At 40.7% G+C, this 144,179-nt stretch overlaps 2 protein-coding genes across 3 annotated transcripts; one reads left to right on the top strand and one right to left on the bottom strand.

Annotated features, from left to right (window-relative positions):
* Positions 1–42,847: 42,847 nt before the first annotated feature.
* PSKH2 (protein serine kinase H2) lies at positions 42,848–60,384 on the bottom strand. Its single transcript, XM_004441147.2, has 3 exons — positions 60,233–60,384; positions 55,180–55,846; positions 42,848–43,153 (listed from the first exon to the last, which is right to left on the bottom strand). The coding sequence occupies exons 1-3, from the start codon at positions 60,382–60,384 to the stop codon at positions 42,848–42,850; spliced, it is 1,125 nt and encodes a 374-aa protein (XP_004441204.2).
* A 17,383-nt stretch (positions 60,385–77,767) lies between these two features.
* Positions 77,768–126,369, top strand: ATP6V0D2 (ATPase H+ transporting V0 subunit d2). 2 transcript variants are annotated; one of them, XM_004441134.3, is made up of 8 exons: positions 77,768–78,220; positions 90,880–91,051; positions 114,308–114,486; positions 115,959–116,038; positions 117,404–117,481; positions 122,834–123,010; positions 124,165–124,242; positions 125,877–126,369. In XM_004441134.3, exons 1-8 carry the CDS (start codon positions 78,091–78,093, stop codon positions 126,036–126,038), a joined length of 1,056 nt encoding a protein of 351 aa, XP_004441191.1. In that variant the 5' UTR covers positions 77,768–78,090; the 3' UTR covers positions 126,039–126,369. The 2 variants fall into 2 exon arrangements, with proteins under 2 accessions (XP_004441191.1, XP_087276499.1); XM_087420373.1 differs by lacking the exon at positions 77,768–78,220 and adding an exon at positions 78,227–78,428.
* Positions 126,370–144,179: the final 17,810 nt, after the last annotated feature.

The raw sequence follows: 144,179 nt of genomic DNA, 5'->3' as shown, positions 1-144,179 counted from the left end.
AAACACTTTAGAATTTCTATACAATGGTGGCTACAAAGAGATGCCTGGGCAACAGAGGTCTTACTCAATTCTACCAACAGATATTCCCAAATCTCTGGTCTTCCCAGCTAGGACACCCCCATCCACCATCACACAGAAAGTTGACCTCTCTTCATGGGGCATATTTAGCAGTTAAGATGATGTGATGTCTGGTAAGTGTTCTTAACCTTTTCTTTCAGGGCTTTCAATAAATTAAACCAAAACCTCTAAATTGGAATTTCTGTACAAATTTGATACACCTCAAACTGATCTCAAATATCAATTTTACTGAACCATTATTTTTACTGAAGCAAAATTTTGTATTTAACCTGCTTAGAAAACTCATTTGAACCGGAATGACATACCATCTTCATTTTACAGCTGAGGAAAATTAAGGCTTAGCTTGTGTACGGGGCAGCCTTTTCTCTGGACTGTAAATTCCTCAAGGACAGGTATCATCTCAGAGCTTCTGGCATCCACAAAGGACAAGCCACACAGTCAGTGCTCAAAAAATTTGTTGAATTGACATAAAAGGAGCTGTATGATTTGTCCAGAATCACAGTTGGAAAACAGCACGACTAGGAAGAGGATGCAATCCTTCTGGCTACAGGTTTCCTTCCTATATCCACACAAAAACCAGTCCATAATTTCACACTCCCTGATCGTATTCTATGATTGTTTTTTTTTTCAGCCCAGGGACCATACTTATCCTCCCCTGAACTGTAGATCAAATATGAGCAGCTCTTCTGCTTCCAAGACCATCCTTGCCTTTTCCCTGGCCACATATTTTGTTTGTTTGTTTGTTCGTTTGTTTTAACTGCATACACTTTCTTCAACCTAGAGAAATGCAACTTTATTAGGTCCTTTATTTTTTTCTCATAATCTTACATTTTTTTGTTCTTTATATGCATATGAATGAGATAAACTAGCTCACTAGCTTGTCTCCTTTTCTTTCCTCATACTAATCCCTTCTCAAGCCTCCTCTTTCTTTGGAACCAGCCGTAGTCACCTTAAGATTTCCAAGGTCCACTGAATGATACTGAGCATCCTGCCTTCTGGTCTATCAAGAACCCCTTTCTCTTGACTGATTCCTGTCTTTTCTCTGTGCCTTGCCTGTGCCACACTCAAATTGTAAACCCAGTGGACAAACAATGTAACTAATGCTGTGTTCACCACAGAATCCAGCATCAAAATGAATGGTATTGTCAGCAGCAGCTATGACCAGGACATTCAGAACTTTAATTAACTTGCAGATAATTGCATTCATACAGTTCTATTAAAACTCTCTTGGAACATAAGTAACTAATTTTAATCTTTGCTGAAGTAATGGGCACCAGTGAAAAGCTGAAGCAATGTTAATAGCCTCAGGAAAAATTCTCTGCTCTGGAAATACTGCTATGGAGCAGCCAAAGCAATATATTACGTATATTCTCATATTTTACAGACCATGTATTAATGAATAAATATGCCAGTTGGTGTGTAGGTAATTCAAAGCAGAAATTATATTGTTATTAATGAGAAATATGTAATTCCATCTGTGTGACAATCAAAATCTAAATCTAAAAGCCTAATTATCACTTACTACTTTCGTTTTATATGAAATGGGAAGTCAACCATTAAAGACTCATAAACCTTGATGTTTCACCTTGAAGGGCATGAACAATGTCGCAAATGTCACTAGACAGCTCATGTCCTGTAGCTAATGCTAACAGAAAACAGGAGACTATGGGCAAATGTATCCTTGGATTACTGTTCTCTTTTTTATAAGAACGTATCTCTGTCTGAAGGATAATTTGCCCTGTATATCAAGAATTTACATAAAAGGGTCATATATCTTCATTCTGAGGCCACTCTATGGATAATTCTTTTCTTCATTTTCTGTATAGGAACTGAAATCCTGATGAACCACACTGATTTTTATAAATTTATAGTGGTGGAATAAAGTCAGAGTATCCAAATTATTATTATTATTAAATGATTTTGAGTCATCCATTTCTATAAAGAAAACAAAAAACATTTATTTTAACAAAATTCTATATAATTTACTGAGTACTTGTGCTAGATGCTGGGATTATCGCCCTCAGTGAGGCAAATGTGGGAGATCTTTGCTTTCTTGGAGTTCACAGTCGATGAAAGAAAACACATGAAACAGGTAATCATGGGACTGCTGAACGTTATCAATGGGGAAACCAGGCAACTATAGGAGCATATGAAAATATGATTTAACTTAAATAGGAGAGACCATCACCTCATGACCTAGAAGATGGTTCATTGTGGCTGATAAACCTTTCCATTCAACAGTACCAGGACTAACTCATTCCACACAAGCCATTCAGTAATGCTAGTTAGCTCCATTGGTTAGAACCTGGAGCTATTGAGGTGGGTAGTTTAATTCCATTGTGGGTCATCTGCTTCCCTCCTAAAGGAATCTCTCTCCTCTCTTCCCCTCTCCCCTGGCCAGTTGCCCAGCTCTGTAGCAAAATGCGTGGACTGGAAACAGTCTGAGAATAGGAATGACTCGGCATAAACACTTCTCCTTTACTGGCAAGTAAATCTAAAGAAAATGTCCTGCTTATTGGGGCAGGAGCTGCGTTCGCATGTGATGATGAAGCCTATTATTACTCAGACATACTTGGAAGCATCCTTGAATGTAAACGAGAAGCTGAGATTTTGCCAACTTGCTTATTAAAAAGCTCTTTAAATATTTGGAGTATGGGAAGAAGTGCTATTTCATGGAGTCTAGAACCACAATTAGGTACATTAAAAGGCACATTATAGGGCCGGCCCCGTGGCTTAGCGGTTAAGTGCTTGCGCTCCGCTGCTGGCGGCCCGAGTTCGGATCCCGGGTGTGCATGACGCACCGCTTCTCCGGCCATGCTGAGGCCGCGTCCCACATACAGCAACTAGAAGAATGTACAACTATGACATACATCTATCTACCGGGGCTTTGAGGGAAAAAAAATAAAATTATTAAAAAAAATAATAAAATAAATAAAATTATTTTTTTAAAAAGGCACATTATATTTTTTGAAACTATCCTCCTGTCTAAGCAGGAAGATGAAGGTAGGCAGGTTTTAACAAAAGTTTTTCGAAATGGGCAAAGCACGGTGTGTCCTTACACATAGCAGGCAATCAAAAGTCTTTGTAGACTGACTGAATTACTGCTGAGCCGAATCAGTGGACTCAGGTTCTTCCCTATGAAGTGCCTCCTTATGAAGAAACAAGCTTGCCTTCTGATAGGCTATCGAGGATCTAATTGTGTTGACAAAATGGCATTTTTCTCCAGACAACCTCTTTTCAGTGGTCATTTCAGCTTTAATTTCCTCTCAAGTAGAAAGTGATAACAAGTCACGATGCTTTCCAGACCATGTTCCCCAACTTTGGTAAGATTATTGGCTTGAAAGAGCTCACACAGCAACCCCGACTGTGGATGCCCTGGGTGTGAAGTCGCAGCTGTCTAGATGAGGCCCCATCAGCCTCCCAGCCGACACACTGCACAAAGAGGGTAGGACAAAGCAGAGAATAAAGGAAGAAAGGGCTGCTTGTTCCTACTATGACACTCACATTCCCATCTCGGATCCAGCTGGGGTCGCATGTTCTATTCAATGAATCAGAGAGCACCGTCTCCCCAAAACTTGACTCTTACTCCCCATAAGCATTGAAGCAACCTGACAGGTATGTACGTAGCTCAATGCTTTTCAATCTGGACACACGGGCACAGAACATTATAATGTGTAATTATACCTAGAGATGAAGAGTTGTCCACATATCATTAGAGAATTGTATAGATGATTCCAAAGAAGGAACTGTAGAGGGCCTGAGGGAAGGAAAAGACTACAAGGAAAGTAGATTTTGATCATATGACACTGTGTCACTGATTCTTGTACGAGTGACCACAATATGTCAGCATCATGGTATTCCTCCTAAAGAGAGTTATTTCTGAAAACATTTAAGTGACTGAATAATAGCCTCTTCAAAATTCTCCACGGAGAAAACAATCAAGCATGATGCCCATGCCTTACACATCTCAATCATATTCTTCAGCAGGAGACTTTTGTTACTATGTGACCAGCAGTGTGCGGGCTTGTCGAAGGGGATTGCGCCTGAGAATGACCGCTAAATAATACATATCTTGATGTTCTCGTTATATTCCAGATAAATTGGCCTTCACGAATCACCCAAGTTTGACAGTACATCAGTACATTTAAATTAGGCAAAGATAATACAAATATTCCTTTTGATACAATGTTCCTACAAAATCAGAATTGGATGAACAATTGGGGTAGCCGTATAGGATATCTCCAGGTCTGCGGACAGAAATAGGTAACATACGGCTTTGAGCAGGGCTTCTCTTGATAAAAATTAAATCACTAACATTTTGAAAAATATTAAATGCCTCACCTACCTTCATTCCTTAGTGCTCTCATCCCCTCTTCCTCACCTTACTTTCTACCGTTTCAATACGTGGCAACTACGTATTACACAGAAACAACACTTGTGTTTCTTGGGTGGGAGAAGCACATCAGTCAGCACAGGATTTGACAAATGTAATTTTCTATCCCACGAATGACTTTGGTCCATCTCACAAGAAAGAACAAAATTTGGGCATTCATAAGTCCAAAGAGTTTGATGTTCTTTTCTGTAGGCTGAGGACAACTGGGGACTTCATAATGCATCCCAGATAATCTAATAAAATTTCACTCCCAAAGGAAAGGGTTTGAGGTTTCCATCATCCTTCTCCTCAGGGCCTAACTTTTCCCTTATCATGCACAATGATCTACTCCCTCAGCAACAGAATTCCAACTCACAATCCAAGGAATATCGATTAAGAGGCAAATGGGCTTGTTGGTCACTTTAAAAAAACAAGTGTCCCATTCCACCCTTTCTCTGGGACGTTGTGTGTCATCTTGCTTTATAGATTCATAGCTTACATCTGTCTTCCCTGAACACAGGGAGTCAGCTCCAAGGTAATTTTCTCTCTTCAGTGCTCTTCAATATTCAGAAGAGAGCCAAAAAAAGTCATTAAATATAAATCTGACGTTGGGGTTTTACCAGCTGAAGAAGAATGTATGAAATGAATTTTATGTATTAAATGTTCTTAAAATATTTGGAACAAAAGAAGAAGTGGTTTTCCATAGAGTCCAGGACCAGAGTCACATAAAGAAAAAGACAAGTAACATTATTTTAAAAGCGTCCGATCAAAGCAGGAAACTGAGTTCAGAATGATGTAACTAAAGCCTTTGAAAGTGGGCAACATCACATTTTCTGGAGCATAGTAGGCATCAAGGAACATTTATTGATTGAGGAATGAATGTAGAAATCCATGTCAATAGACGAAAGAGCTAAATCAGTGGCCCAGACTGTCACCACCAACAAGAGACTTCTTACGGAGATGAGACTCTGTCTCTGCCATTTACTCCTGTTCCATCTGTGTAGGTCCAGACCTGAGAAGTACGATATTCTTTTTCTGTCAGCATCTCTCACTGCAGTGGTCACCTCAACTTCTGGTCCTCCCCAGGAGGGTGATATAAAATACCAGGATATTCCCAGTCACCTCCCTTTGAACGCTGGAGGCAGCATCTGCTTGGAATAGAGCCCACAGCAGCCATGACTGTGGATGCCCTGGACATGAAGCAACAGCTCCTCTGGGCAAGATGCGCGGCTCTTTCCCAACTGACCCACTCTAGAAAGAGGGTAGGTAGGACCAGAGAGGAAAGTAGGGAGAGGCAGAGAGTAGAGAAAGAGAGCATTGCTTAGACCCACTACGCACTTTCATTCCTCTCATTCCCATCTCATTTGTTGCTGTGGTCACATGTTCTGGGTCCTCTGTTTAGAGAATCTGGCAGTGCCACCTCACAAGACGTAACTCTTACTCCCAACAAACACTGATGTGTCTTGGCAAATAAGTATGTAGCCCTTCAGTCTGGACAGATGAGCACAGACAGCCTTAATACGTAATTTTACCTAGAAATGAGGAGTTGATGGCATGTTATTAGAGAGTTGTACAGATGATTCCCCAACATGGAGCTGCTGTAGTGTGAGGAAAGAAAAATGCTACCAGAAAGGTTAGATATTGACCCTATGAGGCTATTTCACTGATGCTCATATGAACAACCACAACATCATGGTATCATGTTAGTCCTCTGAAGAGTATTATTTTTTTAAAGAAAGTTATTTTTAAAGACACTTAAATATCTGAATAACACTCTCTTCAGCATTCTCCTTGGAGAAGAGGAATTGCCTTGTTGGTCTAAACCAGTCTTCACTAGGAGACTTTTGTTACTATGTGACCACCGGTGAGCATGCCTTGTTGTGAGAATTGCACGTCTGATGCCTGCCAAATAACAGATTCCTTGATGCTATCCTTTGTTCCAGAGATCACTATCATGAGTCATACCAGTTAGACACTGTGTCAGCACATTTAAATTAGACATAAATGACTCTGATTTCCCCTTTGATAAAATGTTCATCTGGAATCAGAATCGGAATGCACAAATAAATGAGGTAACTATTCAAAATTTCTCCAGATCTGGGGACAGAGATGAGTAACATATTGCTTTCAGCGTGGTTTGTCTCGATAAAATTATAATGGCAGGTGTGATTGTTAAGTTGTTGACAGCTTTTAAGATGCCCCGCCCACTTTCATTTTCTTAGCACCCTCATCCCTGCATCCTCATCTTAATACCACTTAATCTCCTGCAATTATGCATTTAATAGAATTCTAGTATGGATTAGCTGACGAAACCATGGAGAAAGGAGAAAAAATACTCCACTTTTCCACCTGTTACCATGATCCCCCTTATGTTACAATAATGTGTTTTACACCACTGTGTGTATTGGGGTTGGAACAGACATGTTGGTCAGCCAATCATTTGATATGTGAAATTTTCATTCCCACATAATTAACTTGGTCTATCTCACCAAAATCACCAATTTGATGAGCATTTCAAAAAATATTTGAATTAATTCTTTACCATGTTTCTGAAACACTCATAAATCTAGATATTTTATTTATTGATACGTGTATCAGTCAGAGTTCTCTAGAGAAACAGAACCAAAGGATATATGCACATGTGTAAATACATACTTAGAACATATGATACACAGAGAAAGAGAGAGAGAGAGAGAGAGAGAGAGAGGAATTAGCCCATGTGATTGTGGAGCCTGGCAAGTCCAAAATCTGTAGGTTAGGCAGGAAGCCTTGAGACTCCAGCGAGATCTCTATGTTATAGTCTTGAGGAGAATTCCTTCTTCTCTGGTAAGCCTCAGTTTTTGCTCGTAAGGTCTTCAACTGATTGGGTGAGTCCCACCCACATTACTGAGAGTAATCTCCTTTACTTAAAGTCAATTGATTGTAAATTTTATTCACATCTACAAAATACCTTCATGACAAGATCTAGACTAATGTTTGAGCAAACAACTGGGAACCATAGCCTAGCCAAGTCAGTACATAAAGCTAACTATCAACAGTGTGTAACCTATATCATCTAGAAAATAAGAACAGGTATCCTTTATTATTCAAATTAAGATTCTCTCAAATTGCTTTCTCACTTACCCCTGGAATAGTCTTCTCTTCCCAAGATCTCCTCTTCCATGATTCCAAGATGTCTCTTCAGTCAGTTCTGGTGGCTCTCACCAGTTGTTTGGCCAGAATCTGCCGTGGTCCTTTATGGCCAGGAATCTTCATCAGCTGCAGGCCACGGTTACTTTGGGTGCCCCACACGTCTTTGGAGTCTGGTCCGGATCGGGAGGGCTGGCGCATCTGTTCCTCAGTTACTTTTGGTGACGCACCTGTCCTTGGAGCCCTACGGATCAGAAGGGCTGGAGCACCTGTTGATGCTGTTGGTGCCTCATGGAGCATAATGCCCTCTGTTCCCTGGTCACTGCTGTGATGATGGAGGCACTGCTACTACTGACTTATCATATTCTCCCACATTGCATATACCAAGGATATGGAGGTCTTTCCCTGTGGGTTAGCTGTGGTCACCCTATGCCTCCACTGGTCTGGAAATACAGCCTTACTGTTCTTTATTTAACCTTCACAGGCCCAGCCACCGGCTCTTGGAACAAGGCTGGCTGGGTTAGGAGAGGTTTCCAGACTCATCTATGAGCTGTACATGAGACTCACCTTTTCCTGGGCCACTTGGCCCTGACACTGAACTTATGTCACAGGCTTCTCTCTCCTTCATGACCAATGCCCCGTAGAGATTTAGGATTTTCTTCTGCCAAGGCTTCTTAAGCCATCAGAGAGTATCTAATACAGGCCTTCATTCCCAAAGGAGGGGGCACTGTGTTTTCAATGTTTCTCCTCCTAGAAGACTAGATAGCCCCTTATTGAAATCTCCACTCCTCTTGGAGCTGCATTTCACTTTCCCAAACCAAGGAATGGCTAGGGTTTCTATGACAAACAAAACCTATTGCCCTGTAACATTCTTCCCCCTAGAATATTGGATGTCTGTTTCTTTTGTCTTTTTATGGACACATAACTAAAAGCATCTCAAGTAAATCTTCCCAGAACAAAGCCAGACTTGCTTTGCCAGTAGGCAAAGCAGTCACTGGTAACTTTTATATGGCAACTTTCTTGGAAAACAATATAAAAAAGACAAAAAAATTTTGTTCTGCCTTCTGGGCATTCCAACATACAGGGTGATATTTCAGAAGCCCCCTGATTCATTGCACATGTCAAACTGAGTCCTCTTTACATCCTAGCTTGTCTTTATCTAGGACATGAACCTACATGAGATTCCTGTGTCCCCTTCCTTCCTTCGTCTCCTTTTCCTTCCACATTAGTCTTCCAGGGCTGCCATAACAAAATGCTACAGATTGGATGACTTCACAGAAATTCATTTTTCATGGTTCTGGAGGCTGGAAGTCCCACATCAAGGTCCAGCAGGGTTTGGTTTCTGGTGAGGGCTCTCTTTCTGACTTACAGATGGCTGCCTTTTCACTGTGTCCTCACATGGACCTTTCTCTGAGCATACATAGAGAGAGAGAAAGATCTCTCTCTTCCTCTTCTTATAAGGTCACCAGTCCTATCGGATTAGGGCCCTACCCTTACCACCTCATTTAACCTCAAATACCTCCTAAAGGCCCTGACTCTAGGTAACTTAGCTACATTGGGTGTTGGGCTTCAACATACAAATTTTGAGGGGACACAGTTCAGTCCATAGCACCTTCCTTATGTCTTCGTTGTCCCTCGAATCCAATGTTCCATTCTTGAGACTCTTGCTAATTTTTCATTGGCAATGCACTCAATGAACCTCTAAATGCTAGGAGGTGGGCATGGTGACAAACTAGGACATGGTATTATTATCATTAGCAAATAGCAATCATCTCAAGGGTATTGCTTCTCTTTTAACACAAAGAACACAAATAAACTAGTTAGTATCAGTCTAAGAACATGCCCCTTCTCCTGCATTTATTCCTATTAAATCAAAGAAATTAAAGTCAGAAAAAAATAGGATCAAATAAAGGAAAAACTGTGGGTACATTACTGATATCTAAACTTTCAACAGATGAGCAAACCCACAGCCAAAGGCAACAACCCCTATCTGTAACCTCAAGACTTCTCTGGCTCAGGGCAGAATTGATCAATAAGTGGATAAGTACATCTTTCTGTTTTCATTTCAAGACATATTCTTTCCTGGAGTCATTAGAAATTTAATTTTAAATATTTAATATAATGGTGGATCGCTATCAACTAATACATTCTCATCAATAATTACAATTATGCTTTGGTTAATTTAAATTCCATTTTTCTAATCATTTAGAAAAGTGATTATTGCCAAACAAACTTTATGAAAAAGAAAAACACAACATTATCTTTGGGAAAACTCACAAGAGCCAATTTACTAAGTTTCGCATCCTGAGATTTATCCTGACAATAAATTCTAGTTAGCATCAAACTTCTTGCTAAATAATACAATTTAATGAGGCTCAACGAGCAGAAAATTAAATAATTTACACCAAATAGGCTTTCAATAGTAAGACAAACTTTATTTTATAAGCTCTTCATCTAAAAATGTGTCTCTCGGACCTTGGTTATATTGCCAACTTGGCACTTTAAATAGAACTGTCTGCTTCCATGGCACTACGATTAAAACTTTCCTACAGTCCAAATTGCATATTGGGGATCTGCAGCAGAGCTAAGTAACATCTTCTTCAGCTAAAAACCATACTCATAGAGCTCAGCATTTAGTCATTTTTCATATTGACTCTCTCTTGAACTTAGGCTGTAGAAAATAAATGTTAACCTCACCGTATCATGAAGTCACTGCTGTTGATTGAAAAAAATGTATAATTTAATTTATTTTTCTCAACTCCTCTATTGTTAGGAATCAACCATTATCCTAGTCATCAGACAGGGAAATTAAGACTCAGTCAGGAAATGGTGGACCTGAGACCATGATCTGGTTAGGTTAGCTTCAAAATCTAGACTTCTCCAATTTCCTTCCATGCATCTCACTCTGCTTGTTACAGACTCAACAATGTTCTAGGGTCTGTGGAGGGTTTAAAAGAAGTAAGAATCATCAATATCTCGAACAAATTTTTAACTTTGTTTTGGTAGGAAGAAATGTGACAAAGCTATAGTAAAGAACTAAAATATCTACAAGTTTTTAGATGCTTTATGTCAGGCTCTGTTCTAAACTCTTTACATGTAATTATTCATTTAATCCTTACAACAACCCATTGGGTGGTAGTAATTATTCCCATTTCACAGATGAATATCAAACAGCTCTTAAGTGGCCAAGCTGGGGTTTGAACCCAAGCAGTCTGACTCTGAAGCCCATAGTCTTATCCAATTATCCATAGTATTATCCACTATCCACAAGGGCAGAAAGGCCCTTAGAGGACAAACCTGAGAAAGATCTAATGGGCAGAAAAGGATTCTCTGTCCAGCACAAGACAAGTTGATCATGATAAGAATGAAGTCCCCCACCACCCATTCCTCCAGCATCGGAGGGAACGGAGGACATAGGCACATCAGGGGAGATTCTCAGAGGAGATAATAGTTCTCGTTCTTGTCTTCCCAGAAACCAGATGTTGGCTCAGGCAGTCGGAGCCCATAACGAAGCACAAGAGTTTCTTGTCCACCTCTGAGTACATGCAATTCAGTCTCAAGAAAGTTAGGAGGCTGAAGACAGGAGCAAAGCCACCCCGAAGTTCACCTCAACAGGGAAATAACAACAGTAAATGGTTTCCACGAATGGGACTTGGAGAGGATAGTGTCTATTCAGATATATAGTGTCTATCTCCTAGGGTTGTTATGATTCTTAAATGAGTTGTTGTTTGTCAACTGCTTAGAACAAGGTCCAGCACACAGTAAGCTCTATCTTAGCACTTGCTAAGTAAAATAAATAGATAGCTATACTCAGTGGACAAGCTTGACGTCTCAAACCCATCATATTTCTCCTTCCTCACACTCACTATCTTCTTTAACTCATAATTCCTCATATGCATCCCTGAAACAGCTTCTGTCTGGCTCTTGACTTCACACTTCATGGGGAGCAGGGGGAGGTGGGGTACCATAAACGAGGGGAGACTGGAAAGCACTTCTAAAACTAAATAACAATGCAGTGAAGCAAATCCTAAGCACCAAGTGGATGTCACAGACAGTAAATGCTCTGAGTTCAGAAGAGATTCAAAGTTCTGTGGGCAAAGTGATGGTGAATGTATAGAAGACGGAAGAAAGAATAGAATGAGACACAGAAAGGATGTGAAGGGCGCGTTTCAGAAGACAGAAGCAATGGCGGAGAAGACTCAGAAGCTGGAAGCACAGAGTGAGTCCAGCAACCAGTGTGTCCCGCAAGGTTTCTGCTTCACAAAACCGCTGCCTCTCGTGTTGTCAGTTCAAGTCAGAAAATGTGCATAAGTGTGTCGATGAGATGAGTACGCTGATTTCATAAAAAATGTCATTTTTCCACGGTCTTGAACTCAGCATCTCCAATCTCCCATTAAAGTAATTTCTCTTTCAGATCAGAAACAAAGTCTCACTTTCTTGAGCCTCAGTTTTTATTGTTTCTAAGCGTGCACATTACTGATCCTTCTAGTCTCAGAATTTCTGTTCTGTGCCTGCAGTCATTTTTTGGATAAGGAAATTATTTATAGTTTTAAAATATTTTATCTGTTAGGTAGTCTCTCTTTCAGGAGGAACGAAAACTCTTATTTTTTATTCTGGAAATATAGCTACTTCTTCCACATTTCGTCTGTGGGCACCTGTTCTTCACTTGATTTCCTTGCAGACACAATAATAGAAGCACTCTATGTTCTCTCAGCTGCCACAATTTAGACAAAGCTACTATAGGTTTTATTATATTCAGTAGGAAAAAAAATAAAGCTCTTAACATTCTCCGGTATTGTTTTTGCAATTTATAAAAAGGTTAGTAAAATGGCGCTCTGAAAACACTCTCACCTTCCACCACAGGCAATAAATGTCCCCAGGAGAACTGCTGTTGGCTTTGTGGCGGATCCTAACTCGTTCAGTGTAAACGCCTCTTCCAAATCGGTGGTCACTGGTTAATTCGGACCCCCTCGCTCCTTCACAATGCTTTACATTTTTCCTTTCTCCCTGTTACTGCAACTGTCTGTTTAAGGCTGCAGAATGTTAATATTTTTAAATTTTGTATGGCTCTTCAGAAAAACATGAACTAGTCCTCCAGCCTCTCCACATCAGCAGTTTCCTTGGATCGGTGTTCGGCTTTGATCCATCAGGTTGGGTACAATAAAGGGGGTTTAAATCTACCCTCTGCTTCTGCCAAGTGGCCCCACAGTGCAGGGTGGGTAGAAGAAAGGCCTTTGGCCCTCCGTGCTCTTTCTCCGTCTCTGCCTTTCCCCAATCTCACCTCCAAATGATGGAGAATGTCCCATCGTGTTTATCTTTGTGTCAGTACATATCTTGTGTTATTTTTTTAATGTTTTGCTCCTTTTGAAACTCAATGCAAACATTACCCTGTGGTGTTCTCTCTTTCCTCTCGGGGATCTCTGACTCAGAGGGAGCCGGGCCCTGAGAGAACACGCACATAGGTAAGTCCAACCAGATCCTCGCTGGGCTGGAGGCCTCCGTACCGATGAAAGTGGACTGGGAGCTGTCCTCCTCATCCAACGCATTCTCCTCTTCTTCCCGGGCACTATCTAGAAACTGAAGGTTGTAGCCGCCCACACTTCTGCTAACAGTGGCATGTGACCCCACTTCTCACCAATGGAATGCAAGCAGAAGTGATATATGCAAAGTCTGCTTCACTTGGTTAGCAGGAAATTCCCTTCCTTTGACTTGCTCTGTTACCTCTCTGTGCTGACTGGACACAGATACATCTGAAATGCAGCTTCAGCCACCAGACAAGCCAGTGCCCTGGGAAAGGGAGGAAAATGATGGAAGCAACGTGTGTTCCTGAATGACTGTACAGAGCAGATCTGTCCCCAGCCTCAACCAGGTTGACTGCTGCATGAGAGGGAAGAGGCTCCAGTCTTTGGCAAGTCACTGTGTGTTGTACATTTCAGTCTTTTTTTCTTCGGCAACTAAGCTTTTACTCTGATTGTTCCTCGGAGCCAAGACGGATTTATTCCTTCTCCTCCCACATTATCCCACGGGGGATGCAAATGCCTTGTGGGTGTGGGAAGGAAAACACATCTCTGCTGGCCTCTGCTACAATCATTCCCCATACAGCCCACTCAATGTTTAATGCACTCACATCTTGTACAACGCTTTGGATGAGGCACTGTGCAAGAAATAATGCCAGTCTTGCTTGCTCAGAGAGGAGAGGAAAACACACCCCACGTGAGGGATCACGAGCCACCTCAAAAAAGATGTAATGTCCGATGGGGCCTCATGTGTGCAAAGGACTTCACAGATAGAGATAAAGGAATGGAAATTCTAAGCAAGAGAGAATACACTAGCAAAGAGACAGAGGCAAGAAAATTCCTCAGCTTGGCTAGAGCATGATGGGCATGGAGATAAAACCAAAAATATATAGTTGGAGGCCATTTTTGGAGAATTAGTAGATGGGAAAGACAGGTCTAGGACAGTATAGAGAGCCCTGAATGGCAGGCTTTATCGTTAGACAACAGGAAGACACTGAAAACCTCCGTCACCAGGTATCATAGTTCAACCAGGCCTAAACAAGTACTCTTTCCTCTTTTTATTTGAAGTGACTTTTGTTGCTGTTTGGGGACAAGTGGCATCATCCATTTAGTGAATTTCCTTGAAGATAGGAGGTGTTTTATAAATATCAAAATTAAAGCACTACTAATATTTTCAAGGCTATTATAGACCACACCACTCAGTTACTTAGTATTCCTATGAGAATGCCAAATTTTTCCATATCTACTTTTCAGTCTGATCAGTGAATTATATGAGAAATATTAAGCTGATTGAAATGTATTTAGAACTATATGAATTCTAAATCTGTACGTTTAGAGTGTGTTTTTCCTTGGTTGGCCACACTGTCAAATCAAAATTCATACTTACATGCTCTAAACAAGCATAGTTGCTTTTTTAGATTGCATTTAAGAACTGCAAGTAAGATCTTCGACATCAGTCTTAGCAACATCTTCTCAAACACCACGTCTGACCGGGCAAGAGAAACAACAGAAAAAATAAACAAATGGGACTACATCAAACTAAAAAGCTTCTGCACAGCAAAGGAAACCATCAACAAAACGAAAAGACAACCTAACTTTTGGGAGAAGATATTTGCAAACCATACATCTGATAAGGGCTTAATCTCCAAAATATATAAAGAACTCATGCATCTTACCAACAAAAAAGCTACCAACCCAATTAAAAAATGGGCAAAGGACCTGAACAGACATTTCTCCAAAGAAGATATACAGATGGCCAACAGACACATGAAAAGATGTTCAAAATCATTAACTATCAGGGAAATGCAAATCAAAACTACAATGAGATATCACCTCACGCCCGTCAGAATGGCTATAATTAACAAGACAGGAAACAACATGTGTTGGAGAGGATGTGGAGAGAAGGGAACTCGCATACACTGCTGGTGGGAGTGCAAACTGGTGCAGCCACTATGGAAAACAGTATGGAGATTCCTCAAAAAATCAAGGATAGAACTACCATATGATCCAGCCATCCCACTGCTGGGTATTTATCCAAAGAACTTGAAAACACCAATTTGTAAAGGTACATGCACCCATGTGTTCATTGCAGCGTTATTCACAATAGCCAAGACTTGGAAGCAACCTAAGTGCCCATCAAGGGACTAATGGATAAAGAAGATGTGGTATATATACACAATGGAATACTACTCAGCCATAAGAAACGATGAAATCCAGCCATTTGTGACATCATGGATGGACATTGAGGGTATAATGCAAAGTGAAATAAGTCAGAGGGAGAAGGTCAAATACCGCATGATTTCTTTCATTAAGTAGTAGATAATAATAACAATAAACAAACACATAGAGACAGAGATTGGATTGGTGGTTACCAGAGGGGAAGGGGGGAGGGAGGAGGGTGAAAGGGATAATTCGGTACATGTGTGTGGTGATGGGTTGTAATTAGTATTTTGCTGGTGAACATGATGTAATCTATGCAGAAATAGAAGTACAATGATGTACACCTGAAATTTTTACAATGTTATAAACCAATGTTACTGCAATAAACAAAAAATTAAAAAAAAAACTGCAAGTAAGAGGAATGTACATATTTCCTATTTATTTGTGTTTCAATGACACCCTTAACGGTGATGGTTTCTTTTCTCTACCACTTGCAAAACTAATTCATCATTATTTCTCCACAAAACTGATGCTGATGGGTTAGCATTTACAAGCACACCTAGCATAAGATTCATAATAATATTCCTTTTTCTTCCTGAGTTACTATACAATGATGGTAAGAATTATAAATGTATCAGGTGAGCTTCAATTGATTATTTTAACAGGATTATGGGGAAATGACGCCTCACTGCAAAATTTTACCCAAAGATTACTCTTACTTCTGAGAGTAAAATTGCTTTCAAAATCCTTAATTCGTGAGGCCAGCCCCGTGGTGTAATGGTTAAAGTTTGGCTCGCTCTGCTTCAGTGGCCCAGGTTTGCTGGTTTGGATCCCAGACGTGGTCCTACACCACTCATCAGCCATGCTGTGGTGGTGACCCACATACAGCATAGAGGAAGATTGCCATGGATATCAGCTCAGGGATACTCTTCCTCAAGCAAAAAAAAAGAGGAAGATTGGCAACAGATGTTAGCTCAGGGCTGATCTTCCTCAGCAAAAAAAAAAAAAAAAACCTTAATTTGTAACAATGTTACCATAATTAAAAAGTGGAAATAAAATCTATAGATATTTTAGATAGATAAAGATGATAGATCAATTGATAGATGGATAGATTTTTTTCTGAATTATATACAGTCTCAGTCTGGCCAGATACCTACCATCTCCCCCATCACCCCCGCCACACTCACCCCTGAAAACTGTGCATCTTACCTATGAGTCTGGTGATATAGAATAAGAGAAGATGAGGGAATCATGATACTAAAAATCACCAATATTCTTCTCAGGGAAAAGGCGAAAAACTACCTTAAACATTATTACTATTAACTCACTTTTTAAGTTATTTTCCAGAAACTCTAGTTCCTAATGCCCCACCTATCCACACGACATTAGGATCTCAACTACACCACTGCATATCCCCTTGCCACTGTCCTCGGAAATATTCCAATTTCTCGCTTACTACAGAAAAAAAAAATCACTCTTCCCTCATCCTGTTGAATTGTTATTCTCCCCCTTCCTTACATACTTAGACTAGCCTATTAGTCTACTGAGTTGGGCCAAGGATGCACAGAAGGGTCATGATCTTAAGCACTGAGAATTTGGAGCCTCAAAGTTCCTCCTGGGTAACTGATCTCAACTCCAGCCTGACATGCTGATCTTCCTAAAAGCCAAACGAAGAGGATTTGATGAAGGAAGAAGTAAAGAATGGAATTAATTTGCTCAGCACCAAACATCCGAGAGAAATTCGTGTGACCTCACAAAGGACAATGTGAAATGTGTGCACCTCTCCAAGAACATATTAAATCTCTGACAAATAACTACAGATTAATCCTAAAATCCAAAACAAAATGAACTACCCTGACCCACTCAGTTTCAATATAATATAAATAAATAAAATACAATAAACAAAAAAAAAATGTACCTAAGAGAAAAAGAATAAGAGTTAATACCTAGAAATATTTCCACTAATGAGACTAATTTGCTGTTTGACCACTTTCATTGTCTCTTAGCATCTTTAGGTTCCCCTCCTCTCACTGTTCCCTTTCTTCTATTTCCATTGGATTTTAATAATGGAGTATTAATACTTTCATCAGCAGGTATACATTCCCTGCTGACCTTGCTCCATTATTACCTTCCACAAAACATGTGCCAAAATCCAGGTCTCTTGATTTCCCGGGGCTCTGACTTACCCCAAATCTGAGAGCAGCCTGGCTCTTGCAGCTGTTCTCATGACCCCTACCAGTACATCCCACCCAAGCCTACACACAGACCTTTTGTCACCCGCCCTCTGGACTGAGATCCTGGTCCATAGTTAGTGTTCAATCAATGTTAGCTGCTCTGTCATCGCCACTATCGTCATCATCACCATCACCATCATCATCACCATCATCATCTGTAGACGTCCTGATTCCTTGTCTGGATTTCTGACCCTTAGCTCCCTAGCTAGTTAGCTTAGGTTAGCACTCCTGTATAACTGGTGGTATGACCTCTCAATTTTGCTCAGAAATACAGAACCTATGTGACTCCTCCCTATCTTAGCCAATTTCCCTGGCGTTCACCGTCAGGCCTTCCTAAATCTTCATTATCTTTAGTTCTTCCTTCCATAGAATCACACCTTGTGAGAGGTAGAAGGCACCTCAAAGATCATCTTATTTAACCTCTACTTTTTAAAGGTGAGAAAAGCAAAATTTAGAACTAGTAAAGAGAGTAACCAGAAGTACAACGCACTCTTCCCTCTCGGAGCCCGTGGCACCTTTCTCTACAGCCATGGTTGTCAGCCAGGGATGATTAGTGACCCCCAGGCAGTGTCTGGAGACATTTTTGAGTGTCACCACTGGGGAGGGGAGGTCTGCTACTGACATCTAGTGGTCTTTAGCAGCATCCTTGGCCTCTACCCACCTTTAACCCTACAATGGTCAAAGGTGTTATCTCATGTAGGAGGAAAATGAGGTCAAGAAGTTAACCCAAGTCACTCAGCTAGTAAGTGCGAGAGCCATCAGTCCCAGGCCTTTCTGACTTCCAGACACCATCGACCCTCCACCGTGGCGTCCTTCTGAAAAGAAAAGTAAAGAATTGACCTGCACTGTTAGTATTATATTATATTACATTATATATTATACCATATTATCATTATTTTTTCATTTTCCCAACATTAGACCATTTATAATTCTGCTGAATTTTACAAATATAAACTCATGGCCCCAGGGGAAGAAAATGACCACTGTCCTCACTTGGCGAGGTGAGGAAGTGGCTCCAATAAGTGGCATTGGGACCTGGGCCGGGTCTCAGGCTGAGTCCTGCAGAGATTCACCAGCTCAGCAAAGATGAGACCATCTTGCAGACAACACTGGGGTCAGAATAAGTTACCGTATTTTGTTCTCATTTTAATAAGAACTACACGAGGAAAGAGAGATGTTTCCTGGACTTGGATGCACTTTCCTTTCACGAGCTGTTTCCTCTGTAAGTCGATATGCCCCGGGGGACTTCTACCAAAAAGGGCGGCCTTTCCGTGTGCTCTGCATATGAAGCAGGTGGCAGCAGGTCCGCAGAGCCCTGACGAGATGGTGGAGGGACGGGAATAGGAAGAAAACAAACATGAGAAACAAAAGTCTCCTAAGAAGGTCTTTCAGAGTTTTATCCTGTCAGCCACCTGCAGAAGACAGAGAAGCAAAATGAAACCCTTCAATTTCTAACGTGGAATTTTTATCCAGAGAGTGGCAGATGATTTCACGGCTCATGCTCTGACATTCAATATTTTTCAGACTCAGCCATCGACACCCATGTTCTCTGTCCAACCCAGGATCTCATGTTTTATCAATGATTCAAAGTGCACTCATGACTTTTTGTGTTATGTGCAACCTACACACACGGACTTAATCTGCAAAATCATAATAGTGTTTTGGTAGGATCACGTTGCCTCAGTGGAATCTGGTTGGTGATTTGTCTTCAATCCTTATAATTGCTTGAGTGACATGAGACCTAGAATAGTCAGGGAGACCACAATTACCATCAATAATACTTTGAGGCACTGCAGCTCCATTTTTCCTTTCTCTTGCCCCAGCATTATTTCTAATTGAGCACTGATATCTTTATACTGCTTATTTGCTTACCTGACTGATTCTTCTAGAGGCATATAAATTCCTTGAAGATAGAAACCACGTCCCATTTTTCTCTTTACTCCCAGAGCCTAGGATAGTAGCTGGCACAAATTAATTGTTTAATAAGTATTGGTCGAGTCATCTAATGAATGCGTAAATAATTAATCGCATGAGTGAAGGAACAAGCCATGACCACTGGATTTCTCAGTAGGTCTTTGTCTGCCATCAATAAGGCCACAGAGCCCACATTTTGCACTATTAGAGCATCAGAGAATAGACAAAGGAAGAGTCTCTGAAATACCAGGAAACTTTCTCTGGGAGAGAAAACTAAGCAGCTTCTGAACACATCACTCAGAACTCTGAATAAAGCGAGCAGCTTTCCAGGGCTTATTGACTGTGTGCACTGGTTAACTTGAGTGTCACACTGCTGAAGACGGTATACTCGCCACTCCAAAACCTCAACAGAAACGAGAAGAGCCAATATTGCTCGAGCACAAGGAGCTCTGGGTCTTCTACCTCCCAGAGATTAAATACCTGTGCATCGGTGGCAACGAACTGGATGAACACCACGATCCCGCTAAGCTGGAACATTCTGTCACCACCAGGGCAAACAATAAGAGAACTCTAGAGACACAATTCCAAAATAATCTTAATGTCGGCATATCCATTCTATTCAATCCACAGTCTCTGCATGATAACTGGCAAGTTGTTTGTCTTCCTAGTTTCCGTTTTCTTATCTGAAAATGGAGATTAACAAATAAGTGAGTTTATAGCACTTGGCAGGGAACCGGACACACAATAAACAAATGTTGACTGATAAAGTTTATAATATTGTCCTTGATATTAAAGACACAAAAAACAATTATTACAAGTTCAGAGTGCTACAGAAACACAACGAAAGTACCCAACCCAGTACGGTGCTGGGGGAGTTCTCCTGAAGATGTCGCCTCATCTGAGACTTTGAGCATAATTAGCAGTTCAGGTGTCACCAGGTGAAGGGGGAGATGGCACTGCAGGCATAGGGGACAGAATGAACACAGGCGTGGAGGCCAGAAACCACACGGTGTCTGGTGTTGCTGGAGTCCAAAAGCTAGAGACACAGCCGGAGAGGCAGACAGGGGCCATCAGGGAGGGTTTTCTTTCGTGATGACAGCCACTGAGCTATGTTAAGCAAGGAGCCACTTGACCATATCTGTCATTCAGAAAGAAAGTTCCTGTGGCTGAGTAAAGGATGGGGATGACGTTGGACTTGACCCGAGCCCTGTGCTCGTAGACAATAGCGAAGCTTTAGAAATCCCTTTTGTGTTCTGGAAACACTTACTGCAGGGAAGTAAGTCCCCGTACGACTGAGAGAAGACTCATGGATGCCCCCTTTGTTTACCTGTGACAAGGCCACACACAGACCCTCCAAATGCCCGTTCTTTGCTTCATAAATAATTAGCTGAACTCTTTTGTTCTCTCTGATGAATCAGAACAAAATGCTTGTCAATCAAATTTTGGTTAAGGTGAACTTTGACCCCTATCAGCTTGAGCCAGCATGCAGCCCCTCCTTAACAACCCCATCTGAGAATGTTCTTTGATACACGTCCGATCATGCCCCTCCCATTCATCCCACTTTCCCACACCCAGTTCTTTCTAGCCTTGCTTACTTCTCCCCCTAAAAGAAATACCCTTTCCATGCTTGCCGATCTCAGGGTCAGAGCATTCTCCCTATCGCAATCGTCCATTTCACATCCCCCATCTTGCAATAATCCTTTTGAATAAAGTCTCTCCTTACTAAGTTTGCTTTTATTTTTCAATGGACTAGATGGAAATAAGCCTGGAGACCACGAGGGGACATTGCACTAGTGCAGCCCGGAGTTGATGAGCATCTGAACTAGCACACTGAAGTGGTATGGGGCAGCAGGAAGCGTTTACAAGAGAACTAGGTGGGAACTGGCGATGCGCTAGACAAGGGAGAGAAAAAAGAGTTCGTACCTTGCCTGGGTGCCCTCGCTGTGTGTGTGATCTCTCCCTGGGAGCCCCTGTCAGAGCCACCTGGTGCCTCCTCTGTGCTCCCTCTGCACCTACTGTGTCCCCATGTCCCCAGCCTGTGCCCCGTGTAATCATTTGTTTCTTTCCCTGTCTCCCCACAGGCTGTGAGCTCCCTGAGAACAGGGTTATGATTACTCACCCCTGTACGCCCAGGCCGAGCAGAGAGCCTGGTGGCCTAGAAATTGTCACCTGGTGTTCAATGACTTGAATTAGAGATTAATTCGTAAAACTGACTTGTGATTTTTCAAGACATCTGTATGTGCGCAAGTTCTCAGTAAATAATTATAAAGTATTCAGGGTAGACGCCCTCTGGCTTCTGAATTGACATAAATGACAGGAAAATCATTTCAGCTAATATTTATTCTAAATGGACTCTGTGCCAGGCACTGTGGTGGGCAGTTTGAGTGCTCTGTCTCCTTTAATCTTCAAAGAAATCCTAAGAACCGGATATAAACACTATCATCCTTATTTGACTGATGGGGAAACTAGGACTGAAAGAAGGTGAGCCATTTTCACTGAAGAGGCAGAGCTGGGATCCTCTCCGTGTGGCCCATAGAGCACACACTCAATCCCTCGGTCTTCAGTCTCAGGATCGCCATGACCAGCTCATCACAGGAGGGACTGCTCATCTCTCCCCATGAAGAAACATCCGAATAATTACATTTCAAAGAGAGAGAGAGATCATGAAAACGAGCAATGGAACTCACTCTTTCAGGCAAATGCCAGAAAGACAAAAATGGCTTGAGAATGTGCAAGCCATCTTTACAATTCCATAGAAATGCCTACTGAGGGATAAGATGGGATCCGGGAGCCTTGATGAATGACACTAACCATCATTCAGTGTAAGAATTACCTTCCAAAGAATTGCAGCCAGGGACACAGAAAAAACTGAAAAGCATTATTTTTGCACAAGTGTTTGCTTTTCCAAAACACTCTGTGTGCATTTGCTTGGCCCACTTCTGCATTTAAACAGCTGGAAAATGCAGAGATTTAGAACAGCCAGCGTGGCGCACTCTGGAGCTGATCCTCTGCCAATGTGGCACTTCCTCGGGCACAGCCTCGCAGCAGTGCGATGGGACTGAGAGCGACCAGCACTTCAATTGCCCCGAGACATGTCTTATATTATTTCAGCTGACACATCCTCGAGTGATGGCCGTGTCATAGACTTTAAACGTACAAAAAGCATGGCTAACACTAGCCTTGGGCACAGCCAGCTTCCAGAAGAGAATAGAGACATTTAAGAACGAGAATGACCCTAAGGTCGCCTCCAACTGAACTGTTTCCTTCTGAGAGGTCGTGGTTGGGCTGACTCTGTTTCCTAACCTCTGAATGGGGAGTAATAATATCGGTTTCTGGTTCTTCTGAGGATCAAAGTGATGTGTAAAAAGGACTGAGGTCGGGGATTTGTGTGTGATCATTGCTCCACTGACGTTCTCTAGTTTTTCTTGCTCTTATATAGGTTTTTGTGTGTGTGTGTGTGTGTGTGTGTGTGTGTGTGTGTGAGGAAAATCAGCCCTGAGCTAACATCCATGCTAATCCTCCTCTTTTTGCTGAGGAAGACCAGTTCCGAGCCAACATCCACCGCCAATACTCCGCCCTTTATTTTTCCCCCAAAGCCCCAGCAGATAGCTGCATGTCACAGCTGCACATCCTTCCAGTCGCTGTATGTGGGACGCGGCCTCAGCATGGCCAGAGAAGCGGTGCGTCGGTGCACACCCGGGACCCCAACCCAGGCCGCCAGCGGTGAGGCGCGTGCACCCAACTGCTAAGCCATGGGGCCAGCCCTCTTGTGTAGGTTTTTGAACTGAATTTCAAATAATCAAGTTCATTCCTAGAAAATATAATCAAGCAAAATTAGATATCTTTCAATAAATATGATGAAAACATAAACAAGGGTGATGTGATGAGAATAACTCTTGATCAATGACATCTCTTCTGAGGAGGTAGGATTTGAGAGGCCCAGATGTGAGCCCTGGGTCTGGGACAGCTCATGAGGTTGGTGCAGAGGCCGGGACCCCAGGCAGCAGACTGCTGCAGTGATCGGGCCTAGAAGCTGCACCAGACAATGAATTGAGATGGTCTGGAGTCCAGCTTTCTAACTGTGCCCCATCCAGTAGCCTCATGAACGTCATTTTGTGCACCTCTGTCTCCTCATCCTTAATAAGTTGTTCAGACTGCTCAGGTGATTTGCAAATCAGATGTTTATACTGCTCTCCTGTATATATGCTCTTTCAACTTTGGACAACATTGCAACTTAGTTCTGATTTCATTGAGATCCCAAAAGGTGAAAAACAAAGGAGATTGCCCTTGCTAATGTGGGTGGGCCTCATCCAATCAGTTGAGGGCCTTTAGAGCAAAATCTGAGATTTCCTAGAGAAGGAATTCTGCCTCAAGACTGTAACAGAGAAATCCTGCCTGAGTTTCCAGCCTACCAGCCGGCCCTACACATTCCAAACTCAAGACTGCAGCATCGACTCTTGTCTCAGTTTCCAGCCTGTGGCATGCCCTACAGACTTCGAATTTGCCAGTCCCTACAATTGCATGAGCTAACTTCTTAAAATAAGTCTATATTGATAAATTTTAAAAACCCTGAAAAGTGCTCTTCTTGTTGGATTCCCTCTATAATCTTTCTCTGGGAAAAATATCTTTCCTTCTTGATTGAACAAACAAATGAACAAAAAAACACAAACAAAACAGCAAGAGCTTCCCCTTCGCGTTTGTCCCCTCATTGGTTCCAGGCTGTGTCATAACACCATTTATTCTGTTTCCAGGTCGTGTGCTTTGTGATTGCATGCTGTAATGTTACAGCAGAGCCTGGAATGAAAACACAGTCATGATTTGTTCAAGGTTAAAATCAACACAATATGGGGGCTGGCCCGGTGGTGCAAGCAGTTAAGTGTGGGCACTCCGCTGCAGTGGCCGGGGGTTCGCTGGTTCGGATCCCGGGCATGCACCAACGCATCGCTTGTTAAGCCATGCTGTGGCAGTGTCCCATATAAAGCAGAGGAAGATGGGCACGGAGGTTAGCCCAGGGCCAGTCTTCCTCAGCAAAAAAAAGAGGAGGATTGGCATTGGATGTTAGCTCAGGACTGGTCCTCCTCACAAAAAAAAAAATCAACACAATATGGTAAATATATATATAAATCAAGCATTGCTTCCAAAAAAGCTGATGTTCCGTCTGTTATTCATTAATCTAGTCTTCTAACTGCAGGGAGGTTTTTGTGTTGGGAAAGAGCTACGAAACAGAGAGTTTGATTCCTAGTCTGCCATAATCTCAGACAATTTAAACAACCTTTCATGGTTTATTTGATTGTGAACAAACACCTGACGATCATACATAGTCATCGTTTTAATCCTGTCAGGGCCACGCCTCACAGCTGACAGCCTTCTGCCTGTGATGAGTCAGGCGGGGGCTCTGGGAACACAGTTCACGTCCCCGAGAACAACCGTGACTCACTTCACCTCCTTCTAACCTATCTTTCTCAATGCAGGTTTCTTTTTCAAACAGTAGAAGTGGACTTCCAGTCCCTAAGGTGGACTGAGCTCATGGGAAAAAACGTCACTCTTCTGAAGACATGAAAATTCTGGATACTGTACAAGAACGGAATGTTTAAAATGCGTCCCTGAGGGGGCCGGCGCCCTGGCCTGGTGGTTAAGTTCGTGCGTTCTGCTTCGATGGCCCAGGGTTCATGGGTTCAGATCCCAGGTGCAGACCTACACACCACTCATCAAGCCATGCTGTGGTGGCGTCCCACATACGAAGTAGAGGAAGGTTGGCACAGATGTTAGCTCAGGGCGAAACTTCCTCAGCAAAAATAAAAATAAAATAAAATGAATCCCTGAGTGCAAATGGGGGGAAAAGCTTCTCAGGTACATTTTAAACGAAGCCAGAAGTGGTGCCAGAGCCACGGGCAGAAGCAAAACCAGAGAGGCCGTCGGCCATGAGCTGGACTAAAGCCTCGGGCTGGAAGTGGACTCTGAGCCCCTGTGAGGGCGACAGTCCCCTTGGTACGCAGGGGGTGGGTGCTGAACTGAGGAATTTTCTGTGTAAATATGGGAGCCTTGGGAGGCCCCCCAGTCCTGAGACTACACACGGACCCACCCGCCCCTCCGGGCTCAGGGGCACAGGCACAGGGGCCCTGGGCAGCAGGAGACTCACTCCTGAGAAGTCAGAGCATCGAGGCCCAGCCTGCGTAAGTGCGGGGCGGGAGGTGGTGCTGCCCACCTGAGGCCCTGCCCCAGAGGAGGAATTGTCACCCAGACCAGTTCAGACCTGCAGAGGCCACTGTGAACCCACCCCACAGGGACACTGTCACAGCCCCGGGCCCCAGGGAGACGGCCACGGAAAACGGTTTTCACGTGGTTGAGCTCACAGTCAAAGATCACAGATGGCCGAGGGAGTGAGCCGCCTTGGAGAAAGCCAGAGGATGCACCAGAGGACAGAGGATCCTGCTCAAGAACTTCTGATCACAGGGCAACCCGAAATAAAAGAAGGCCTAATAACAAAGCTAACAGCTATTGAGCACTTACTGTATACAAAGTGTTATGCTGATTGCTTTACATTTGTGATCTCATTTGTTGCTCACAGGAACCCTTTGAGGAGGCATCACTGCCATACTTTATTGAGGAGACGGAAGCACAGGGAGGTTAAGTGACCTGCCCAAGATCACACAGCTCGTGACCAAAGGAGTCAGAATGCAAACCAGGTGGTCTGACCCCAGAACCGCTGCCTTTATTCAGCCTCTGCACTAAACTTCTTCCCTAGTGGGGTCTCTAAGGCAAGAGGTAATGAAAAGAGCAGAAGAATAAAAAAATAGAAATATAATTGTTGGAACAAAGCTCAATGAAAAGATTAAACAGTAGAATGAACAGAATTGAAAGCGTTAGCAGAACTGGAAGCTAGATTTGGGGAAATTACCCAGAATTTGACAGGGAGTGATAAAGAGAAAAAATAAAATAGTTGGAAGATAAATGAAGGAGTCCCAAAGTTTATTTACTAAAAGTAGCAGAAATAATTAATATAGTCTGTCAAGGAGAGATATTTGAAGAGCAAATTCTTCTTTGAAGAAGAATTTCTCAGAATTAAATGTTAAAATTCACAGTCAGGTACACATTTGGTCTTTGACAATCTGATATTATTTTAATCATCTCGGCATTTATTAACAATATGATGTACTGCAGACTTATCTTCTCTGAGACTCAGTTTCCCCCACCATGAAATGGGATCATGAACACTATTTCAAAGGCTCTCTTTAAAGACCAAATGATATTTATGTCTGGAAAACCTTAGCCCGGGTTCTAATACACAGGGACACTCAATATCTAGTAAATCAAAATTTATTGAAGTCATCAAATATTTTCTTATCATAATCCTATTTTTCTGATATGTTTTCTCCCCTCTTCTTTTGTCAAAGTTTTCTGAAAATAAAGAGGCTCATTGCAATGCATCTTCTTTGTTCCTAGGAGTACTACTATCTTGATTTATCTTATACTATCTTGATATAGAAGACAGTGAGTATTTAATAAAGGTTAGGCCTGAAAATATAAGAAAAATGGAACATTTTGCCATATGGTAATAATATCTATGTATAATTTTTAAATGAAAGATCTATTTTGTAACCTTCTAAAATGCATATCTATAATCCATTTACTTTTTGAAGAATATACAAAGACTTTATAAAAGTAAAAAATGGGTTTATAAACGGTGCCCTTTCCTTAAGCTTCAGTTTGAACTAGCGTCACTCCAGATCTCCAAAATACGAACAGACGAATGCCTTATGGCGCCATCTGGTGTCAAAGGGTTATTAATACAATCTGCTCTACCACAAACAAGCATCCCTATGGTAGGTATACAGAGATTTCACGAGCCATTATTAGGAAGGGGCCGTGAGAGGCTGCGATGCTAGGTTAGAAGTCCTTCGTCTCTGCTAACATCACGCTCTGTACATATTACCTATTGAGTCCATGTGTTCTCTTCCCACACCTGCCCATTTCCACTGCCCTAGACGGGTAGGAACCCAGTCTCACTCGTCTCTGCCGCGCTGCATGAAGTAACTGGAACAAGGTAGGTGCTAAGTAATTCTGAACGGATAAGAATAAAAGTATCAACAATTTGGTAGAATTACACTGCCATTTACAAGGAAAAATTTTGATGCCCAAAATGATCGCCTTCCAAGATAAAGGTGTATCTTCACAAGAATAACAAAAATCTCTGGTGATAAAACTATACACAATCATTTCTTCTGTAAGTTGCTTTAATTGAGGCTTTCAGCATTTTGAGCTTGATAGCCTGATTGTGTTGTCAAGGGTCCTTATTCACAGAAAATGCCTCACATTTGCGTGGCATTCTAGAGGCTGGAGAGATGTGATGGGAGCATTTGCTTAGTCAGAAGCACACGTGGGTCTCAACTGTCTCCATCTGTATCCTTAGGGACAGCGTACCCAGCTCCAGCAAAGAGTTACCCATCTGTTTGTTTGCTTGTGTTTTTGCTCATTTGTTTTTCAAGGGTACAAATTGTTTTTTTGTTTTGTTTTGTTTTTTTTGTTTTTTGTTTTTTGTGAGGAAGATCGGCCCTGAGCTAACATCTGCCAATCCTCCTCTTTTTGCCGAGGAAGACTGGCCCTGGGCTAACACTCATGCCCATCTTCCTCCACTTTATATGAGATGCCGCCACAGCATGTCTTGCCAAGCGGTGCGTCGGTGCGAGCCCGGGATCCGAACCGGTGAACCCCAGGCCACCGCAGCGGAGCTCGCATCCTTAACCGCTTGGACCACCGGGCCGGCCCCCCGAATGGTCTCAGATATTTCAAAAAAATAGAGTAAAAAATTGGTATTTTCATTGCTTGTGAGAAGTTGCCAGCTACTGGTAATAAAAGTTTTCACATTTTCCACTTCTTTGATAAGAAAGCACCTGTTAGACACAACGACGTCCCAAAATCAAGCAAAGCCACTTGACTGCAGCCTCCCTCAAAGCAGAAACAAGTTGTCAGACCCACAAAATTCAGTGAGAGCAGTTGTAGACACTCCAGAGTAACAATAAGGTCAATTTCCTTTCTTTTATCGATATTTCAATTCACAGAAATGTGGGAGCAGATGGACAGTCTATTCCTGCCCCTGCTTCAAACTGAAGGTCATAAACCACCACTACTTGTGGTCTTTCAGGCCTCACAATGACCAGGGTCCTGCAGCCCTCTCCCGGCTCTGGTGTCGGCAGCAAAGGGCAGGATGGGGGGTTACCAAGAATACTTCATTAAAACAAGCTGTTTTGGGGCCAGCCTGATGGCACAGCGGTTAAGTGTGCGTGCTCCGCTTCAGCAGCCAGGGGTTCGTGGGTTCAGATCCCGGGCGCGCACCGACGCATCGCTTGTCAAGCCATGCTGTGGCGGCGTCCCATATAAAGTAGAGGAAGATGGGCACAGATGTTAGCTCAGGGCCAGTCTTCCTCAGCAAAAAGAGGAGGATTGTCATGGATGTTAGCTCAGGGCTGATCTTCCTCACCAAAAAAAAAACAAGCTGTTTTGTACAATTTGTCAGTAAATTGTAGAATAAGGTGTTTCAGCTCTGGAGTTTTTGTTTGTTTTCTTCCTAGTGGGTAAAACAAAAAGGGGGAGAGGGGATGAATTAAAAAAGCTTGCCGAAATAGCATAACACACTGTCCTTGCATAAATGTTTAGTTCTGTTCTCTACCCTCTAATTCATCTTTGGGATCATTTGCCACTGGAAAGTAAAGGAATCCAAATTAAATCAAGATATGGTTTTTCACCTATTTGAGTAGGCCGGATTCCTTTTAAACTACCAGTACCCAATATATTGGCAAGGGTGTGGGAGGTATAAATTTATATGAAACTTTCTAGAGAGTAAAAAGTGCATGCCTTTTTACATAGCAATTCCCTTCTGAGGATTTATCCCAAGAACAAATGTAGAAAGAAGGATGTTACAAGAATTTTCATTATACCATTTATTTACAATAACAAAGTTTTGGAAACAATCTAAAAGCTCAAAAGTAGGATAATGGCTAAATAAGTTACAATATATCCACATGATGAAGCGCCATATAGTCATTTTAAAAAGTGTATGCAAGAATATTTAAAGAGACAGAAAATTTTCACAATGTAAAAGTAGAGGGAAAAAAGCACACTACCAAACAGTGTGCACGTATTTATGAAGTACGGCAATGTGAGTTAGATGGCTCTGGGTGGTGTTATTACGGGTAACTTGATCTTCTCTTTTTGGTTTACAGACTTGTACAATGAGCATGTATGTCTACTGTAATGTGAAAAATAAACAATAAAAGTTATATATAAAAAGTTAAAAGGAAGACGAGTCACGTGTTGGATAGAGTCACGAGCCTGAATGAAGAAACAGCAACAGCCACTGTTCTTCCAAGATAATCGTAACTCTGTATCTCAGCTCAGCAACTACAGCAGAGGCCAGCCAAGGGTCATCGCTGTTTGTAACCCAGGTGATGGGATTCCACGAATCTACTTCTGCTTCTACTTTCATAATAACTGATACTAATGTTGTCCTGTAGCAGGACTATAACAGGCAATGCACATGTGGAAGGTTTATGCTGAGAAAAACGGTGAGAATGGGACTCACACGATTGTGGCAAGACTTCGCAAAGGGACTTGTTGGAAGCTGCTGCACGCACAGTGTTTCTTAACCTGCAGGCTACAGCGTGACCACAGCACAGGGTGGGTGGTGCGTGTAGGGGAGGGGGAGGAGACTGGAAAGATGCCTTTAAGTGTCCTGGAAGACTAGAAAGACGGCACGAAAGGACTTTTGTTGGAGTTTGCATATATTCAGTAGGTTACTGGCAGGACTTTTTTCAAGCGTTTTAAGCACACTGATGCCACAGTTTAGAACTGTGTTTTAGAACTGTGTGTGTGTGTGTGTCTGTGTCTGTGTGTAACGTGGAAGATTAATTGAAAGAAAAGGAACCAGAGGCAGAGCTACCAGTCTGGAAGCTACTGCAGCAGTGCAGAATTTAAAAAAATAAAAATAAATGAAAAAGCCTGAAATAGGGCTAGGAGAACAGTAGTGGAGAAATGGAGAGGATTAAAGAGGCGTCGTGGAGGTCGGGAGAATGGGGCTGGGTGATCAGATGGACCCAGACAGCAACTGAGGAGATATTTAGAAGGTGACTGTTCAGGCTGTGATGATGCGATCAGCACGAGCCACGGAGGTTTTGATCATCACAGTTCGTATGAATAGAAAACGTCCCACAACTACAATCTGCTCCCCTTTAACAAGGGACTACATGCCACGCCATCCTGGCTTATTATAGCAACAACGAGCCCCTCCAAACCTTGGAGGACTCGGCATTTTTTACTGTATGTCCAGCTGCCTCTGCAGTAAGCACAAGGTCGGAAGAACAGTGGTGTGGATAATTTAAAACAGGACATTTTTAAAGTATCAGTTTTAGAATATAGGTATGTTCATGAAAGAAGCAAATTTTGACCTAGCCAAAAAAAAAAAAAGAATTCATTGTATTTATAGGTTTTTTGCCATTGCTGCTGCTGCTACTGTTTTTTCTTTTTTTTTGTTTGTTTTTTTAATAATTTTTATTTATTTATTTATTTTTTCCCCCAAAGCTCCAGTAGATAGTTGTATGTCATAGTTGCACATCCTTCCAGTCACTGTACGTGGGACGTGGCCTCAGCATGGCCGGAGAAGCGGCGGGTCAGTGCGCGCCCGAGATCCGAACCCGTGCCGCCATCAGCGGAGCGCGCACACCCAACTGCCAAGCCACGGGCCGGCCCTGCTGCTACTGTTTTAAGTGACGTGTGAAGTGGACATTCTCAGCTCCTCCTTGAGCCTCACATCATCTCTCATTCAGGGGGGCGGCCCCACTGGGCCAGAGAGAAGGGCAGATGGATGGGGTGGTAGTTAGTCATCGTCCAGCAGGAAAGCCACATGTGACCAGGAGTCATATGTCCGCCTCACCGGCTCCTTGTGGAAGGACAGCCAATCTTCTGGGCAAAGTGTCTGTGCGTTTTCTGCTCTTTGACTTGTATTGACTGCATCTCACTTCTCATTTTCCTCTTGTATATTCACAATGGTAATGATCATTGGCTGAAACAAATTTCAGAAGTGGCAAATCTTTTGAAAGTATACATAATATACTATATATAAAATATATAATTATATATAAGTGTATATAATATTGACCATTAACTTGGAAATGCCACTACAATCTATTGAAAACAAAATAGAACTTAAGACTTAAAATAGAATAGTAAATATATAGTTATATTATTCTTAAAGATTAAAGTTGATTTTAGCAGAACAAAATTTTTTAAGAAAAAGTTTTTAAAGAATAGTGCCTTGAATATAGAGAAGGCTGGAAAAAAATTATGCTGATTTGCTGATGGAAAAAGGTGATATTCTGCCCCCAAAACTATTAAAGGATCATTATGAACCTTGGGCTTCAACCCTTCCCTCTCTGATTATCTTTATAATATCTCCAAGTTGATCCCTTCTCTCTGTAACTAGAAGTGGTCTTTCCCATTTTTAAAAAAGCAATCCTTTTCCTGAGTTGTAAACTATTAGCCTATTAGACATTGCAAAGAAAATGATGCTATCTTCCTGTTTTTTCTTCTTGACAAATTATAGACTTGGCTATTGACCACAAATTATACTCTTAACCATCTTGCAGAGAAATCTGTTGGGAATAACAACATTATTTGTGGCTTTTATTGGCCTTTCCTCTGTGGACCAGATTCAGTTCAGGTTATGTTCCTGAATTCAAAGCAGAACTCAGGATATTCAATATAATCGATAACAAATCTATCTGACTGTGCAGATCATTAGAAATAGTCTTTTGATAGCTTACATGAATGATCTCCAAACTTTCTTATCTAGTCCTTATCAGTAAATATATTTATATATTTATATTTACTTTAAAATTATATGCAAATGCTACTATCTGAATACATTCTTTAGGAAAAATACACAAAACTAGAAATTTCAAAAGGGCAAGCTAAAGATTTTCAATTTTATTTACTAATAAAAATATTATTTGTTAATAAAATATCTTTTACTTTCATTAGAATATATATTTAATAAGATCCATATGATTAATGATGCTTCATTATTGTTGAAAACCTTGTTTAACACTTTCTAACACTGTAATTAGACGTCTGTCTCTAAATGAGATGCATTTCTCTGCTTGTTTTCAATGGCTGTCACAGTTGTAAAAGATGCCTCACATGGATGCATTCCAGTGGAAGTAACATATCAAAGCCTGCATTTTCTAAATTGCGACACCCAGATTTCAATTCATCCACCAATTATGTAAAGGCTTTTGATAAAGCTGTATCCATAGGTTTCCTTCTTCCCTGAAGGCTTGGGTGGGTAGAAAGGTTGAGGATCCAGTTTGGACTGATTTTTGCCCCTTTTCTCTTTTTCCATCTAGCAGCCACAAGGTATTTGTTTAGAAAACTTTAAAGAAAGCTCTATTTTCAGAATCACCCATAGCTGAACATAGAAAACAGTTGCTTCCGTAATACTGATCTCTCACGGAAAATGGTTCCCACTAGGACAATGCACTTTCCACTAAGAAGGCCACTTTCTGCACTGGCTTTTGTACATAAAGCACTTCACAGCTGGCATTCGTGCAGAGTCACACTTCCAAACGGCCACCTTCCTCCCTGGCTGTCCTGCCAGAGGGCAGTGAGCACGGCCCCCTCAGCTGTTAGCTCTCCTGCTGTTGGGATCTCCAGTGGAGACGGGCCATCCCGTGAGAGGTGCCAGTCCCGGGCCCCTGACTTGGCAGGAGGCTGCATTGGTGAAAACCTCAAGCCCGAGCAGGGGTTCACAGGTCACTCTGGGGTGCCTCCTCCACTCTGGAGGGCAGCTTTGCTTCAGCTCGACTCTGGCTGGGGAAGAAGGGTCCTGTGGTTTCTCTAACAACATCGGAGTGTATGCCAAGAAGCGACCATGTCCTCGACTCCCTTCCTTTTTGTTTTCCGTTTCCCTCTCTCTCGCCCCTGCCATCCACCCCCTTCTCACTGTTCTGCCTGTCCCTAACCCAGACTGGGGAATACGAGTAGCTGGTATCTACTGTGGCAGGAAGTGTTCTTAGCACCGCAGTGATGCTCATGCAGGCGTCTAGCCCTGAGCTTCACTGACCACTTTCAGACGTGAGCCAGCTCTGGCAGGGAGTGAGCCGGGCTCTTCTGAAGTTGCTCTAAACTGTGGCCAGAGCCGCCACAGAGAGCTGGTACCAGGAAACCTGCCTGGGGCGTGAATCTAACTTTAGACGGTTTGTGAGAACAGGCAGATCTCTCCCTCTGCATCCAGAGAACCACCCAACTGAACCCCGCAAGTTAATCCCCTGGATGGCTCCACACACACGCAGCAGCATCTGCGCCCTCCTGCTCCCAGCTCTCTGCCCTGTTGTTTAAATGCAGGAGGTACTGGTGTTGAAGGGGCAGGAGGTGTGTGTGGTTAAGGACCCAACATCAAAGTCCACCATCCTTCCACCCGGCCCAAACCTTTGCAGCATCACAGGAAGCAGATGAAATCGGCTGTTCTCTGGTCCTGCTGCAGCACGTATCCAAGAAAAGAGTTCCTGCTCTGGCTCTGTTCCTAAAACTAGGATTTTCTCTTGCCAACGAGAGGAGACTCTCTTCTATCTGTAGCTAGATCACTTCTTTTCTCAAGAAAATGTGTTAATAATTGGTAAGAATTCCTATATAAAATAAAGTCATAGGCAGTCACTTTTTAACATGTAGATTAAGAGGCTCTGTCGTCACAAACTAGGAATGCTTTTAATAGACCGGGAACCCTATGCTCTGCTATCTGCTGGAAGGAAGGGCTGGCAATCTTTTAAAGTCAAAGTCGTCACTTTTGTCAGATGATCCCCAACTTCTAACTAGCATAAAGATATCGATTCTACTCAATATGTTAATTTACCCAATTACCCTAGAAATAGTTCTTCATGCCCATTTTAGAAAAAGATACACCAAGAACGGACACTATTTAATAGTAAAGGTTCTGTGAAGCTTTACTGAAATTTTTTTACATCTGAAGTAAATATTTTTACATAGACACAAAAGACTTTACAAATATAAAATTATCTCTGCCCTTGCTCTGCTGTTTTGGTGGCCCTGATTGCCCTTTCCTCCGGCACCACAGCAGGCTCCAATTTCTGGAGGAAATCCTGGCAGCTCCCAAGGATGTGCCCTCATCCCACCTCCACGTGGAGGGGACATAGCTTCTCTTCAGCATGTGTTGGGCACAGGGCTGACAAGCTGTGTGACAGGCCATCATCCCGGTTCTTGTCACTAGGACAGCCTGAAATCATTGCTGCGCAATGCAAGCCAAAATTGTGTTGAGAAACAATATTTTTGGAATATCACTTGAAAGATGTGTAAGCTATCCCTTTGGATTTCTTTGGGTTTCCTAAAATCCCTCTCCCCAGTAATGCAGACAAACATGAAGCTCCATGCCTGGACCATAGGCTCTGAGCAACCTTGATCTGTTTACACAAATAACCTGTTGGCCTCATTGAGGGATGTGATGAACAAGAGACTCATTGAAAATTCTCTGTGTTTACTATAAAGAAGTTGCTAATTACATGGCACATCCTCTACAGGAAAGCCTACAAGAAATTTGCTTTTGAGTCTCAGAGTCAGGAATGAAAGTGCTTCCTCCGAGCAACTAATTAAAATTACTTTTTTTTTAATTTTTACAGACACTTTGAAGCATGTATCTACCTGTTTTCCTCCTTGAATGGACTGTGGGAAAGTTGAAAGTCAAATCTGAAGTTTATCCTTAGCAAATTACCTTCCACAATTTATGGTTTCTAAATTTTTTAATGTCTTTATTTATAATTTTTGTGTAATTATTTTACCTTCTAGCTTCTCCCTGTCCCTTCTACTTAAATTTTTATTTTTTCCTGCTTTCCTCCTCCACTCAGTTCAAATCAATTTTTATCTCATTTTTATCTATTGATACAAGATACCTTAAAACATCTGAAACAGGGAAACGAATATTCAAATAAATAAAGATGGGAATATCTGGTACTTTGAATTAATTATTTCTCAGAGGCAAATAAAATTTCTCTTTTTTCCTGAATTGATATACCAGAAATAATATGTAATTTTATAGAACTGTAAAATTGTATAGAATGTTCTTCAAAACAAATCCACTAGTTAATATTGAAAGCCCCATTTCATGGAAGATTGAAAGTGGAGCCCCAAAGCCGGGGCCAAAGGCAACAGAAGAGGAAGACAAAGGTTTAGGAAGGCAGCTGAGGGCAGACACCAAGTGTTACTTCCAGAGCAAACCATGGGTGATAATTCCCGTCTGCAGTGGGTTGAAGAGTGACGCCCCTGAAAGATATGTCCAAGCAGAACCTCAGAAAGTGACATCATTTGGAGTAAGGGTCACTTAAAACATAATTAAGGTAACGGTCTAGAGAGGAGACCATCCTGAATTAAAGCAGGCCCTAAATCCAACAACAAGTATCCTTATAAGAGATAGAAAAGGAGAGACACAGAGACACACAGAGGGGAAAGCCACATGAAGACCAAGGCAGAAATTGAGACAGCCACGAGCCAAGGAACCCCAAGGACTCCAGCAACAACAGAAGAAGGAGAGAGACGTGGAGCAGATTCTCCCTCAGACCCGCCCAAGGAGTCAAACCCGTCCATACGTCCATTTCAGACCTCTGGCCTCCAGAATTGAGAGAGAATAAATTTCTGGGGTTTTTTTTTTGTTGTTGGCGTTGTTGAGGAAGATTGTCCCTGAGCTAACACCGGTGCCAGTTTTCCTCTATTTTGTACATGAGCCGCCATAGCATGGCTTGATGAGTGGTGTGTAGGTCCGCACCCGAGAACTGAACCTGGGAGGCCAAAGCGGAGCGTGAAAACTTAACCACTACGCCACGGGGGCAGCCCAAATTTCTGTTGTTTTAAGTCACCCAGTTTGTAATCATTTATTACAGTGGCCCTGGGACACTAAGGCACCATCTTAAGTCTCAAGATTCAAGTTCACACTAATTCACGTTTTAGGTTTTAGAACCTTTCTCTGTGGACTTAATTCTTGGTTAAAGAGATTTTTTTTCAAGTGAAGCTTCTTCACTTTCAAAAAATATCCCAAATGCAAATCAGTAATTATTTGTCATATTAAGTTGAAGATGTTTGTACTTTAGCCTAAATATTTTAACTTTCCAGGAGTTTATACTCTTAAAAGACTATTCACCATCACATTTTGATATGACATATTTTTTATTTACTTATTTATTTTGTGAGGAAGATCAGCCCTGAGCTAACATCTGTTGCCAATCCTCCTCTTTTTGCTGAGGGAGACTGGCCCTGGGCTAACGTCCATGACCATCTTCCTCTACTTTATGTGGGGCACCTGTCACAGCATGGCTTGATGAGTGGTGCATAGGTCTGCACCCCGCATCCAAACCTGCGACCCCCAGGCCGCCAGAAGCAGAGCGTGCGTGCTTAACCGCTACGCCACCAGGCCGGCCCAATATGACGTATGTTAATAAACAACAGTATGATATGCAACAGAATGAAAAAGCACAATTCACGTGTGCATAATTTCTATTACTCAGATTATGTCAATCAAACATAACACTCCACAAAATATGGTTATCAACCTTCTGCATATGTAAGGAAAGTAGAGCTGTTTGACAAACTTTTTCTTTTTGGTGAGGAAGATTGGCTCTGAGCTAGCATCTGTTGCCAATCTTCCTCTTTTTCGTGAGAAAGATTAGCCCTGAGCTAACATCTGTGTCCATCCTCCTCTATTTTATATGTGGGATGCCGCTACACATGGCCTGATGAGCAGTGCTTATGTCCATGCCTGGGATTTGAACCTGCGAACCCCGGGCTGCCAAAGTGGAGTGCGCAAACTTAACCACTATGCCACTGGGCCGGATCCAACAAACATTTTTAAAATATGCAAGCAAAGATATTAGCAAGCTATCTCATAACTGCCAGGAGACAGAAAGAGTAAGGGAGAAAATTCTAGGATAGAAGAACTCAGGACAAATAATAGACAAAATCTAAATGGAAATTAGTCAGTGGCAAAAGAGAAGTTAATATTAGTGTTCAGGGTAAACTTGTTTTTTCCTATTTTAGGAAAAAAATAGAAGTGATTTTATAAAATTAATGAGAAGAAATGTGAGATTTAATGTATTTTTTATAGAATAACCTAGATATTCTTTTTGCTCTATCTGTATTAACCCTGGTCAAGTAAAGGAAAGAATACCCAAATATTTAGAAATTGGTTTGCAATACCTCATTTCACCAGGGGATGGTAGAATAAGGTCAAAACATAGGAAAAGGTGCTGTTTACATTTTTCTCTCAGGAGTTCTCAACAAAGTGATAGGTGTAATTTGTAGGATTGTCAAAATCTTTTTATTCAAAAATAAACTTTAGGAAGATGATATGGCTGGTTAGCAGTGTGGTTGATTTGCTTGTTAGTCTGCTTCATTTGGTATGAGGAGAGGAGAGAGGAGAACCCCACCCTGGGACATTAACATACGACCCACAGGTTTGTTGTCACCTCATATCAACATAACAAGAAGTTAAGCCTGTGAAAGAACTATGAATTTCCCAGAGAAACAGTTAAAAACAGAGTTGATTTGTAAAACTTTAGAAAAGTTGGGGAGAAGAGAATTTATGACCCAACCACAAGCTTCCACTCAAAACCCTTAAAGGGTTGGAGAACAGTCACTGAGGGTCCAGGCATGGCCGGCAGGAGAGAGAAGGGTGGTTCACCTGCTCATGAACACTCCCAGTGTGCACCCCACTAGGCGTCCTGCACCCCTCCGAGCTCATCCACCCGACTTCTACAAATGGTCGAGAGATTTAGAGCTTCCCCACGAGCGAAGGAGCCGTGGGGGCAAAGGCAGACAGGGAACATTCCACATTTCATTGTCCAGTACTAACTGAGGGCCTGCTACGTGCAGACCACCAGGTTCTGGGGTTCAAAGATAAAGAAGATCTCGTCCTTGCCTGTGAGAAGTTAAAAGTGCAGGGAGTCAAGAGCCACTGTCTGCCTTCAGTCCTTCCATCCTGTAGGTTCTCTCACTAATGGTCCCCATGACAACAAGCGCTCTGACCCTGAGGAACCGTGGACTCGGGGTCAAGCTCCTCTCTGGGCCACTGGGTCCTTAAGTTTCCCTCTCTCTGGGTTCCTGACCCTTCTTGTCTGGTCCCTGCTGTCTGGTCCCAGACAGCCTCGCTGGATCCCAAACTCCCAGCCTCTGCTCATCTCTGAGGCCTGACCCACTTCCTAGCCCAGCCCTCCCTCTTCTAAACCTGTTCCTTGCCCCAATATCCTCTGTTGGCCCCCAATAATCTAGTCCTGACTGTGGACTGGAAGATGCCTGCAGGTGGGCCCTTTAAGTCTGGCGTTGATAGAAAGGCACCTCGAGGCAACCGACATAGGCAAAGGCCGTGAAAGTAAATTATCCACGGAAATTACAGATAGTTGCACCATAATTTCAAGTAATACTGTACCCCACTGTTTCTCTGTGTCAGTATAGACAAAATTTAAGGCATCAGAGTCTGCCTTTTGCATTCTTATCTCCTGGAAGTGATCCAACATAGAGATGAAGGGAAGAGTTCTGAGTTTCTAATTCCAGATCAGCTATGTCCCTGCTGTGTGACCAGGAATGAGTTACTGCACATCTCTGAGTCTAAATCTCCTCATCTGTAAAGCCACATTAGGAATAATACTACCTTGTAGGTTTGTCGTGAGGACTATATCAGATAATATACATTAAAGGTCTTGGGCATAGTACTTGGCAGAGTAAGTGTTCAATAAATGTTAGGATAGAATAACACGGCTGCATGTTAAATAATTCAAGGAGTCTAAAGTATTCACATTATAAATTCTTATTGCTTGTTTTCTATCCTGAAATTTTCAAGGATAAAATATCTAACTATAAAGAACCAGCTTCCACATCTGATTACTCAATCCCCAGTTCCTCTAAGGTCAAGCTTCTCACTTTTTGATGTTGTTCACCTCCTGCCACTTGCAATTTTACTTGGATTTTCTTTTTACTATAGACTTAAAGCAAATACATAAATTAAAAATTTTTAAGGTAGAAATAGGTGTATGATGAAAAGCAAACCTTTCCCTCCCACCAATTCTTCTATTCCTACTCTTTTTTTCCAGAGATAATCACCATCTTTATCAATTCTTACAAATCTTTCAAGCTTCTGAAAATATTTTTTCACACAAATGAGATCACACCATAACACTGCCCTGCACCTTGCTTTTCCGTGTAACACAGTAACATGTCATGTAACATAACACGCATATCTACTGCATCATTTTTCGTGGCTGCAGAGCAGCCCTTTCCTTAGATATAACGTGTTTTATTTAAGGAGTTCACCGATTGATGGGCATTTACTTGTGATTCCTGTCTCTACAACAATGTTTTATACACTTTTGCACATATACCTTTTCAACTTTGGCAAGAATATGGGTAGGACAAATTTCTAGAAATTCTACTGTTAAGTCAAAGGATGCATTTTTAATTTGAATAGATATTGCTGCCAAACTACCCCTCCCGATGAGGTGGAACCAGATTGCACTCGGCTCTCTCAACAGCTCATGGGAGTATCCACTTTCCTGCCACCTCCCACCACATGGATTACCCAAGTTTTAAACTGCACTTCCCTGAGGTAGTAAAAATACTAACTCTTTGTTGTTTTAACGTTCATTTTTTAAACCATGAGTGAAATTGAGCATTTTCATGTACTTATTAGCCACCTGTATTTTTATGAGCTACCTGTCAAAATATTTGCCCATTTTTCTATTATTTTTCTATGAATTTGTAAGTGTTCTTTTTATAGTAAAGTAATTAACCCATTGCTTGCCATATGTTATGCAGCATTACAATTTAAAGAGAAACTATGTGTCACTAATTACACATTCATGTTGATATATCACTTACATAATTGTTCCACCTATATAGCCTAGAAGAGAAAAATAAAACAGAAAATTAATGCTGATTTTATAGTTATAGTAAATGTCACTCTAGCATTTATTATTGTACTTAATAAATTGTGACGTTAACCAATGAATCATTTACTGTATTTATCCATTTATAGGAGTGACCCACAGACACATTTAATAATCATATCTCAGCCTTTATATCACTTTTCTAAAATTGACTGTACTAGGAATCAGGCCACATGTGCCTGGCCTGTAGACCTGGGCATTGGAGCTTACTTCTTTTGATACACCACTTACAATTATTACATGGTAGGTATTTAGAATCATCAAGATATTTGATTAAATGATTCTAGAAGAAATCAGTGCTGACCAAAAAGAGCTGATAGTAGATGAATGAAGCAAGATGATCACACACTCCTTTGTAAATTCTGGTGGATGACAAATGCTAACACTAGAAAAAAATTACTATTGTCTGATTCTGCAAAATCCCATTTTCCAGTAAATAATGCCCCTATTAGACTGTGAGTTTCAGATGGATAGAAACTGTATCTTAAGCTTCTTTTTTTAAATTTTATTGTGGTAAGATGAGATCTAGCCTCTCAACAAATTTTTAAGTGAACACGACATTATTGTTGACCATAGGCACAATGTTGTACAGCAGGTCCCTATAGAGCTTGTTCATCTTGCTTGACTGAAACTTACACCTGTTGATTAGTAACTCCCCATTTTCCCTCTCCCAGCCCCTGGCAACCACCATTCCACTCTGATTCTATGAATTTGACTATTTTAGATACCTCATAAGTGGAATCATGTAGTGTTTGTCTTTCTGTGCCTGGCTTTTTAAAACTGGCATACTGTCCTCAAAGTTCATCCACATTGTCGCATATTGAAGTATTTCTTTCTTTTTTAAGGACACTGTATTCCATTGTATGTATATACCACATTTTTTTAATCCATTCATCTGTTGGTAGACATTTAGGTTGTTTCCACATCTTGGCTTTTGTGAATAGTGCTGCAATGAACACTGGAGTACTAGTATTTCTCCCAGATCCTGATTTTAATTCTTTTGGATAAATACCCATAAATGGGATTGCTGGATCATATGGTGGTTCTATTTTTAATTTTTTGAGGAACCTCCATATCATTTTCCATAATGGTTGCAAAATTTTGCATCCCCATCAATGGTGTGCAAGGATTCCAATTTTGTCACATCCTCATCAACACTTGTTGTCTTTTGTTTCTGTTTTTGTTTTTTTGATAATAGCCATTCTGGCAGGTGTGAGGTGATATCCAATTGTGGTTTTGATTTGCATTTCCCTGATGATTAGTGACATTGGGCACCTTTTCATGTACCTGTTGGTCATTTGTATTTCTTCTTTGGAGAAATGTCTATTTGATTTCTTAGCCCATTTTTTAAATTGGGTTATTAGTTTTTTTTCTGTTGAGTTGTAAGAGTTCCTTATATATTTTGGAGATTAACCTCGTAACAGATATACGATTTGCAAATATTTTCTCTCATTCTGTAAGTTGCCTTTTCATTTAGTTAATGTTTCCTTTGTTGTGCAGAAGCTTTTTAGTTCAAGGTAGTCCCACTGGTTTATTTTTTGTTTTGTTGCCTGATAAGCTTCTTTACATGCCCCATAATTAACAATTTCCATAAATATTTGCTGACTACGAAATTAACAGACATTTGTAACTATCTTGAGTGTTACATAGGGGTTATTAACACCACACACTGGTCTTAAACATAATCAGTAATTTCAGGATAAATACAATTATTCCCCATGTCTAACTATGTCTGCTATGTCCCTGATTCATCATTCTTTCTCATACACATACCTTATTCTTATAATCTTATATTTTATTTAATCCATTCAATTCTTAAGAGAGTTTCTTGATCTACTATTTCTAATTATATAAATGTATTTAGTATTTACGATACTATTTGTCTCCTACAGCAGTATATTTTGGAGAAACAAATATAGATAGAGGGAAAACAATAGACCAAAAAATGTTAAAAGTAAAGGTCAACATTATCCAGCAATAACCACATGCTCTCATGTCCTGGAGCTCCAGGGTGCCTTAATCATGATGAAATGGTTCCTATGACTTAATGCTATTAATGAAGTTAATGGATCTGGCTTAAAAATGGATAAAGTGGTTTTAAAGGTATTATGCTAAGTGAAGTAAGTCAGAGGGAGAAGGTCAAATACCGTATGATCTCACTCATAAATAGAAGATAAAAACAACAACAAACAAACACATGGAGACAGAGATTGGCTTGGGGGTTACCAGAAGGGAAGGGGGGAGGGAGGAGGGCAAAAGGGATGATTAGGCACAAGTGTGTGGTGATGGGTTGTAATTAGTCTTTGGGTGGTGAACATGATGTAATCTATGCAGAAATAGAAGCATAAGGATGTACACCTGGAATTTATACAATGTTATAAACCAATGTGACAGCAATAAAATAAAAAAAAAAATTAAAAATTAAAAAAAAAGAAATGTTTAAAAAAAAAGGTCATCTGCTCACAAAAGTGAAGACAGTGGTGATTCTTCTGCCCTTAATTTTCTCTTGCCCCACATATGTTTCGATTTGTGATAAGAGCGTGACTTGGAAGACTGTGCGGATCCGGGACTCTGAGAGTGGGGAGATGCCCTCCGCAGGAGGTTCCGGGAAATGACCCTCTGAAGATTCTTCACGGAAGACGCTGCAGCCATAGTGGTCACCCAGGGATGACCCAGGGCCTGCCCAGCTGACATGCGATGACCAGCCTCCAGAATCAGTAGTTTGTCTATAAAGTCCTTCGCCAAGTGGGAAATATTTGGCCAGGGCTGAGGAGAAAAGTAAATAAAATAGAATAAAATAAACATAAACACACATGCACATAGAGAATCATGTTCTTAATTATATGGGTCAATGCATATCAAATCTAAAAGACTTTTTTTTCAAGTAAGTAATTTGAATACTATGTCATTAAATACATGGTGAACCTAAAAATCCACTTTAGACAGAGGCAAAATATTCTCTCTGGCAAAAATGAAAAAACAAACACAGAAATTCTCTTCCATACTCTGTCCACTGAATGAGAGTTCCTTTCCAGAAACCCCGTCCAGTGTGCTGCCATTAGCAATGCCAGTCCCCACGTCATGTTTACATGAGCTGGACGAGGCACAGAGGCTGCTGTTGGTGAACTACACCAATAACAGGTTAGTACTGACCACATTCTGGTCATCTCACAGAGTCCCTGGGACTCTAAGAATGAGCTAGAGTGGAAAGTGGAACCGACTGAGGAATCATCAACTTTTCTCTCCTTTGAAAGCTTACTCTGGGTCAGGATGTCTCTATCTCCACAGTCTGGAGAGAGAAGGGGAGGAACGGTAAGGTCACTTCAGCAAAGGGTCCTCCTACGGTGCATTTCCTCCAAACACACGGGACCTTCCTTCTTCCCAACCAGTCGACCACAAGTGGGATAGCAGAGATATGACACAGTGCAATACGTGCAACTAGCTATTTGGTGTTTCAGGGATCTAGCAATATTCCAGCAATATTTAAGCTTTTGCACATACTTTGAGAACACCAGCAGCAATTCATAGTGACTTTGGCAGGATGAGAACAAGAGGGCTGTTACTTTACACTCAAACTTGTTTTCTGCATTACTCACCAACGCACAGCATATATTTAGAAAAAAACTATATATTTTTTTGATCCCTCATCATCTACAAAGGAGAAACATTGCCCCCTGCATTTGCTGTATCTCAAACAGCCGTTTCTGGTTGATGTGTCTTTTTAAAATTATACCTCTCAAGAAAGACAAGGGAATTCTTACAACCTACTGTCTTTGTCCTTGTGTAAGGAAAACTCAGACTCCATCCATACACATCACACTCTCCAATCTCTTAGCACTCGATTAACTCAGAATTTGAATCAAAAGAAATCAGTAAAGGAATTTCTCTTCTTTTTTTCCTTCAGTGTATTTAGGTAAATGAGATATGAGAAATATTTACCCCTAAAATAAAATACATGAAATAAATGAATGCATTTGCCAAACACAGGGGAAATAAAATGTGAATCTGCAAGTCTAGACAAAGCACGTCCGTGGCTGACACTCACGATGGCATGTCCTCTGATTCTGGCCAGACATCTATTTGATCCTGGAACCAGACACATTTATCTGGGCTCAAGACTACTGAAGTGAAGGTTAAATTAGATGCTCCAATGGAACATAATAAGACAAGCAATTTAATTTTTCTGGAAATAATATAAAATACATGCAGTGAGACTTATAGTGAGCTCACTGCGATGACCCCAAAAGAATATGCATTTAAAACACAGTTGCAAAAAACAAAGTAACTGGTATCCTGGAAAAAAAATACTTCAGCCAAAGCTCATTATTCAAACATAGATTATAAATTACAGAATTCCTGAGCCATAAGGAACAACTGGAGAGTATCAAGGAGTCTATTTCATGTTACACATCAGAAAATGACAGAAATAGGGAAAAAATCAGAACTATTTTATTTTTATCTTCTTAATCTCAAATTAATTTCTATGTTTTATGAAGTATAAAAGAGATTAATACATGTACATGTATATATTCTATAAATGAATAAAAACTGAGTGTGCACGCTCAAAATTTTTTGAGTAATAGTGTTATGTGACAGAAACAACTTGGAGACCACATGTTGAATCAAATTCCTACTCTGGACCAGCTGTCACCTGGTGACATCATTCAGTCCCTTTACCGGATGTCACATCCGCTTTATGTTCAATGACGCTTTCCTCATAATCTCTCATCTTAGATTTCGCCATCCTCACTCTTTGCCTTAAAAAGTCCCCTGATTGGCCTTTGTCAGCATTTCAGGGAGACAGCCAGCCTGTTAACCCGTTTTAATGTGGAAAAAACTTGAGATTGAAGTAAGTGGGTCTGGACTAGACAGACTGTCTGGCCCCACTCAGCGCTAAACCTCAGGGTCTCAGTTTTCTCATCAGAAAAATGGGGACCATCATATCTCTTTCACAAGATTGTTATTAGGACTAAACTAGACCAAGTATGTGAAAAATGCTTTTCAAAGTCTGAAATATTATGTAGATTTTTGTTGTTCTTGTTCTTGTAACTATTAAATCACAATTTAATTCCCTCCTCGGTTCTTTTGTGGACACATTTATCAACTATATTTAGAGAACTGGAAGATAAAAATTATCTAAAACTTCACAGACCAACTCCACTTACTAATATCATGATAAACCCTCAAAAAAAAACTTTTGTGTTAAGAGATAATGAACCCCGTAAAAAGAAAGGTAGCATTTTCTTTTATCCCAAAGTCACTCAATTAATTTAGTTACAAGTAACTTGTAATATTTGTGGACATTTCTTTTTCTTTCTTCTTTCTTCCTTTCCTCACCTGATTCTTTGCCTATTTCCCTGTCCTCTCCAATAAAAATTGGCTAAACTTTTTAAAACAACAATAATCAAAAAAAAGTATGAAACAAATTTAATACTAGCAATTGCACTACTTATTTACTTGTAAGGAATAGAGCGAATCTAGAGGGATAATATCTTATCTTCTACAGCTGGCTTGACTCTTTCACCTTTAAACCAAGAAGTGAGGAATGATTGTAGTTTATTGCTTTCTCATTTCTTGGTGAACAGTTTTCTCCTAATGTATACCCAAGTGCAGGCCCTCTAAAAGAGTCTGGTTCTCTGGAGCCTGCTTATTCTCCAGCAAAGTCCTCTAGCTTCCTCTCAGCCTGGTGCTCCCTGGCCATCTCTGCAGTGTTCCCTACACTGGCTCTGTTCTCCACTCCATCCTTTCCCACCTCTTCCTTGTTCTGGCAACCAGGCCCTACTTCCTTCTCTGATTTTCTGCATCAGCTCCCAAATTAAATTCTCTGCTCAGGGTTCTAGGGATTGCTCATGGCCTCGTATCCTACAGTCTCCTTCACTCTCCTTCTCACTCTGAGCCCCAGGAGTCCCCATGGAGATTCCCGGCAGCCCCTCCAAGAGACAACAGAGTCCTACATTCAAGACCCACATTCTCATTCTCTTCTTTTATGAACGCCAATTAATAGAGCCAATGTAATAGCTTGTGCAGAAGATAAATAAATATACAGAAACTAAGTAACTAGTTTAAAGAATGAATAGTATCCCCATGACTAGACAAAGCTTTCATATTTCTTGGCTCCTTTGCAGAAACACCCACAGAGAATCATTAGTAAAAATCATTATTAAAAAGCTAGATACTACAAACATACACACAACATATAAGCAGTCCCTAAAATTCTAGATGCACATCTTAAATTTTAAGGATTGTAATTAATGTTGAAATTTGCTAACTATCGAGCTTACTCAAGTATAGGGTAATTATCAGTGGATTTAACGATCGAGTTTTCAGAAAACTAGAAATATCTTTTTTTTTTTTCTTTTTTGGTGAGGAAGATTAGCCCTGAGCTAATGCCTGTTGCCAATCCTCCTCTTTTTGCTGAGGAAGGTTGGCCCTGGGCTAACATTCATGCCCATCTTCCTCTACTTTACATGTGTGAACCCTGCCACAGCATAGCTTGATAAGCAGTGCGTAGGTCTGTTCCCAGGATCCAAACCTGTGAACCCCGGGCCGCAGAAGCAGAGTGCATGAAATTTAACCACTATGCCACCAGGCCGGCCCCCAGAAATACCTATTTTTTTAAGTAGGTGGATAAGCTATCATTCAAATACTTGTGCTAAGAGCACTCAAAGTAGCATTTAAACCCTCAAAAATAGTAATTTTTATTAAAAATTTATACTGGTGACAATCCTCTGGCTAGCATTTCCCTTCCTTCTTTGAACTTTAGTGTGTGGCCTTGGAAGGATTTTGCTTAAGCTTTGCAATTAAATTTTATGTAAATACGCCCAAAAGTACTGATTAACTCCCCATGACTTCATTAGTTGTAGACTGTGTAAAATCATTCTTCCTCATCTCAGGAAATAAGAGATTTTGTACACCATCTTTATGTCATAGATATTTAAAATGTTTGCTACCCAATCTACAAAGCAGACTCTAAACTGTGTTTTATCTTTGCCAAAGCAAACTGCTCAAAGACGAAATTTTGACTAATTATGTCGGAATGCCTTATCTATTGGAGCATTTGTAAACCCTGGAAAAAGTGAATAGATATTCACAAATTTATTACAGGTGACATCTAATAAAAAATGAATAAAGAGCCAATTAATTCCACCCCAGGCTCCTAAAGAAGACATTTTTGTGAGTTAAGAGGTTCTTGACATGAGGCAAGCAATGCTTCCAGCTCTTCACTCACAAGGAAAACTCTGAAATTTAAAGAGGATTGGGTGAAGCTTAATTTTTTGAGCACCTACCATGTTTCAAAGCACTGAAGGTTAAAAAGAGAAGTGCTCCATTTCCCTCAAAAAAAGAGGAACATAAGAAGAGTAACAAAAAATTGAATTAGCCTTTGAACCCTGAATCAATGGTTGACCCATTCTTCCACAAAAATCTACATTTAGAACTAGTTCCTACATTATAAACCTCACAAACCATAACATAAACAATACAAGCATCATATTAAATCCAGATATTTCTAGGTCTGTAAAAACTTTATTCAAACAGTTCTTTTCTCCTCAACTCCATGAATCCTGTTGATGATATTAAGACCAAGAAACGCAGCATAATGAAGGAAGCAGATAGCTACTTTCCACTCTAATCACCAATCCTTACACTAAGGTTAACAACTACACGGTCAAAACGAAATGCACCGCCGTTTCAATTCCCAGGAACGCTGTGATTGAGTTTGAGAAGAAAACATATATTCGTTCAATTTAAGGTGAATCAGAGCAGAGATTAAGAAAGTGATAAGCATAAAATGAAGTACGTTGTTAAAGATTTTATAACCATTAAAATTATCTTCCATAAAACAACTTATAAAGAAATAAATATCATTAAAAATATTGTACACCACATTTTTTGTGAGCATAAGAATTCAGGAATTAAACCACAGGAATGAGAACCAAATTACTAGAATTATGGCATAACAGAAATATGATGTAATGTTCATTATTGGAATTCTCGTGATGATGGAAAGAACATGAAAGGGAATTAAAGAACCTAATCTTCTGCTCTCCTCTCCTTTTTTCCTACTTAATAACCTGAATGGAGAAGAAATATAGTAAAGAAGAAATAAGAGAAATTAGTGGAGATAAGGAGATAGAAAGAAATTGGGGTCAGGGCTGGTGAGTATAATCCAGCAGATATGTTACTCCTAAGGGAGTGTATCAATAAACTTTTTTCCTAACAGTCTGGCAGTCATAGGTGAAGCTAAGCAGATGGCGACCATTTTCTATCAATGTCCCTGTGGAATTTTTTTAAAATATATTTTTAATACTTGTGTTTATCCTTGTCAGCTGGCTAATGTAGTTATAAGACTCATTTTATTTACTTATTTATTTATTTATTTATTTATTTATTTATTTATTTTTTGGTGAGGAAGATCAGCCCTGAGCTAACATCCATGCCAATCCTCCTCCTTTTGCTGAGGAAGACCGGCCCTGAGCTAACATCTATTGCCAATCCTCCTCCTTTTTTTTTCCCTTTTTCTCCCCAAAGCCCCAGTAGATAGTTGTATGTCATAGTTGCACATCCTTCTAGTTGCTGTATGTGGGACGCGGCCTCAGCATGGCCGGACAAGCGGTGCGTTGGTGCACACCCAGGATCCGAACCCGGGTGGCCAGCAGTGGAGCGTGCGCACTTAACCACTAAGCCACGGGGCAGGCCCCAAGACTCATTTTATTATCAATTTATTTCACACAAAAAAAAGGATTACTGTGACACAGTGCAATATAATCATACAAGAATATATGATTCCCAACTCACTGGCAAGAATGTGTCATTTATTGTCAGCATTAAAATGTTAGCACCACACTTTTCTCACTATCCCATTCAAAAGATAAAAGAGATGCACTTGATAAGTAAAATTTGTACTGTAAAATATATACATATAAAACTAATAACTTATTTAAGCAAAATTCAAACTTTCAGCCCTACTATTTCCTACATTGATAGTAATAATATCAGAAATAGCTAACACGTATATAGCCCTGACAATATATGTACCAATATGTGGAACTATTCTAAGCCCTTTCCATCTATTGGTTCATTTGATCTTCACAACAACCTTGTTGGGTAGACAATCATTATTACTGTTCTACAAATGAAGAAACTGAGACACAGAGAAATTGAGAAATGTGCCCAAAGTTACACAGTTAGTAAGCGGCAGAGCTGGGAGTGGAGTGGCCAGTACTGCCCCACACTGTGCTCCTAACAACTACACTACCCTGCTTTACAAAATACCCCCATAAATACACATTCATGTGCACACGAATGCTCTACAATTCTTAGTTTTTACTGTCAATTTATTCCCTTTTATGTGCTTTTGCATATGTTGTTCTGTCTACTTGGAATGTGTTCCCCCTTTCAGAAACTCCAACACTTTCTCCAAGACACAGCACAATCGCCCCCTCCTTCATGAGATCCCACCCAGCTGTCCTAAGCAGTAACAGGCTCTCTTCCCTCACTCCTTGGCCTCTGAGCCTTTGTTCTTACATGTATCAAACCACTTATATTTGAAGATACACGGTAATATGTGGTCTCTCAGACAAGACCACTAGATCCCTACGAGCAGGGACACTGCGCATTTCCATGCGGGTATTCCCAGAGCTGAGCATGATTAGCCCGGGAAGGCCTGAGCAGGAGGAAGGGTGGAGACCACACAAAGATGCATTCAAACGGTCTCCAGGAGAATTATGAGTCCCTTACTTACGGTGGCAGCACGAGCCCTGTCTCTATGCTGAAAGCCACCAGGACGGCACTGGTACTCAAGTACAGAAGTGGGGGCTCCCTCACACAGTGGGGAGGAAATCTCTGGTCTCTTCCCCCCTTTTCCACTGTCTGCTGTGTCTTTCCACCCCACTTGCTCCTCTGTCATTGCATTGCAGCAAACAAGTGGAAAGGAGAACTCCCACCTGACCCTGCAAAATGCACTGAGTAGAGTAAATCTAGCCTTCCAAACCCCTCATATTCCATGATGAGTCTAATAAGTTCAGCAACTATTATCTAATAGTTTCCCTTATTATAAATACATATATTATATATATATATTTATATATATATAAATATATAACTAATTATCTAATATTGTGATAATATTAGATCATAAATATCTAGAGAATCTAGAAAATATTAGATAATAAATATCTAATATCTAATTATCTAATAGTTTTCCTTATTATAAATTAAAATTTGTATTCTGTGCTCAGCGCAGTTATAGTTGAGATACATTTACTCATGTAGTTATAAATTGGAATCTCTCCATAATTTTAAAAAGCAATTTATTTTTATGAAACGCATTCTCTATGCCTAGCTCTTATTGGAGATGGGGGGAACTATGATGGAGTCCCAGCCTACAAGAAGCCTACAATGTCTTAGAGAGATGACATACAGGTTAAATGTCAAAACAAAAGATATTTATTATAATCCTAAACACTATTCAGAAAAGGGAAAGAACAGCACAAGTGGTATGGTCACTGAAGCTTCATGAGAAGGCATATATTTCACATCAAAATCAAGAAGAATTAAACACTAATATTACAGCTAATGTTTTGCTTATACATGGGTGGAGTTAGAGTACAGATCTGCCAGGTATCTAGTAAAATATTTGCTGTTTATATCAGACATATCTCTCCTTCTCACCACAAGAGACACAGCACTTAGATCTCTGGAAGTTTTTTTCCTCTTTATTTCACTTCCCCAGCTGACTTCTAGAGAAAAAAAGTGATTCACACAACGTGTCATATCTAAAATCTCAGTTACAGACAAAGGGACTTAAAAAACAACACAAACTTGTTATCTTACAGTTCTACATGTCAAAAGTTTGAAATGGGTCTTAGGGGCTAAAATCATGGTGTCAGCAGAATTGTGTTCCTTCTAGAGCCTCTTGGGAAAATTCCTTCCTTGCCTTTTCCAGCTTCTAGAGTCCACATTCCTTGGCTCATGACTCCTTCCCCCATCCATCCTCAAAGCACATCATTTCCACCTATGTTTCCATCATCACATCTTCTTTCTCTGCCTTTGACCCCCCCTGCCTCCCTACTATAAGGACCCTTGCAATCACACTGGGCCCACGTAGATAATTCGAGATAATCTCCCCATCTCAAGATCTTTAACTGAATCACGTCTGCAAATTCCCTTTTGCAGTGTGCGGTAACATATCCACAGGTTCTGGATATTGGAATGTGGACATCTTTGGGGGGCTATTAGTCTGCCTACCACAGCTACGCTTCCAGAATTGATAGTCACCCTGGTTTTTAAATGAAATTGGTGCATTTAGAAATTACTAGGCTTGTTGATAGGTGCTAGGTATACAATAATATGATGACAGAGAAAACATGATGCTATGACTTTTGAGTCTATCAATGTGTGTTTCCTTGGTACTATGGACTGAATGTGTCTCTCCAAAACTCGTATGTTGAAGCCCTAACCCCTGGTGTGGCTGTATTTGGAGATGTGGCATCTAAGGAAGTAATGAAGGTTAAATGAGGTCATCAGGGTGATGATCAGGACTAATCCTGATCCCATAGGATTAGTGCCCTTTAAAAAGAGACATCAGAGTGCTCCCTCTCTCTCTCTGCACGCACACAAGGCAGAGGTGACATGAGCGCACAGGGAGATGGCAGCTGCCTACAAGCCCAGAGAAGAGGCCTCATAATGAAACCAACTTTGCTGGCACCTTGATCTTGGATGTAAATTTCTATTGTTTAGGCCACCCAGTCTGTGGCATCTTGTTACGGCAGTTTGAGATGACTCAGACACTTGGTAATATTAGAGGAAAGTGTTAATGTGATGGACATGGGTGCCTGACAAACATGGGGAAGAAAGCTAAGGAGATCTAAATCCAATAACTCATTACAAGTAGCCACGCTCCTGCTCTGTGGTGGGTGTTGTCAGTACTCTGGGGCCACAGACAGGCATTTCCTCCAGAAACAGAGGTGCCACAGTGGAGATGATGTCTGCGCCCCGTCCACACCCTGAGCCCCTCTTTTCTGTGTGTACACTCGCCTCCTCCCTTGGAGAGCTCTGCTTCTACAACCCAGCACCTCACTCTTTTTCAGCAGACCACCCTGGGGCTCCTGGAACCCCATTCCTTGATCCCCAGAGAGCATGAGAATTCGCCACCACCTCCCCACCGCCATCACCCCCGAGAGTGACACAGGTGGAGGAGCGGGGAAGGTGTGAAAACCCAGCTCACCTGCATCAGGTTGGAACAACGCTGAGGAGCAACTTCCCTGCGAGATGAGGCTGACCCCTTGTGGCCTTGGCCTCCTCACCTTCCCTGCCCTGCTTCCCTCGCTCCCTTACTTGTCTCTCTGGGAGTCTCTCCTTAATATACCACTTGCACACGGATCCTCTTCTCAGGGGTGACTTTGGGAGAACTGGACCTCAGAAACCCTCTGAATTAAACCTGACAACTTTTGGACTTTGGACACAACAGAATATTATTGTTTATTATTTTCGCACATTAAAAAATAATTGTGATATCTAGTCCAGTGTGGCCCCAGTGGGCCATGCCCCCAGCAGTCACGCTCTGTATGGTCTCCTCCACATGGACTCTGGGCTGGCCTGGGACTCACAGTAACCAACGGAATGAGGCGGACGTGATGCTGTGTCGTTTCCTAGCCCAGCCTTGAAAAGGACTAGGAACTTCCACTGTCTTCCTCTTGCAATGTTCCCTTGTGGAAGGCCTAAACCTCCATGTAAAAAGTCTGACTGCCCTGCAGGAGAGACCACATGAAGACACCCCACAAATGGAAGGAGGCCCTGAGACCCAGAGGGAGAGGAGAGAGAAAAAGCCCGAGCGGTCTCGGTGACCTAGCTGAACTCAGCTTTCCAGCCCTCCCACCAAGATGTCAGACACTTGAGGGGCCATCACGGATAATCAACGCCAGTCAGGGCCCCAGATGTCCCTCCAACATCACGTGGAGCAGAAGAGGCACCAAGTTGAGCCCCACTGACCCACAGAACCATGAGTCATGATCAAATGATGGTCATTTTAGCCACTAGGCTTGGGGATGGTTTGCTATGCAGCAATAGATAACCAAAACGGAACTGTGTGCTCTTTGTAAACAATACAAAAACAGAAATACAAAGATATTCCAATTATAAAAAAGAAAACCAAAATGATCCATAATCCTCAAACCAGGAGATGAGCTCTGTTAACACTTTACGATATTTCTCCCCGGCCTTTTCCCTGTGCGTACATTTTCCAGTAGGGCTCTGATAGTCCTCCGTACACAGTCTGCATTCAGCTTTTTGTTCACTGTGGACGTTTTCCAATGTCCTTATGATTTTTAAACGTGGATAATTGAGGGACTCCCATGCTCTAGCGTATGGATGTAGTTTACCCAAACACTCTCTTCGGGTTCTTTTCAATTTTCCACTGTCTTAATACAGCTCAGGTAAGCATCTTTATACTGAAACCTTTGCTGCGTCTGGGGTGATTTTCTTAGATTCTTAGAAGTGGAATTACCAGATCAAAATATATCAACTTTTTAAAGTTCTAGATGCTTATTTCCAAACTACTTTCCAAGAAACCTGTAACAACTTGCCCTCCACCAGCAGTCAATGAGAGGGCTAATCTCTTAGTGCCCGTAGCAGTAATGAGTAGAATTAAGTTGAGTCTGTTTTGGGTTTTTTAATCAATTTGAAGGATCAAAAAAAAAAAGAAGATTTTTTTCATCTGCATTTCTCTGGTTATTAGTGATGCTGGACATTTTCCAAACTTTTAATAATCAACAGTAGTGCATTGTCTGTGGATTCTCCCCATTCCTTCCTATTTCCCTGTGTAAGCCTTAGTTCTCAATTATCAATTTGTATGAGTTTTTTTAAATATATAAGTGTACAGTAAGATCTTAAAGTTCTGTCAGAGCATAGAAAATATTATTTTTCAATTTGTTATTTAGCTTTTAATTTTGCTTAAACTGTTATTGAAATAGATGTTACACTTTAAGTAGGTATAATCATAACTATTAATACTTTTCTTTATGAGGAAAAAAATCCTTTTATAGTCAAACAGAAAGTAAAGTTGGTCACCTGCTCAACATGAAATGAATTTCCTATTTTGTCTGGCTTCCCACACACAAGCACTGGTGACTTTCCTTCCCCAAACAAAACAACAAAAGGTTAACGCACTCATGAACACCGGGAGTTCCAAGTTTGAACGATGGATAAATATTTCACACAAGCTGTGAGGTTAAACATGTCACTAAGGAAACACTACCTCACTAAAAGGCCTTGGACCATGTAGATTTAAGGCAAACAATCTCTCCCCAAACACCGGAGCATCATGCTGAGCTCCTGAGCACACATTAGTCACTCAGCGGGCCCAGGCTCTGCGTGCTGATTGAAGAAAAAACAGCAAACAAACTGACTTATCTATTTGTCAATGTCATGTGCTAACCACAGACAATCCTGTAATCAAGGCCCGTGCTACCTTGAGACCAATGGCTCTCAGCCAGGGATGATTTCGCCCCACAGGGGACATTTAACAATGGCTGGAGACAATTTGGGTTGTCACAGGTGGGGAAAGTGTATATCTAGATATATCAGTATTGACCAGTATCCACCACTAGTGTATCTACTGGTATCTGGTGGTTATCTGGTGGGATACTGCTGAGCATCCTACGAAACACAGGACAGCCCCACCCTCCATCTCCCCACCCCACCCCCAAAGAGTCATCCAGCCCTAAACATCAATAGTGCTGAGGTTGAGAAACTCTACCTCAGGCCAACTCGATAGCAATAAAATGAACTCTTACCTCTCCTGTATAATCGTATTTGCCTTTCAGAATCTTCCTGTAGAGCCTTGTATGGCTTTCATCATCAAAAGGCAGGAATCCGCTAAGTAAAACAAATGTGATTACGCCGAGAGCCCACATGTCCACTGCGCTGGTGTAAGGTTTCCTTAGCAAAACCTCGGGGGCCATGTACTCTGGGGTCCCACAGAGCGTCCTCATCGTCCAGTCACCGCTTTTGTTCCCAGAGTGTGCCAAACCAAAATCTGTGATTAAAATTTTCGACTCTGCCCCTGGATGATAATATAAGAGATTTTCGGGCTTTAGGTCCCTGTGAGTGATTCGCAATGCGTGCAAATACCTAATCCCATCAGCGACCATCTGGAGGATTCTGACAGCGTCCTGCTCTGTGAAGGATCCCTGGGTCATGAGGCGATCGAAGAGCTCCCCTCCCGTAGCCAACTCCATCACCATGTAAACTCGATCCTGGGCTTCAAAGATCTCCAGGAGCTGGACGATGTAACGATGGCTAACCCGCCTCAGGACGGCGAGCTCTGAGTCGCACGCTTCTCTGCCTTCTCTCACTCTGGTTTCCATCACTTTTATTGCAAAAGGTTTCTTGGTGGTCTTCTGCTCCACCCTGACAACCTTGCTGAAACTGCCTGTCCCAATAAGAGCCTTGATGTCATATCTGTCAGAAAGAAAAACCAAATCTGTTATCCTCTGAAGTGATGCTTTGCAAAATTATCTCAGTCGATGCTTTATATCATCTTTTCTATCTTTATAGTCCCTCATTCAATTTCCATGCATGTTAGTGCTTAAGTGTGTTTATTATTTTTGAAAGCCACCCCAAGTCCTCTTTCGAAATGGAGGCAAGTGATATAAAAGTAATTAATTGGTAGAAAGACAAATAATCTTAATAACAAGAGCTACCATTTATTATACATTTATTACGTGCCAGGAACTTTTTTTTAATTCTTATCTTTACAATATCGCTGCTGGGCGACATAATGCTATCTCCTTTTTCATACAAGGAAATTAAGGATAAAAAAGGTAAGTGATTCCCCAAGGCCACACAGATTGTAGCTGAAATGGATGGGATTTAAATCAACCCCTTCAAATGCGTTTCACCAAAATTTCCTTGGGAAATTTTAGGACCTCCCTCTGCCATATTCTTTCCTCCCTTCAGCTCTTGATTTTATCGTTCAGCAAATCAGGTGGAGAGAATAAAAAGGAAGCTTAGTCTTGTTTATAACTTCACAAAAGAGGGAAGAAACCGTATCGGGAGACAGGGGACAAAGGGCAGGCTTCCTCTGGTTACTGGACCGTGAGCTCTCAGTCCCGGGCACATCTCGTTATCTCGTCCACAGTTGCTCCTTAATAGATGACCACTGAAAAAGTAAACCTGCCTATTATTAGGGCAGGTTTCAATATGGTTTCAATGGTGGGGGTGGTGATAGCACCACCCTGCAGCCACCCCCCTCCGACGCCCAATCACCCCCTGCTCTTGCAATTTCTACACAGCAAACAGAATTTTAACATGGGATTATGTCAGTAACGTGTAAAGTAATTCTCTCTCAGACAGGCCAGGAAGCCAGCTAGGATTTCAAAGGCTAGGGATCTTAAACTTGAATTATCTGTGTAAATGTCTATGTAAATTTAAGAATCCTATCAAATTTAAGCCTCTATCTTTATTTTAGAAATGTTGAGAAAATGCTAGACTTAGAATCTTGCTTTGGGCCAGCCCCGTGGCGTAGTGGTTAAGTGAGCACGCTCTGCTGCTGGCGGCCCGGGTTCAGATCCCGGGCACAGACTGACGCACTGCTTGTCAGGCTATGCTGTGGTGGCGTCCCATATAAAGTGGAGGAGGATGGGCATGGGTGTTAGCCCAGGGCCAGTCTTCCTCAGCAAAAAGAGGAGGATTGGCATGGATGTTAGCTCAGGGCTGATCTTCCTCACAAAAAAAAAAAAAGGGTCATGCTTTTACAGCTGGGAAGAATATTAGAGAATGATTTAATCCAACCTCTCATGCTATGCATGAGGAAATTTGAAGATCAGGTTAGCAGATTGGTTGTTCAAGTTGTAGAGTCAGGGTTAGAACCCAGATATCCTTACCTGCATAATTTGGTGCTTTTCCCACTTTATTAAAACTTCCCCCAAGTAAGGATGCTAGGAATGGAATGTACTCAGGGAGTACATGGGAAGAAGGTAAATCTTTAAGTCACATACTCAACGCCAAAGATTCAAATGCAAACACCAATCTGTGCTTTAAATAGCCTTACTCCTTTTTGCCAAGCTTAGTCTTCCTGTAATTGTCTTTTCCTTTTTTCTTTTTTTTTTTTTTTTTTTTTTGGTCTATGTATTTATTTCTTATATTCCTGTGCTTACTGAATAAAAATGGTATTTGGCTGTTCCGGCTTACAGAAAACAGCTTTGTTCTATACGGTGCATTTAATTTTCTGGCCACTTACCTTATCAAAACATAGCAGTTTAGTAATCTTAAATAGATTCTACCCCCTCTTCTTGTTCCAAATCTGCTTTTTTATTCACATGCACTCTCAGTGTGATTTTGAAGACAATCACAGGCATTTCAAATTTATTACTTTGCAGACCAACCAAGTCTTACATTAATCTAATGTGGATGAGAGCACTTGCAAATACTAATTTATCACTATGCCCTCAAAACTGCAGACAAATTCATTTGTTCATGGAATTAATCATCAGATATCAGATGAATTGCCATTTCTGAGACACTACACTCTTTTGCTCAAATAAAAGTAGCTTTATTCCATACTGGTAAGGATCTTCATATACCATATATTTGAAAAAATGCCTATAACTTAGCATTGGAGGAAACAGCAGGCTTTAAACCACGATTTAGAGCAGTGGAAATAAACGGCTTCAGATTGAACAACAGAAGTTCCGTAACAAATTCCTGAAGCTGCAACCTTGTTTCTGAGCCCTTGACGGCCATGGATGTCGACCATTTTTATGATGCGAGAGGCTATATCTTGTGCAGTGTCTGGCACAGAGGGGACTGCAATAAACGATGACTGAAAGAATCATTCACTGAATACATATTATTCCCAAATTATCACATATATTTTGAAAACATTAAGGATCGAATCAAGCACGGGAGACTGCATTTACCGGGCTGTTCCATTTGCTCCACTCCCACCCCCACGGAGCAGTCTCAACGTCAATTTGGTAGGTGATGCAATTTTACATCATCCCGAAGATTATGGAAATTGAAATTATTATTTTAACCTCAGCTGCTACGAACTGGGAATTTTTTGAGCATAGATAAAAAAATAAAACATGGAAACAATAATAATATCACAACCTGTTTGATAGAAGCAATTGTAGTGAATTCCCAAGAAGAAAGTGGATACAGTCAGGTTTAAATTCTATCATCTCTATTCTGCAAGAGTCATAATGGAATCACAGTGGAGAGGAAAGACAATTGTGTTCTGGATCTAACTCTGCCACCAAGTTGGACAAGTCACTTAATATCTTGGGCTCAACTCCTGGTCCGGAGAAGGGCCTTGAGTTAGTCTCTACAGCCCTGCCCATGTTGAGCTCCTCTGCTACTATGACCCGCTCACACTCTAAGGGGCAGGGACTACCCTGGAGGTGGGGGTTATGAGGATGGATAAAGACTAGACCAGAGCAGCCTCACCTCCCTGGCCACAGATGACCAGCAGTGCCATTTAACCAGTTCAGTCTGGACAAGACCCAACGTCCACTCTGATTCAAGCTCAGCTGGATCAGCCAGCTTTGTTCTTCTCTAAGCTTCGCAGCTCCTGGACTGGTCCTCAAGTCGTCTTTGTACTAGAAGTTCCCAAGAAGGCCAGGAAAAGTCTCTGCATAGACCCTGGTCAGAGCACCGTGGGGAGGTGAGCACACAATTCTAGGACTACAAGTGTCCTTGAGAAGCCAGTCGAGCCACCACCACTGTGTTTCACCAAACACTGTGGGGTGGAGGGGGATTCCACAATTTCCTTCCTCAACACGTCCAGCATGGTGCACTCTGAGGAAACTGTCTCAGGCCAACCAACCTGCCATCCCAGCTCTTTTCCTACGTAGAGTCAGCTCGGTCTCATGTGTGCTTCATGCAGACAATGGTGAGCATTGCTCTAATATCTAAAGGAGCACTCGTGCCCGGCACAGTGCAGCATAATTCACATGCGTTACTTTAATATCCTCACAGCATTCTTACAAGGTAGATATTATTACTCCCATTCTACAGCAGCAGAAACTGAGGAAGGAGAAAGTAAGGAACATTCCCATGACAAAGGACAGAAGAGACAGAAGTGGATCTCAGTCTCGCTGATTGGAAGGCCCGTTTCTAGTCCACTATGATCTCCTTTTCTAGAATTTAGTACAGACCCTTCACAAACCAGGCTTGTCTGAACCCAGCCCCGTGCATCTGTGGCAAGGCCCCATATGTGCTGTGGGGGCTGGGAGGCCCTCCTCCTCCCCGGCTTAGGTCAGGGATCCCTCCCTTTCCTTGCTGCTGTTCTCCTCTCCCTTCAGTCTCCAACTTGCCCTGTGCTCTGCCCCCCCTGCTCAGGTATCAAAGAGAAACTGCACTGGACACTTGTTAAAAGCAGCAAGGAGGGCTTTATTCCAGACCATTGCAGCAGGGGTCAGAACTACTGCAATAGAGAGAGAGACTGAACTCAGCTGTTAAAAGGCGGTGGAGTTCTAAGCGCTGGAGGGAGCTCGTAGAAAATGACTGGAGGATGTTGGAGGGAGGTCGTCAGGGCGACTGGGGCTTCTGTGTATTACAGAAGTGAGATCCCTTCTGCCCACAGAGACTGGTCCCCAGGGTCCCTATCTTTCTTCATGATTACATTTCAAAGGGATGGCGCCCGGCCCTCGAGCCAGACATCGCTGCGTTGTGGAGGATCTGCATCTCCAAGGGGCAGAGAGCATCTGGGAGAGTCAGGGTCCTGTAAGCAGACAGAAGGCGGTCTGGGGTTTAGTCCCGCCGCGGGGAAGGTCACGGCCGACGTGGCCAGTGGTCCGCCTGGCTCCGCCCAGCCCCGGGCCGGCCCGTCGCGCGGCGCCTCACCTGGCGAGGACCCGGGGGTCGAACCTGGCTCGGAAGCGGGCCACCTGCATCCTGCGCGCCGCCTCCGCCGCCGCCTCGGGCCCGCGGCCTCCGGCGCCGCCCCCGCCCGGACCCTCCGGCGGGCCCACCTTCCCGCTGGCGCCGCAGCCCATGCCCGCGGCTCCCGGGCGGGGCGGGGCTCCGGGGCCGCCCCTTTATCCCCAGAGCCGCGGGGGGGGGCCGGACTCCCACGGACCCCCGCTGTGGGGTCTCCGACGGGGGATGCCGCCCGCACCCCCACTGCCCGCTGACCCACACGACAGATAGACCTGGCAAAGCAGGGGACCAGAGGGCGGGGGCCTGAGCTGAACCCCCCGGCCTCGGTGCCCTCGTCTGTCAGATGAGAACGTGAACCTGTGGAGTCACGTGATTCTAGGAGGGGTGTCCTCCCTCTAAAGGACTTGGGTGTCGCCATGCTGAGCGCATATCCAGATGACGTGAACGTTACATACATTTTTATGTCAAACTCTAGGAGCCTATAATGTTTCAAGTATAAAACATCACTGTGCTCTGTTGCATTATTTAAGCACACTGGTCTGTGCTCCCCCCTCCACTAACCCCCTCCACTAACCCCCCCCCCCCAGCTGGAAGAGACGTGGGCGTCGCTCTCTGGGGGAGTCATGTGAGAGAAAATCTCCAGGCAAAACCAGACGTCTAGAACCCAGCCCAATACACTGTGCAAACACAAGGATAAAATCCCTGAAAAAAATTCTATAATAGATATTACATACAATATATTATATAATGTCACTGTATAAGTGTATATTTATATACAATTCTATATTATATTATTAATTATAATTATTATGTAATATATAATCTTGTATTTTTATACATTTCATCCTTATATTCATAATTATCTATGTATGTATGTGCATGTATACATTATACTTTTGATAAATGATATCTTATGTATAGATTAGATATCAATATATTGATTCTATGTAATTTACACTGATAAATTCTACATAAATGGCGTGTGGGAAGTGAAATTCAGTCAGAACAGAGAAGGCCCAGCCCAGGCAGGCTCTAGAACCAGAACTGGAGGCCACATCTCCCAACTTCCAGTCCAGTGCTCTCTCACTTGTGTCGTTTCCTTTCTAATTTCATTTAATTTTTAGTTTGGTTTAACAGAGAACATCTGTGATGAGCCAATTAGTCACAGATTTGCCCAGAAGAACTGTATTTTGAAGGAAGAGCTGAAATATGACTTGGGTGTAGGTGAGAGAAAAGGAGCCCATCCTGCTGAGGGAGCTTAACTGCCAAGTGATGGACTGGTCTTGGGAAAGACCCCTCAGATTTCTCAAGGACTAGGAAACAAGGAGAGAAGGTTGGCTTTAAGCAAGTGGACAGCTCGTGCTTTGTGTCTCAAGCTTTTGAAGGAACTGGCAGAACAGGCAACATAAGTAGAAGGGAAAAGAGAAGAAAAAGGCACAAATCGAGAGAAGTAAAATGTTGGGGCGCTGCTCCCAGAGCAGTGTCCACTGCTCAGAAAGCCTGCTGTGAGGGCTGTTGACACCTGCGCCCAGCAGACGGGAAGCACCCACCGCACATCCCAGACCTGGGCAGCAGTGAGGGCGACTCCACCAGGCGATCCCTCTGCACGTCTGGGTTCTCCCCGCATCACGAGCTGCGGAAACACGCGGTGCCGCCACCCTGGTGTCCCCCCGCAGCCGGCCTCACAGCAGGGAGGGCTTTGTCCAGAGCCTCCCGCCAAGCGTAAACCAAGTTCCCTGGAAATTGGCTAATAACAGTCACTGATTTTTAAGCCCTTTAAAAATGAAAACGGTAATAGAAACCACTGGTTAGTTCTCTTTTTCGAAACACCAATTACTAACGGGAAGGGTTGTTGATACTATAAATTCTGTACCTGGAGACAAAATTTAACTACATATGCATTCAAAACTTTTAAGGGCCTTCACCACGCTTTGAAATGTTAAAATATTTAAATGTTCAAGACACGTTATAAGTATGTTCTCTTAGCCTAACCCCTGAGAAAGAAGAATACCTAAAGTAACGTGTAGAATAGCGTGCTGCTGCAGTCTCCTGCGTGTATTTCTCTTTATTGTGCATTATTTGGGAGAGCACTCAAGCATCCTATGGTACTACATGCTTTTTACACACTAATAAACTATTCTAGCTACTTAACTTATATATTTTATCTTAATTGAAGTAGTAAAATTGTTAAAATGAGCTTTAGACTTAAGGCCAGTTTTAAACAAACTTTTATTTTTGTGTCTATATGTTTACTGCTTATAAGTGGCTTCTTGTGACTCTCACACCAGCTGAATAAATGGAAATGGGGTTTAGCATTTGCTTCTGTGCTAAACTTTACTCCAGTGGTATTTTCTGAAGGGTATTAAATAAACTGAACCTTCACCTTCTAAAGAAAAAAATCTTACCTCATCCTCGGCTCCCCGTTGTTGCCTGAAAGTCACAAATTCTTGCTACATACGCAGCTATAACATTCATAACAATGTGTAATACATTGCTGCCATCACTCAGTGCCAGCTTCTGTCCTATACCCAGTTTTTAAAAAGCAAAGTTAGACGAGCGCATCACGTTCAAACCTAGAAAGTGTCCTGGGCAACAGAGATTCTGAACCCGTGGAAACTTCCTAGAACAATGCCTGGCTTGTATTCCATAAATTGATTTAATTAAGTAAGTTATAATCCAACCCCTGAAGAGTATTCCACTGAAAGATCTTAAGAAATTATGCCAAATCAGGGGCAGCCAGGTGGCACAGGGATTAAGTGTGCGCACTCCGCTTTGGCGGCCCGGGATTTGCAGGTTCAGATCCTGAGCGCACACTGATGTGCCGCTTGTCAAGCCATGTTGTGGCGGCGTCCCCTATAAAGTAGAAGAAGATGGGCACGGATGTTAGCCCAGGGCTAATCTTCCTCAACAACAACAAAAAAAGAAATTATGCCAAATCGAAAACTCATTAAAGACTAAGGGTGTCATTTAGGGAAAACTCATTTCTCTTTTACATGAACAATATTGGTAGAAAACATAAAAAAAATTATAAACATGTTGTATTCTACTCTATTGTCAGTCTTTAGTGGGCTTCAGTAAAAGAAATAGAGCAACAGAAGAAATAAGGCGCATCACACCCTCCTAGATCTTAAAAATAAAAGGCTATTACCAAAAGACGTTTTCAACAGATAGCATGAAGAATTTACTTCATTTAGAATTAGATTCTCTCGGAATAGCTGCAATTTTGTTGTTGTTTTTCAAGTTTTCATTCTCTGTAGAGCCCTCCTACTGGGATTCATTTTCTCTCAAGTGATCTGACGCCTGAAACTTCAGTCTGAAGGTGTTCATCTTATTGACTTCCTCTTACCCGAGGTGTGGGATTTGTGTTTGTAATGACAACCAGCGTGGTGCTTTTTTAAGCCAATTTCACATACACAGCGATGCGGGGACCAACAGTGCAGAGCCGCTCTAGGAGCTTTCCTCCCCTAAACAAATAATGAAGAGCCTCTAAGTAGGATGTCTCTGTGTGAAACTCAGAGACGGGAGGAACTTGCCTGCTACCCTTGGCAGACTATTTCTCACTATCACAACGCCTTACCAAAAAAAAAAAAAAAAAAAAAAACCCATAATAATTCGGACAGCTCAGTATTTTTCAATCACTGAAAATATTTTTTCTTTACTATAGTAGTGAATTATTCATGTTAACGTGCACATGTCTACATTTACCACTGAAGAAAGAGTTTTCAGCTTTTGTAGAATTTCTAATTTTACAAGTTATTTATCTTATAATTACAAAAAAGAAGATAAACATTAGTATATAGTAATAAATTGTAGGTAAGAGCTCTACTGTCAAGTAAAAACACAAATTTCACTTTTTTTTTTTATAGTATTGAATCAGAGATGGCGACGGCCAACTGGTAAGTGAAGCTTCCCTGTTTTAGTGCATAAACTAAAGAAGATAAAGTGAGAGAGTTTTCACTGTATTTTAGCTGATTTGCCCAAAGGAATTCTGCCTTTTCAAGTTAACATTTAGCATCCAAAGCCTTAAGGAAATGGTAATTAGAAATATGTTTAGTTACTTGGAAAAATGTTTACGATACACTGCTGGCTGGAAAAAAATACAAAACCCTATACAGTGTGATCTCATGTTTAAACTCACTAACAAGATAAGTTCCTGTGGGGAGGAAGGAAGCCTCTGGCCACAGACAGCAAGGAACCAAGGCCTGCTGACAACTCTGTGAGTGAACTTGGGAACAGGTTCTCCAGCCCTAGCTGAGCCCTGAGAGGACTCCAGCCCCAGCTGACTGCTTGGCTCTGAAGCTAGACTTCCCAGGTTCAAGTCCTGGTGACATCACTCACCAGCTCTACCATCTTAGGAAAGTTACTTAACCTCTTGGTCCCCCCAGTTTTCTTATCTACGAATTTGAAATAATAGTAACACAGATGCTGTACACCTGAAATTTATATAATGTTGTAAAACAATGTGACCTTGACAAAATAAATTTAAAAATAATAGTAATAACACAAATGTTACAGGGTTGTTGCGAATAACTCAATTCATGTAAAGCACTTAGAACAGTACCTGGAACATTTATTCATTTATTTATTTATTTATTGATGAGGAAGATTAGCCCTGAGCTAACATCTGTGCCAGTCTTCCTCTATTTTGTATATGGAATGCTGCCACAGCATGGCTTGATGAGCGGTGTGTAGGTCCGCGCCTAGGATCTGAACCTGCAAACCCCAGCGTTCGAGAACTTAACCACTATGCCACCAGGCCTGCCCCCCTGGAACATTATTAATGCTCAATAAATACCATTATTGTTATATATTATATATAATAATTACATATTATATTAAAAACTAACATAAGTAAATGACTTGACGAGGTTGTGTTGGTTATCTATTATTGTGTAACAATTTTCTCCCCAATTTAGCAGCTGTCAAACAACAAAATCAGCTCAGAAAGGAGTCTCTTGTCTCCCAGAAATAGGTCTGCCTTAGTGTCCCCACCACACTTAGACACAGCAGAGGAGCAGAGCCTTTATGCAAACTCAGCGAAGGATCCCAAAGCACAGGGGCCGGGCCCTCAGGCAGCCAAGGCCCCTGAGAAGGAGGTTCTCAAGATGCATTCTTGTGGCTGCCACAGATAAACAAGTGTCAATATAATTATTATGAAAAGAAAACAGTATTGGAATAGCTAGACAAACATTTTCAAATAAGCATGTTAACAAACAAAACTCAGAACTTGTATTCAAAGAATTTTTGCATAGTTTTCATAGACATTTCAAAGACTGGTGGCTTAGAGACTGATTTCTAATTTAAATAAATCAAGATTTGTTAACTATTGACTGAAACATGCCCTGGTTTTCCTTGCTGCAATGTTTAATTCAAACAAGACTCTGAAAAAAGTTAACAGGGGAAAGAATCTTGGTTCTTGACTGATTTGTGGTTTTGAGGCATTTCCATAACATGTACAAGATACTTCTCATATATCTATTTAGATAATTCCCACACAAGCCTTTCTCCCCAAGGAAATAGCTCTCTCTTCCTAGAACACCTTCAATTGCGTCTTTGGCAATACTTTCCTCTCCAACTGTTAGTCTGTGGCCAATTTCCTCTCTCCAACATCGTGGAGACCCCTGCTGTGGATTGAAATTGGAGGTCACAGTTTGCTTCCAAACGTTAGTCTCAGAACATGGGACGCAGCCCTCCTGCCCGCGAGGAGCCTGTGGCCAAACTGAAGCCCACTGTGCAAGTTTCCAAGACCTGATTCTCTTCACCCCATTATCAGCTCATCTGGTGTCCAAATTTGCGAGGTGCTGCTCTGCTTCAGGAAAGCAGAGAATATTTAAATCCAGGTTTTATTCCTCCATTTTGTGAAGTTTTATTTCTGAAATGCTGTTGTGTTTTGTTTTTAAGACATTGCTTCCTGGTTTATTCACTTCAATTTCCAAATACATGCTGGGCGTCTTAATGAAGACAATTTCTGGGGTGGCGGGGAAGGTCTCAGGTGGTTAAAATTACATCATTGGTTTGTCCTTATATATTTATGCCTTTAAAAATGTTGAGAATATAAACACCTGCTGGGAAAAATAGCTCAGACAAAAAGCCTAATGAATAAAATCCAGAGTTGAAAAGATTCCCCAGTTCAATATTTTTGCTCCCATTTTTCTCACTCTTGATCCCAGCCATCACCAATGGTTCTCAAACTTTAATGTGCATAAAAATAACTCAGGGAGCTAGTTAAAAATGCAAATTCCAGAACACCATTCCCAAAATTTCAGATTCATTGAGCCTGGGAAAGAGCCCAAGAATCTGCATTTGTAACAAGCACCCAATGTAAATGATCTACAAACCACAATTTGAAAATATTGTTTTAGACATGCAAATATAAGCTGAAGATTCATAGCCATATTCAGTGCTATAACTCATCAATGGCAAAACTGGCCACGTAAGCAGTAAATATCTAGACGCCAAATGCCTCACTTCCAGGGAAACAGGAATATGAGGTAGCCACTGGGAGAAAAGGAGAGAGAGAGGTTTGTCTCTGGCAAGCTCTGACCAGCTTAAGCAAGGAGGGGAGCATCGTGTACTGATTACTGCAAAGGACTTACTTTACCAACCCTTAGTCATGTTTAGTTTCTTTGTTTTCCAATTTCAGAAGTAATACCTGTGAGGGGAGGAAGAAATTTTCCTCTACCCTCTAGGTCCTTCTGGCTGGGCTATGAGTCAAATTGACATGAGACAGAATAACAGGAGAAAATCGAACAAGTTTAATAACATGTATACATGGGAGAAACCCCAGAAAACTGAGTAACTCGCCAAAATGGCCAAAGGCACCACCTTAGATAACATCTTCAGCTAAAGACAGAAGAGGATGTTGAGGGTAGTGGTTTGGGACTTCAAAGGGGAGGAAGACAATTCACACGGAGATGGAGAAGCAGATGTTTGGTAAACAGATGTTTTCCATGCCTTGCAGAGACAATGGGACATGGGGAGGACTTTGATCAAATGGGCCTCCCTAGGTTCCTCTCTGTCTACCACACCTAGTTCATATTATACTATGGTTACCTATGGTGATACCTCCTTCCTGGGACAGGCCTTCCATCCTAAATTCTTTTAGGCAGTCAGCGGGAAGGTCGAAGCTTCTCCCTGAGTCTTTTGTTCTTAAAAATAATCAAGCCACAGAGATACATTTTGGGATGGCAAATTCTGCTCCCCTACATGTGCCTAGGGCAAAATTTTTGAAAACACAAAAAGAAAGCTAACCATTAAAAAATAACTTTAGGGGCTGGTCTGGTGACATAGTGGTTAAGTTCGCACGCTCTGCTTTGGCGGCCAGAGTTCTCAGGTTTGGATCCCGGGCATGGACGTACGCACCGCTTATGAAGCCATGCTGTGACAGCATCCAACACATAAAGTAGAGGAAGATGGGCACGGATGTTAGCTCAGGGCCAATCTTTCTCAGCAAAAAGAGGAGAATTGGCAACAGATGTTAGTTCAGGGCTACTCTTCCTCGCCAAAAAAATAAATAAATAACTTCAACTTATAGATGTATATAAATGTCATTCTTTTCCATATTTATATCTTATTATTTACCAAAAATATCGTGGCATATATAATGCAAGGTAACATTTTTTTCCACCTAACAATATCCTTATTTTCCCAAGTCACTAAAAAAGTGTTTATCTAAAAGATGATTTGAAGTGGCTGACTAGTGTTCAGTCATGTAGATACTCTCCAATTTAATCAAGCACTCAGTTGTTATTGAGTCTTTAGTTCCCCTGTGTGGTGGACACCGGGATGCACCACCACCATCCCCCTCAACACATAGATATGCTACATATTCGTGCAGAAGTCTTTCCATTTCTCTTTATTGTTTCTGCCATCTGCATTGTACTCAGAAAGGCCTCTTATGCCGCATACGTTCTGATGTTGAAATGCACTGTGTAATCAGCCTCAGCACTTTCAATTCAACACTCTCTCACTTTCTACTCACCAAACAGAAGTGAGAGCACCAAAGAAAATCATATCTCAGGCTTCAAGAATCATTAGAACTGACTCTCATTGCTTTTTTGTTTTGTTTTGTTTTGTGAGGAAGATCAACCCTGAGCTAACATCTGCCCATCCTCCTCTTTTTGCTAAGGAAGACTGGCCCTGGGCTAACATCCATGCTCGTCTTCCTCCACTTTATATAGGACGCCGCCACAGCATGGCCGGACAAGCAGTGTGTCAGTGCGCGCCCAGGATCCGAACCCCAGGCGGCCAGCAGCAGAGCAGGTGTACTTAACCGCTACACCAGGGGCCGACCCCTCTCATTGCTTTAGAAGTAAAATGAGGTGGAAAGTGATGACCTCACTCTCCTGGAGTAAATCCCATTCACGGAGTCTCTGGAACCTCCCATCTTTTGTGACTTGGCGATTCACCACTCTTCATTGATCCCATTTACGGCTCTAGACCTATATGAGGTCCCCTATTGTGCGGTATTTAGTAGCCTGCCATCTAGTGGTAGAAATAGAGAAGTACTCTCTGGGGGAAGGTTTTTCCCCCAGAAGAATAACTGTATGAAAATATAGCTCGAAGATTAAGTGAATAATAACCTCATATTTGTATAAAATTATGAATAGTTTGTAAATGACTTTTAAAATTGTGGAATGAATCATAAGCCTAGAGTCAGAATATCTTTTTTTATCCCTAGTTCTGCCATTATTGATTTGTGATGCTTGTTAAAAAAAAAAAAAAAAAAATCCTTAACCTTTTTGAAGTTGGATTTATCTTTCATTAAGGTTATTTGTGATGTTCCTAAGTTCTCTGTCATTTCCAATATGTTCTATAATTCTATTCTCTGTGGCGTTTGAAGCACTCTTACATGAAGAAATTTCTTTTCCAGAAAAAAAAGAAAAATCATTTCAAATATTTTTAAAAAGCCATTTTGTAACAATTTTAAAGAGAATTTGGCAAACCAAATAAAATGATCTTTTTTAAAAAACCCTATATCTTGCAGAAATAGAACTAGTTGATTGGAGTTCCATGGAAGCATGTTTTTCATTACTGGGAGTTGACATTTCTAATACTTGGAGATATCCAAAAATGTGAGGATTAGATTCAAAAAGCTGTGAGTTCCTCCTTATTTCTGCGACTGATGTGACATTATATCAAATGATCTCTGTGGTCCCTTCCTACTCTAAGATCGTAAGGTTTATTAGTATAAAACCTTTTCTGATTATAAATCTTTCTTCTGTGACATTTTACTAGTCTTATAATAATGTAAGATAATGACCTTTCTACCTATAATGAGTCACTTTTCTTAGTTCATACTTTCTCTTAGAAATAGCATCATTGGCATAATAATGTCATTTATTATTCCCACTGGTGAATTTTCCATCATTAGCTCATGTAATTACCATACAAGTTACTGCTATTGCAAGACAGGTCCTAAGATCTCTGTCATCAGGATAAAAAAAAAATTAAAAATGGGAAATATTTGGAGGGGAGAAGAAAACGTTGTAAGGCTATTGTCACCACACAAAAGGCACGATCTGCTTGCGGCAACACAAAAGGCAATCGTCAAGAGGCAAGATGGTGGTGGAGAAAGGGCACTTTATTACAGCTTGCTAGCAAGGGGGAAGATGGCAGACTAATCTCTGAGAGAACCATCTTAAGGAGGGCACAGACTCTTAAAGCAGTGATGTGGGCCAGTGGGTTACAGGGAAGGGGGTTAGGAATGTTGACCCTCTGGTGTTACAGATGGGGAGTGCCACACCAGATCTTTCAGTTTTCATTGATGATGGCTATCAGCATAGACTCTCTGTTCGAGGATCATCACATTCCTAAGGAACTCAAAAGAACAAAGTTATCATCTTATCGCAGCTGGGAGGTACGTGCACAAGCAGGGGTGGTAAAATCTACAGAGCAGTTAGATCTCCTGGAGGGAGCAGATCCAGCTGGGTTAGTTAGTCAGAGGTCATTCCAAGTTACAGTAGGGTGTCTTTTCTACAACATGGCTTCCCTTATGTCAACCTTGTCTTGAGCCGGTATCACTATTACATTTTAAATACATGTTAATTCAAAAATACATAATTTCCTCAAGTGAAAAATGAATTGAATACTTATATAATAGTGTGATATGTGAGTTTTATAACATTTCTAAAATAATTAATGTTATAAAGCAGGATTTCCCAAATAATGTTGCAAAGAATACTACTCCTTCAGGTTGTTAAAGGCTTGAGTTGTCCAAACAAAGGGAGCCATCGTCCAATCAACTGTTCGGAAAGTGCTGTCTTCAAGTTAAGCAGCGTTAATCCCCAAAGGACTTCTCAGAGTCTCCCTATGTCGACATGCCCTTTTACCATCCAGGATGGGATGTACTGTCTACAGCATTTCTCCAATCTGTTCACAGTGCTCTTCTTCTACCCCCCACCCACCCCCAGAAAATCTCCCAGGCATCCTTAAAACAAGTCCCTGTGAATATATAAGGTAAATGAAACCAGATTGTGAAATAACAGATGAAAAGGTAAAAAACGATTTGTTGTTTAGGAGAAAGGAAGAAGGGCTTGCTTCTATGATGAAGACTAACGGTGGTGTGGGGAGTGGAGTAGGAGACAGGGAGGAGTGGAGCTCCTTGACACGGAGTGAGCTGTCTAAACAAATCTTTTAGCATAAACGACTGGAAGTCACTTATTTAAATTTTGATGTGACATTTTTCAAAGGAAAAAATTTACAGGGAAGGTAAATCTAATGAAAAGATGCTTGCTATAGTGTTATGGTGACCTCTTGTGGTTCAAAACCAAAATGACCCTTTGAAAAATTAATTCTGGCTGCCTGAGCAGCAAATATTTTGTGTTTAAATAACCTCTTTCGATGTTCACCCAAACTGTTATCAATGGTTATCTCTTCCAGGTAGTATTGGGGGGCTTTCACCTCTATATTCCTGTAATGGTTGAATTTTTGCAAAAAGTATGCGTTGCTTTGGTGAGCAAAAAAGAAAGCAATAAAGACAGAACAAAACATAAAGTATAAGGGAAAATGATCATCTTTCTCAAGTAGTTATTTTTCTCTGCAAGTCAGAATATAGAATTTGGATTAAAGTACTAATTAATGCCCTTGACCTTTTGAAATAAACAGCCTTTCCGGGATTTTGAACTTTTTACCTTCACTTTATAGTTGTGCTTGTGTAAATATTTTATCTAAATATTATGAGTGATGATTGATTTTTGTACTTTTCTAATCAGATTAAAAATTCTTGCCATAAAGCAGATTTTGTAGTAAGAAGTTAAACAGGGTCACTGAAGAACAATGAGAAATTATGAAGAAAGACACAGCCATATCAGGTCCAGGTTTAATTAATTTATAAAAGCACAAATATTATTTCATTAAAGTACAAAAGGTAAACCACTAGGGCAAACAGCACATTACACATCACTGTTAGGACAGATTTCATAGCCAGTTGACACCTGAAATACTGCTAGTCTTCTCTTCAGGAAGAAGAAAATATTAAAACTCCCTTAGAACTTTAAATTATCCAAAATCAACAAAGTATAAATGGTCCCACTTCTAACCTTAAGCCTAAGGATCCTTCTAGCTGGAGGAGCCCCGAAAGTCGATGATCTGATGACAGTTCTCGTAGCCTCCTCTGTCGATACGAAGCTGGTTAACCCAGGAGTGCGCTGGCTGGGTAACGTGAGAGCTGTTCTGAATCCACATCGGGGGAGCAATCCTGGGTTGTGGCACTGCTCTTGAATTGTCCCAGGATTGCTGGTTTTTCTCACTGTAATCCACTTTAAGCAAGTTGGGATTCTTGAAGAACGTACACAGGAGTCAAGTTCATGGTGCTTTAAAACTCCATTTTTTTCAGCATAATGTTTTTCTTGGTCTGATAGGGGAGGTTTGTTTTGTTTTGACATGTTCTCTTTTTTTTGCTGAGGAAGATTGGCCCTGAGCTAGCATCTGTGCCCATCTTCCTCTGTTTTGTATGTGGGTCACCACCACAGCATGGCTTGATGAGTGGTGTAGGTCCACGCCGGGGATCTGAACCTGAGAACCCGGCCGCCAAAGTGGAGCGCACCGGACTTAACCGTTACACCACAGGACCAACCCCTGTTTGGACGTTCTAAGTAGAAAAATGTGAGTACGGGAGGGAAAAGTTATGCAAGCCCCTCTACAAAATCTCCACCTCCACTGAGCACGCCTGCTCTTAGAGATCTGCCACCTGCTATCCTGACCTTCGCCCCCAGGGGGGCGTGTGGGGCTGTCACATCACCTGTGGCACTGCCCACCACACTACAGAGACTGCCTTTTTGTGAACACGCATTAAGAATCGCAGTGTTAAACCAGAGCTCCTAGGAGAAATAGCTGATTCCAGGTCTGGGCAAAAATTGTACAAAATGAGCATGTTGTTACAGAAAGCAAGGAAGTTACCATAGACGACCAGGGTTACAGCGAAAGAACATGCTGACTGTTTAAATCCACAAATTAATATTTTTTATTTAAAAAAAAAAAGCCCTTATTGGTCACTTCAGAGAATGTTATGGAACCAACTCATTATCTGGAAAACTGGTAAGTAAATGGAATGAGCTAAGCATTTATCCTGCCTTTCTTATATGAACTGTAAACTAGGGTAACCAATAGTTGATGTCGAAAAGTTTCTTTTTATAGAAGTATTCCAGCTAATAAATGAAGAAGGAATGATAAACTGGAAAATAATCATTTTGTTACTCTGAATGAAACAGTGGATCTAGGTGGTGATCATAAACGGCTGCTGACATCAAAAAAAAAAAGTGAGAGAAGATGTTACTTGCATCCTGATGGAAATACTCAATACGGCTATGAAGAGCTCTTGCAAAAAAAATCTAACAGAAAAGCGATCTAGTCTCCAGATCTAACTACCAACTTATAGGAATACAGGAGACAGAGCAAAAAGTTAAATAACACTCAGGATACAATCAGCAAGTTCCAAACCATGGAAAACTCTAGAACTATGTGGCTCAGTTTCTTAAACAGAAAGCAGGGCTAGTGGGAGGGATGGTGTACCTAAAAGAAAGTTAAGAAACATATGAACCAAATGTAACGTCTCCTCATTCAAACAAACCAAGTGTAAAAAAAATAAAAATCATGTTGAGAAAATTTGAACATTGACTGGGAATTTAATATTAAGGAATAACTTTAAGTATTATAATAGCATTATGATTATATCATTAAAGGATCTTTTAGAGATACTGAAATATTTATGGTTAAAATAATATGATATCTTGGGTTTACTTGAAAATTCAGGATGAGGAGGAAGTGAGCAAGGTTATAGGTCAGGGATTGGCAGACTATGGCCCAGAGGCCAAATCTGGCCCACCACCTGTTTTGTAAATAAAGTTTTATTGGAACACAGTCACGCACCTTCATTGGTGTGTGGTCTATGGCTGTTTCCCACTACAATGGCAGAGTTGAGTAGTTGTAACTAAGCTGGGTATGGCCCACAATGCCTAAAATATTTACTCTCTGGCTCCATACAGAACAAGCTTGCTGATCCCCGGTAAAGCTGAACCAAGACCGGATATGAGTGGATAATGATGGAAGCTGGGTGATGGATACATGGGGGTTAATTATAGTATTGTTTCCTTTTGTAATTATTTGAAACATCCCATGCTGATGCAAAATAACCAATAACTATTCTACAGATAAGAGAAATAAAAAGTGAGTTTACCTGAGCCAGAGTGAGGATTGTAACCCGGGAAGGCCTTAGAAAGCATTCCGGAGAAGCACGGTTTTCAGTACAGTCATATCGTATTAGAAGAAAGAACATACATTAAACACACCCAGGATACATTTTCAAAGTTCTCAAAGAGGTATTTAGTTGCAAATTAGCAGGTCAACATGACCCTGATGTCGAGAAATGGACTAATCTGGGCATTACCAGTAAAGTGTAGAAGGGAAAGGATGCATTCTTATCTTAAGAGAGTGTACTCTTTAATGGTTAAGCAGACGTACAATGTACGTTTGATAGGCTATAAATCAGGCTTTAGTTCAAGCTGAATCAGTTTTGAACCCAAATAGTTACCCCGTATACCTCAATACGTGAGAATCTCTTGTCAACCATAATAAAAAGTTTTAAAGTAAAAAACAAAAACAGTGCTGATAGCTTTAGGAAGGGCCTTTGACTTGGTCATTGGAGACGGCACCCTGTGCCCCAAGTGCCTCCTACACAACACTCTGCCTCTGAAGACACGCCCAGGGACTGTGAGGGTGGGCAGGGCCGTCCACCTGGAGAACCACCTCACAGTCTGGTACGGCCTTGGCTCGCCTCAGTCGGCTGCGTCCTGACATCCAGAGGACTGCTCACGGGAAGCAGCCTGGGTCTCCTTTGCTTCCTCACTGTCCCTTGAAGGGCCTACTGCATCTAGACAGAAACCTTTTATGCTCAGGGTTAAAGACACTGGACCTCTCCAAGGACTATCTCCATTCCTTGGAAGAATGAGTTGATCCTCTAATGTTATCAAACTATTGACTCTTGGGAGCTCTTAAAATTTACAGAAAGTCTCGGTAAATCCTATATTCCTATACAGATAAGCATACATACACACACACACATATATGTAGATCATGCTACAAAACCACAAAATACCCTCATTCTTCAGATACACTTACCAAATATAGTATTTCCTAGGGAAACATGGAACTAAAGATTTTGTAAGAGCAATTTTAGGTCATTTTAGTTAAACATTTTAAGGATTTTATCTCATTTAATCCTTACAACAAACTATGAGGTCAGTGTCATTATCCTCATTTTATACATGAAAACACTCGGGCTGAGAGAGAGGAAGTAACTTAAACTCACCCTTTCACACTCTAAAAACCACTCTCCTAAACATCATTGGTAGTTTAAACACCGAAATGAACATTTTTATTTCCTTACCATCGTAAGGACCCATTCATAAAGAAGCTCCATATACTTGTCACTGTGATGGGTTCCTCTCATCTCTCCTGAGTTTGACTCCATTCTTGACAAGCACCTTTAGCAGAAATGAAAGTGTGAGGGATCAGAATTGGCCACCCCAAAATGTGTCTCTTTAGCTTGATTATTTTTAAGAACAAATGACTCTGAAAGAAACTTTGACCTTCTCCCTAACTGCCTAAAAGAATTTAAGATAGAAGGCCTGTTCCAGGAAGGAGCTAATACCAGAAGATAACATTGTCTACAGCTGGCCCAACAAACACTTGTTTACCAAACATTTGCTTTCCATCTCCATGTGAACTGCCTTCCTCCTCTTGGAAACCCCAAGCCACTACCCCCAACAACCTCCTTTGTCTTTAGCTGAAGATAATATTTAAGGTGATGATTTCTGCCGTTCTGGCTAGTTACTCAGTTTTCCTGGGTTTCTCCCCTGTATACATGTTATAAAGCTTTGTTTGATTTTCTCTTCTTATTCTGTCTCATGTCAATTTGATTCATAGACCAGCCAGAAGGACCTAGACGGTAGAGGAATTGTCTTCCTCCCCTACAAGATATTTTTGCGTCTGCCAGCTTAAAGGGATAATGTGAAGGAACGGGAAATACTGATAGCAGAAAGAGTAGGTGTCTACCATTTTAAAGAAACATGGGAACTTGTCTCTACAGAAATCTAAAGTACGTAAATCTAAAATATGGCAAATTGAAAATTATTTTGTGTGCACACACACATAATCCCTTCTTTTTTAAGCATGTAGACATGCAGGACTGGCTCTAGGCAAAACTATGAAGATTTTGTGTTGTGCTATAAGTGTTTAACAACTAGCTCTCCCCCCCAAAAATGTGTGTAGATGTTTATTATAAATTTTACTAATATAAAGGATGTGTATCACCCAATTTACAAATAATAGTAAAATAATACACTTTATTGTAAATTCCATATAGTCTATTGATTTTCATGGAATGTTTTCATTGATCTTTGTTTGACTCTAATATCTGTAGCCAATCTATGGCTGCAATTGATAAACAAGTATAGCTCCCACATGAAAGTTGGCTCATATTTTTATTTACATTAAAGAGTAGGACGAAAGTGAAACAATGAAGACATGTCAGACATAATGTGAGTGGCTTCTTTGCTGAATCAGATAATAGTTTTTGAATACTGAAAGACTATTTCTTCAAGTTTTTTGCAATTCACAGTGTAACAGCTACAGACACCACACATTTTTAAGTTTGATTCGCCTTACTAACATTTTCTCCGTCACTTTCTGAAGTCCAAACAACCAACGATGAATTAAGCCTTGATTTGTACTATTTGCCTATTTCCGTGGTATAAATACTCCCACTGTGGTCAACTTCCAACCACCCTCTTGACATCATTAAACCCAGAGTTAAGAAGAGATGCTTGGTAGCATGCCATTATGTAGAATATCTACCAGTCACATACAGTAGACAGGAATAACCTCAAACGCATGAATAACAGTAGAACAATTAGGAAAGGACGAGTTTGTTTTTATAATTTATTTAATGGTACATTTGTATTAGTTTGAACTATATAAAATTGCTGATATGCAACCATTTTTTGACCTACAAAAGTGGTAAGTTCACATGATTCAACCCAAGACATACTCAGGGAGTTTCAGTACGTTTGAGTTTTGAGTTGGAGGTCTGAGTTTGAGCACGTTATGGGAGGGGGTGGATAATGATAATGAAATAACCAGAACCTCTCCTATTTATTGAATACTTTCAAAGCACCAGGCAGGGCGTTAAGCTAAATCGGGTTCTCTGTGATTTTCAATAACTAAAGCAGAATTTACATTGATTCAGTCTTAGCCAGCTTCTCCCAAACAGTTTGGAAATACTAAGACAGAGACTGGAGAATTTCTGGCATTTTAACTTCAATGAAGAATTTCATACAATATATATAAAAGTGAAACGCTATATGTGTAAAATAGCGTTCAGGATACTTGACACAATTTTTGAGCTAAGTATAGGAGAGAACAAGCCCTCCTTTTTGGAGCAGGAAACTCAACAATTCAGTCCTGGCCTAATTAAATACTTACTATGCTACTAGCTGTGCATTTTGAGCTGCCTCACAGCTTCTGAGACCTGGTTCCTCATCTATGATTCAGGTAGTAATATTATTTGTTCAGATACATGTCTCAGAGTAATCGCGAGATTCAAATGGGAAAAAGAAAATGAAGAGTGACTTGGAAATGGTCCAATTTTGCAAAGGTGGCTTATTATTACAGAATCACAGCGCCGTCCGCCTGCCTCCGGGATTGTTTTCTGGGCTCTGACCCCAGACGCGGGGGGAAGCAGCTACCGGCCTGTGGCAATGTTAGGACATTACTAACCATTTGTTGTGCAAATAACTGTGTGGCTAAATCAGCTTCTCAGGATTCTTCAACTTGCCTGCTGGCACGCATTTGATCTATTTACATAAATTAAAAAAAAAAAACTCTCTTTCTTCGTATTAATAGTCCTCGGAAAATTTAGGACCAATGCGATTTGCAGCTGGAAGGTCAGACGGGGGAGGAATGTTGACAAAACAGCGACGTTTCAGGTCTTCCACCGCAAAGCTGGAGGGGCCGCCGCTCCGGGAGGGAGAGCCCCTGACCTTCCCTCTGACCCTCGGCTCTCCTTGCCCCAGGGCTGCCTTGCCTTCTGGTTTACGGGGGCGGTGGGGCTGATTCACTGTTGCTGGGCAAACAGGGCTGAGCCCCGTGTGGAAAGCCACTGAAACCGGAGGAAACCAGTCATGCAAACCCTGACTGTCAGCTGATGGAGGGCTCCCTCATAAGCCCTGGGGACGGCCGGCGTTTGCCCAGACCGGCGCAAGCCTTGGGGGCCTGAGCGGGACACAGCTGCTGCAGCGCAGACCGGCCGCGACCCCTCTGTCCCCATGCTGGAGGGCGCCGAGCTGCACTTCAACGCGGACCACGGCTACCTGGAGGGCCTGGTGCGGGGCTGCAAGGCCGGCCTGCTGACCCGGCAGGACTACGCCAACCTGGCCCAGTGCGAGACCCTGGAGGGTAAGTGCCGCCCCTCGCACGTCTGAAAAGGAAAAGGAGACGGTGGAGAAGGGACTGTGTTCCCACGGCCTCCGAGTCCAGAGCAGGTCTTATTCCTGGAGTCCACCCTTCAGGGACTCAAGTTCCATGAGCTTGGTGGTGGAAAAAAATTACCTGCCTGCTTTGGGCATTCTCTAAGTGGAATTGAGCATTTCCTTTCATCATGAAGGTAGGCAACACATCACAGTGGTTGGTACTTTGTCACCAATAGACATTCAGTATTTTCACATCCTGTCCCAGTTCTTGGAGATACCCTGAAATATCCTTTCTGTTTTCACTATTTCAAAATTACACTAGTAAGGCATTTCTTCTTTAATCTTGATCTTTAATGTCTTGAAGTACAGTATTGCCCATTTTAAAAATATTTTGATAACTGTATTTTAATGTGTTTGATTTTCTTTGTTATCTTATATATTTTCTTTTCCTTTTTTCTCCCCAAAGCCCCAGTAGATAGTTGTATGTCATAGCTGCACATCCTTCTAGTTGCTGTATGTGGGACGCGGCCTCAGCATGGCCGGAGAAGTGGTGCGTGGGTGCGCGCTCAGGATCCGAACCTGGGGCACCAGTGTGGGAGCGCGCAGTTAACTGCTAAGCCACGGGGCCGGCCCCCTATATTTTCATACTACATATTTATAAATATTATTTGTAGAAGAACTGCACCAAACTGCCCAGGGGTCTATGGAAGAAAAAAAAAAGCTAAGAACCTAGTCTAGAGAAATTTATTCTATCACTAGTTTCTCAGTGTCTATTAGTTTGAGAGTTTATTTGTGGTTTGTCTTTAACTGAAGCTTAAGAAAAAAATCAAGAGACAGGCCTGTGGTGAGGCCAGCCCTGGATTCAAAGTCCTGACTTTGGCCTTTGCGGGGTCAGGTAGGTGGCCTGGGCTCAAAGCCTCTGAGCCTCAGATGCCTTGTTTGTAAAATGCAGTGGTAACACCGGCTTTGCCGAGTTGTTTGGAGAAATAAATGAGATAATACAGGAGAGAATAAGTTAAGAACTTCGAAGCACTTCACAAATGGAAATTATCTTTTTTTAACCACTTTATTGTGGTGTGATTGACATACAATAAACTGCACAGTGTGTACAACTTGATGAGTCCAGAGATAAGTATACACTTGTGAAGCCATCACCACAATCTATGCCCTAAACCTGTTCATCGCCTCCAAAACTCTCCTCCTGCCTCTTGTTTATTATCATTATTTGTGTGTGTGTGTGTGTGTGTGTGTGTGTGCAGGAGAGAGAAGGATGCTTCACCTAAGATCTACCCTCTTAGCAAATTTTTAGGCATACAATACAATATCGTTAACCACAGACACTACTGCACAGTAGATCCCTAGGACTTATTCATCTTATGCAACTAAAACTGTTTACCCTTTGACTAACACCTCCCCATTTCCCCTTCTTTTCTGGAAATTAACTTTAAGCCACAGTATTTTCAAAACCTTACCAAAGCCTTCACACCTATAATATGGTATTTTTATTATTAAAAACAGCTACACTCACTCATTTTGAAATGTGCTTGTAAACTCACTATATGTCAATAATAAGATGCTTTAAAACTTCCAGATTATTCTAGAAAAAGACAGAAAGTAATAAGGATCAAGACTGCTAGGAAGAGTATTAGAAGGCCAAACAAGCAAAACAAAAACTTCTGAAGGTGACTTTGCAGGCTTCTCAAGTAGGACAAGGGTCCTGAGGTCGCTTGTTTATGGTTCTGCCAGTTGAAGCCAGAGTGAAGGCAAAACCATCCAAGCTGAGGTAGACCCTCTCCTTTCTTTAGAAAAGGAAGCAGCTAGAAAAATCTTTCAGATGATAACTAATTCTGTTAGCTACAAATAATGACAGTATAATCCCAAATCCGAAATCATTTCAGCGTGTTACATTAGGAGTTTGGTGACTGGGGAATGTTAATCATGTATAGAAAACCTGCAAAAATTGAGGTAGAAAAATTAAAGAATACAAGGCAGAATCAATGCTTCTTGAATGAGGAGAAGCCATTTGAATGACTTCTATATAGTTTTCAGTCAAGCTTTTAAATGGACTGTGGAATACAAAGTACACACAGACAATACATCAGATATCTTCATAATACAAAGCAAGGTTTAGCCAGCTCACTAAAGAGTTCGGAGAGAAACCATGGGCAGCCATTCTAAAGCCATGTGAAGAATTCTAGAGAATAAAAAGGTGAAAAAGATAAAAATCAGGAATTTGAAAGCCATTCCCAAATATTTTCTGCCAGGGTCCCTTTTGACCAATAATTCAGTTAAGGGAGGAGGAAAGAGAAGAGATGGAAGGAATGAGGTGAACAGATCCATCATCTAAATAGGAACTTAGCTGAATTTGGTACCCTCAGCTTCAATTTGGGGGAGAAGGAAAGGTTTCAGACCTTTTTGAAGACCTGGAGAATGAACCTTCTTAGAAAAATACACACAGGTGCATACAAACAGAATTTGCCATATAATATCAGGGGTTCATGGACTACCCAAAGCCATCCCTGCACCCTGGTTAAGAAACCCTGCCATATACACCATTGGTGTATTATCATTGTATCTCATGGTTTCTCCCTTTCTCTCCTCCCAATAATGTATTTTTTTCAGCTACTGGTTTCACAACTAAGTTTGAATCTGTGTGCCTGTCTACTGTTTGGGGACTCCCAGGAATATCAAGTATGAGTCATCAAACAATGGATTATAATGGCTGCAGAGAAAATAAATCTAAATAAGGATTTCATGTCCTCTGTTAATGGTTGAGGACACTGAGGCTTAGAATGGCTGTGACCAATCTCACAGGCTGCCAGCAATGGAGGATAGAGATAACGGCATCTCTTTTTCCACTAAAATGTCTCTGCCTCTTGAGTATGAATTGAAGATATATGAATAGGTCCATGTTGATGTCAGCTCCATTTTGATATAGAAAATAAGAAGGTCTGCGCTACCTAATTATTTCATAGCATGTTGTGGAAAGCAATGCAGCTGTTGTGTCTGAAATGCGCTTAAAGAGACCCAGCCACCTTCTGAGCTGGGCTTAGTGTTGAAGAGGAGAAATCAAGGACATTTATTGGCGTAGAAGTTAAGGACTTTGGGATTTCTGTTTACTTTTGCACAAGATATGCACTATACCAATTATGGATAAAGAAGTGTAGGTAAAACAGTGTCATTATAGCACTATATGTTGAACCAGGCACTTTCTGTGAAAGAAAAGCTAACTTGGCAAAGATTAAAGATTCCTTTAAGGAACACATAAGGTTTCAGCTAAATTTGGAAGAGAGAAAACAAAGATTGTCCAAAAAAGCTTTGGAAAGTCCAAGTATTCATAATTGGCTTAACTGTGTGCATAATTGTGCCCGTGTGATCAGAAATACTCATCTATTCCAAGACCTGCCCTTGAGTAACAGTGACTTGAGACAGTCGCTAGTACCGTCTGTGACTCAGTCCTTCCCAGAGACAAAAGAGGGAAGCTAGTTCACATGGCCTATGCCACTGGTACTGCTGTATAGAAACTTTAGTCTTTAAAAGTGACTTTGCACAAAAATGATAATGTTAAAGAGGCATAAAATATTCTTTTAAAGAATTAATGCTGTTATTTTTTTTATTAAGACTATTTTTTTAGAGCAGCTTTTAGGTTCACAGCAAAATTGAGGAGAAGGTACAGAATTTCCTATATATCCTCTGCCCCCACACATGCGTAGCTTCCCACTACAGTTGTACATTTGTTACGATCAATGAACCTACATGGACACATCATTATCACCCAGAGTCCATAGTTTACATTACAGTTCTCTTATTGTACATTCTGTGGGTTTGGACAAATGTATAATGACATGTACTCATCATTGTGGTAACATACAGGGTATCTTCGCTGCCCTAAAAATCCTCTGTGTTCCGCCTGTTCTTCCCTCCCTCCACCCCCACTTCTGGCAACCACTGATCTCTTTACTGTCTCCAAAGTTTTGCCTTTTCCCGAATGGCATATCGTTGGGATCATACAGTGTGTAGCCTTTTCAGAGTGGCTTCTTTCACTTAGTCACATGCATTTAAGGCTCCTCCATATCCTTCCATAGCAACACTGCTATTTTCATCAGAATTGTTTTTAATTACAAATAAGACTACTGTAAATATTCTTTCCTCTTCAAAAAAAGACAAGGTGGTAAAATTAATACTCTAGAGCTCTAGAATTTACTAATAAATGTTCTTTTCTAAAGTATAGGGTGAAAGTGTCCACTAGCTCTCAGAGTGAGATGAGAATACGCTGGGTTGAGCCTTTATTTGCCCTCTCTGCTCTAATTTTTTAGAAGAGAACGAGGGGAGCTGATTTATCTCACTAGCAATTACGTCCCTTTCAAGGGACATGATCTTCATTCCCCTCCAGCTGTGCCTTCAAGTGGTAATTAATTCAACGACCATATGTTAAGCACTTTCTAGCTAGAGCCAAGGAAGGAAAGATGAATAAGATATAGTCCCTGCCCTAGAAAGGCTCCCACTCTAGAGAATAAAAATATTGGAAAACTAGGAGCCCTTCACTGGGGCAATGGGGCAGCACCTATCAAAATTCCAAATGCATATACACTTGGCCTGGGACTTCATGTAGCCTTGTTTGGAAGAGCAAAAATGGAAACAAATCCAATGTCCATCTGTAGGGAACTGGTTAAATAAATTAGGGAACATTCACATAATGGGACATTCTGCAGCCATAAAAAAAGAAAAACATGAGCCTGCCATTTAAGAGAACTGATAGGGAAAGATGGCCAAGATATAGTAAGTGAGTAAAGTAAGGAGAAGAACTATGTGTGGCGAGGTACTCTTTAATAAAAAAGATGAATAAATTTTAAAATATATCTTCTGTATTATTGTCTAGATACAAAGAAACTGTGAAAAGATCCAAAAGAAACTAAAAACAGTAGTTACCTGGGGCTAGGAATGAGTGAGTGGGGGAGATGGAGTGGGTGACAGATGTAGGAGACCTTTCACTGTTTACCTGTATTTATACCTGCTACCTATTTTTAAATGAAAAAGTACATACAGGAGGAAGACTCTTATTTCAAAGAGCTTTCTCCATGCTGCCTTAGACATTATTTGTACCTCTAATTATAGCACTTGTTTTCTCTGCCTTGTGTTAAAAATGCATATCCTGTACTGTTACTTCCGTGTTCAAAAATACTTCTGAAGCCAGGTACCTGAAGGTTACTGTAAATATTCAATAAGATTACCTTTAGACCTTGTTATGAAAAGAAGTTAATCTTGTCAATTTGCTGTTTTCCTGTTTAACTTGAGAGGTGAATCAAGGGTCATAAGGATTTATGAGTTTGTTTTGCAGAAGAAAAGAATGCCTTCAAGGAAGTTACAATCACCAGTAACCAGCCCCCAGCTGTCATTGATGCCCGGAAGTCAGATTGCCCAAGGGCTTATCTGGAGCGAAAGAAATGTGGATTCTCCTTTTTTTTCTCCAGAACTCCTCCTGCCAAGCCCCTTAGCTCTATAAAACCCCCTACTTTCTTTTCTTGTTGAGGCAGATTTCCCATTTTGGCCAACTCAAATAAACATTTCTCCATCTCCAAGCACCCATGTCTCAGTGATTGGCTTACTGCACATCCGGCACGCAAATTTGAGATTAAGAGGTACAGTGTCACTTCAGTGGCTTTCATCAGGCAGAATAAACTTCACTCTTAGTTTAAAAGGCTCAAGCAGTCTGGCTAATCTCTACCTTGTAAGCATTTCCTCAGAGCCCTTCCGCCTTTTCTAAAGTTTCTCCTTCAGTCACAAATTCCGTTCTCTATCCTGCATGCCTGGAGATGCCCACTCCTCTTTAAAGTCTCAACTCCAGGGTTACTCCCTCTGTAAATCCCTTCCTACTATATCTCTCTTGGGGTAGAATTGACAAGCCTTAACTTTGTGTTCTCTTGTGCCTGGTAATGGACCCAGTCCTGTACAGCATCTGTCACATTTGCAAAGATGTGTCAACCTGGGGCAGGACATTTGTCTCACTTGTCTATCTGGCCCCCTGAATTGTCACAGTTAAGGGCTTAACTGGAAGGAATAAATGAATCTATCTCCTCCTATACTTTAAGCTTCTTAAGGGCAGAAACTATCACTACGTGAGGTGGTGGATGCATTAATTAACTAGATGGGGGGAATCCTTTCACAATGTATACCTATATCAAATCCCCACAATGTACACTTTAAATTTCTTACAGTTTTACTTGTCAGTTATATCTCCATAAAGCTGAAATTAAAAAAAGAAAGAAATATCATTTTTTTAAGAAGGGCAGAAACTACACCCTATACTTTCCTCTCTCCCAGCTCCCCTAGCCTGAGGCTGTGTTTTTTTTTTTTTAATAATAATTTTATTTTTTTTTTCCCCCAAAGCCCCAGTAGATAGTTGTATGTCATAGTTGCACATCCTTCTAGTTGCTGTATGTGGGATGTGGCCTCAGCATGGCCGGACAAGTGGTGCCTCCGTGTGCGCCCAGGATCCGAACCCCGGCCACCAGCAGCAGAGTGCGCGCACTTAAACCACTAGGCCATGGGGCCGGCCCAGGGCTGTGTTTTGCACATAGTAAGAATCTGAAAATACACATTAGAAATGTCTGCATGTTTGGGTTCAAATCCTGGTACTTCACTTTCTGACTCTGGGATGTTAAGCTTAACTTTGAGCATGCTGCTTTCTTATCTGATACTTAGATGATATCTCCCTGGCCTAACTCCCAGTTACCAGGAGGATCAGAAATTTCTGAAGATGTTTTGTAAACTGTAAATCATAAGAATTCCTGGGAAATCATAAGCACCCCCTGAACTGCATTGTACATACAAGAATTAGTTTACCCTCTTCTGCGAGACTTTTGAATTCCTGAAATAATTCTTCCCATTTGGTGATTATGGTTAATGGTGTTTGAAATATGATTCTGTGTAGTTGGTTCTATTCTCCTCAGAGAACACCAGTTTGTTTTGGAAATATTCTGGTGAATAAGAATCAAAATAAGGAGTTTCAACCCTAGTAACATGCACTAAATTATATAATGAGGTGCTCTGTTACCACTGGTATATTGGTACCAGGTTTTAATCACAAATTAAATCTACTAATATTTGAAGCTCATCTATGTGGTAAATATCGTATTAGGTGAAATGGAGAATGTGATAAACAATAAGACACTATTCACTCTCTAAACAGCTGTCTAGTTGAAAGGATATCATAAATAAGTAAAAACAATTAAAATACAAGAATAGTTTAAATCTACAGACAGAAAGATGTATTAGAAAGTGAACCAAATCTTGGATGACAATTGGTTGGGAAAATGCCAATGAGATGGGGATGGGAGGTGGGGGCAAGAGAGTTGAGATGGCAAACACTGTAGGCCTCCAGGGAAAACTAATGAATTACTAATAGGAAAAAATAAAAGCTTATGGGTAGGGAGTAAAGCAGTTTGGCTGCAATACTAGAATACCTGAAGATAAGGCTGGAATGAGGCTGGGAGAAATTTTGAAGGATCTTGAAGGTCTGATTATGGAGCTTCAAGATATTGAATGAGGACAAGAGACCTGTCTGAATCTTCAGTCAAATACTTGCAAGCATGGAAAACATGAGCAAGGTTATTTCTCTGAACCTCAGTTTCTTCATCTGTGAAATGGGGATTCTTGTTAAGGTTAAGAGATAATGTATATTAAAACCGTTTTGTCAGTGGTAAAACACTCTACAAATATTACGAAAGTTGTTTTTAATCTGCCTAAAACTCAGTGGCTCTAAGCTGCTTATAGGATCCTTACAGGATCAAAATAAGTCTTAGGAAATATTAAACTTGAGGCAGGGAATGCATGAGGAGAAATGAGCCTGGGAGAATCAATTAGGAGATTGCCTCAGTAATCGAGATGTCAGATGCTCATTATAAACCAGGATGTAAGGAGTGGAAATGGAGAAGACATTAAGGAACAATGTAGAATTTGGAGTAATAAAGCACCGAAGAGAACTTGAAGTTTCCTCATTGTAAGAATGGCAGTAAATGAGCAACAACAGAGAAAGTGTCTGATTTTATAGATATCGATATATTTATTAAAATTTGGATAATTCTAATACCTGATGATAGATGCCAATATATTGGTTGAGAAAATTCTGGTTTAGAGAATAAAAACCAACCTGCTTAGCCAACTGAATCCAATTATTTTGGAAGTAGATTGGTACAAGTGAGAAGAAAATAGAGTATTAGGTAGTGGCTTGTATGTGCTGGCTCTTGGCCTACATCATCTTGTTAAACCCCCACAACAACCCCAAAGCACAGATGCTACATCCATTTTTAGACGGGAAAAGGGAGTTCAGGAAGGTCAGACGGCTCCCTAAGTTCAGCGCCAGCAGAGAGTCGGGGGAGGGCGGGGGTTGCTCCAGGAAAGCACCCTCTACAGGTACCTCCAACGTGCTTCCTTGGCATTACCTGCCTGGAGTGTGAAGGTTCTGGACGTTCACTTTTATAGAGAGCCCCAACGGGAAGCTGCACAGAAAAAAAAATTCTCTCGTCATTTTCTGAAACTGATTTGCCTAGCAAATTAATAGAGAGAAGATAACCGTGATGTCCCAGATCGCTGCCCTGCCTCACTAGCCAAGTGATCTCGGGTAATTCCCTGACCCCAGAGACTGCAACCACAGAAGACACACGTTTCCACGATGGCCCTGTGAGCACACGCAGGCACTCGTACGTACGTGCCACTCTGTGTGACGTGCTCTGACATTCGTTATAACAGCCTCGTCTAGTCCTTTCGTTCTGCTGCTGGTTGGGACCTATGCAATTGATGTGGTTGGTAGTGACCTCACGGTTTTGAACACATTCCATTTCATTTGAATTAAAAAGAAAAAACACCGCTGGCACACTGCTTCTCTGGATAAAGAAGTAATTTTCCAAAGTGCTCCGTGGGCGGCTGCACTGTTTTCTAGTGGCTTAGGAGGTTCTGTACCACACTCTTTTCAAAGAAATCACTCAAATTAATGTATTAAAGGCTTTCGGTTCCTACAGTTAAGAAGCCTGTTTATTCCAAATTTAATATTTGGCCATGAAGTCCTATTCGTCACATGTGTAAGTAGGTAAGCGCTTGGGGGAATGCAGGGAAAAAGTTCTGTGATCCCATTTTGAAAACTATAAAACTAGCAGCATTATTGTTATTACTGGCAGTCCATCATTATCTCAGAGCAAACATTTCAGACTCTAAGAGTTTCTTAGAATCTGAATGCAAGTGGATCATCTTGGTGCTAGAAAAAAAGGATTCAGTTGGTTCTATCCCATTTGCCTCTCCACCGACTACAGTGTACAAGATTCCTATGGGGTCTGAAACACTTGAGACATTTAATTTCAGGATCTTCCTGGCAGCTGAAAGGTTTGGAAATTATTATGCTTAAAAGGAACATATGTCACATAAGCAAAATATCGTGGTTTTGAAAGAAATACCATTTGTGTCCCTTCTGTTGGCAAATATTCCTCAGTGCTGAGAATGCAAACTGTCACGTTGCATGAAAATCTGAACTGCCAAAATAAAAGCCAAACATGACCTGGCAAAAAAGCATAATTTTTAAAAATTAAGTTAATTAAGTAGGTAATTGAGCAAATAAATTCTGCAGTCAGATAAAGAGCATTTCTGATGCATAATCTGCTCCAGATGCTCAGGAAGAAGCCTTGTTTGCTGAATCTCAGATACTCAAGAACCACATTGTAGGGGGCTGGCCCCCTGGCGTAGTGGTTAAGAGCCCACACTCTGCTGCTGGTGGCCCAGGTTCGGATCCCAGGCGCACACCGATGCACCACTTGTCAGGCCACACTGTGGTGGCGTCCCATATAAATTGGAGGAAGATGGGCACAGATGTTAGCCCAGGGCCAGTCTTCCTCAGCAAAAAGAGGAGGATTGGCATGGATGTTAGCTCAGGGCTGATCTTTCTCACAAAAAAAATGAAAAAAAAAAAAAGAACCACATTGTAGCTAATTGCAAATCCACTCTGTGCTCAGCTACCAGAGCCGTAAGTTCGTGGCCCACAGTGGCTCCCGTTATCCTCAGGATACAGGGTGTCGTACCACACCCTCCTAGGACAACCTCTGCTTACCTCTCTGTCTTCATCTCTTACCACTCCTTCTCTTCCACTTGATGCTGCAGCAACACTGACCCGCTCGGAGCTCCTTGCGCGTCCCATACCTGTGCTAACTCACGGAATGCCTGCCTCCCACTCTTACGTAGCACCTGACGGCGCTCATCTCTGGTTTAACCTACTTCAGGGAACTTTCCTAGATGCTTTTGATCCCATCTCTGTGGATATCGCTCTCATTTTCTATGTTCCCATAAATCAGGATCCTTTTTTTAATCACTGAACTTAGTACGTTGTTTGACTCATCTGCTTGTGGTGCCTCCTTCTCCCCAGATTATGAGTTTCCTTGAGGATGAGAAATATGTCTGGTCTATCTTTGGGTCTCCTGTAGTTAACAGCACATGATAGATGCTTAATAAATGTTTGAATGAAAGATCCAGCAAGCTCCAGGATGCTATATTGGCTCCAGTTATGTGCTAGATGGTGCCAAAGCCATTTTTGATCCTTAGATATTCATTAACACTGAAGTGTTGAGTACCAAGCAAGGAGCCATGGATAAAAGATGTAACTAAGATAGCATACTGCCTTTTTGGAGTTAACATACTTAAGAATATCTAACATGCTGTCATAGGTGCTATGCTAGAAGTATTATCAAATACTTTGAAATTCAGATGAGTGAGATAGAATAATGCTGCCTGACAGAATTAAGGTCCTACATGACAATTGATAATCTAATTTAATTGATTGGCAATAAAATACCAATTTTAAATGGCTTTGAAGTCAGATGAACCTGGCTTTGAATACCAGTTTATCAATATGATCTTGAGTAAGTTATTAACTTCTCTGAGCTTAGTGTTCTGATCTGTAAAAGGGATAAAAATCATTCCTACCTCCTAGGATTGCCATGAGTATTAATGAGATAATATACGCTTAGTACAATGCCTGGTACGTAATAAGCACTCAATGACTAGTAACTGTTATTTTAATGGTATAACCCAGACCTTGAAGGATACATTGTAATGAGCAAATCTGGAAAGGGGTGTGGGTGAGGTGAGTGTGGAAAGTAGAGTGGGGTCAGCATTAATAAAAGTATGGATGCTGGAAAACACATGGTTTGTTCAGGAGGAAGTGACAACAAATGAAGTTGGAATTCAATTCAATTATCTGGCAACCAAAACATTGCCGTTTAAAGGATGCCTGACATAGCCTGATGGAAATGATGTTAGATTTTAAGAGTAAGGAGACTCATCTCCTCGTTCAAGACCTACTATTGTATAACTCCACCATTTAGCCCCACTGAGACTCAGTTTCTTCATCTATAATAAAAGGATATTGATGGCTGCCCCTTCCACCTTCTGTACCATGGCAAATATTACTAATAAATTTCTCTTCTCTCTTTTTTTTTTTTGTGAGGAAGATCAGCCCTGTGCTAACATCTGCCAATCCTCCTCTTTTTTTTTTTGCTGAGTCAGACTGCTCTTGGGCTAACATCCGTGACCATATTCCTCCACTTTATATGGGACGCCGCCACAGCATGGCTTGCCAAGCAGTGCATCAGTGCGCGCCCAGGATCCGAACCGGCAAACCCTGGGCCACCGCAGCGGAGCACGTGCACTTAACCGCTTGCGCCACTGGGCCGGCCCCCATAAATTTCTCTTTTCCATCAAGCTAGGATGGAGCCTTAATATTCTCAACAGTTTTCCAAGCAAGTATTTCCAAACAACTAAAAATAGCTTAGCTAAAACCCATTTGCCATATCTGGACTAGATGTGATACCAAACCTCTTAATCTCAAATTTGTGTGCCTGATGCACAGTAAGCCGATCACTGAGACACCAGTGCTTGGAGGTGGAGAAAGCTTTATTTGAATTGGCCAAAATGAGAAGGCGAGAGGGAGGATAGGTTCTCTCAAATCTGCCTTAACAAGAGAAGAAAGCAGGCTGTTTTATAGAGGTGAGGGGCTTGGCAGGAGGAGTTTCAGAGAAACAAAGGGTAAGTCTGTATTTCTTTCACTCCAGATAAGCCCTTGGGCAACCAGACTTCTGGGCAGCAATGGCAGCTGGGAGCTGGTTATCTGGTGATTGTAACTTCCTTGAAGGCATTCTTTTTCTTCTGCAAAACAAGCTCATAAATCCTTGTGACCCTTGAGTCACCCCTCAGGTTAAACAAGAAAACAGCAAATTGACAGATTAACTTCTTTTCATCTATGTCTGTGCTGGGAACAAGATCGAAAGGTAATCATGTTATTATTGAATATTTACTGTAACCCTCAGGTACCCATCTTCAGGTGGTTGTTAATGTTCTTTTCTTCAGCTCTGCTAAATAATTCTATGTTTTTTAGGTAATTGAAAATTTTTATGTTGTACTAGAATGTCTGTATTGACATTGGATTTTTTTATTGCTTTAGAGATTAATGCTCACGTCTAAATCATGTATAGACCTTATGTTAAGGTCTAAGGTAATAATAATAAATATGCATTTATCATAAAGTTACCATAAATTCAATTAATGTTGTGAAGGCTGTTCATGCATGTTCAAAATTTAACCTAATTGGGGGGTTTCATTTAATTTCAGATCTAAAAATTCATCTCCAGACCACTGATTATGGCAACTTCTTGGCTAATCAAATGAGTCCTCTTACTGTTTCCAAAATTGACACTGAGATGAGAAAAAAGTTATGTGGAGAATTTGAGTATTTCCGGATTCATTCCCTGGAGCCCCTGAGCACGTTTTTTACCTACATGACGTAAGTGACGGCAGGAAGCCGGATTAATCCCCATGTGATTGCACAATGACCCCAGCAGTTACAGGCGGGGTGTGGGGCTGGTATGAGGTGGGTGGACGCTTAAGACCTTTTCTATTGTTTGTGAGTTTGAATACATTCAGATCTTAGCAACTGATATGCTCACAGAGCCGCCATGTCACTGTTAGAAAGTAGATTTCACTTATTTATAAACATGATCATGTAGGTGGCAGTGGCCTCTGTATAAAACGGTAATTTCAGTTTCATCTAAAAAAGTAAGTGGTGCTGAGGCTCAAAGTTGGGACTAGCTGTTGGGACTAAAGGTAAATATTACGTGACAGTTTTGGATCACGTGTCGGGGTGGGGTTGAAACATCACAAATTGTTCTTAAAGCCACATCTACCCTTTCCTCATTCCCCTGGTAACAGGATAAGTAGCTCCCATCGTAGTTATATGTGCTTTGTTTTTACCCTTCTCGATCATCAGTGATTCTAATGTTTCAGTGTGAAGGCTCCTCATTCTAAAAAACGTTTGAACTTCCACGTAATAGTAAATTGTACTTCTATTAATCTAGTTAATAAATTATATCCAGTGCTCAAAACTTTGCTCATTTCCAGTTGTCCTAGATGGCAAGCTGGGAACTAACGTCTGCCATAGATGAACTGTTTATTATGTGTATACAATTTAGATGTAATATACAAAGCTATGAATAGTAGATCCAGGCCCTAGACTGATTCGGGAAGGTATAAAATAAAAATATTTCTCTATTCCACATGTCCTCTTCTTCCCTACTCAGTTTCTCTCCCCAAAAGTAACCACTTCTCAGTTTCTTATATATTTTTCTAGAAAAATATTTACATTTATGTGTACTGATACACATTCAACCCACCCCACCCCCACATTTTAAATTGATACAAATGGAATCATATTCCTTCCACACTTTTTTTGCACTTAATATTTCTTAGAAATATCCTGTCAGCATTGTTCTTTTTTAATAACTGCCTAGAATTCCGTGTTTGGTATGTACTGTGACTCAATTTACCAGGCATCTATTAACAAATAACTAGATTTTTTTTTCCATTATGAAAAGTTTTGCAACTAGCTTATTACTGTGTAGGTCTTGAATTTATTTCTAAGCTAAATTTCTAGCAGTGTAAGTAGTGAATCAAAGAAATACCCTTTTTTGTAAATTTTGCTAAGTTGTTCTCAACAAAAGTAGCACCAATTTGCACCCCCAAAGCAGTGCATAAGACTTGTGTCCTTCACAGTTATCAACATTGGATATTATCTTTTTAACTTTTTACCCATCCAATAGGTTAAAAAGTTGTATCCCTTTGCTTTAATTTATATTTCTTTATTAGCAAAATTGAACATGATTTCACATTTATTAGTCATGTGTATTTGCTACCTGAGACCAAATACTTTGTCTATTTTTTTATTGGAATATTCAGCTTTTTATGTTGATAAGTAAGGGCTCTTTGTAAATTAAGAAAGTTAGCCTTTCATAATATATGTTGCAAACTTATTTTCTCAGTTTGATATAATTTAATTTTTATAGTTTTTGTTTTTTTGCTGTAGAAATATTGAAAATGTTTAATTAGCTATAATCATCAGTCTTTTCACTCATTAACTTCTGACTGTTGTACCCTGCTTAGGAAGGCCTTCTCCACTCCAAATTCATAAATAAATTCACCTGTCTTTTCTTCCATTCGTTGTTGATGTTTCATTTTTTACATTTAAAACTTTGGTTCATCTAGAATTGATTTTGGTGTGAGGAATGGGACTAGGGATCCAGCTTAGACTGTTTTTCTCTAATAGCTATGCAGTTGTTCCTGTACCATTTCTATAAATAAGTGAGTAGAAAAGAAATGACCATCGTTCGAGGCAAGAAGTGATCCTTGACATACCTGAGACATGCGATTGGTGCCTCTGCTCCTCGTTGGTGCCATCAGCCCTCCCATCAACACTGCGGGTTAGGAATTTATTTGTAGGAAAGACACAGGTGCCGACTTTTTTTAAGAATCCACAAATACACAGCTCGTCAAGGATGAAGATTAGACATGAACTTGGGTCTGACCGAGTCCGAAGCCCAAGCACTTTCTTTGAGAAGGACCCTGGAAAGCCTTCCCAGAAGGGCTGACGCTGTTGCCGAGCCTGGAAATGGGCTAGGATTTGGAGATGCGGGAGAAGACGTCTGGAGTTGAAGCATGTAGACGGGAAGATGGCCATGCGTGATGAATGACAAGTCGATTTTGGCTGGAGTGCAAGAGGCGAAGAGGGGAACGGGGACGGGAGACTAGAGAAGTACATTCCAGCCAGATCCTGGACAGTCTTCAATGGCAGGCTAATGAAGTTGGGCTTTATCACATCAGAGAGTATTTTTCAAGTGTGTGTGTGTGTGTGTGTGTGTGTGTGTTGTTGGTATCTGCAAGATCCTTCCTTAAAAATAAAAATCTTGGGCCGCCCCGTGGCTTAGCGGTTAACTGCATGTGCTCTGCTACTGGCGGCCCGGGGTTCGGATCCTGGGCGCGCACTGACGCACCGCTTCTCCGGCCATGCTGAGACCACGTCCCACATACAGCAACTAGAAGGATGTGCAACTATGACATACAGCTATCTACTGGGGCTTTGTGGAAGAAAAAAAGGAGGAGGATTGGCAATAGATGTTAGCTCAGAGCCAGTCTTCCTTAGCAAAAAGAGGAGGATTGGCATGGATGTTAGCTCAAGGCTGATTTCCCTCACCAAAATAAATAAATAAATCAATAAATAAAAATAAAAATAAAAATCTTAAGCAGAAACCCAAAATGTAAAAGACAAAAAAGAAGAGACCAGGTTTGCTCACAGGACTCTTGTCTCCCCATGATGGTTGGGGTGGAGTAGAAAATGCTCAGGTTTTGAACTGGGTCAGATCCAAGTTCATATCTAATTCTCAGTGGCTGCCTGTGAGGGGCTTTGTAAGCAGGGCTGCCTCCGGTGGACATGTCTGGCGTGAGTGATTGTGGAGACATTAGAGACTCCTGAACTGCAAGACAAGATGGCCCTAGTTGTGTGGACGTTAAAATGACAATCAAAATACTAGACAGTATTTACAGAATATTACTGTAAGCCAGGGCTCTGCTAAGCACTCTACAAATGTTGTCTTGGTTAACCCTCCTGACAAGTCTTACTCAGTTCTTATCATCACCATTTTAAGGATGAGAAAACTAAAACTTAAGTGCAGTAACTTGTCTGGGCCACAGATCCAACAAGTGGACAAGTCATGATTTGAAATGAATGTTAGCATTAGGCTCTGTAAAATTATTTTGCTCAGATTTTAGATGAATTCAGAAAATCTGACCCGTGATGATGACAGAGGATAGTCTAATTTTAACTGAGTCAGAAAGCTGCCAGGTTTTGTACTTTTTGGGTTGAGAAACACGTCTCACATGATGGAAATTTGGCCAAAATATATTGGGAATTGCTCTAGCTCTAAGAATGTGAATCATTTGGTCAAGTTTCCTCTTACATAATTATTCCCCAATGTATTGTTTCCTAATTATAGAATCTTTTTTTTTTTTTTGTGAGAAAGATCAGCCCTGAGCTAACATCTGCCAATCCTCCTCTTTTTTTTTTTGCTGAGGAAGATTGGCCCTGGGCTAACATCCCTGCCCATCTTCCTCCACTTTATATGGGACGCCACTACAGCATGGCTTTACAAGCAGTGTATCGGTACGTGCCCAGGGTCCAAACCGGCGAACCCCGTGCCGCCGCAGCAGAGCACGTGCACTTAACCACTTGCGCCACCCGGCCGGCCCCCTAATTATAGAATCTTAAACCTGGAAGGAACCTTAGTATGAATTAAGCAAGCATCCTTATGTCACAACAAGCTACCATGTAGATCTAGTTAAAATATATTCTCTCTAAAAAAAGTTACTTAAAATTCCGGATATTACTAGTCATTAGTGATGTTTAAAAGCTGTGTGTATAAGAGTACAGGCAGTCACAAAGCCCTGGGTAGAATGTTAATGCAGAATTGGAAGTGGAAAGGTAGTTTTGGTGGTATTAGTGTTGTTAGTAGTGTTAGTAAAAGATGAGCATCTTTTAATTTATCTACTCTCTCTCAGCTGTAAACTCTTTGAATTAGTTCTTTTAGTATCGCTCTCTGGACTCACTGGTACATAATGGGCACAGAATATTTGTTGAATCAATATATAATCCTATATTTAAGAGTACCTTACACAGAGCTGGAAAAATACTTTCAGATAACTCAAGATTCTATATTTTATATAACACCTGAATGTTGGTTATTTATTGGCCAATATGTTAGGGATAAAAACCAGATGTGATGCCTGCAGATACGTTTTGTGTGACCAGGTCAGTGTTTAAAATAATTTTCTAGGGGCTGGCCCGGTGGCGCAAGTGGTTAAGTGCACGCACTCCGCTGTGGCGACCCGGGGTTCACTGGTTTGGAACCCTGGGTGCGCACTGACGCACCGCTTGTCAAGCCACGCTGTGGCGGCGTCCCATATAAAATGGAGGAAGATGGGCACGGATGTTAGCCCAGGGCCAGTCTTCCTCGGCAAAAAAAGAGGAGGATTGGCAGATGTTAGCTCAGGACTGATCTTCCTCACAAAAAAATAAATAAATAAATAATTTTCTAAAATATGTTCAGTCAAGGCTTGCATTCTCCAATTAGCCACAGTCTCCAACACTCCATGTTGTCTTACAATCTTCAGGTATTTAGTTTACTTATCAGACCTCTGAAAATATTTACTCTGACCTAGATGTTTAATGTACATCTCTACACAAGAACTCTGCAAAGAAGATGTTTATATCTCCATTTTTCAAATTAGAGATACTGAGGGTCAATGAATTAATGAATTTTCTAAAGTCACAATATCATTAAGGGATTTGGGAGGGATTTGATTCCAAGCCCATCCGTCTAGAAAGCTAATGATTTTGCACTGCCCCAGTAGTTTAATAAAAGGCAAGTAAATCAGAAATATCTGTGGGCCTTTAAAAAATAAGTATATTCCTGATCCCTACCCCAGGAGATTCTCATCGAGTTGGCCTTGGAGTGAGGCCCACCTGTATTTTGGAAGTCACCTGGGATATCCTGATGTGCGCCTCTGATTAAACATGTCTCAGCATGGTGCCTCAGCTTTATGACTTGAAAGTCACTTTCTCAGTTACCCTCCTGAGTTTCTCTCCATAGTTATCTACACAGACAGCATTATCGCCCTGTCAGAGACCAGATAGCTCAACTGTGCCAAAACCTAGGTCTTCTGAATCTCAGTCTATCGTTTGTCACCGCGTCATGTGACTTGCCAGCCTGGCAACATCCAATTGCTTTCTACAGAGCCTAGAGATGTGTTACCATCACAAAAGGTGTACCTTTGCCGGAGTGGCGTCCCACAGTTCTGAAACCATTTTTTGTCATTTCTCTTCTAGAACATTTTGCACAGTCAAGTGTCTAACTAGCACCCATGAACTTCCATCAGATAGGATTCCTTTCTGTCCTATTGGGAAATGCCCAGGGCATCGTTATGGAAATGATTAAGTCAACCCTAATAGAGATGGTCTAAATTTAAGTTGGTATAATAAATACAATCTAAGCATTGCACATTTGTGTGATATAATTACTGTACATGTAAAACTTGTTTTGAAAATCTGCAATGGATATTTTTAAATGCTTCATAGCAGGAAGATTTGGAGGTTTTGTACACTATAATTATACACAGTAGCGTGAAACAAAGGAATGAATCCAGTTTCATTTTAATGAAGAGACTATTTAATATAGGCCTGGGTTGTTTTATTTTTCTTCTCCCCTACTCAACACTTTCCAGCAGCATTTTGACTTCTCATCCCTTTTGAGATTAGCCAGTTTTTGAAAATAATCTTTTAATATTCAAAATATCCCATCTCAGGGGCTATAAATTCTGAATGTACAATGACCAAGGAAGTATAGTCTTTAGTACTTAGACAATAATATCAACTGAGAATCATAGGTTAAGGACCACACACTGAAGAAATCTTTAAAGGTTCATTCATAAAGGCTAGTCAAAGTTTCTGACTTCTGATGACATATTAAACCTTCTACAATCTCTCACTGTGCTGTACATTAGGGGGCTGTACACCTTGGTTTGCCCTGAGGGTTTCTCAGGATGCAGGTCTTTCAGAGCTAAAACCAAGAAAGTTCTCAGCAAACTGGATGAGTTGTTCACTCCATCATTTGTTAGTCAAAAAATTAATAACATAGTTCTGAGTCACTAAGAACTTACATTCTAATGGAGCAAGGGGATGTATCCACAAATGGTGAAAAAATAAGACAGGATTAAGCAACAGCTATAAATAGAGGCTTGAACATTCAGTTGGAGGAGCCTGGAGGATGGAATAACTATTCTAATTTTAAAAGGTTTTGCAGAGAAAGTGGAACTTGAAGCGATATTTAAAATGGGTATTAGGTTGAAGGAATAACGTGCATTAATGAGACATGAAGAGACTTTGTATTGGGAGATGACAAATCATCTTGGATATGGCTGCAGTCTAGACAAGAGCAGGAATGTAGACGGGATAAGAGAGGAGAGAGCCTGGCCAGGTTAAGGGCTTTGACCCCAAGTCTGTACAAGTAAAAATCAATAAAGGAAGGCTTTTCGGAAGGGTGCTGCCATTTGCATGCTTCTTACGTGCTGCAGACTGTGGCCCTCACTAATGGTCGCCACCTTGAAAGGTGGGGCATGTTCTCCTGCTGGGAAGCCAAGTGGAAGAGAACCACTTGGTTGAACACTTATGCCACCTCTGCCTGTGTGGCCTAAAGTGATTCAATGTGGCATTAATTTCTCATCTAAGCAATGCGGAATACCTGTTCTTAGGGTTATTGTGCACACAATGTTTGTTCAGTAATTGCTAATTGCAATTATTATGCTTATTTCCTGGGGCATACTTAAAAATAAAGTGCCCAAGACCTTGTAGCTAGTAAGTAGAGAAGCAAAGATGTGACACCAGGTCACTCCAAATAGCATTCCAAAGGGGCCATTTTTTTCTTGTTTGTTTTTATTTTTCAGTTCTTACTGCTTTGAGAAGTGAAGAGACTGATCTGATGTATATTTTAGGAAGATGATTCTGTTGGTATTGTGAAAGATGCATTGAAGGGATGGGACTTGAAGCAGAGAAACCATAGAGGAAGTTATTTTAGAAGTTTAGACTAGAAATATTGACAGTAGACATAGAAAGGAGGGTGCAGTGGTTAGATACATTTGAGAGCTAGACTTAGCAGAATTTAGTTTCTTGATTTATGATGAGTATAGAGAAAACAGGCAATCATTCCTGGAAATTCTAAGCTAAGAAAAGAGAAAATCAAAAAATCACTCTGCGAATATAATTGTGAATCTTAATTTTTCTGTATATACTATCAGCATTTTTCCCATGTCAAAACGTTTTCTTTAACATTTTTGAATGACTATATAGCCTTCCACCTGGTTGTGAACATTTTAGATGTGTTGAGTTTTGTGTCTTCCTTACCTCAAAATCTGTACGGTGTTTAATTTGTTAAATTCTGATTTTAATAATCAAATTCCCAATAATATTATGAGATTGACTATTTGATACCACTGTGCATTTGTGATTCTGAATTTCTGGCCAGAAAAGTTCCGAAATCATAAAGATTGCATTGTCTTAAAGGAAAGCTTTTATATCCAGAGATTCCACTTGAATGTTTGATGGGGAGCAAGTGCAGGGCAAAAATGTCTCAACTGTGGTTGCTGATAAGGGCTTCAGCATTTAAAACTCTCAAGCGCTTTGTGAACTGGAAAACACTCGTGCTGTTCTGCACAAGCAATATGTGGTCTAGCTGTAACTGAATAATATTCACTTAATTAACATAACATTTATTAAGTGACTGTCAGGTGGGAAGATCTATGTTAGATTCTAAGATTAGAGGTGAATTGAATATAGACTTTGTTCTCTAAGCCAGTGAAGAGTTACTTACAGTGCAGATTCCAAGACCATACCTCTAAAAATTATGTTCTAGTAGGTCCTGGAGTGTGGTCTATGAATCTGCACTTTTGTTTAATTTAACTTTATTTTATTTTTATTGATGTCATAATAGTTTATAAAATTGTGAGATTCCAGTTGTACATTATTTTTTGTCAGTCACCATATAAATGACCCCCTTCACCCCTTGTGCCCACCCCCAACTCCCTAGCCCCTGGTAATCACCAAACTGTTCTCTCTGTCCGTGTGTTAGTTTATACTCCACATATGAGTGAAGTCATACGGTGTTTGTCTTTCCCTGTCTGGCTTATTTCACTTAACATAATACCCTCCAGGTCCATCCACGTTGTTGCAAATGGGACGATTTTGTCTTTTTTGTGTGTGTGTGAGGAAGACCAGCCCTGAGCTAACATCTGATGCCAATCCTCCTCTTTTTGCTGAGGAAGACTGGCCCTGGGCTAACATCTGTGCCCATCTTCCTTTACTTTATGTGGGATGCTGCCACAGCATGGCTTGACAAGCAGTGCAACGGTGCTTGCCCAGGAACCGAACCAGCACACCCCGGGTCGCAGAAGCTGAGAGCGTGCACTTAACTGCTACACCACCAGGCCAACCCCACGATTTTGTCTTTTTTATGGCTGAGTAGTATTCCATTGTATATATATACCACATCTTCTTTATCCAATCATCTGTCGAGGGACACTTAGGTTGCTTCCACTTCTTGGCTATAGTGAATAATGCTGCAATGAACGTAGGGGCGCATAAGCCTCTTTGGATTGTTGATTTCAAGTTCTTTGGATAAATACGCAGAAATGGGATAGCTGGATCATAAGGTATTTCTATTTTTAAGTTTTTGAGGAATCTCCATACTGTTTTCCATAGAGGCTGCACCAGTTTGCATTCCCACCAGTAGTGAATGAGGGTTTCCTTTTCTCCACATCCTCTCCAACATTTGTTATTTTTTGTTATGAATCTGCACTTTTAATAAGCTCTCCCAGTGACCCTGATGCAGGTGAGAAATTCTTAGAACCAACAAGTGAGCTCTAACCTGCGTCTACAATGTACCAGTTGTGGGGCCCTGAAAAAGTTCCTTAGTCACTCAAAGCCTTGGTTTCCTCATCTAGAACAACAATAATTATATGCAACGTAGAGTTGTGAGTTTAATTTGAAAATAGGGCCAACTATGTATTTTGCAAGGCCCAGTGCAAATGAAAATGTAGAGACCTTGTTCAAAAATGTGTAGTAATTTCAAGAGGGCGACAGCAGAGACTTAAACCAAGCATTGGGCCCTTCTAAGCATGGGGCCCAGTGAAACTACAGTAGTCCCCCCTTACCCACAGTTTTGCTTTCCACAGTTTGTTACCAGCGGTCAATCACAGTCCAAAAATATTAAATGGAAAAATCCAGAAATAAACAATTCGTAGGTTTTAAGTTGCACATCTTTCTGAGTAGCATGATGAAATCTTGTGCCATCCTGCTCCATCCTGCACCATCCCGCCCAGGTCGTGAATCATCCCTTTGTCCAGAGCATCCATGCTGTATATGCTACCCGCTGGTTAGTCACTTAGTAGCCATCTTGGTTATCAGATGGACTGTCACAGTATCACAGTGCTTGTGTTCAAGGAACCCTTATTTTACTGAGTAATGGCCTCAAAGCCAACTTTATTGTTAGTTATTTTGTTGTTAATCTCTTACTGTGCCTAATTTATAAATCAGACGTTATCATAAGTATGTGTGTATAGGAAAAAACATAGGATCTATAGAGTTCGGTACTATCCGATGTTTCAGGCATCCACTGGAGTCTTGGAACATATCCTCTGTAGATAAGGGGGGGACTACTGTATACAGATTGTATGTGCATAAAACTGGCTGGTTGAAAAAATATATACATATATAGTATATAAATATATCCACACATATGCATTACATGCTCTCAAAAAATGTAGCTAACTTTATTTGTGCATTAGGATATAACATTCACCTGGGAAAGTGAGAAAAGAGGTGATGCCCGGGCTGAGGCTTGAAGGATGGGACCGTGTTTGCACGTGGACGTGGCTGGGAGGAGGCAAGTTCAGCAGAGGGAGCAGAAACAACAGGGCTGCTGTTGGGTTACTGATGAGACGTGACATCAGTGGGTCCGCAGGTTAAGGATCTTAACGTGGTAGAGTGAAAGAGCTTAGGATGCCATCCCTACAACTGGTCTCCCTGGAGTGGGATACAACTCAGGGCCCAGGTGGATGGATATGGCCTTTCCTTTGCTCTTCATCAACTTTCTGGCTGGCCATCAATCAACCACCAGGGGGCACGGTTGATCCCAGGAACCTGCTTTCCAAACTATTGCTCCTTCCCCGACAGCTGTTTAGTGAAAGAGATTTGAGGCTGTCCCCTAGCCTGGAGAGATGGAAGTGCACCCTGGTACTGATCCACTGCTCTAGTTTTATCTGATTTTATCTGGTTTATTCTTTAAATGAAAAGAAGCACGTGTGTTTTTTTTTAAAAGTTTTTATTAAAATTTATTTGTGTTCATTACAAGCCAGCACTTTCATAGTAGTTTTACATGTATTAAATTTATTTAGTATTCACAGCAACCCTATGAAGTGGCACTAATATTATTCGCTTTTTAGAAATAAGGAAACAGAGATAAAGTAAAGATTATACTTCAGTACCCATCTCCCAAAGCCCAGAGGTAAACACTCATAAGTTTGATGTATATCTTTCCAAATTTTTTTGTGAAAAAAGTTATATATATATATGCATATGTTTCTATGTAAACAAATAATAACTGTGCATATATTCAACTCTACATACATAGTTGGTTTTATCGTTTTAGAACAGTGAGATCATATTATATGTATTATATACAATTTTTCTATTTTTTATGTAATCTACTAAGAATTTTCTGCATAAGTACATATTGATCTATCTTATTTAAAGCATATCTTATATCCCGTTGTGTTGGGTGTACCATAATTTAGTTAACCATTCCCCTCTTGTCTGTCTAGTTTGTTTCATCTCTTTGCTATCTCACGTAATGCTACAACAGACATTGTTGTACATGTATCTTTGCTTTCCTATGCCAGGATTTCTTTAGGATGGATTTTCAGAAGTGAAATTGCTTTGTCGACAGATATGCGGGTTTTAGACTTTGCTGGATATCAGCAGATTGCTCCCTCATACTCCAACAATGTGTGAAAGTCCTGTTTCTCTCCTATCCTCTCAGCCATGTTTTTTTTCTTCTTTCCTTGTCAGAAGAAATAAGATTCTCCAAAACCTGTCGTGACTGGTGTTTTGAATATGATAAAGATGAAATCCACTCACCATGTTCTTGACCATGTGGAGAACAGGCTCTGGTAGACACTCATCGAATGTTTAACCCATCTAACGGGCAAGAAGAATCACTCCGTCGGTGTTTTCCTATGAGTTACCATAATGTTCACATATGTGGCTAGAGAAGGGGTGACATTGGAGCAATCTCTAGTATTATAATTCTCCTCAATGGAAGAGGTATAGAAAAAGCAAGGAATAGACAGCTATGACTCCTAGAAAGGATGCTTGGCATAAGAACCAGGTAGCTGGTTATCTTCTTCACTCTCTATTTACCCAGTGGGTATCAGAGTTAACATACTTGTATGGACATAGAGAAAAATGTATTCATCGACTGAAAAAATTATTGTGGTGTCCCTATGCTGTGCAAGTGGGTTTCATGCCTCCATGAGGCCATAAAAAATGTACTGAACAAAGGCCCTGTCTTTAAGTATTGTAACTAATAAAGATGGGTAAGAATTATCTGTAAATAACTATATTTGAAGTGAACATGTAAAATGACTTACCCAAGAGCACATAATTGAATAGTGGGAGAATTAGTCCTGGAACCCGGGTCTTACTCCATTAGATGTATAAGGAACATTTGTGAATGGATGAGCTATTCCTCATGTTCATCCAGTGTTGTTACTGCCAGTGCATGTTGAAGATTGATTTCACCCTAGGGTAAATATACATACAGAAATTTAGAGAGAGAAAAAACATATTACTTCTAGCTGGAGACATTTTTATTTTTTATTTTTATTTATCTTTTCTGTGAGGAAGATTAGCCCTGAGCTAGCATCTATCGCCAATCCTCCTCTTTTTGCTGAGGAAGACTGGCCCTGGGCTAACATCCATGCCCATCTTCCTCCACTTTATATGTGGGATGCCGCCACAGCATGGCTTGATAAGCAGTGCGTAGGTCCGCACCTGGGATCCAAACCCGTGGATCCCAGGCCGCCAAAGTGGAACACGTGAACTTAACCACTACACCACCGGGCCAGCCCCTGGAGACAGTTTTAAAGCTTAATGAAAAGTGTGGTGTTTGATTATAGCCTCAAAGGATGGGAAGGACTTCAACTTTTAGCAATTGGTGGGGAAGGGAAGCTTTTACATCTAGAGAAGAAGAGGAATCAAGACACTGATGTAGAAAAGGAGAAACAAGTGTGAGGAATTTTTAATCCAAACAGTTGGGTTAGACCAAGGTTGTAGAGAATCTCCTAGAGAAAAGAGTTTTCTAAAGATTCCAGAACTATTGGGGGTTTGGGAAATGCATAGTGATCAGCGTTCTTGTTCTAAAATGTATTATTCTAGGCAATACTGACTTTTGAGTAATTTTTCAGTATTTTATTTTGCTAGAAGGAAAGATGAGGGTGACAGCAAAATTAATTGCTTTTTAAAATTCTTTTAGTTTTCACTTCCTCTATTTATAAAAAGGAAACTTCAGGGAAGTAAGAAATGTTACCAAAAATGTCAAATTTCAAGAGAGAGCAGAATGTTCATGGGGACATTCTAAATCTCAACAGTCTATTTTAGCAAATCAGAGTAAATGGCAGGGCTGCCCCACGTGAGCGTATGGGGTTAGCGTTGGATGGAATAAATCTGGGGTATAACAGAAATGTTTACCACTGTAATCAGGGAAAGCTTTGATTTGAAAATTAGCACATTGGAAAATACTTCCAAAACGGCCCTTATTTTCCATGTCATAATGTATAACTGTTGGGCCTGTTAAGTGTGGATCGGCACCTTTCATTGAGAAATGAAATAACTTAAAATGCACCAATATATTTCACACACACCCCCAATCCTTTCTGTGAACAATTACTCCTGATTATGCATTTTGTGTCTATGTCCCTGTATTTTCCATACGTACAAGTGTGACCTAGCAAACATATCATAGTTCTGGTCGCCTAGAACAGAACTGTTGTCATTGAGAACACTATATTGTGTTGCAGATGAAAAGATGATAACCCAGCCTCTTAGGTAGAAAAGAACCTGCAGTAATCGAATCCTGATACCATGTCGTGGGTCCTGTGAGGAAGCCAAATCTTAGTCACGATGCTTTTAGATAATGAATCTATTGTAATCACCAAGTTCACCAAGTTATTTGCTATCAAATCAGCCCAAGGGGAGAAGTTCAGACTGAGTCTTGAAGAGCCTCCAGCTAACAAAGAGGTTCAGGCCTTCTTATATATATATGCAGCTATTGTTTATCACAACTAGTTAACCGGCATCATTTCAGGATTAGATTACATTCCCAAAGAGATAACGTTAAACTTTTTCAAGTTCAAATGGCTTAAAGGAAGCATCATATGAAATAATGAGGAACTCGTGCTCCACTCCGGTGTCCTGAGGTTTGTGGGTTCAGATCCCAGGAGCAGACCTATGCACTGCTTACCAAGCCATGCTATGGCAGGCGTCCCACATATAAAGTAGAGGAAGATGGGCACAGATGTTAGCCCAGGGCCAATCTTCCTCAGCAAAAAGACGAGGATTGGCAATGGATGTTAGCTCAGGGCTAATCTTCCTCACCAAAAACAAAGATTATGTGGCTTAAATTTTCTGCTCTCATTCCTCCAAAGTCCAGTTTATAGGAAAATATTTTCCTCTAAGAGTGTATGACCCTCTTTATTGAAGGCATTCTACCAGTGCATTCATATGTATCACTAATCCTGATGTCCGCCATTAAAATTTGAATAAATATTTCCAATCTAAGACTGAAGAAATGGAGCTCTTGTTAAACTGGTTTTTAAGTGACAGAGCTGGGTTTAGAATTAGGCTTATCTGTTTCAAAGCCTGGGCTCCTTCTACTGTGACAACTTATGATTTACAACCTGTTCTCAGGTGCATGATTTGATTTAATTTGCACAGTGACCATGTGAAGATAGTGATATTCTACCCTTTCCCACCTCTTGATGCGAAACTTAAGAAGGGTAGTCTACACTCTATTTTCTCACCTGTTTACTTAACCCACTTCAGTCTTGTTTCCTCTCCATCATGCCATCAAAACCACTTTGGTTCCTAAGTCCAGTGGACAGTTTTCCAGCCCTTTCGTAACTCACCATGGTATTCAGAGCTGCTGATGTCCTTGTCCTGTGCATTCTGTGGTGACACTTTCTCTCTGTGCTCCTTTTACCATTCTGACCCTTCCTCAGTCTTCCTTGCAAAGTGTCCTTCTGCCTCTGAAGTTTTTTTGGAGTCCATCCTGTTCTCTCTTCTAAAATACATACTTTCTTTTTAATAATTTTATTCACACCTGTAGCTGGAGAAGTAATCAGAAACCACCGAAAAAGGTTTTGTATACAATGATGAGAAATTTGTGTTTTATCCTAAAGGCAGAAGGAAGCCATTGAAAGTTTTAGTAATGAGGGTAGTGATGTTGCTGATGAAGGTAGAGATTACAGAAGAAGGAGAAAGATTAGAGGCATTCGGGTTTTGAGGTAAGGTGATAGAGGTGTCTATGAGAAAATCAGCTAGCCATATCTACAAACAGGAAGTAGAGGAGTATGGATCTGAGGCTGGGAGAGAGGTCTTGACTGGAGCTGGAGATTTGCAAGTAGTCTGCTTCTACGTGGTAGAAGCAAGTGTGGCTGTGGGTGAGGTCTTTGAAATGGAACCTACTGAGTGAGAAGATTAAAATGGAACTCTTCTTAGTATGTGTGTGTAGCTATATTTCTTTGCTGTCGGCTAAGAATGCCTAAAAGAAAAGACACCCTAGTAACAAGCCCACCTATAGCTCAGATCTTGGTTTCTAATACCATTCTCCCATAAAAGGAACCAATGTTCCCCAGAGAAATCGCTGATTCTAGGATTGGGACAAGAAATGTACAAGATGAATTTGAACTCTTGTAGTGCCAGAAAATAAGGAAGTGAAAAAAAAAACAAAAACCCACAATGACGATGGTGTGTCAAAGGAGCACACACAGGAGCCAACTGAAAGACCTCCCAGCGGCCAAAGCTGGAAGAATTTGAGCAACAAAATAAAGGAAGTTGTACTGAATTACCACCCAAAGTTTAAAATAAATATCCATGAGTCCATACAGGTATGAATAAATGACTGAGTAGCTTAATAAACAAGGGAGAAGAGACAAATCTCCCTTGCAGAATAATTTGTGTAGACACTCCATCCTCAAGGAGGGGAACCATAAATCCCCACTTCTTAAGTGCAGGCTGCACATAATGACTTCTTTCCAAAGAGTACAATGTGGAAAGGGGGCAGTAGTTTTACAGTGGGGAAACCTGACAAGCACTGCCTTAGCCCGGTGACAAAGATCAGCATCAACGGTCATGAATTATACTAATCGTGTGTACCTTTGACATGGTGTGATGAAAATGGATCCTCCTGCTTCTGCTTAGTTTGTGGAGAGGCAGAAATAGTCTGCAGGGGCGTCTGGGGGTGGGTGTGCAGTGGGCACAGAGCCTTTCTCCAAGCAGCTTCCAGTTCTTCTCTCGGCATCCTTTAAGATTAAGATTCCGCCCAACTGCATTCTCTCCCTCACTCCTGGCACTCATTTTGCACAGCAGTAACAAGTCCCAAAATGAGAGGAGCAGAGGCGAGAGGCTAAAAAGGTATTCAAAGAAATAATGACTGAAAATTTTCCAAATTTGGCAAATGACACAAACCTACTGATTCAAGAACTTAAGTGAACCCCAAATAAGAAAAACTCAATGAAATCCAAGCCAAGACATAGTGTAATCAAACCTCCGAAAGACAAAGACAAAAGAGTCTTGAAAGCTGTGAGAAAGAAACGACACCTATGGGGGAAAAGCAATTTGACTGATAGTAGATTTCTCATTAGAAACCATAGAGTTCAGAAGGAAGTGGCATAACATGTTTTAAGTGCTGAAAGAAAAGAAATGTCAACTCAACGTTCTACATACAGGGGGGATATCCTTCAGGAGTGAAGGGGAACTCGGGACATTCTCAGTGAATGGAAATGAAGAATTTGTCGCCATAGAGCTGCCCTAAAAGAGTGGCTAAACAAAGTTCTTGAAACAGAAAGGAAATGATAAATGAAAGAATCTGGAAACAACAGGAAAGAACAACAAAAAAAGGAAAAATATGGGTAAATACAATAGACTTTCTTCTCTTGAGTTTTCTAAATTATATTTGACAGTTGAAGCAAAAATTATTACGTTGTCTGATGTGGTCCTCAATTGTTGCAGAGGAAATATTTAAGATAAAAATATAAATAGGGAAACTAAAGGGACTTAAAATGAGGTAAGATTTATACACTTCACTAAAACTGGTACAGTCACTCTGGAAAATAGTTCAGCAATTTCTTGAGAAATTAAACATACCCTTACCATACAGCTCAGTAATTGTACTTCTATGCATTTATCTCAGAGAAATTAAAACTTACTTTCACACAAAACTGACACGCAAGTTTTTATAATAGCCAAAAACTTGGGGGGGGGGGGGCGGGGATCAAATGTCTTTCAATAGGTGAATGGTTAAACAAACTGTGGTAGATACATACCAGAGATACTCCTCGCCAATAAAAAGGGGCAAATTGTTTACATGCGACAACTTGCTTGTGTTATATGTATCTCAAGAGCATTAAGTTGAATTAAAATAGCCAATCTCAAAATGTCACATAATATACAATGCCAGCTACATGTTATTCACAAAATGGCAAAGTTACAGAGAGTGAGAACAGATTAGTATTTGCCAGAGGTTAGGGATGGTGGGTGGGAAGGGGTGAGTGTGATTGTGAAGGGTGGCACATTGTAGATCTTTGGATGATACAGTTCTGTATCTTAATTGTAGTGGTGGTTGCACAATTCTACACATGTGATAAACTCACACAGAACTACACACACAGTACCAATGTCAGTCTTCTAGTTTTAATATTGTACTGTAGCTATGTAAATGTAACCCCTGTTGGAAACTGGGTGAAGGGTCCACAGGACCTCTCTGTACTAGTTTTGAAACTTTGTGTGAATCTATAATTATTTAAAGATAAAAAGCTTTAAAAAAGTTATACTGTGTTGCTGTGCCCACATACTAATTATAGTAATAATAACTCATATAAAATTTCTTTTAATATCTGAAGCCTATGATCACAGGAAATGAAAACAAATTTATATTCAATTATATATATAATATATATAGAGAGAGTTATAGAGAGGCATAAAAGACTTTCAACATAAAGGTATAAATGTTACATTAGAGTAAATTTTTGTTGGAGAATTGGAATGGAAATAAGATTTCAAGAAAAAAATAAGATACACATAATTTCCTTCTGTTATGTATTTGTAAATGAATAGTGGTGGTATGTTATGAGCTCAGGCTGCCATAACAAAGTACCATAGACTGGGTGACTTAAACAACAGAAATTTGTTTCTTACAGTTCTGGAGGCTGAAAAGTCCAAGATCAAGGTGTCGGTTGATTCACTTCCCTGATGAGGGCTCTCTTCTTGGCTTTCAGACAGCTGCCCTCTTGCTGTGTCCTTACGTGGCAAGTTCTCTGATGTCTCTCCTTGTAAGGGCACTATACCGTCATGAGGGTCTCTCCCTCAAGACTTCATTTAAACCTAATCACCTCCCAAAGGCCCCATCTCCAAATACCATCACATTGGGGGGTAGGGCTTCAACATGAATTTTGGGGGAACACAATTCAGTCCACAGCAAGTGGGTATCCAGGTACTTCATTGGATAATTCAGTTTGAGTGATTTAACAGTTTCACTTTAAATATTGACATTCACGATGTACCAGAAATTATATCCTTTGCAGTATTTAAACTTATGATAAAAATGTTTACATATCCACTTAAAATATATGAGGAGTGCATAGTTTTTAACAATTATTTTATGGAGTTCCAAGGCAACAGTCTTCAAACTTGCTGCCTACCGCACGTGGGAGATCACTTCTCTAGGAAGTCATTGTAGTTAATTGCCCTGACTCCTTGCCTTACAGCCATTCCTCATGTCTGTTAGTCCCAACTCGACACTTTTCCTGGAAATTTCCCAACTTTTTGGCTTCCGTGTCATGTGTACATACTGACCTGTGACTTCTTTTTCTCTAATCCATCAATAAGATTGTGTTGTTTTAGATAATCTAGAAATTTATTAAAATCTCTGGTTCCCTCGCATCCCCTCATATCACTCCAGTGATGAATGTCTTCCTTTTCATATACCTTGAATATCAATCTGGTTTGGGGAGAGCCAAATAACGCCTATGTAAGCTCACTCCAAGATCTGATGACAAGCCTGAAAGGGTTTGTGAAATCCTCCCATTTTGCCTGTGCCCGCCATCTTGGTAGCTGTGTCTTCTGAAAGGACCTGACACCTATCTTCTGAATTTGTTTTAGCTTCACCAAACTGCTTTCTCAGAAGACATTTCTCTTTTTCTGTCTCATGCCAGAGTGCTTAGCGAATGATAGTCATTTTTCAGCTATTGCTAATGACACTTAAGTACTTAAAATTTTTATCCGTAGAAAATGGATGGAGTTAGAGTTCCTTTAACTCGCCAAATTATGGCTCCGTGTTATTTGTCCATTTAACAACTGTTCTATCAACCCAGAATTTGATAGTTATTATACAGGAAATGTATTTTAGTTCCAGTCAAGATCTTTAAAGAAGTTGGGAGCAAATGGAGAAAGAACAGCTCTAAGACCAAAAGGAAACATTAAAATATTGTCTGGCTTGACCTGTTTTATCTGAATCTAACAAGGAGCCAGAGTTTTGGCCTTGGGGTCCCAACTCTGCCTCTTTCCAGCTATGTGACCTGGGGCAGAGTATTTTGCACCTCTACGTCTCAGTTTCATCTATGTAAAGTGGTGATAATAACGCTCATTACAGTGCTGAATTGTTGTGAATGAGAACATGCATGTAATGTTTGGCACATAGTGAAAACCTCAAAAAGAGGCGGCATTTAAAAAAATTATTATTTTCACAACCTAAAATTTTTGAAATTGAGTCATGATTTACTCCACCACAATTTTAGGTAGATTCATGATTTTCACAGATACCAATATCAGAGTCATAGAATAAAATATTTATTTATTTATTTATTTTTTGTGAGGGAGATCAGCCCTGAGCTAACATCCGTGCTGATCCTCCTCTTTTTGCTGAAGAAGATCGGCTCTGAGCTAACATCTATTGCCAATCCTCCTCCTTTTTTTCTTCCCCAAAGCCCCAGTAGATAGTTGTATGTCATAGTTGCACATCCTTCTAGTTGCTGTATGTGAGACGCAGCCTCAGCATGGCCGGAGAAGCGGTGTGTCGATGTGCGCCTGGGATCCGAACCCAGGCCGCCAGTAGGGGAGCCCGCACACTTAACCGCTAAGCCATGGGGCCGGCCCAGAATAAAATATTTAAAAGGGGCTAAAAATGAGGATGTTTGCCCAGACCACAAGTAGGAGAAAAATTAATGTGACTGAATGGGCACTAATCCTGGCTCTGTCATTACTTATGAGCACAATTATCTAAAACATGAGGAGTTTGAACTAGGTGAACACCCGGGTGCCTTTAAGTTCAAAAATTACTCAAATGACATCGGCAAAGACTTCATTCCTAACCACCATATGCATGGCCCTGGAGGTCTACAAAGATTATAGTATGGAAAAAATAAACTGTCTTCTGGGCACATTATCCCCCTGCCACCCCAAACAGCCAATGATTATTATATCCCTGATGCATATGTGTGATGGGGGTGAGGGAGGGGACAGGAAAGAGACCCCCCTCCACCCTTGCTCTCTGCCATGGGCTAAGCCCTAGATTCTCACTTCATTTCCTGAACATTATGAGAACTGGTATTATTGTCCCACATTAGAAACAAGGCCACTTAAATAATGAGTTGAAATAAAACGGAATCAAATCCCTGTAGCCCTTGTTCTATGCAATATGGGCCTAGCCTCTCTACAGGCACAGGCTTGATTGTCCCATGTGGGCTAAATCCTTACTCACAGCATTGACACTGGTTGCCCATCAGCATTGGTCTAACAGTCCTCTGCACATTGGGAATGTTGGCACCTCATATGCTTTTACATTACAGGAGTGCTAAGGGAAACAATTAAGTGTCTAGAGCCTGCTAAGGATTATTAAGTGCTGGCAGTTCCCCTCTCAGGTAATAGCTTTTGAGCCATAAAGGGACAGTTAAATAAGCACTTCCATTTTAATATCATTTTCAAGAGATAGAAAAGAGTCTAAAATTCCATTATGTCTAAATTTGGTATTGCTCTTTGGGAGGTGAAGAAACTTTATAGACATGTGCTTTTCATAAAGGGATAATTTCCTGCTTCAAAACTTCTTCAGATAGAATTTTTATTGGGGCAAATTGTCAAAGCTCCACAATGAACGAGATTCTCCTTTCCAGCTGGAAATGCATTCTCGCACAGGCAGTCAGTAACCCGTGCAGCCAGACTCTAGTGACGCTGCTTCTAAGTGGGGAGGTTAAGCTTTATCCAGCAAAAGGTGTTAGTTTTCAAGCCTGAATCGTGGCAGTGGCTGAGTCCACTGGCTTGAAATTCATCAATTGGCTGTCCCTCTGCTCTTCTGATCCACAGCCTCACCCTCTCAGCTGCCTCTTTCCCCCTCAACACTTAAACATGCTCACTTCTCTCCCATCTTAAAAAATTAAACACTGGGGGCCAGTCCAGTGGCATAGAGGTTAAGCACGTGCACTCCGCTTTGGTGGCCCAGGGTTTGTGGGTTTGGATCCTGGGTGCGGACCTACGCACCACTTGTCAAGCCACACTGTGGCAGCGTCCCATATAAAGTGGAGGAAGATGGGCATGGATGTTAGCCCAGGGCCAATCTTCCTCAGCAAAAAGAGGAGGATTGGCAACAGATGTTAGCTTAGGGCTAATCTTCCCCACACAAAATAAATAAATAAATCATAAACCTGAAAGTCAAAAGCTCCCTTGGCTGCTGGGTCTCCATATAGTTACCTTCCCCTTCCTTTAAGGTCAACTTGTAGTTGAACTTTTTTTTTTTTAAACCTCTTTACTTCCCATTCATTTTAAACACACAGTGATCATGGTTCTGCCTTCTTCTGCCCTTTCCCTTCCACAAACAAACTCCACCGAAAGTGTTTTCACGGAGTTCTCAGATGACCTCTTAGCTACTGCTTCCCACAAACACTTTATTTCATATCTGCCTTGACTTCTCCATGGCCCTTGATACTCTGACCACATCTTCCTAGAACTCTTTAGAACTTGTCAGGATTCTCTTCCCTGGTTTTCCTCCTACCATCTGGTCATTCCTTCTCGGGCTGCACCAAGGCCCTTAAATGTTGGGGTTCCCCAGAGTTCTCAGGACAGAACTCTTCACATACACTCTGGGATGTGACCCCAATCATTCCAAGACTTCTGCTTCCATCTTTAAGCCATCCCCTCCTGACCTTCCCCCCGCCCCACTGTCTCTGGTCCACAGCTGTCTTCAGCACTCAGACTTCTGAGGCCTACTTGGCACCTCCTCTTTGGTATCTCCCAGGCATCTTGAACTCACTCTGTCCAAAACATCCACTCCCACTGCGACCTGCTCTTCCCCCAGTGCTCTCACCTCAATAAACGGCTCCATGATCTAACAGTTAAACCTGGAAACCTATGTGTCATCCCTGACGACTACACTAAACTCTTAATGAGAGTAAAGAAGGAGATTCCAGAAGAAGACTGCCTGAGCTTGATTCTCTGCTCTCTCATTCATTAGCTGTGTCATCATGGGCGAGATTTTTACCTCTCTGGGCCTCTGTTTCCTCATTTGTAAAATGGAGATAATAATATTTCTATTATCACCACGGTGTTGTTATCATGATCAAATACAATAACTTTCGTAAAGCACCTCACGGTGTAAGTATTTGTTTACCTGTTCTCCTGTTTTAATCCATATTCTACATAGATCATAATATCTCCTTCTGCTTAAAGGCATTCAGTATCTTCCATCGCCCTCAGCGTCCAAATTCCTCGTCTTGTCTTTCAGGACCCTGCATGCTCAGCCTCGGCCCCACCGCCAGTGCTCAGCCCCAGGCTAAAGAACGTCCTTGTGCTCTCATCTCTGGGCCTTCCACAAGCTCTTCCTTCTGCCTTGAAGCACTCTTTCCCCCAATTCCCAGCCCTTTTGCCTGGACAGTTCCTACTCATTCTGCAAGTTCCAGCTTGAATGTCACTCCTAGGAATTCTGATCCCAGACTGGTCCAGTGCCCAGCCCTGATCCCCATGGCACCCTGTAATTTCCTGTGCAGAGTATGTATGCTTCAGTGCAATTTACTGTAACAGAGTCTTTGTCTGGTTCCTGCCTTAAACTGTATTCTCTGTGAAGGAAGGGACTGTGTCTCTTTTACGTCTTGGCCTCATTGCTTGGAATATCCTGGGTGCTGAGTACATGAGTGAACAGGCACACACACCCAGAATATCCCGGGTAGAGCTTATATTGAGGAAAGAAATCACATAAAATATGAACCTACAGACTCTTGGGGTTCTGGATGGAGAAGGGCTAGAAAATTCACTATCTGGTCTCAGGAGGAAAAGAATACAGAATATTTTAATTTTTTAATAAAATAGTTAATATTTTAACATTAAAATTGATAAATATTTTATTTTTAAATATTTTAAACTTTGAATCCTCAGTGATGGGCTTCATCACAGATTTAAATAGTTTTTAAAGTAGAATTAAATGTTCTAGATCTGTGTTTCTCAATTTTTTAAGCCCATAGTCCATTATGAGAAACCAAACAATTTCACACCCTCACCGGCACCCCACCACATTTGACAATTACAGCATAGGAGTCAGCTTCCCCATTTTCCCACTAGTCAGTTAGTTATTATAACATTGAATATGGTTTTTCAAACTATGATACCTCCAGAGAGTCAGAAATTTTATCCCACCCACGTCTCTCAAACTCCTGAGTTTAAAATAAAAAGAAACTCATGCATTTCTTTAATGAAAGGGCATGTGCCTGAACGGTGCGCATTTTCACCTGTGGGATGCTTCTTATTCTCAGGCAGTGGTTTTCCTAACGACTGGGTCTTCTTCTAAACCAGATGCAGTTACATGATCGACAACGTGATCCTACTGATGAACGGGGCACTGCAAAAGAAATCTGTGAAAGAAATTCTGGTGAAGTGCCATCCACTGGGCCGTTTCACAGAAATGGAAGCCGTCAACATTGCGGAGACACCTTCCGATCTCTTTAATGCCGTTCTGATCGAAACCCCATTGGGTATGAACACATGAGTAATTGTATAGCTGCTGTGTGTGTTATCCCAGGAATTAGAAAATGTCCATTCAGTTCACAATTTTCTCCCCGAATACAGTGTTATACTATATAGATTCCTAGATGTGGAAGGGGCGTTAAAGAATCATCTAGTCCAGCGCCCTCATTTTTCAGATCAAGACAAGTGAAGTAACTTCCCAGGGTCACATACGAACCACCTGTACCCGAGAAGGAGCCAGGGCTCATCTCTCAACCTCCAAACCCTTGTACTTTGTACCAGATCATAGCAAATAAATGATAGAACTTATAATTTCTCAAAAAATTAATTTTCTAGCTGGATTTTATATGGTTAGTTTCTTATCCTTTCATTTTAAACTTCTGTCTAAATAAGGCTACATATAGGAAGCATTGTGTTTTGGGAAGTTTAAGAATGCCATTTTTCTGAGATGCTCAGGAGCGTCTGCCAAATGACCTGAAGCAGTGATGAAATGAATGCTAATTTCATTATAATTCCGCACTAACGATAGTTCTAGCATTCAAAATGCTAATGGGATAGTTTTATATGCATTATTGTCAGGAAACCTAGATGGTAGCAATTCACCATTGATCATTTGTCAAAATAGTTGTCATTTAAAACAAACTTTAAAAAGAAAAAAATTTTTTGTATCATCATTAAGTGTCTGATGCTAAGGGAGGATAGCACGGTGAGAAGAGCACATCCCTTCCACATCGTGAGCACGAGGCCAGGCTCTGTCAGGTCCCAACAGGGTGACTTGGGGCAATTCAGTTCACCTCACTTTCTTTGTTTTAAAAATAACAGTATCTGATAAACCAATGTTACTGCAATAAAAATAAATAAATAAAAAATAAAAATAAGAGCCTCTCACTATAACAGAGTTTTTTGTTTTTGGGTTTTTTTTTTTTTTGTGAGGAAGATTGACCCTGAGCTAACATCCTTGCCCATCTTCCTCTATTTTCTATGTGGGACACCACCACAACATGGCTTGATGAGCAGTACATAGGTCCATGCCTGGGATCCGAACCTGCGAACCCTGGGCCACAGAAGTAGAGCAGGCAAACTTAACCACTACGCCACAGAGCCGGCCCCTATAACAGAAAACTAAATAAAAAACTAAATAAAACACGGTTTTAGTACAACTCAATGCTTGGCACGTAGTAAGGTTGCAAATAGTAAATATTACTGTTAGCTAATGGGGGTGGGAGTGCTCCCAAAAGTAAGCCATAAAGTGAACAGTTCCAAGGTGTTGTGAGGATTAAATAAGCTAAAGTATATCCAGTGTTTCGTGTAGGGCTCACACTCCTATTGTCATCATTACTGTTGGCCTGTCAAGTCTGGACTGCCACCCCACAGTGTCCTAGTCTGGGGTGAGCACAGCTGGTGCGTTTAGGAGACGTTGTCTACAGTTTATCATCATGCTTTTGACTTATTTATCTTGTATGGTAATTTCTGCTTTCAGCTCCATTCTTTCAAGACTGTATGTCTGAAAATACTCTAGATGAACTGAATATTGAATTACTACGCAATAAACTATACAAGGTAACTGTTTCCCCAAATGTTATGTTTTTCTTTATTACAAAATACATCATAACCAGAGTTCTTTATTAAATGTTACTTTGCCCATTAGCCACCTTCTGCAATTATGAAGCTGTGCATACTTGGAATATAGCTCTTATACTCCTGGCCCCCACCCAGCAAGATTCTTGAGAGGAGGTAACACACCCCCGTCTTCTCTGTATCGCTAGCTCCTTGCATGGTGCCTGGAACATAAAAGGCATCATTGGATGGGTGGGTGGTGGGTGGATAGATGAGTAAAGTGAACCATATCAATCTATTTTAAAGCAACCAGCGTACATAGTGAACCTTCTGTTATGCAGTGTCCATCTCTGTCCTTGATCCTGTTATAGAGTCCCTGGATGTCACAGTTAACCTATGACACACAATTTTAATCTACTGTCATGCAGCATACCAAGATGACCAAGTTGTGGACACTACATCATAGGTAGCACTGTGTATAATCTGGCCAACTGTCTGTCTGGATTATGCTGCCACCATCTGAGTAGCTATATGTAATATGGGCTGAGCAAAATCAGTCCATTTTCACTCAGCAAACCGTAGCATCTTTGGACAATCTCACAGAGTAACTGAATGAGTATATACTGCCATGCCATATATGTAGCATGTTATGCTGAAACATGTGGTCCTTTCAAAACTACTACATTATAGGCAATTTTCCTTTTTATGGAGAGTCTTATGGGCTTAGAGGAGGCCTCCTTGAGATGTAGCTAACAAAAGGCACTGTTGTAAGCAGGTTATAGTATTAACTCACTAAACCACCCAGCAAAACTACGTGCTATCCCCATTCCTCAGATGAGAGGACTGAGGCACGAAGAGGTAATATTTACTTGGCAGAAGTCAGTTAGCTGGAGAGTAATAGAGTTGGGATTCAAACACAGGCAGTCTAATGCTGCATCCAGCCTCTGCCTTCCCAGTGCATCTCCCGTGCTCAAAGCCATCACAAACGTGTCTCCTGAGCACCAGGGAGATTAAATGTCAGCATAGGACCAGATATAGAATTATCTGTTGAGCTCATAGAAGAGTTTGGCGCTCTTGTTAGAATAGCAAGAATTGACCATGTGAAATAATCCAAGAACCATGCAAAAAAATGCTTTTTAAGTAATTATAAGGTATGATAAGTACGATTTTGTTCCTTAATGGAATTCTCTTTTTAGGCTGTGCAACATGCTTCAATGTGAAAGTTTGTACCAAATTTATTATAAAATATCTCCTATGGGAGAAGTAATTCAATTTCCATTAAAGCATTCAATAAGCCATGAAAAGCTGATCCAGAAATTTCCAAAAGGAAAATGTATTCATTTTATTGTTTTGTGATCTTTCTTCAAGTCTTACCTCGAGGCATTCTATAAATTCTGTAAGAATCATGGTGATGTCACTGCGGAAATTATGTGTCCCATTCTTGAGGTAAGAAAGAGTCTTTGAATTTCTTTATGCCAAATAATGTGTTTATACATACTTTACATTTATATAATCCTATTTATATTTATTTGTCTTAGAAGCTCCTTTAACATAAAATAAGCAATATATTTTATTATATATATCATTTAATGTCTTCAGTTAAAAGTGGTATTTTCCAAGTTTTCTAGAGTTATTTTGGAATTAGGAAAGAGTAATGCTTATAAAAGTTTGGTGATGATTCATTTTGATGTAATATGAAGACAGTAGATTATAATTAGCTATAAATCTGGTATCCTATAGGCAACTGTGGACTACAGGTACTCATAATAATCACTCAACTTCCCTCCAACAAGGGAACCTTGGGCAGCTGGAAACTCTCACAGCTTGGCACCAAAGTCCACTGTGGCCGTTGTTTTCTGTATAAATCCTGAAATAAAGGCCTCCCCAAGGAACCCCTGAGCATTCCAGCTTGGGAAGACTCCTTGGGTTATGAGATTCATGGCTGGTGTGCTCACTTAATCGTGTGTCAAATGCCACCATTGGTTTCTAACTCTTTAATTGATGTTATACTTTGTTTAATTCCTCTTTATCATCGCAGATTTCATCTGTGCTCAGAAGTTCTTTTGCTTGTAAACGTTGATCTACAATCCCTGCATGAGAGATTCAGGCCATAGATCAGAAGGAATGCGGGCATAGTTTGCACTGAGTGTTTTACACAGATAGATATCTCTTGCTGGCTTCCTAATTCACTTGAATTTAAAAAAAAAAAAATACCTTTCTGGGCTTAGAAAAGCCCTTGCTTTAGCCTGTGAAGCTAAGTTTTGTCTAAAGAATATCTTTAATCATTAGGTTATCTGTTAAACTTCATTGGTGAGTAGGTATTTAAATAGTTCAGTAACTTCTGATTTCAAGAAAAGCCTGATAAGAACTACCATTTAGGCAAAAAGGATGGGGGGAGAAAAACCCTGATTAACTTCATCTACATATATTTTAACACAATGTTCTGAAACTGTATATGATAAAACTAGTTCCCCTGAAAAAACATCTAATCGCTAAAATTTTGCAGTTAAAGATACTTTGCTATCCCCTCTTGAAACTCATAAAGTGAAAGCAGTACTTGAAATAAAAAGTTTATCGCTGGAGAACTCCAAAGGATATTTTTTGTCCTTATCAATATTACACAGAAAGTAGGCATCGATAAATAAATAAGTGTTTTTTCATGGCATACTCAGTGTCAGAAAGTGAACTAGTCTCTTTCAGACATGCTGATGGAGACTGTGTCTTCATAAATTTAACTGCTAGCCACTCTATAAGAAGCCATACTATCCGTGGCTCATAAGTATAGTTTCTAGCATAGAAAGGCATAATTCCTATGGTTTAGAAATGATTCATGTACTTTATATCCACAAAACCTGTGAAATAGAGTTATGTTAAAACTTGTAACCCTACAAAAGGTATACAGTGGCACTACTAGCATTTATTATGCACCAGATACTATCCTAAGTGCTTTATATACACGAATTCCCTTGGACTTCAAAATAGCACAATGAGATAGGTGGTTTAGTACTTATTTCTCAAAAGGGGCAACTGAGGCACAGAGAAGGCTAGTAACTAGCCTGATGTCACACAGCTAGTACGTGGTAGTGTCAGAATTTGAGCCCAGGCAGCCTGGCTCCAGTTCCTACATGTTTATCCACTACGTTATATTACCTCTGCATTAAATTCACCGTTCACAGTTCTTGTATAAAAGTAAGTGCTAATTCGTAAGCAAGATCACACTGCATGGGCTATAAAAATCAGAAACAGATAAGAATTATGTCTTCGATAGATAAGGAGAACAGATTGGTGGTTACCAGAGGGGAGGCAGTACAGGGAAAGGGTGAAAGGGGTAAAGGGGCACATGTGTATGGTGACAGATGGAAACCAGACTTTTGGCGGTGAATATGACGCGATCTATACAGAAGCTGAAATATAATGATGTACACCTGAAATTTACACAGTGTTATAAACCAATGTGACCTCAATAAAATAATAAAAAAGAAAAAGAATTATGTCTTTGTAATCTCGGTGAGGTTAAAAGAACAGCGTAGAATTAAAAGAATACTTGTCACGAAGAGTATCTGCTCAAATAGCTCTATGCCCAGCGTGCCCGTTATCCCTTCCTAGACCCATGATACTACCATATCAGAGGAGATTTTGTTCAAGCTATGTTAAAAATAAAAGTCCACTTAACTATCTTTATACATTTACATAGAAACATCAGTTACACATGACATGTAATTATAACGTTTCTAATGATGTGATCAGAAGAGATTTATGTTTTACATAATTATATCAGATCTTATTACTACCTCCCTTTTATCTGTGCAACTATAGAGCACTTACAGTTTATAGTTCTTCCACGTATATTCTCATTTAATCTCATTTGACAGGAGACTTCAAAACACTTCCTATGATGGAAGAGAGTATTAACCTAGGCTTGCACGTGAAAATGTGACCTAATTACAAGATTGTAACTTCATATTTAAAGAAAAAGAATTGACTTATGTTCCAGGCACATACACTACAGTGTGCTGTTTGCCTTTTATTCCTGCTCTTCCAATAGTCTATAAGTTTAATGAAACAGTGAAGACAAGCACAGAAGGTTTCCTCTCCTTGGTCAGTGCATGTGTTGACAAGGCTGGGCCTGATTCAAGGTCACGCCCCTCTCGTCCATTGCCGTCTGCCCCTCCACTCACTGCCCTGACCAGGTATCCCCTGCCTCCTGGAGGGATCTGGCAGGAATGTGGGCTCTGATCAGCCCAGCTCTATCGTGTGCAACAGTAATGATTTTGAATAAGTCAACAGTACATTGTTATCTTTTGCAACAACAAGAACAAAAGAAGTTGTGGTTTTATAATGAATGAGTGTTTGCAGGGCAGAGTGAAAGAACAGATACGGGACAGCTGACATCCACTGTGCAGACAAGATGCCCACCCTCTGTCGTGACACAGGGCTTCCGTGAGACTAGTCCTACCCACTTACTCTCCTCCACAATCAGATGTGATGGCAAACTGTCTGCCTGCGGAAGGCCAAAGACAGGAGAGCCATTTCACAATCCCCAAATTGTAGTGCTTTTCACCAAGAGAATACACACACACACAAACACACACACACACACACGTGCACACACAAAGAGCCTCTAGACTGGAAGAAAGTAGTAAGATAAATATACAGACAGTTACGATAAAGGGGAAATGAAAGTATAATAAGGGGTCAAAGGAAATCCTATCCAGTTAGGGAGGAAATTAAAGGGCTTCTTAGGAGAAAGATCGCATTTGATGGGACCCTCAAATGCAGGTAGGATTTCCATATGGAGAGTTATGGGAGAGAGTACATGCACATAAGCAAAGGGAAGAAGTATTAACAGAGACAAGAAGTTAGAAAGTGTATGGAGTGTTCAGGTGACCTGTTGTATGAGTTGAAGTCCTCTCTTCTTGGCGTGGCATGGGAAGCCTTTCGTGTTCTCTCCCCAGCTACCTGTCCATCCTCCTTCTCCAGCTGCTTCCCCAGTGTGTGAGCTATGACCATTCCCCCAGAATGTCATGCTTTACTTCATGCAGCTTCCTTCTCCAATGGCCTCTGCTGCCTTGCATGTCCTCAGCAGTGCCTTCCCCACCCTATTTCTCTCCTTAAAATCCTAACGTGTTAGAACTAGAAAGCACATTGAAGAATGTGGGGGACAATTAACTCCATTGTTGCTCTTTCTGCCCTAGTTTTTATCAAGGTTTCTTATTGCCATGAAGTCTCGTTCTTGCATTTCTTCTCTTATCCCTGGAAGGTCTAAAATTACTGGCAGGACTGGTTATATTCAGTAGCCAGAGGCAGCTGCCTTTGCTTCCAAATAAGGCCGCTCCCCGCTTCTGGCTCACCCATACTTTCCATGAGAGCGATCAAAAGGGTCAGGAGGAACGAACTCTCTCCTGATAGGAAACACCTGTTCTAACAAGACTTCCAGTAAAATCTGTTGCAAGTCTGGATTTGTTACTGGTTAATTAGTCAAAAATAAGTCGATCAAAGGGTATCGGAGAGCAATTCACGTCAGCTTTAATGTGCATACGAATAACCTTGGAACCTTGTTAAAAGGCGGATTCTGGCTCAGTAGGTCTGGACTCTGGCCTGAGACTCTGCATGTCTGACAAGCTTCCAGGTGACGTCAAAGCTACTGATCCATGAAACACACCTCGAGGAGCAACATTGTAGAAAATATTAGAGAATTTTAAAAGTAGTAGAATCATAGACTTTTCTGTTGGATTCGGTAAACAGTTAAGATCTTCCTATGCGTCAGGCACTGGATATTCAAAAATGAACAGTGAACAAGAGAGACGTGATCCTTCAAAGATTTTACAGTGTAATAGGGAAAAAAGTACGTGCTGGTTTTAAAATAATGTGAGCACAAGGTGCTTCAGGTATATGAGAAGAGGTCCTAGCCCAAGGACACCATGGCAAACTCCCATGGCAGACAGAGGAGCCCATGAAGGACAGACTGCGATGGAAGGGTCAGAACAGGTAGGAGGAGAACCAAGAGATAAGAGAAACATAGAGACCAGAGGAATAGAAAGAAACTTCAAGAAAGAGTGAGCATTAGAGGAACTAGAGAGGCTGACCTGGGGCTGGGAGCTTGGATGCCTAGTGGTGCTTAGCACAGAGAACATGGGCCGTGAGTATATGGACCCCCTGGAAGATCATGTGGCCCAACCCCATCATCTTACAAATAGGGAAACTGAGGCCCTGATGGGAAGGTAACTTGCCCTGAGTCACATAGTTCTTAGCTACAGAGTTAGATTTATTGATATCTAACCTAGGACTTTAAAGAAGAAAACCCAAACTGTGAAAATACAAACAAAGGGTAAGTAGCACAAAGTCTCCTTATGTAACAAATCACACTGACATCCACAATCAGAAAGGAATGTTAGCATGTATGACATTCGCCTTTTGTTCCAAACACCCTGCCAGGCACTTCCACTTACATTATCTTGTTCTATCCTTGAATGGACCCTAACAAGTAGATATTATTCCCATTTTTATGGAAGAGACATTTGAGACTCTAGTGGCCTATGTGCAGAGTGCCTGGGAACTAAGGTTTAGTGGGGTTTCAAGAGTCAAAGGCCGTTATCACTGCTGTGTGATCCTTCTCTGGCAAGCAAGTTACTCTGTTGTGAGGCTAAGGGAACAGTAATAACACGTGTCTGTATTATAATTAGACATATATCTGGAAAGGAAAGCAAATCACTTCGAAATGAATTTGTCTACTTAGGGTTCTGTTTATAGCATTTAGTAGATGGTAGATTTCACTGATTTTATGTCTTGCAAATGCAGTTTGAGGCTGACAGACGTGCTTTCATCATCACTCTTAACTCCTTTGGCACCGAATTGAGCAAAGACGACCGCGAGACCCTCTACCCAACCTGTGGCAAGCTCTATCCCGAGGGGCTGCGCCTTTTGGCCCAAGTGGAAGACTTCGAACAGATGAAGAGAGTAGCAGAGCATTACGGAGTACGTGCTGAACTGAGGTCTCACGTCATAGAAGCTCACATGTCAAATTGACACTTCTTCTCTAAAGCAGTTGTCATGTTTGTAAGGTAGAAAGCAGTGTCTCTTGCAGTAATGGCCCTCCCAAAGAAATGCTTCAAGTTTCTGACTCAAGCTGGTGTTTTTTAAGTTTCCTGCCAAGCAAGTGCTTGTTGAAATCTCCAAGGAGCGGTCATCTGAGCACTTCTTGTGAAGGGCTTGATAAAGCCAGCTCCCCAAGGGACTGGTGCAATGTTCTGGAAATGTAGGCACGTGTCCAAGTTATGTAAAACGGCCTGACCCAGCCGTCTTTTCAAGTGCCCCTTGGGTAAACAGGGTTAGGGACAGATGTTCCTCTGATGTCCATATTGGTTTATACCACTTGCTTTGCTCGATGACCAAAATTAGGGAAGGGAGAGAGGGCTGCCGTGTCCTTCCCTACCTCGGCATCTGCTTGTTCTTGCAGAGCCTCCAGTTTCTCATCTCAAGGTTACACACCTCATCCTCTGATTCCACTCTTCTGACTTACCCACAGTAACGTAATTCCCTCCAGGTGACTTTTCCAGAACGGGAATAACACTCCTCCTGTCTTCTGTGGATTTCTGAAGCCCTCCAGGAAGAGAAAAGTCAGCAAATGATGCGTAAACCTTTGTAATATCTCATAGGTCATTACAAGAGGCTCCTTAGCAATACTAAAATTAGAGCTTCTCCCCGATTTCCACCTCCTCCACACTTGAAATTCTGAGTTTTATCAGTTGTCATCTCAAAGAACTCATGAGCCCCTACAGATCAAACTACCAGCATACATTGAGCCTCTGTGATGTGCCTAGCTAGTCCTAAGAACTGAATGTGGAAATTGGCCCTGACAGTGTGGATTGAGAGTAGAATTGCTTTTGCTCCTTGCCTTGTGGCAGCCTGAATAAGCCAATAGGCTAGAATATCATCTACACTATCTTGTTATTTGGATTTTTTTGGTATTTCCTCAAGAGGCCAAAGATCCTACAAAAAAACATTTATTCCTTCCAGATAGATTTTTTAAAATAGATGTACAATTTCTCTATTGGTAGGAAAATATATTCATATATATTTATAAGAAATGAGAATATGTTAAAAAATAATCCTTTATCTTTGTTTTTAAGGTGTACAAGCCTTTGTTTGAGGCTGTGGGTGACGGCAGTGGGGGAAAGACATTGGAGGATCTGTTTTATGAGCATGAGGTATGATACAAATGGAAATGCTATTAGCTTATATACTCTTTTTCTCTTGCTCTGGGTTTTAAATATTTTCTTACTTTGGGTTTTCTTTTTACAGTTGATCAGGCCAGTTAATTAGGCAACTTCATAGTTTGACAGTCAGTGGGGTATGGGCATCCCGCCTTGGAGAGCCAGAGCCCTGTGGTTCACATATGATGGCTTCTGGTGGAATTGTCCTATCCGGACAGACGTGCACACTATGGATCTCTGGAAGTAACACAGCTATTCCGTGATTAAATAGAGAAACAGAGCCGGGACAGTCTCATAATCATGTGTTGACTGTCCTCATGGTGCTCACTCTGTTAGGTTCATCTCACTCCCTCTCCATCCCTCTACAAGAAGGATTTGTCTATGGTTATAACTCATGGGCACAATTATAACACTTAGGAATTATTTCTATGGAAATCCATCCAGAGAGTCTAGATTATTCTCTTTCCCTAAAAAGGGAGAAGAGTACTTAATCCATTTATAGCCGGTTCCTGGGCTACTGAATTGTTCAACAAAAGGACCTTTTGTTTTTTTGTTTTTTGGTTACCAGGTAAGATTCCTCAAATCTCGAGAATTATTCTAGTGTATTCCATTCATGTCCCTAAAACCACTGTACTTGCATCTCAGTCTGATTGGAACAAACAGAGAACCGTGAAATTTACCCAAACTTTAGGATCAGGCTGGCTCCAGAAAGCCGTGTGGGGGTCTTCCTGTAAGGCCCACTCTAGACACTCACCAACAGCTCTCTAGAAAGAAGTGGAAACAGTGCAAGTTATCCCACGTTATTAGGGGTGTTTTAAAATACTACACGATTGCATTACTGCTACAAGGGAGCATTAAGGAAGCCGCTCGTGGCAGGAAAAAGGAGTGTCTGTTTGTGAGAGCAGGGGCCTCCTTCCTGGCTACTTTGCTTGAGATCTTTGCTTGAGAACTGCACGAGGGCCTCAGCACCTCTCCCTCTTTTTTCAAAATGGAAAATAAAGGATTTGTTCTATGTTAGACTTTACTCCAGTTAAAAAAATTTTTTTTGAAAATTTTCTTTTACTGATCTACCTTCTGCAGAAAAAAAACATTCAACTGTATGTCGAGTTGCTGCAGAGCATCCTAAGAAAGTTCATAGTGTCTGCAAGGGGATAAATTCTAGGGGCCTGTGACATTGCTCTGGAAGGGTATTAGATGGCCTAAAAACCCTTTACAAATTTTTTAAGTTGTGGTCAAGGAAAAGTACTTTACCTAAGTGAGATAAGCCCACTAGCTAGAAGTCAGATAAATATTACTACAAAATTACACGCTCACACACACACACACACATACCCCAAAGTTTTCCCAGGAATCTTTGTGCCAGCAGTGCTGCTAAGACGTGGAGCTTGTTCTGTTTTTCTGCAAGCTTACTTTTTACACTACTCTTGTCTACCTTTATCTTCAGAGTGATGCTCTCCCTTTAGACTTGCTGAGTTGCTACGGTTTTCCTCTATTTGACCCAATTTGGACATCGTCTATTTAAATATAAGCAGTGCACAAGCACAGGCCAGGCTAATATTATTTGGTCAATGTAGTGCGCTCCAGATAAGTTATGGTCCGTGTGGTCTTGTTTGGTTTTTCTTCCTCAGGTGCAAATGAACGTGCTAGCCTTCAACAGGCAATTCCACTATGGCGTGTTTTATGCGTACACAAAGCTGAAGGAACAGGAAATGAGAAACATCGTGTGGATCGCAGAATGCATTTCACAAAGACATCGAACTAAAATTAACAATTACATTCCAATTTTATAACCCAGTGAGGGGCCTCAAGTGCAGAAAATCGTACGTGTTAAGAGGAAGTTATTGAGGAAAATGAAAGGAATTGTGTTTTATTATCTAGGATACACCAAAATAAGCCACACTGCACCTTTGTGAATTGCAGAGTCACTGGAAACACGGTAAACCAGCCCTGAAAGAAAGTGTTTCTTTTTCTTCCAGCAGCCTTAAATCTTGTTTCCACATTTATATCTCATTCTTCTCCTGGCCTTAGACGTTAATTGTAATTAACCCTATGGTACTTTTTCTACTCTCGTTTGGTTATATTAAAAATCATACCCAATAAATATTGCTTCTCTTGCTTCTCCACAGGCCCAAATACTGAGTGTCTGTTTTACATTTTAGTTGTCTGTTCCTTCCTTAGGTCCACAAAAATTCAGAGCAGTATGTAGCCAACACGGACCACATGTCATGGGAAATATTCTATTTTTTTTCCTAATACACTTCAATCTGGATACAAGTAGTGTTAAATTTGTTATTGAGGTTATCGCTTACAACCTACTTTCTCACAACGTTCTTTAAATAAAACGTATATCTCTCTTTCTTCCGATTCCTTTTGCTTTGCCCGAGAAGAAAATAACCCCAGGAATTGTATTTTATTCATTCAGAAGCATAAATCACAGATTCAGTTTTCAGGATATGGATTCTCTATTAAACTTCAGTGAAACTGGTGCATAGAACTACCAAGAAAAAAAAAGCAACAAACACTGCTTAAGTCCTTTCTTTAAAAATAAGAGATTCCTAAATAGAAAATCTGTATTTGTTATGTATTTTGAAAATTAAACGTATATACATATTTGAAAGTTCTTCAAGTAAGAATATTTACAGTGAATACTGGATTCTAGAATTAGGTGCATAGACCAAAGAATAAATAAGTTTTTCTGCAAAAATCCAACATTTTGCAGAATATTTTAGTCATTTTAGTGATAGGGACTTTTAAGCATAAGGAAAAACAGTGGCTCACCTGTGCGGGAGGCCCAGCCCACAGCCGAGTCCTGATGGCGCCGAGGGTCAGTGTCCTGTGGAGGGCTCCAGTACAGACCCCTCAGTTGGACCCAAAGAGCCTACTTCCCACTGCAGCCCCTGGTCTGGAAAGCCTCCTCTCTGACTTGCTCTGGCCGCTGCATGAGGCTGCTGTCCTTCCCTTGAGAGATCAGAAGACATCTGAATTCTACATTTTAACCTCTGCTGTCTGCAGTGGGGGGTTTGACTTCGGGCTTCTTCAAAGGTTGAGAGCAAAGATGCTGACAGGAAAGAGGCAGCTTAGAGAAAGTTATCGAGATGATTCTCAGACTAACCCCTTCCCGGCCACCTCTGTGTGATGTGGCTGGGAGCCCTTAATGGGCCACGGGGCCACAAGCTGAAGTTACTTCTCCCTTTCCCTCCACATAGCAATGAAGGCTCCAACCCCCTGAACCCTTCCGCAGCCACCAGGTCTAACCATTGTGTGAAGACATGAGACAGGAACTTCCCGACAACCCCATGAGGCAAGTAGAATGTGCCCCTGTTAGAGGAGGATGCCCAAGCTGCAATTTAAGGAATTCGCCTTCAACTTCCATAGCTTGTAAGTGTCTGAGCAGGGATCTGACTTCTCTGTCATACCTCAGGGAACTGGTTTACATTAGAGAACATGGACTTTTGAAAAACATTTTAAATTCTCTAAAATGAGGCCAAAAAATCAGGTATACAGAACAACACAGAAAACGATGAGGCAAAAAATGTATTTACTTTTCTAAGGGATGAAGGTGAAGCCCCTTACCATCCCTTTGCCACCCTCTTCCCAGCAATATTTCATCAATCTAAAACTCCCACCCCCATAGTTGGGCTTGGAGCACCGTATTCCCATGAATTCTGCACCCAGAATTGCTCGCAGTCTGCAGCCTGTGCAGTGGTACCGACGTCCAGCCCTCCCACTCGTCCGTGTCCCGCTCCCTTACGCATTGCTCTCCTCGGTTCACATGTCCTGTCTCAGTCTATCCATGCACAGGAGCTTACAAGATCTCTAATAAGGTTTTGAAGGCAGGAGAATCTGTGGTGCTCTATGGGATTCAAAAGTAACGGTTGCAATTCTCAGGAACTTGAGAGAACATCTAAGAAGAAACGCAGTCGTTTCATATGTTCCGATGCTTTAGGAATGAGACACATGGACTGAGGGCAAATGGAAATGACCACTCTGGCCGGCCCCGTGGCTTGGTGGTTAAGTGCTTGCGCTCTGCTGCTGGCGGCCCGGGTTCGGATCCCAGGCGCGCACCGACGCACCGCTTCTCTGGCCATGCTGAGGCCGCATCCCACATACAGCAACTAGAAGAATGTGCAGCTATGACATACAACTAACTACTGTGGCTTTGGGGGGAAAAAATAAAATAAATAAAATCTTTAAAAAAAAAAAAAAAAGGAAATGACCACTCTGAATCTGGGTGAGTTTGGACCAAGGCTAACTATTGTTGGACAGTGAAGGGATTCAGTTAACTGTGTCCACCCCCTCCCCCAGCATGGTAGCAATGTAGTAAGACATTGAGAAAGTTACATAAATCTTTGTAGAAGGAAGAAAGACTTGATGATGATCAGATTTGAGGAGTTTCATTATTAGTAACTCTTAAGTTTACCACTTAATGCTGTTAATGGTGTCAGATCTCGCAGATAAGATGTCGATATGGGAAGGATACAATGACAATTTCACTCTGTTTTGTCTGAGTTTAAGGAGCAGACAAAATTCTCCTTACTGTCTGATTGATTTCAGTCATTTTGAGTCATTTTCTCTTCACTTCAGCAAAAGGAAGCATTAATACTTACATGTATGGACTAGAATTGCTCAGGAACATATGTGACATTATCAGAGGGTATCATTCTCAGTGACATCATCCCTTATGTCTCATAATAGCTGATTCCAGGAGTCTTGGTATCATTTTGTATTGCTTCATAGTCATAAAATGTATAAGCTTTACAAATATGGAAACAGAATGTAGAAACTACAAGGGCCAAACCACCTGCCCTAAGCAATTTGCCATCCTCTTTCTCCTCTTTTCCATCTTCGTTATTCCATGTGGCCTCCCATCAATGACTTCTCCACATCCCCCCTCTTTCTCCTCAGTCAGTTGGGCTGCAGTTGTCAACTTCCACCACCAACTGAAGGCTGAATCACTGACTGATCCAACTCATCAGAGCACTGCTCAACACAGACCATATCCGGCTGCCTATGCAAGGGAAGGCAAGTTGAAATTCTCTTTGGAGAGAAAGGAGAATAAGCTAAGAAGATGCATGTACAGACTAGTGTAAATCAATATATTAGACAGGAATTGTCCCCAGAGAATTATCACTCCAAAAATATCCACAAATGCCATTTAAAAGCTAGGATCATTGACAAGCTGTAAAAGCACGTGAGTAGTTCTGTGACAATAGTAGACTTCTGAGACCCCTGAGACTGTTGTTATGGTCTAGCCAGTGCAGATCTCTTGTTGACAAAGTTGGAAACAAGCTAAATAAATAAATGAGAAAGTATTAGGTCTCCATTTCAGGTAACAAGTACTAGGCCCCCATTCGATAGAGAGGGCTCTCATTAGGACTGGCTGTGGTGGTTTTACAATATGTCTGCACATTCTTTGACACTCCTCCCACCAGGAGGTGGGGTCTTTGTCCCTTCTTGAATTTGAGCTGGGCGTAGTGACTTGCTCATAACCAACAAAATCCAGAAAAAGTGGTGGTATGTGACTTTCAAGGCAATGCAGTTTCCTGTGCTTACTGGATTTTGGAGTCCTGAGCTACCAGGTAAGTAGTCCAACTTCCTTGAGGCTCCAATACTGTGAGGAAGCCAAGCCACCTGGAGAGGCCTAGTATAGACAAATATGACAGTCCCAGTTGAGTTCCCACCAATAGCATCAGCTACCAGCCATATGAGAGAGCCATCTTGGAAGTCTGGCCCAGCCAGGCCTTCAGATGCTAAAGCCCAAGCCCAATACCTGACCACAGCTGCATGAGAGCCCAGGTGAGAACTATCTAGACAAGTCCTTCCTAAATTCCTGACCCGCAGAGTCCTTGACGTAATAAAATGGCTGTTGTTTTGGAACTACTAAGTTTGGGGTAGTTTTATGCAATAATACTAAACGGAACAATGGTGCCCAGCGGTCATCATTGAATGTGTCCAACAGGTTTTTGTGGTCACTCTGAAGTCTTTTCTAAATCCTGCCTGAGTCGTCCACTCTCCAACCATCTTTGCAGGTGATCAGGTCAGAGATAGTTTTCTGCACGTATCACCTATGAATGAGTCTCAGCTCTGACCTGGAGGGACAATCTCTCTACCACTTGAAGACAGAAAGGTCATCCCCAGAGCCAGATATGAACAAGCAACTCCTGTTGACGATGTAGCCATCTTGTTTTCCAATAAGAGTCGGCAGCACCAGACTCACTGACATGGAATCTAGCTCTTCATGGGCAAAAGTCATATTACCTTTGTCATTGCTGCTGAACAAACAGCAATTCTAGACTTTAAATAATTTATACATTTTCAGATTCTACTTATGTAGGTTTTTAAATTAAAGCACTTAATTCTTCTCTATTCAATTGTTAAAGCTGAAATGCGTATTTCATTCTATAAGATGCTCATTGTTTTTAAATTTTTCGTTTGTTTCAGTTTGGGTTTTGCTTTTAATTTTCTGGTTTTTATTTAAATATGAGTGGAATACTCATATATTACAGTTTATTTCTGCAACATCAGGAATTTTTAAAAATTAAAAGATTTTATTTATTTTTTCAGCTTTGTTGAAGTATAATTGACAAATAAAATTATAATATTTAAAGTGTACAAGGTGATGATTTGATATACATGTACATTGTGAAAGGATTCCCCCCATCAAGTTAATTAACACATCTATCACCTCACATTTACCTTTGTGTGTGTATGTGAGAATATTTAAGTTCTACTCTCTTAGCAAATTTCCATTATACAATACAGTGTTATCGGCTATAGCCACGATGTCATACATTAGATCTCAGAACTTACCTTATAAGTGAAGGTTTGTACACTTTTACCAACCTCTCTCTATTTTCCCCAGCCCCCAGCAACCACTTTTCTACTCTGTTTCTATGAGTTTGACTTTTTCTTTTTTTTTAGGATTCCACATGTAAGTGAAAATTAAAAGGAAATGTATAGCTAAGATTTTAATAATCTTCATGATTAGATATTTTTTAAATTCAATAATCTATTTCTTAAGATTTGTGGAGGCACGGAAGAATGGGTGACCATGAATCCCAGCTCCCAGTGTCCAGATCACGTGGTTTTGCTCAAGGACTCACCCTGGCATTGTGATGAGTGGTTTATACCGAATAAATCTGTCAGAGCCTCAAAGTCTTTTCAGTAGAGAGATCGGAGGAAAGTCATGCAAGATCCACCTGTGCAAATAAATAAACAGAAATCATATTATAGGGAATTAACACTTCACAGGATTTAATTTTGTGAAATACCAGGATTATCTGAGCCATTGAACTTAACATGAGTCGTTAACGGTGGCTTTAATCATTTAGGTTCACATAACCCTTTAAGAATTTGATGAGCATTATGGACACCTTCCCTCAGAATAATAGACATCTGTACATTCACCCCAAATTTTGCATAGTAAGTAAAAAGACTACGGACTCTCTAAAACCCATTCAGAAGCAACCTAGAGGTAGGTAGATAAATTAGAAACCTCCATTGCACAGGCTGAGGAATGAAAGAAAATGACATGTTAGAAAGTAATGGATGGGAAAGAATTTTAATTTGAGAAATAAAATATAGTTATTCATATTCCCTTCCCATCTCTTAGAAGAGTACCCTGTTCAGCTGAGCAAGCAGTTTTGGGAAGGGGGCAGCTGTCTTGGTGGAAAGAGTTCCTGACCTGGTTGGCAAGTTCAGTCATGTCAATCATGGAGATGATTGAGGGACAGAGGTCACAGTCAGTTCACTGTCACAATAAATTGAAATTATAATCCAAAGCACCCAACGCTACTTCTTAAAGCTATTGATGTTCATATCCATCAAATGCCTTAAACAATGCTAATGTTTTCGGCAAGAAGAGTATGTGAAAACTTTGTGGATTGGTTAAAAATAAATGCTAACCCATAAATATAGTCAACTGATCCTTGACAAAGGAGCAAAGGCAATACAATGGAGCAAAGAAAATCCTTTCAACAAATGATGATGGAACAACTAGATATCCACATGTGAATAAATGACTCTAGACACAGACCTTATACCTTTCACAAAAATTAACACAAAATGGATCACAGACCTGCATGTAAAATACAAAACTATAAAGCTCCTAGAACATAACATAGGAAAAAACCTAGATGACTTTGGGTATGGCGATGACTTTTTTCAATACAACACCAAAGACACAATCCATGAAAGAAACAATTGATAAGCTGGACTTCATTAAAATTAAAAATTTCTGCTTTGCAAAAGACAATATCAAAAGAATTACAAGACAAGCTAAAGACTAAGAGAAAATATTTGCAAAAGACACATCTGATAAAGGACTATTATCCAAACTATGCAAAGAACTCTTAAAACTCAATGATAAGAAAATAAACAAGTAGATTAAAATATGGGCCAAAGTCCTTAACAGACACTTCACCAAAGAAGATATACTGATGACAAACAAGCATATGAAAAGATGCTCCACATCATATATCATTAAGGAAATGCAAATTAAAACAAATGAAATACCACTACACATCTATCAGTATGGCCAAAATCCAAAACATGGAAAACACCAAATGCTGGCAAGGATGTGGAGCAACAGGAACTTTTTTTGCTGAGGAAGATTCGTCCTGAGCTAACACCTGTGTCAATCTTCCTCTACTTTGTATGTGGGTCACTGCCACATCATGGCTGACGAGTGGTGCGGGTCCATGCCTGGGATCCAAACCCACAAACCTGGGCTGCCGAAGTGGAGGGCACTGAACTTAACCACTATGTCATGGGGCCGGCCCCAACAGGAAGTTTTATTCATTGCTGGTGGGAACATAAAATGGTACAGCCACTTTGGAAGACAGTTTGGCAGTTTCTTACAAAACTAAACATACTCTTACCAGACGATCCAGCAATTGCATCCCTTAGTATTTTCCCAAAGGAGCTAAAAATTTATGTCCACACAAAAACTGGCACATGGATGTTTATAGTAGCTTTATTTGTAATTGCCAAAACTTGGAATCAACCAAGATGCCCTTCAGTAGGTAAATAGATAAATGGTGGTACATCCAGACAATGGAATATTATTCAGCACTAAAAAGAAATGAGCTATTAAGTCATGAAAATACATGGAGGAACATTAAATGTATATTACTAAATAAAATAAGCCAATCTGAAAGGGCTACATATGATTCCAACTATATGACATTTTGGAAAAAGTAAAATTATGGAGACAATAAAAAGATTAGTGGTGGCCAAGGGTGGAGGGGGGAGAGATGAATAGGCAGAGCACAGAAGATTTTTAGAGCAGTAAAGATACTCTGTATAATACTCTAATGATGGATATATGTCATTATACATTTTTCTAAACCCATATAATATACAACACCAAGAGTGAACTCTAAGGTAATTATGGGCTTTGAGTAATTATGATGTGTTAATATAGGTTCACCTTGGGTAAAAAATGTACCATTCTGGTGAGTGATGTTGATAATGGGGGAGATCATGCATGTATGGGGGCAGGGGTGTATGGGAAATCTCTGCAACTCTCTCTCGATTTTGTTATAAACATAAAACTGCTCTGAAAAAAAATAAAGTCTTAAAACAATAAATGCTGACCAGCTGATATTTCCTGAAGCTAATCTTCAGGATTGAAAGATCAAACAGGAAAGACTACTTTTAAGGCTTCATCTTTGGTGAAATAGAAGAAAATTGTGCTCTCACATTCCCTCATGGCACCTAGAAATGAATCATCTCTACCTTCATAGTCATGTTTTATTGCTTAAAGCCAAATAAAAGTTAAGTCAAGCGGAATAGTAAAGACTGGGCAAGACAGATGCATAACTTCCTTAATAAATACTATAAATCCAGGAAGAACAGGTGGACATTTAAATCGGTGTGTTTCCTAGAAGGAAGCATATATCTCTATGTTCAGGATGAGACCATGCTATCCTGCATTGACGAGGCTGTTTCCAGGCAAGACTGTGGAGAAAGTGACTGTGTGTAAATTGAAAACAGCTGGACACGCTGCTAGCCCCCTCCTGAGCCACATGGAAAGCATAAATTGACCTAACATAGGAATAATTTTAAAATATGGGATGGCAGCAGCAAGGAGAAAAGGGATACCTCTGTAAAAATAAAGCAGAAATCAGCAGTCAATTCAGAGAAAATGACTTTTTGCAAAATTAGCTCTGGGTCGAAGCTGTGAGAATAGCCTACTTTTGAGAGATAACTCACCTGAGGAAAAATCAGTAAAAGCAAATGTTTCATGAATGTTGAGTGATGAGCATACTCTTTAAGTCAAATTAATGCTTTAACCTTTTTCCTGTAAGTTCTTTTAGGTTTTTCCCTATGCATTTTCCCAGTGGTATATAACTACATAACCACTGAATTTAATCAGGAAAGAATAGGATCAGAACAAGAAAATAAATGCTGATTTCAACTGTAACTCACAGCCACTTTGGAAGTAACAGGGTTTAACCCCTTAGAGACCAAGGTAGGGCAACATGACAGCTTTCATTGAACATTCAAAGGACCTACCATAATAGCTACTTAAGAGTTCTACATAGTTTAAGAAGGCTCATCTCAAAATCAACAAATCATTAATTGAAAGTGATACCCCGCGTCTGGCATTCCATAAGCGTGGTGGCAGGCACAAAGGAAAACCTCCTTCTTTATTAAATAGAAACTATAAAAAGTCAGCTTTTTGTAGAAAGCTGATTTAAATTGAGGGTCTTCCTTTTCGAGCTTGTGAAAGTGCTAATAGTCCTATTAAACTAAGTTTTAGGGACCAAATGATACTGCCAACTGATGTAAGCCCAAAGCCAGAATTCAAGAAAAGGGATTTTTGAGCATTCATTTAAAAAAAAATTAGTGGGGACATATAAGTCAGGTATATGTTTTAAACCAGAGTTTCTCAGCCAGTGTGTCAAGGCACACAGCTATGCCTCGCGTGGGTGATAGGTTAGAGATGTTGATTCCTGCAGCTTTGGGTAGCTCATGGCCTCCCGTCTCCTTTGTCCCTCAGCAGTTTTTCCCGCTTACCCCCGAATGCCATGCAAAGTCTATCATTTTGCATGTACACAATGATGTGGAAAGTAAGGGAAGTGCTGTTTTAACCAGGCAAGATAGCAGACAAGTAACACATGGTATATCTCCAAAGAGATACGAACAAGACTAGCAGAGCCCATTTTGATATTTTTATGATACCCTTTATGGACCTCAGAACACCTGGTCAGCGCAATTTGGTTTGTATGCTCCCCAGAGATTGGCATTCTGCACATTCTCCTTAGCTACGTCCTCTTCGTCGTGTGGCACAAATTCAAACTAAATATCAGCACAACATCTCCATAAATAAGTTGACATACGTGTAAGATCCATTTTTCTACAGTAAATCTATCTGCTTTAATGGTCATATCTTGATCTGACAACCTGAATACATTAGGCTGAATATTCTTTTGTTTCCTTATTCGATATAGTCATCTAAGAAACACATCTTTATTTCCTCACTGTGTATCTATCCTAAAAAGACCAAGAAATAAGAGTTGATTTAAGTTGGATACTGAAATATAGGCATAAAACGGGTACCTAGAAACAGAATTTCAGAACAAGAAAGGACACTAGTTTTCCAAATAAGGAAACTATAGTCAGAAGAGCTAAGAATAGAAGAATCAAAACTGCATCTCAAGTGTCCTAACTCTTCCATATTATATATATATGTGAGTATGTGTGTGTATGTGTGTGTGTGAGTGTATTTTACCTTCTTAGTGGTGGTTTCATTTTTTCTTTTCCCTTTAAGTTCTAGCCTCCACTTAAGACTAAGGTCTTTGTTTGGTCCAAATACATTCTGCAAAAAATGACAGAAATCCCATTAAGCTAGCTTAAAATACAAAAAGGAAACTTATTGTCTCATGCCGTTGGGAACTTGAAGAGCTCATGGAACTGGATCCAGGGCTTCAAAGATTTCATTAAGAATTATCTCTCTGTCTTCCCCATGTAGCATCAGAGATGACCAGCAGCAGCCCAGGGTCACATTCTACCAGCGACCCAGCCCAGCAGAAAGTGACCCCTTGTCCAATAGCAGCAAAAATATTCAGGATTTGATACTCACTGATCTGCCAAGGCATTTCATATAAACCGTTGCAATTATAATATTTATTATTCTACTAATATTTGAGAAAGCAAGAAGAATTATAAAAATATATTAATTTACTTTTATAAATTATTAGAATAAGTAGAAACATGACCTACTTTATTTAATCATCTAATAAATTCCTGAGCATTCATTGAGTACCAGGCCATGTCATGCTCAGTGTAATTTAAGACTTCTAGTTGGAAAAAATTTTGCCATTTATTTAATTTTTTTATTTTATTGATTTATTTATTTTATTGGCTTATAACATTGTGTAAATTTCAGGTGTACACTATTATATTTCAGTTTCCGTATAGACTGCATCATGTTCATCACCAATAGTCTAGTTTTTAATCTGTCACCATACATATGTGCTCCTTTACCCCTTTCACCCTCCCACCACCCCTTTCCCTTCTGGTAACCAGTAATCTCTTCTCCTTATCTATGTGTTTGTTTATTTTCCAGATATGAGTGAAATCATATGGTGTTTGTCTTTCTCTGCCTGGCTTATTTCACTTAGCATAATACCCTCAACATCCACCCATGTTGTAGCCAATGGCTGATTAGTATTCCATTGTATATATATACCACATATTCTTTATCGATTCATCCATTGATGGGCACTTAGGTTGCTTCCACATCTTGGCTATTGTGAATAATGCTGCAATGAACATAAGGGTGCATAGATCTCTTTGAATTGTTGATTTCATGTTCTTTGGATAAATACCAAGTAGTGGGATACCTAGATCATATGGTATTTCTATTTTTAATTTTTTGAGGAATCTTCATACTATTTTCCATAGTGGCCACACCCATTTGCACTCCCACTAGCAGTGTATGAGGGTTCCCTTCTCTCCACATCCTCTCCAACACTTATTTCTTGTCTTGTTAATTACAGCCATTCTGACGGGTATGAGGTGATATTTCATTGTAGTTTTGATTTGCATTTCCCTACCAATTAGTGATGTTGAACATCTTTTCATGTGCCTGTTGGCCAACTGTATATCTTCTTTGGAAAAATATCTGTTCATATCCTTTGCCCAGTTTTTGGTTGGTTTGTTAGTTTTTTTCTTGTTGAGTTGTATGAGTGCTTTATATATTTTGGAAATTAACCCCTTGTCGGATATATGATTTGAAAATATTTTCTCCCAGTTGGTGGGTTGTCTTTTTGGTTTGTTCATGATTTCCTTTGCCTTGCAGAAGCTTTTTAGTCTGATGTAGTCCCATCTGTTTATTTTTTCTTTTGTTTTCCTCGCCTAAGTAGACATCGTATTCTAAAAGATACTCCTAAAATTGATGTCAAAGTGTGTACTACCTATATTCTCTTCTAGGAGTTTTATGGTTTCAGGTCTTACATTCAAATCTTTAATCCATTTTGAGTTAATTTTTGTGTATCATGTAAGAAAATGATCTACTTTCATTTTTTTGCACATGGCTGCCCAGTTTCCCCAACATCATTTATTGAAGAGACTTTCCTTTCTCCATTGTATGTTTTTGGCTCCTTTGCCAAAGATTAGCTGTCCAGAGATGTGTGGGTTTATTTCTGGGCTCTCAATTCTTTTCCACTGATCTCTGTGTCTGTTTTTCTGTCAGTACCATGCTGTTTTGATTACTATAGCTTTGTAGTATATTTTGTTTATTTATTTATTTTTCCGCCAAAGCCCCAGTAGATAGTTGTATGTCATAGTTGCACGTCCTTCTAGTTGCTGTATGTGGGACACAGCCTCAGCATGGCCGGAGAAGCGGTGCGTCGGTGCGCACCCAGGATCCGAACCCTGGCCGCCGGCAGCAGAGTGCACGCACTTAACCTCTAAGCCACGGGGCCGGCCCTTTGTAGTATATTTTGAAATCAGGGATTGTGATACCTCCAGTTTTGTTCTTTGCTCTCAGGATTGCTTTGGCTATTCAGGGTCTTTTTTTTTTCCATATTAATTTTAAGATTCTTTGTTATATTTCCATGAAGAATATCATTGGGATTCTGATTGGGATTGCATTGAATCTGTAGCTTGCTTTAGGTGATACGGACATTTTAACTATGTTCATTCTTCCAATTCCTGGGCATGGAATATCTTTCCATTTCTTTATGTCTTCTTCAATTTCTTTCAATAGTGTCTTATAGTTTTCAGCATATAAGTCTTTCACCTCCTTGGTTAAGTTTATTCCTAGATATTTTATTCTTTTTGTTGCAATCATAAATGGGATTGTATTCTTGACTTCTCTTCTGCTAGTTAATTATTAGTGTATAGAAATGCAACTGATTTTTGTAGGTTGATTTTGTACCCTGCAACTTTGATATAGTTGTTGAATATTTCTAATAATTTTCTGGTGGATTCTTTAGGGTATTCTTTATATAGAATCATGTCATCCACAAACCGTAAGAGTTTTACTTCTTCCTTTCCAATTTGGATCCCTTTTATTTATTTTTCTTGCCTAATTGTTCTGGCTAAAACTTTCAGTACTATATTGAATAAGAGTGGCAAGAGTGGACACCCTTATCTTGTTCCTGTTTTCAGAGGAATAGCTTTCAGTTTTTCACTGGTAAGTATGATGTTGGCTGTGGTTTGTCATATATGGCGTTTATTATATTTAGATACTTTCCTTCTATACCCATTTTTTTGAGAGTTTTTATCATAAATGGATGTTGGATCTTGTCAAATGCTTTCCCTGCATCTATGGAGATGATCATGTGATTTTTATTCTTCATTTTGTTAATGTGGTGTATCACATTGTTTGATTTGTGGATGTTGAACCATCCCTGCATCCCTGGAATAAATTCCACTTGATCATGGTGTATGATCTTTTTAATGTATTGTTGCATTTGATTTGCTAATATTTTCTTGAGGACTTTTGCATCTATTTTCATCAGTGATATTGACCTGTAATTTTTCTCTTTTGTGTTGTCCTTGTCTGGTTTTGGTATCAGGGTAATGTTGGCCTGGTAGAATAAATTAGGAAGCATCTTATCCTCTTCAATTTTTTGGAATAGTTTGAGAAGTGTAGGTACTAAGTCTTCTTGGAATGTTTGGTAGAATTCACCAGAGAAACCATCTGGTCCTGGACTTTAGTTTTGGGGGAGGTTTTTGATTACTGTTTCAATCTGTTTACTTGTGATTGGTCTATTCAGATTCTCTATTTGTTCTTGATTCAGTTTGGGGAGGTTGTATGATTCTAAGAATAATTTGTTGGCAGACAGCTTTTCAAAGTATTCTCTTATTATCCATTGTATTTCTGTGGTATCTGTTGTAATTTCTCCTCTTTCATTTCTAATTTTATATATTTGAGCCTTCTCTCTTTTTTGCTTAGTGAGTCTGCCTAAGGGCTTGTCGATTTTGTTTATCTTCTCAAAGATCCAGCTCTTAGTTTCATTGATCCTTTCTACTGTTTTTTTAGTCTCTATTTAGTTCTGCTCTGATTTTTATTACTACCCTCCTTCTGCTGTCTTTGGACTTTGTTTTTTCTTCTTTTTTTCTAGTTCTTTTAGATGTAGTTTAAGATTATTTGAGATTTTTCTTGTTTGTTGAGGTAGGTCTGTATTGTTATAAATTTCTCTCTTAGGACCTCTTCTGCTGCATCCTATAAGAGTTGGTATGCTGTGTTTTCATTTTCATTTGTTTCCAGGTATTTTTTTATTTCTCTTTTTATTTCTTCATTGATCCCATAGTTGTTCAGTAGCACGTTGTTTAGTCTCCACATATTTGTTATTTTCCCAGCTTTTTTCTTGTAGTTTATTTCTAGTTTCACAGTATTGTGGTCAGGAAAGATGCTTGATATGATTTCAATCTTCTTAAATTTATTGAAACTTACTTTGTTTCCCAACATATGGTCTATCTTTGAGAGTGTTCCATGTGCACTTGAGAAGAATGTATATTCTGCTGTTTTGGGGTGGAATGTTCTATATATATATCCATTAAGTCCATCTGGTCTAGTGTTTCATTTAAAGCCACTGTTTCCTTGTTGACTTTCTGTCTGGATGATCTATCCATTGATATAAGTGGGATGTTGAGATCCCCTACTATTATTGTGTTGCTGTCATTTTATCCCTTTAGGTCTGTTAATAGCTGTTTTATATATTTTGGTGCTCCTGTTTTAGGTGCATAAATATTAATAAGTGTTATGTCTTTGGTATAATGTCCCTTTTATCATTATATAATAGCCATCTTTGTCTCTCATTATCATTTTTATCTTGAAGTCTGCTTTGTCTTATGTAAGTATGGCTACATCCACTTTCTTTTGCTTGGCATTTGCTTGGAGTATCATCTTCCATCCCTTCACTATAAGCTTATGTTTGTCTTTGGAGCTGAGATGTGTTTCCCAGAGGCAGTATATTATTGGGTCTTGTTTTTTAATCTATCCAAAAGACTCTGTGTCTTTTGATTAGTGAATTCAATCAATTTACATTTAGAATGATTATTGTTATATGAGGGCTTAATACTGTCATTTTATCCTTTGTTTTCTGGTTGTCTATATTTTCATTATTTCTGTTCCCTTGTATTTCTGTCTGCCATTTCAGTTTTGTGGTTTTCTGTTTTCTCTTTATTTATGATTTGTGATTCTGCTCTGATTTTTTGTTTTGTGGTTACCATGAAGTTTGCATAAAAGATCTTATAGATGAGGTATTCCTTTTTCTGCTAAAAGTATCTTATCTCCATTAGCCTATGCAGGTTCTGTCCTTTTCCTCTTCCCCTTCTATGTTTTTGTTGTCATAAATCATCCTTTTTTGTGTTGAGGGTTTGTTACCAATTTGAAGTGGTTATAGTTATTTTTGATACTTTCTTTCCCTTTAGACTTTATGTTATAATTGTTTACTAACATATTCTGATATAAAGTTGAATTTTCTGATTCTAACAGTCTATTTATCTCCTTGCTCAAAGCTTTGTAAACCTCCTCCTTTTTTGTTTCTGGTAGGAGGGCTCCTTTCAACATTTTTTGTAAGGCAGGTCTAGTGGCGATAAACTCCCTCGGCTTTTGTTTGTCTGAGAAAGTCTTTATTTCTCCTTCATTTCTGAAGGATAACTTTGCTGGATAGAGTATTCTTGGCTGATAGTCTTTGTCTTTCAATATTTTGAATATATCATTCCACCCTGTCCTAGCCTGTAGAGTTTCTGCTGAGAAATCTGCTGAAATCCTGATGGAGGTCCTTTGTAGGTTATTTTCTTCTCTCTTGTTGCCCTCAACATTTTTTCTTTGTCATTGACTTTTGACAGTTTTAATAGTATATGCCTTGGAGAAGGTCTTTTTGCATTGATGTAATTAAGAGTTCTATTGGCTTCACGTACTTGTATGTCCAATTCCTTCCCCAGGTTTGGGAAGTTCTCAGCTATTATTTCTTTGAATGAACTCTCTGCTCCATTCTCCCTCTATTCTCCCTCTGGGATACCCATAATCCTTATGTTATTTTTCCTAATTGAGTTGGATATTTCTCAAAGAATTTCTTCATTTTTTAAAAATCTTAGTCCTCTCTCCTCCACCTGAAGCATTTCTAGATTTCTACATTCAAGGTCACTAATTCTCTCCTCCATAAGATTTGCTCTATTTTTTATGCTTTCTACATTATTTTTTATCTCATTAATTGTGGTCTTCATATCCAGAATTTCTTTTTTTGTTTTTTGTTTTTTTTTAGGGCTTCAATTTCTTGGGTGAAGTATTCCTTCTGTTCATTAATTTTATTCCTGAGTTCATTGAACTGTCTTTCTGAGTTTTCTTATAGCTCCTTGAGTTTCTTTATGGCAGCTATTTTGAATTCTCTGTCATTTAGATTGTAATCTTCTGTGACTTCATGTTTGGTTTCTGGAGGGCTGTCATTCTCCTTCTGTTCTGCAGTGTTACTGTAGTTCTTCATGGTGTTTGATGAACTGATCCTCTGCTGGCACATTTGTGGTAGTAATCACCTTTTCTTATTTGAGTAAAGCTTTGGTTACTTTGGTTCTGGTCACCTGGGTCTTGTGTTCCTCCACTTGTTTTCCACTGGCTTGGATGCTGCTATCCTGTGGGTTGCCTTGGAGGCCTGGGTGCACCACTGCGAGGGGTGCTGGGTTCATGGGTCTCACTGTCACCAGCAGGGGACTAGGGACCCGAGAACTTGTATACAGCCCCCGCTGCTGGTGGAGCTGCTGTCAAGGTTGCCACCACTGGGGGCTGGGTCACTGGTTTTCTGTGGTTCCTGTTGCTTCTGGTCATAAACTCCACCTGCCACCACTTGTGGGGGGCAGGGACTGTTTTATCTGTTCCCACCCCATCTGCTCATAGCTGTGCCAGTTGGGCCACTCTGCATTTCTGTGGGCCCAGTGCCAGCTGCCTGACAGGGCACCTTCTCACAGGCTGAGGGGCTGAGCTGCCACCACTTGGTGGGTAGCATTCATGTGGGTGGGTCCACTGCAGTACAGTGGGTGCTCCAGGAGGCCAGGCTACCCCTCCGCAAGTGTTCACACATGGGCCAAGCTGCCCCCACTTCTACTCACAGTTGCACAGGCAGTTGTATGAGGATCCACAACCTGGATCGTTGCTGCCAGAGAGGGAGAGAGGGCCACTCACATCCTTCCACTTCTTCCCAGGGATCCAGTCCCCCCACCTTCAGATGCATGGCTGCGTGGATCTCTCAGGTGTCCTGTCATGCTGTGTAGGGAATCCTCTGTTGGTTAATGGATATCCATTTAGATGTAACTTAGAGGGGAGAGACAAAGGGAACAACTCACTCTGCCATGATGCCGATGTCACTCCCTTTCTGCCATTGTTTAATGTTAAGTGCCAAATACATAAAATCATTTGGAATGCAAGCTACCAAAGCTTTGGTTTAAGATTTTAAATTTAAAATGTTAATAATTAAGTTACATCATGACATCTTAATCTCCCTCATCCATCATATACAACCCATCAGTAAATTCTACTAATTCTCCTAACAAAAATGTGTCTTTAATCCAACATCCAAATCCAATTTTTTATCATCGTTTGTGTAGTTTAAGATTGTAAGCCTCTAACTGGTCTCTATTCTGTCATTATCCCCATGACAACTGACAGAGCTTTTAAAAACCAGAGACCTTATCACCCCCTTATTTAAAACTCTTCCATGGCTTCCTGCTGCATTGAAAATAAACTCAAAACTTTACTCTGACCCACCAGGCGTAGAATGGTCAGGGCTTTGCCACCTTTCCATCCTCTTCTCCTGCTGGCCTCCCCTGTCCACTATCCCACTCTCGCTACCTTTCTTTCTGATTTCCAATACCCTGACTTCGTCCCATTTGGGGGCCATCATGCATGTTCTTCTCTCTACATGGAATCTTGTTCCATTGAATTTTCACATGGCTGGCTCCTTTCCTTCAGGTTTTAATGTCACCATGTTGCCGTGTTGCCCAACCCCAGCCAGCACCTTTCATATCTCTGGAATTGTGCAAACAACAGTACACAACAAAAAGGCACACTCGCCTCCTCTAAGAGGTCCTCTAATGTTAAGGAGGTACCTTATATTGGTCTCTCTCCAAGCACCCTGTTCTTCACCTCATCATCCTACCACACTTTGTAACCATAAATGTGTTTGTTTGTTTGTTTTGTAATGTTGGTTTTCCCCATCCAACTACACTCTATGAGAGTACAAAATTTATCTTTTTTTGATCACTGCTGTATACTCAGTATTTAGCACAGAACCTGGAATATGGTAGTATTTAATGCATATTTGTTTAATGAATGAATGAGCAAATTCTTCCACCTGTAAAATTCTATGACTCAAATCATAGAATTGCTAAAAGATAAACTGAGGCATATTAAAAATTTTGAGCTTATTTGAGCAAGAATCGATTCCAATTGAGTAGCTCCAAACTGGAAATAGTTA

The sequence above is a fragment of the Ceratotherium simum genome, chromosome 31 (assembly GCF_057802395.1).
Source record: "Ceratotherium simum simum isolate JZ-2026a chromosome 31, ASM5780239v1, whole genome shotgun sequence".
Taxonomy (NCBI): domain Eukaryota; kingdom Metazoa; phylum Chordata; class Mammalia; order Perissodactyla; family Rhinocerotidae; genus Ceratotherium; species Ceratotherium simum.
This window is presented reverse-complemented; position numbering and strand designations above follow the sequence as displayed.

Coding starts and splice junctions, on each gene's coding strand:
- ATP6V0D2 (XM_004441134.3), top strand. CDS start 78,091: ATGCTGGAGGGCGCCGAGCTGCACTTCAACGCGGACCACGGCTACCTG. Junction 78,221..90,879: donor CCAGTGCGAGACCCTGGAGG/GTAAGTGCCGCC, acceptor ATTTAATTTCAG/ATCTAAAAATTCATCTCCAG. Junction 117,482..122,833: donor TTATGTGTCCCATTCTTGAG/GTAAGAAAGAGT, acceptor TTGCAAATGCAG/TTTGAGGCTGACAGACGTGC.
- PSKH2 (XM_004441147.2), bottom strand. CDS start 60,384: ATGGGCTGCGGCGCCAGCGGGAAGGTGGGCCCGCCGGAGGGTCCGGGC. Junction 55,847..60,232: donor GACCCCCGGGTCCTCGCCAG/GTGAGGCGCCGC, acceptor TCTTTCTGACAG/ATATGACATCAAGGCTCTTA. Junction 43,154..55,179: donor AATACGATTATACAGGAGAG/GTAAGAGTTCAT, acceptor TTTTCTCCTCAG/CCCTGGCCAAATATTTCCCA.